We start from the raw sequence: 126,135 nt of genomic DNA on the forward strand, positions 1-126,135 counted from the left end.
CAACCGACAAACCCACAAAATTCTGTCAAATAAGGACGAAGATTTCAGCCGACTAATTTAGGTCAAAACATCAACAAACATGGATAAGTTTAACTGGAAAAAAAAATAATAAATAAATAAAGGAAAAGTCTAGGGGGCCAGCAACTTTGTTAAATTCTGGCCAGCATGTAACCAGCAAAGAAAATGGTGGTTTTGGTTTTTTTTTTTTTTGGGGGGGGGGGGGATGGGGGTGTTGTTCAAGCTTTTGATATTTGGACACATGAGCTATTCATCAATTTATTGTATCAGTAAATGAATTGTTTTGTCCAACAGCAATCAGAATTTGGTAAATTTAATTTTTCTACTGAGGTTTGTCAACCACACACTGATGCTCCATGTAACACCCAAATAAGTGAAAATGTAGGTCAAAAGGTTTAAATAGTTCACAAAGACAAATCAATTAGATCTAGTGGTGTAATTTAAACAAACCTTCTCATTAGTATGCCCTGACAATGTTAGGGTGCAAGCACTGGCAGATGGAACCACAGGAGAGGTTTTACTGAGATCCCAGATCTTTAATGTATTATCAGTAGATGCAGAAACAAGTGTTCCAGAGTCTAAAAATTTGACATAGCTCACGGCTTTACGATGCCCAGCCAATACACACCAGGGACTTCTAAGATTGCGAATATCAAAGCAATATGTAGAGTAATCGGCAGATCCAAAAGCCAGCAAGTGAGAAGAATGAGCAGAGAATTGAACACAGCAGACATTAGCAACATTCCCGATTGTGCCTAGAGAGTTTCTCTGTAAAATGATTTTGTATTATATTAGCACTTCATGTGTTACAGGGAGAAAATAGTGCAACTTATAATTATTATTATTTTAACAGTATCTTGAGATAAATTGTAGTAATAATGATATGTAAAAAAGTATACATGCAATGTAGATTGTAGAAGGTGATGGTCACCCCCAACCCCCTCCCCAAAATAGAAAAGAAAAAAAAAAAAACAGATAGATATTTAACCAGAGTTCTCCATGCAAACTGGAAAAGTAAAAAATTTGTTTGAATCCAATTTCATCCTGGTATGAGAAAAGAAACCTCACAAGTCACAACAAACCAGTTTTCAGTGGAAAAATTTTCAAATCATGATTTTGATATTTATTCATCTTATTTTCGGGTAAGAAATGCAACAAGATCTCAAAAAGAAAGGAACATTCGTGTTACAATGTTTTCAATCTTTTCATTGTTAATTTCCATTTTTCAAAATAGGAAAGAAGTATTTATTTTCAATCTGCTTATCCACATGCTTACATGCATATGTGTAATAAAGCTTACCTCATTGATGTTCCACAGTTTGACAGAGCAATCATCACTTCCACTGGCTAATTTTGTCGGGCATACTGGAGAAAAATCAACAGACCATGCCCTTTTCTCATGTTCAGTTAACTGAGAGAACTCTTGACCTGTGCTAGCATCCCATAACTACAAATGGATTCAATTATGTAATGCAGTGAATTCATGGATTTACAAATTTAAGTAAACAAGCAATGTTCACAATCTCTATTTTGATGCTAAATAATCACATCCATGCACAAGCTAGGCTGGCCTAGAACCATGTAGAAAGCAAATGTACTTCAATAATACAAAGAAATTCTGGTTATGATTCAGTCATGTCGGACACAGCATAAAAAGCCCCTGCTACCCCACACACAATCAAGATAATAAAACGGAAACAAAGTATTCCTGCTCTACTAAATTCAACAAATTAAGAATTGTATCTGCATACATGTATCACAATATATTCATTTCCACTACCAGTTTCAATGCTTCGTAGAGTGAAACCAACATCTTTACTGATAAAGTCATGGCAGTTTAGATAGATGCCAGGTTCCAAATAAGACCACCTCTCTTAGCCCAGAAATCCCAGGCGGAAAATTGAAAGAAAGTAAACCCTTTTAGGTAAACCATTGTAATTTTAGTCAGAAATACATCTATTCCACATAAGTAACTGATTGATACTGGGGAAAAAAGGGTCTTCCAATCATGAAACAATTATTTAAAATGGTGTCTCATCTCAAATGCAAAACATACCTTCACTACACCATCATAGTCTGTGGAGGCAAGATAGTTCTTGATATAGTTATTCCAGCAAACACAGCTGAGCTTCGATCCATTTGACATCTCAAATACAGGATAATGGATATCAATAGAGTCATTGCAAAGTGCATTAAAATCAAAGACTTTTATTTTCTTGGATATTCCAGCGGAAGCAAAGTAATCTCCATCACGATCAAAGCTCAGAGAGCATATTACATTTGCAGGATTATTAAAATCTGCATTTCTAAGTACACCCCGCACTTCAAACTTGCTATAACGTGCATACTTGCACAAACCATCAAAGAAGGTTCCTAAAGAATCTTTCCTTTCAGCATGTTCCTCACCTTTTTGTGCCACATGCCAGTTCTCACGGCATCTTAGTAAATTATTATTAGGATGAGTTGCAGCATCTGTTTCATAGGGCCTAACTTTGGATCTCAAGGAGAAGTAAGCACTTTCAAGATGACACATATTTCTCAACAATCTTAAATCATTTGAATTGGACATTATGGATACTGAGTTTAGCATTTCTAAACTAAAAGGTTCCTTTCCAATCTTTCTCTGACAAGAGTAATTATTCTGTGAGTCAGATAGATCCAAAGAGTCATGCCTCCTCTCCACCTCCTCAATATCTGATTCCAAACACTTAATTTCTTCTACTAATTTGGAGGCATCCTTCTGCCTCTTCTCTTTCAACGAGGCAAGGAAATGCAGTAACAGTTCTGATTCTACATCATCTTGTTCAATATTTGATGACAACTCCTCATTATACAACTCGTGCAATCCATTGATCACTTCAGATTGTAGGATTTCCCTGTTATGCAACAGAAATAAAACCTTAGGGAATCATATAATAGTACATCACTCGGGTTTGAGTTCCATATTTCAAGGAATAGCAGCATATTTGACTGAAACAAGCAACTAATCTAATGATGATACATGAAAAATAATTGATGAGACTCATGATGACAAATATTATCCAAATCTCTATCAAAAGATATTATACATATGATGTGTTCAAATCAAATCTGGCCTTAATTATGATGGAGAAGATTTTAGTATTACCTAGTTGTTGGACGTGATGTCGGTTCTGGATGCAGCAACCAGAGACAAAAGCCAGCTTCCTTAGGATTTTCTGAAAGGAAAACCGGAGGAAGAATCCTATGTTGAAGATCAGACATTGCTGCAATTCGAGCTCTTTCAGAGTCAAAATGGCCAAGTAACTGAAAGAATTGACCTAAATATAATCAGCTCCAATTTGATGTTTAATTAGGCTATAAAGAGGTGATTGAAAACCATATAAGGCCATTTCATTTTTTTTTTAATAAGATTAAAAAAGAAGAAAAAAGGAAGGCAAAATTCAGTCCCAACATTTATACATAGAAGCAGGTTTTATAATGCCTTTGATATTTAGGAACTCGTCTACATATAAGGAATAAAAATCAAAATGAACATATAAAAATTGCATCTAAATAAATGAATGAGAATCACTGGCTAGTATACCCACCTCAAAAAGGAGGACACCTAAGCAGTAGATATTTGATGATGTTGTGCATCCCCCCTCAGGACTTGCATACCACTTTTCTTCCAATCTTTCCCCTAACGATAACGGTGACTGACCTGCAATGGATACGCGAGGGACGCTAGACATCCTCCTAATATTATATTTGGAATATTGGATATCCTCTTCATATTCATTGCAATAATCCTGTGATCCAACTGTACGGGCTTTCCTATCACTAGCATTTTCAAGACACGAATCACTCCCAGATATTCTCACACCTTCATTAAATTTTTGTTTCTTTGACACCATGTCATGAGAAGAAAATGTTACTTGCTCTGACAGCCTTTTACTACTTAAAGATTCATTTAAGTGAAGAACTTCAGAATTCACAACACTATCTGACATCTGCTCTTGTATAGGTAACCCGATGTGCAAGACTTGGTTTGATGGTAATAATTTGATGTAAGATGGATATAGGTTGTTCAATGCAGTTCCCTGAGAGTGAGAATCATCCACTAAATCCACAATCTTTCTAAATAAATTCAAACACTCCACTTTGCTTGCTTTGTGTTGTTCACATTTCAACCATTCTCTCAAAGTTACACCACCATAGCCAAATCCTCCTGGTCTATGCACAGAACTACTATAAGAAGGACATTTTGCAGTTATGGAATCACAGCTTGCCGATATGGTAGACTTCCACGGACTATCGCTGCCAGTCTTCTGATACTGATCTGTACCAATGCCAGCTTTCATCTTATTCTCACCGATATCAATGGCAGTCTTCATCGGTTTCTGATCAGTATCAGTGCCAGTCTTCATCTGATTTTTATCTCTAGACTGAACGGCGAGGACATCAGAAGATGGACCTCTACATATGATACCCTTACCCTTCAAGGTACTTTTAATAAAATACTCAGCAAATCCAGAATTGGATATAATTTTCGTCCGAATTTGTCCATGAACATCAGCTGCAATCTCTTTATTCTCATAATCTTCCAAGCGTTCAATAACATTGGTGTGACCATCACTGAGTGATTTTCTAGCTAGTAGCTGTGCAAAAGATGTGGACCCAGCAGCATCAGCATCCTCCTGGACAGTGTTTCCAAGCCCTGAATGGCTCCCTACCTGAGAAAGATTCAGCCAACGATTCTGCTTATTATTATAAATCTGCTGTCGGTTGCTGGATGTACCAATATCCAAAGTAGAACCATTGTAACTTTTCACAGTTAATTCTTCAACATCCCTAAAAAGGCTTTGATGCGGATGCTGTGATGCTTCTGCAACGATTTTACCTTGTACGAGTTCATCATATTCCCCCTTAACAGCTCTAGGGATTTCTTGAGATTTTAAGATTTTTGTGTTTAACGCATACCTATCTTCTTTGCCCTGGTGCTCTGAATCCTCGTCAATCTCTAATTCTGTGGGCCCAGCAACCAATTCTTCATCCATACCTAAGCCTTTAGCTTCATTCAATCACGCCTCGTCGTTCCATAATCCTCGAAATTAACACTTACCCTATCCGTATGCTGCGTCAATCTGTCAAATGAATTTTGCAAACGCCACGCATTTAATAAAGCAGATAACAGTAACTAATCAGCATTAAAAATCACAAAACACGGATAGAGTACGAACACGCTATTTGCAGATTTGAATGACCGGCGAAATGAAAGGATGAATCGAGAGAGAGAGGGGTGACGGTAAAGTGATGGAATAAAAAGAAGGGGAAATTGAGGAAGAGAAGAGAGGGGTTGTAATTTTGAAAAGGGGGAAATGGTTGCGTTTGGGGTGTGATGAAAAGGAAGGGAAGTCTAGTCAGGTACAGAAGCAATAGGAAGAGGAACAAGGTGGTCTCAGCTCAGCATCATGATGATGTGGAGGATGAATGATAACGGTGCAAAGGGATCAGGGATGGGCTTCATTATTGAGTTCCTAAATCGTAATTATACTAGATAAAAAAAAAAACAAATTATATATTTTTAAATGATTTATATTACTTTTTTTCTTTTTGGTGACTAAATGATTTATATTACATTATTACTTATATGGTAATACTGTAATCTCAAATTTAAGTTTAATTTGCTTCTAGATTTAAAAAAACAGCTAACATATTTTTAACGATCATATTAAAATTATCTATTTAAAAAGCTTTTATAATAAATATAAAAATTTAAATTTTTAATATATTTGTTATATATTTATTAAAATAAAAATTTTAACAAATTACTAATAGTTAAAATAATTAATCAATATTTATTTTTTTTATTATATTATTGATTTAATTATTAAAATCATTTAAATATTAAAAATATTTTTATCAAATTTAATTTTTTATTTAATATTTATTAAAAATTATTTTTATTTTAATTTATCAAATATAGATATTACAATACTTTTATTTGATATATATATATATATATATTTACACGCATAACAAAATACAATTCTAATTAATTAATTATGTATTTAAATTACTTTTAATTTAAAGATTATTAATTATTAAAAAATAATAATATCAAAATAATGTATAAAATGGTTGACACGTGTTATTCCCAATTTTATAATAACAAAACGTTCAATTTTAAATAAAAATAGAATTTTGTTATTTTGTGTCTTAAAGACAAAGTATGTGTTTAGATTTAAGTTTGTAAACTAGAATTTGTATAAAATTAATTTTACAAATTTGATTTTGATAAAAAGTGAGTTGGTATTAATATGATTTATGTTTGATAATTTTGTTTTAAAATAGATTATAATAAAATGAATGTTGTTTGGATTACGTTATTTAAAATTACGTTTAGATAAAAATTACTAAAAAAAGACATAAATTTATATCATTCAAAATTATATTATCTTAATGCTCTTTGATTATAATTTCTTTTGAAAAGAATTTAATGTTATGTGTTGAAATTTAATACTTTTTTTTTGTTATAATTTTTTAATACTCTTCTTTAGTACTATTTTTTATATTTAATTATATCTTTTTAATAGAATTTATATTATAAAAATTAACCATAGTAAATAACATATATATTAATTTAAGAACACATAATAAAAAATATACAAAATCAAGTAAAAAAATAAAGTTTTATAAAAAAAATATGTATTAATAAAAATATTAAAAAAATTTATATAAACAATGAGTACTGAAAATTCTATTAAAAAAATACAATAATATATATCTATAAACATAAAAAAACTCTAAACAAAAATATCTATACTATTAACAAAAAAATAAATAAATAATCAAAACTTAACAAAGAGTACTAACAATAATATTAAAAAAATATTTATTTGTAAAACATAGTTATAAAAAATTTTAAGAAAATTTATTATTATTTTTTTATCTCTTATTATAAATGAGATTAAATGGCAAAATTAATAGAAAAAAATAAATTCTCCAATTAATTTTTAATTTAATGGGAGTTCAAACCTAGAATTATGTTCGTCTTTAGAGGAAAAAAGTTAACCAAACAAAAACTTATGGCGTTCAAAAAGATTAAACGTGCACACACTCAAACACTCTAATTATAAATTAAGAAAATTTTTATAAATTTAAAATTTTTTATTATTAATAATTTTATCATATATTCTAAAAATACTTGTTAAATAAACACATAAACATATATTAAAAAGATTAATCAAATTTTTACAAAATAAATCACTTTAAATACTGATTTATCAATTTAAATATTCAAATAATTTAATAGTAATTTAACCTAATAACTAAATTATAATAAAATAATATACAAAATTATAAATAAATATACCAAAATATCAATATACTTATCAAGAGAGTGGATAATGCCATCTTGAAATTGGTAGCTCCATTCCCACTCTATTATATTGACGTTTTGTTCTAAAATTACTTTTACTTCTTATTTTTATATTTATTATGGATAAAGATTCTCTAAAATAAAAAGATAAATAAAATAATAAAGTGAGTATTTAGTTTAGTATTTAATTATTTTTAAACTAAAATTGTGAGGCACATTTTTTATAAACATTATAAAATTAATAGTGATTAACTTTTTATTTTATTATTTTATTAATTTTTTTATTTCAAAGTATCCAAATTTTTTTATTACATAAAAAAACTACTAGTAATGTTAAAAGGGAGAAGAATGTGTTATTTTCTATTAAAATAAAAAATTAAAAAAATAAAAAATAATGTCTTTACAACAATTTACTTTTAACATTATCTAAAATCATTCTTACAAAATACCATCTATCATAATATGTTCAATTAAAACCATAAGATTCACAATAACAGGGACGAAAATGAACTTTTTTTTTTTCAATTAAAACCATAAGATTCACAATAATAGGGACGAAAATTAACTTTTTTTTTTTTGGTCAAGCAAAATGAACTTAATAAGACTCTTAGACAATTCTTGAACCATTTTGATCGGAGGCGGATCTGTATATATTGTTGTGAGTAAGTATTTTCATTATCGATTTAAAATTTGTTTGAATAGTATATGATAATAATATGTATTTGTCTTTATTAAATTATTGAATTTAATTCTACAGTAATTTTTACTCAATTTTTTATATTTAATAGTCAATTTAAGAATTTTTATTAGAATATTAATTCTCAATTTAAATGATATTGGTGTCTTTTTTTTAGAAATCGACTTGAAATAGTATCATTAATTAAAATAATTTTTTCAATTATAAATATCAGTAAGAGTTGGATTCTAATTATATAAGAAGTGAATTTTTAAATAATTATTTAAATAATTATTTAGTGATATATATAAAAAGAGAGAGATTTTGATTATATTTATATAAAAAAATATTACTCAATTTTGTCAAAATGTGAAATCTAAATAATAAATTCTAAATTATATGTTATTATTTAAATTATTACTTTAGTGTTTAATTTATAAATTAGATATTTTAAAGACTAATCATATTTTATAATAACTTATATGTATATAAAATATAATCATCTGTGTATAATACATATTAAAATATAAAATACACATTGAAATGGAGTTAAACAACATATATTTATACATAAATACATAATAATTAATAAATAATTTAATAACTAATTTTTAGAGCAAAATGCATATATAAACCAATTGGAGGCCAATATTACACATATCTATCAAAACGAAAAATGTTACATGGATCTATCAAGTGAACTTTTTTATGTAATTCGAATGCGACTCATTTGAATTATAAAATCCAATACTAATTCGAAGCAGTACAATTCGAATTACTAGAGAAATTGTAAATCGAAGGAGAGCAATTCGAATTATGCATGGACGGAATGTACTACTAATTCAAATGATGCTGAATCAAACTATGCATGCACGTGAATACCTCACTAATTCGAATTTCACCAATTCAAAATATACCCAATTTTACCCATAGTCTACTATCTTTATTGAATACCTATAATGAATACAATAAAGAGTATAATAAAGATTACATTTAATAATACCCATAATGGATACAGTAAAGAATACATTCAATATTGTTGAGTTAAGAAATTAACTAAGTTTAATTTGATGATGACAAATATTATTTTGTTGGATGAATCACCCAATTAGTTTTGATTGTGTTTGGTTAAGTGTTGCAGGCTAAAGAATCAGCAGCCCAATTTGGAAGGAAAAAAAAAAACAAGTCCTTTTAGTGGATCTACAACCAACAAAGCCCATTGAAACTAAGCAAAGAAATCAAACGGGCTGAATAGAAAGAAGACAACCCAAGCCCGAGTTGCTTACTCAAGTTGATTCCTCCAAGATGGTACTATCCAAAGCCAAGGTTCACTTTTTTCCTTGGTCAGACTCATAGAAAGGAGAGAGATAGCTTCGTTCCTTGCTCATTTCACCATAGAAGAAAGAAAGAGAAAGCTTAATCTAAAAGGTAAAAGTCTAATCACCCAAACCAAACCATTTCAAGCTGAGTCAGAAGTTAAATGTGATTTATTTTTGTTTGCATGCATTTTACTTTCTTCACTCCTTCTCTAACTCTCTGCTATTCCAATTTGGGATAAATAGAGAAAGTGATTTCTGATAGTCACTGATGTGAATCAAAGGCCAAAATTATTTCTTGGAGACAAAGCTATAGCTTAAGGGTTCAGATATGGGTTTACCATTGAACAACTTTTTCATTACTTCTCTGAGACTCTCGGTCAAGTAAAAAGGCTCAGATTCAAAGTTCCTAATTTAAGAATTAATTGAAAATAGTGACATGATAAGTTGGTAGTACACAGCTCGAGGAGTTGACTTGGAAGAAAGCAACTCAGCAACATGGAAGGAGATACAAAAAAAGAAAATGTTTCTTTCTTCTGAAGACAAGGAGAAAGAACTAGAGTTAGAGTTTTATTGAGAGCTTCATGAGAAGGTTCAACATTTTGGACAATGCTATCTAAAGAAAGAAGCATTCCGCCAAGATGAAGAACTTGATTAGTGTTTGCTCAACCCGGTTCAACTCATAGCAAAAGAGGCTGTTGAAGCATCAATCTCCTTCAAATTTTACAGATTGTACTTTTCTTTTAATGTATATCTTTCTGTAATTTCTAGAGTGGTAAAAGACTGAATAAGAGAATTCAAGAAAAAGTCAAAGAGTGACAAAAGGCTGAGTGATACACTTAAGAGAAAAGCCTAGAGTAATTTCAGATTTCTTTAGGTTGTGTCAAATGTCTTATGTCTTGTACCAGTGAGGTACCCCTTTCTATGTTGGGTTAGCACTTAGAGTGAAGAGTTAGATATTAGCATAACCAAGTCAAGTTAGGTTAGAACTTGAGAGGAAAAGAATTGTGTCAATCCTTTGGAATTGGTGTATGTAATACTTTAACTATAGTGGAAATTCCACCACTGTTGTGGTGGAGACTGGATGTAGGTTGCATTGCACAAGGCAACTGAACCAGGATATATGATGGTGTCAGCTTCTCTCTTCCCTTCTCTGTTTTATTTTTTGACATTTATGAGACAAAACGAAATTATCTCATAAATTTTTTGCTTCTGAGTTCAAACAGATTCAAATTGAAAGTTTGTAATTAAAGAGTTATTTCATTAATTCAAAAGAAGGCCATAGATTCAACCCCCCTTCTCTAAGCCTTCTACAACCTTCAATTGGTATCTAGAGCCAAGGTCTCAAGAATCAAGCTTCACCGCTTGGAGAAAAGGTCTAATGGCGAACAACTTGGGCACAACCACAGTTGTCCACACTCTAACAGAAGGCCAGTCAAACAACAGACCTCCATTCTTCAATGGGAAGAACTATGCCTACTGGAAAGAGAGGAAGCGGATCTTCATCCAATCCATTGATTACAACGAGTAAATACCTATAGTTGTCCCTGAGATTCACGCAAATACCCATAGTAATCCCTAAGATCCCGATTTTTCCATTGTAGTCCTCCAGATAGAGCTCCGAGCACTCAAACTGGTCCCTGGGTATATTTCTGGTGATGACTCATCACCGGAACAATGACGTGGACTCGCTTTGCCACGCTGGAGGGGTCCCAACGACTAGCTGAGCTGGCTAATTTCCAAATTGTACCCAGATTGGTCCCTCCTATTATATGTAACCCTAAATCCCCAAATTCTCAGACACTTCATCTCTTCGTCTTGTTCATCTCTTCTCCTTCTTCTTTCATACACTTCTTCCTGTTCATTTTTTCGCGATGAGGAATTGGTGGCGAACCATCTACATAAGCATACCTTGACTCGAGATCCATGAGGAATTGGTGGCGAACCATCTGCATTGTTTGGCAAGAAGATCTCCCACACACCAAATTCATTCTGTTTGGATATATTAACTGAAGATGATTACATGCTCCAACTAGCACAATCATTTGCATACATTAACCAAAACATACCGGAGTCATTACAGCGGCATTTGGATTCCAATTGTTGAAGTCTCCAATTAATGCTGCTGACTGAGAAAATATCTAATCATTTTTAAGACACATGTCAAGCTATATTTCTACATCGAAAACAAGATTTTTGTTGAACTTTAGATGAACATCCAAAACAGATTTTTTAATAATACAACCCCTTAAATTGAATTTCAGCATAAGAAAAGAAACCAATTTTAATAATAAGAGTTAAGAATATAATATGAAAGCATATATACCTTAGCTCCTGGTGCCCATTCTCTATAAGTAATTCTTGTGACACTACAAAAAATAGTAGTAATATTGATAAATAAGTTGGTATTAATAAATTGTAGATAAGTTTATAGCAGCTTTCTGAGCAAGAAGTTAGATACCTCTGCCTAAAGCCAAAATTTTCATGGCCGCGAGAAAATGGATCTAGGCCACCTTCATGCTTGTCGATATCCTCTCGCAATCTCAAGTATCGTCCGAAACTGTAATTTGAAAAATTTACATGATCTAGCAGCTCAGATAGTTGTTCCACAAATACTTTAAGGAAATGAAGCTTAAAAGTGAGGTTACCGAAAATCAAGATGGTCACGGTGAGTGAGCAAAAGTGGATCAATTTCATAGATTTTCTTCCCACAGCCAGGTGGAGGGATGATCTTAATTTTAACTACTTCATCTCTTTCCATTTTCAGTTTCTTGTCTTTGGATACCAATATCTTCTCAGCATGAGTTCTAGCACTATATTCTACAAGAGATGCCGAAAAACAGAACCTTTCTCATCTTTAATCTCTCTGAAATTTCTAAGCTACTTTCTTGATTAAATCACCAACACTATGAAGAATTGAAGACCCTAAAATATGAATTCAGCAAAACAACATTTGAAGAAATATGTGATTAGCAATCTTATCTAAGCTAACTATGATTTCTAATTTTCTATTCACAAAAGCACATTTTTTTATTAAATTAGGAATTTCAAGTTCTTCTGTTAAGGAAGAAGCATATTCTTAATCTTCAGGAATAACTACAGAGATGGTTAATTTTACAAAATAAAGCACAAATAACTGAAAGAAAAAAAAAAGAAAAAAAGAAGCGTGCTACAATTGGAACAACATTCTCAAAATTGGTTTATAAAGTAGAACACTTGTGATTATGAAACCCAACAAAAGATGAGATTCATATTTAATGGACACATAACAGAACCTCAACTACACTAACAACTTGCATATCATCAATCAACACTGTATTCAAAATACAAAGTAAAAAAAAAGGGAAGGTTACCTTGAGTCCGATCACAAAGTCAGAACCTCGTTCTTCTCGTGAAGGAGGGGAAGAATGATAACAACTTCTGGTCGAATTACTTCTTCTCTCAAAATTTTCTTGCCAGTAAATACAACCCTATGGCTACGCCATTGATGAGGAGATGAAGAAGAAGTCAGAGGGTGGAAGAAGAACAGACAAGTGAAGTGAAACGTTTGTGTTGGGAGAGAAAACTGTTTTAGCAACATCTTAACGGCGTCGTTTTTGGCTATGAAGGGCGCCAAACCAAAATGACGACGTTTTGGACCCCTCTCACGTGGCAATCCGAGGCCACGTCAGTGCTCCGATGATGACTCATCACCTGAAATATGGCCAGGGACCAGTTTGAGTGCTCGGAGCTCTATCTGGAGGACTACAATGGGGAAATCGGGATCTTAGGGATTACTATGGGTATTTGCATGAATCTCAGAGACGACTATGGGTATTTACTCGATTACAACATATGAATGATTGTTGCAAGCGGCCCCAAAATTCCAACAAAAACGAGTGTTAATGGAGTGGTGACTCCAAACGAAGAAACTGAATGGAATGAAGATGACAAGAAGAAAGTCGAGATGAACGCTAAAGCCATCAACCTTCTTCACTGTGCTATCAGCTTTGAAGAGTATCAAAAGGTGTCTAGATGTAAGACAGCCAAAGAAATCTGGGAGAAACTCGAGGTTACACACGAATGCACTAAACATGTCAAGAAAACGAGGATTGATATGCTGCAAAAAGAGTACAAGACGTTCAACATGAAAGATGGAGAAAGTATTGATGAAGTGTTTGAGAGATTCTCAATCATAATCAACAACCTTGATGCTATGGGTACAATTTACTCAGAACAAACTCTAGTGAGAAAAATCCTTAGAAGCCTCACAAAGGAATGGGAAACGAAGTCCGCTGTTCTAACTGAAAGTAATAATCTAAGTCCGATAACATATGATGAGATGAGAGGGAAACTCATTGCATATAAAATCACAAACACAAACCAAGACTCAAAGAAAAAGGGAACAACCCTTAAGTCAAGAGTTGAATCAAAAGAAAGTGAGTCTAGTGATAGTTTTTCAGATGATGAACTTGTGTTTTTTGCTAGAAGACTTTGAAGGCTAATGAGGAACAAAGGCAAGTACAAAGGTTCAAGATCAAAGGAGTACAAGAAGGACATGAGTAAAGTGATTTGCCACCATTGCAAGGAGGCTGGACATCTCAAGTACAACTTTTCGAAACTCAAAAAGGAGGATAAAGGAAAGAAAGAAAAGAAGAGAATGCTCATGGAATCTTGGGAGGATCTTGAAAATGATTCGGATGAGGAAAAAGACTACGAATGCGAAGCTCAAATCTGCTTTTATAGCTGGTGATGATCAACTTGATAAGGTAGATTATTATGATTTGTCCATTGATGATTTACATGTTATCATTGATGATCTCACCCTCAATTCTGAAAAATTGCTGAACAAATACAATAAATGTAAATCTAAAAAAGAAATGTTAAAAGTTGAAAATGATTTTTTGAAAGAAAAAGTGAAGAAAACCGAATGTACATTGGATATTATTGAAGAAAATAGATTTTTGAAATCTGAACTTGAAAAACTAAAATGAAAGCACATTGTAGATCCATCTCAAGAGCTAGTTACTGAAAACGAAAGATTAAATGAAATGATTAAAAGATTGAATAGTGATTTAGTAAAGTTTGCTCATAGCTTTAGTAACTTGGACAAACTACTTGCAAATCAAAGACCTTTGTTTGAAAAATCTGGTTTAGGATATGTGACAAAAGATGATACAGTTTTTGATAACTCCTCTATAAAATTCATGGCCTCTTCCTCAAAAATAAAATCCTTCATTAACAAATCTGGTTTGGGACACGTTTCCACCTATGAAGAGGAATTTGAAAATTCTTATTTTGAGGAAACTGAATCATCTTTAAAAACTGAACCTATATCAAACAAATCGGGTCTGGGCTATATTTCAACCAATGCGGTTACGTTCAAAAATATATCTTTTCAAAATAGAATCTCATCTTCAAAAGGCCCATATGTTTTCAAAAATTCTGGTTTGAATGCTTTTGCAAAAGGGAACAATAACAACAAAAATCACTTTGTCAAAAGAAATGCACATCTTTCAAAAACCAGAAAAACTCAGGTCCTAAATCATTTCCAGCATCAAAACTCAAATCACTTTTAGCAACATGCATAAGAAAATCATTGCTTTAATTGTAAGAAAATAGGTCATTCTTACTTACAATGCTTCAATTAAAAAAGAAAAATAGGAAACCAAACTTACAATGTTGTTTGTGACTTTAATGCACTTGGGCAACTAAGGTGGATTAACTTCAAAGGATCCAAATTAATTTGGATACCGAAGGTTGATTGAAATCTTATGCAGATGTGCCTAGCATCCAAGAAAAAGAAAGATATGTGGTACTTGGATAGTGGGTGTTCTAGGCACATGACTGAAAGGTTAACTTTCTTCATCAAACTCAACAAGTATGATGGAGGTTTTGTGACCTTTGGAGATAACGAAAAAGGTAAAATTGTTGCTGTTGGAAAAGTAGGTAATAATCAATCTACTTTCATTGATGATGTCTTTTTGGTTAATGGTTTAAGGCATAATCTTTTGAGTATAAGTCAATTGTGTGATTTGGGCTATTTAATGACTTTCAAAATATTGGAATGCTATGTTGTAGATGAAAAGACCAATGATGTATTGTTTATAGCTAAGCGTTGTGATAATGTGTATGAACTTACACTTGATGAACTAAAGGATCAAAATGTAGCTTGTTTCCACTCCAAAGAATCTGAAAAGTGGCTATGGTACAAGAGATTGGGCCATGCTAGCATGTTTCAAATAAACAAGCTTGTCAAGAAAGGATTAGTAAGAGGTCTTCATTTGATAAAATTTGACAAAGACATCACTTGCGATGCTTGTCAAATGGGAAAACAAACAAAAAGTTCATTTAAATCAAAGGAAGACATCTCTACTAAAAGACCACTTGAATTGCTACATATTGATTTATTTGGTCCAACAAAAACTCAATAGGTGGTAAATACTATGGTTTAGTAATTGTGGATGACTACTCTAGGTTTGGTTGGGTTTTATTTCTTGCACACAAAAATGAAGCCTTTTTGACTTTTGAAATTTTTATCAAGAAAGTTCAAAATGAAAAGGATTTAAAGATCACCTCAATAAGAAGTGATCATGGAATTGAATTTGAAAACCAATTATTTGAATCCTTTTGTGAAAAATTTGGAATATCACACAACTTCTCTTGTCCAAGGACACCACAAGTCCACAACAAAATGGTGTTGTGGAGAGAAGAAATAGAAGTATTCAAGAAATGACAAGAGCCATGCTTTGTGAGAGTAATGTTCCAAAATTCCTTTGGACTGAAGGGGTTAACACAGCTTGCCACATTTTGAATAGAACCGTCATAAAAATCTTTTTGAAGAAAACACCTTATGAACTTTGGAAGGGTCACCCACCAAACTTAAATTACTTGCATATCTTTGGATGCAAATGTTTTGTTCTAAATAACAAAGATAATTTGGAAAAATTTTATCTAAAGGCATATGAGTGTTTATTTGTAAGATATTCCACAATTAGTAAAGCATATAGAGTTTATCATCAAGATGCTAGAATAATTGAGGAGTCCATACATGTTAAATTTTGTGACTCTAACTTTGTTCAAAGCATTTTGGAAGATTGTGATGCAGGTAATCAGGTTCAGAAGGATGGTGAAAATGGCCAAAATCATGAGAGTAAAAATTCTGAACAAAATGAATCTGAAACTTCAACTGAAGAAAATCTTGCAGGAGACAATTTTGTTTTCTCTCATGAATCTGGTGTACATCCTGAAACCACCAGTTCATTGAATCCCTCAGTGACCAAACCTGTTACTAAGTCCACAAGACCTCGTGAATGGAGATTCCTCAAGAACTATCCTCAGAAATTCATCATTAGGGATGTCTCACAAGGTGTCAAAACTCGTTCTTCCACTAAAAAATCAAATGAGGAAATAAAAATTACTTTTCTCTCTCAAATGGAGCCTCAAAACATCATGGAAGCTCTTGATGCCCCATCCTAGGTAAAGGCAATGGAGGAAGAGCTTCATGAGTTTGAAAAGAATCAAGTTTGGACATTAGTTCCAAAGCCAAATGACAAAAAGTGACAGGCACCAAGTGGATATTCAGGAACAAGTTGGGTGAAGATGGAAGCATTGCTAGAAATAAAGCAAGATTGGTGGCACAAGGATACGACCAAGAAGAGGGAATAGATTTTGATGAATCCTTTGCCCTGTTGCCCGAATGGAAGCCATAAGACTTCTTTTAGCTTATGCTGCTTATTGTGGTTTTAAATTGTATCAAATGGATGTGAAATGTGCATTCTTGAATGGCATGATAGATAGAGAAGTGTATGTGGCACAGCCACCTAGTTTTGAACATAAAGAATTTTCTAACCATGTTTTCAAACTTTTCAAAGCTCTCTATGGATTAAGACAAGCTCCTAGGGCTTGGTATAAGAGACTTAGTTCTTTTCTTTTGAAAAATGGTTTTCAAAAAGGCACTACATACACTACTCTATTTATTAAGAACTCTAATGATTTCTTCATTCTAGTCCAAATTTATATTGATGACATCATTTTTGGATAAGCAAATGAATTCCTTTGTACTAAATTTGGAAAACTCATGACAAATGAATTTGACATGAGTATGATGGGTGAACTTAACTTCTTCCTAGGGCTTAAAATTAAGCAAACTGAAAATGGTATTTTCATTCATCAAGAGAAGTATGCCAAGAAACTAGTTAAGAAATTTGGTATGAAAAACGCTAAACCCATGGAAACTCTCATGCACCCTAATTTAAAATTAAAAAAGGGTGAAACTGAGAAAGATGTAGATGAGACTAGGTATAGAGAAATGATTGGCTCTCTTATGTACTTAACTTCCTCTAGACCTAACATTGTGCAAAGTATTAGAATGTGTTCTAGATTCCAATCCAAACATAAAAAGTCACATCTTTCAGCAGTTAAGAGGATCATTAGATATGTTCATGGCACATCCAATTTCGGTCTATGGTATCCTAAGATTGATGATTTTTCTGTAGTTGGTTATTGTGATGCAGATTTTGCTAGAGATAGAGTAGATAGAAGGAGTACATCAGGCATATGCTATTTTCTTGGAAAGTCCCTAAACGTTTGGTTTAGTAAGAAGCAGCCCACAGTGGTTTTATCCACTGTAGATGCTGAATATATAGCTGCTTCTTCCTGTTGTTCTTAGCTTATTTGGTTGCAAACTCAATTTTCTGATTATAAATTAAATGCTAAAAATATTCCCTTGCTATGTGACAATATGAGTACCATCAATATTTCCAAAAATCCAGTTTTGCACTCTAGAACTAAACATATTGAGGTGAGATTTCACTCAATAAGAGAACATGTTCAAAGAGAGAATATTAGCAATCAATTTGTTAAATCAGAAGATCAATTAGCAGATATTTTTACCAAACCTCTAGCTGAAGACAGATTTTGCAAGCTTAGGACTAATCTAGAAATTTTAAGTCATGATTCATTGTTTGTGCATTGCTGATGTGTTTGTTGAAGTTTTTGTCTCACGGGTTGGGATGAGACCATTCTGGGTAAATGAAGAATTATCTCTCTGAACTTAAATTTCTGGGCTCTAATACATGTGCTGAATCATCTGGGCCAACCCTAAAGTTCAGACTCTGAGTGGTCCAATATGTTTCCTTAAACACAACCATCTCTGGGGCCAATGAGTGTTACATGTGATGGTCCAATGTGTTTCCTTAAATTCTTGTGATTTTGTGTATTTTGTCTTTAGTGAAAAAGTTTTATTTAAATAATTTTTTATTCTTTTAAAATATTTATTTTTCTCAAATCAAATAACTTTTTTATGATGTCAAGTCTTTTCAAGGTCAAGTCATAGGTGATGCAGTTGCATGTTTCAAGAAACCTTTTTTTTGGTGCGGTTACCAACCTTCTAGCTTCTCCCTTCATAACTCCTTCCTCCACCTCTTCGGTTACTTCCCACTACCTTTACTGCTCCTCGTTCAAAACCAAGGTTCAACCAATGACGAAGAAAACCATTCTACAAAAGCCTCCTCGTGAAAAGGTTCTCAAGCTTCCAACGAAATCAAAACCCTCTACACGCTCCCAAGATCAAACCTTTACACCTTCACCTTCTCTTCCTACCTCTCCTCCTTGCACAGATCCCATGGTTCGCATTAAGAACCCTTCAAGGTCTCCTCCCCCTTTCAAGCTAACCGCTCCTTCCAGCGCTCCTTCCAAGCCAAGCACTTCGAAAGGGAAGCGTTCTACTGCAGAGGAACCTGCGTCTGAACCCACTGGACCTAAACTTAGGTCTGCTCTTTCTCGTCCTCAAAGAGGTAAAACTCGAATCCTTCTCAAATCTGTTAAAGAGTCTTCCATAGACTCTTTTGCACACAAAGCTCACTTCATGACCTCCCACTCAAACTACAATCCTCACCGTTTTTGATCTGCCATGAATAATGATTTCTATGAGGGTGTCATTGCTCACCGTACCTTATGTCCCACCTTTTTGGTTGATTTACCAAATTTGAAAAAGAAAGGTTTTGAGTTTGTTGATAATCTTATTTTTCTTGACTGGAACTATATTTTTAAAATAAAAAAATCAGTTTACTCAGTTTTAGTCAAAAAAATTTATGCAAACATGACTTACCATGAGGGGAGCATTCATTCCTATGTAAAAGGCCGTGACATAATTCTGAATAATGAAACCATCAGTGATTCTCTGAAATACACTAATGTTGGTACATGTGCCTATAAATCTGATAAGTGGGATGAAGGGGTAGGTCTCTCTTTCAATGATACTCTGGCCTATATATGTAAACATATTTTTTTGATTGATGGCATCACTCCAACTCACAAAGTCTTAGATTACACTCGTGCTCAGTTGCACCGCATAGTGAACCATATCATCCTTTCTCGGAGTGGCTTATATCAAAGGGTGTCTTACACGGATACTCTAGTTTTGTATGCTATTCTCACAAAATAGAAATCTCTTTTGCATATTTAATGGTAAGATATATGTTTGATTGTGTTAGAAGTGAGAAGAAGGATAAAGCTCTTCCTTATGGCTTGTTCTTAACCTGTATTTTTGAACATTTTGGTGTTGACTTGTCAAATGAGTCATATGAAAATAGACACTCTTATCTAAAAGGAGGTGGTTTAGTGAAATAGCAGAAAAAGGGATCCACTCGTTCTGAAAGGGTGGTTTTTGATGATGATGATGATGATGATGATGATGATGACTATGAATCAGAAGACACTCCTTCTCCTTCTACCACGGGTACTTCAGCCTCCATTGGACACAAATCTGCTTTATATGAGGTTGTTAAAGATGTGGTGCAAGAGTTTGTCTCTCAGTTAAACCATCTGATTGCTATAAGTAAGGAGCAAAGGAAACTAGCCACCAAGCATGTGAACTTCCTCAGGAAATCTAGAGATAGAGTGGTCATTTTCTTGAAATTTATTGATAATCTCCAAGAGGATGACAATGCTGCCACTGATTCTGAAGAAGATGCTGATTCTGATGAGGATGGTTCGGATGCCTGAATTTGTCTCATGTTGCTGCAGCCTTTTGTTCACTTTTGTCTCTTAAAACTATTGTTGTTTACTTTTGAACTATTCTATGTCTATTTCGGATGACTGTAATACTCTTAACAACTGATGCACTTCATTTTAGTTACTTACTTGTTTTGGACTTTCAACTAACATTTGTTGTAGGTTTTTAGTTCATTTTTATTCTACGCTTGATGAGAAAAAGGGGGAGTAGTAGCATATGAAAAATGTTGAACTTTTGTGAACTTTTGTTGCTGCTGTGTTTTGTTTGGCATGTGAATGTGAATTTGCCTTACATGATCTGTTGATGTTTTACCATTATTAGTCGTGATGCTCTGTTTTGTTTAAGATTGAGCAGTTTTGAACTGAATATTAGCATTATTGCTGATATGGTTTATTCAGTTTTGGGATGCACATTTAGGTGTTTGCACACTCCCTTGATTCAGCTTCATTAAATGATAAACTGTTTGAAAACCTTGCTGATTGATTCATCCATGGATAACATATTGTATATAGTCCATTATTGTGTTTTCTATGAGAATATGCAAACAGGAAAGAAGAGAAGAGCATAAATCTAGGGGGAGCAACTTTTGAAAAGGAAAGGGGGAGCAACACAAAAGCAAGTAACATCACTCAAAGGGAAGTTCTTTAACTATATTCAAATTCAATTCCTTTAATCAATGTTATAATTATGTTTGTCATCAAGGGGAAGATTGTTGAGTTAAGAAATTAACAAAGTTTAATTTGATGCTGACAAACATGATTTTGTTGGGTAAATCACCCAATTAGTTTTGATTGTGTTTGGTTAAGTGTTGCAGGCCAAAGAATCAGCAGCCCAATTTAGAAGAAAAAAAACAATTCTTTCCAGTAGATCTACAACCAACAAAGCCCATTGAAAGTAAGCAAAGAAATCAAACGGGCTAAATAGAAATAAGCCAACCCAAGCCCGAGTTGCTTACCCAAGTTGATTCCTCCAAGATGGTACTATCCAAAGCCAACGTTCACTTTTTTTCCTCGGTCAAACTCAGAGAAAGGAGAGAGATAGCTTCGTTCCTTGCTCATTTCACCATAGAAGAAAGAAAGAGAAAGCTTAATCCAAAAGGCAAAGGTCTAATCACCCAAACCAAACCATTTCAAGCTAAGTCAGAAGTTAAAGGTGATTTATTTCCATTTGCATGTATTTTACTTTCTTCACTCCTTCTCCAACTCTCTACTACTCCAATTTGGGATAAATGGAGAAAGTGATTTCTGATAATCACTGCTGTAAATCAAAGACCAAAATTATTTTTTGGAGACAAAACTGTAGCTCAAGGGTTCAGATCTGGGTTTACCATTAAACAACTTTTTCATTGCTTCTCTGAGGCCCTCGGTCAAGCAAAAAGGCTCAAATTCAAAGTTCCTAATTTAATGATTAATTGAAAATAGTGAAATGATAAGTTGGTAGCACACAGCTCGAGGAGTTGACTTGGAAGAAAGCAACTCAGCAACATGGAAGGAGATACACAAAAAGAAAATGTTTTTTCCTTCTGAAGACAAGGAGAAAGAACTAGAGTTAGAGTTTCATTGAGAGTTTCCTGAGAAGGTTCAACGTTTTGGACAGTGCTATCTAAAGAAAGAAGCATTCCGCCAAGATGAAGAACTTGATTCGTGTTTGCTCAACCCAGTTCAACTCATAGCAAAAGAGACTGTTGAAGCATCAATCTCCTTCAAGTTTTACATATTGTAATTTTCTTTTAATATATATCTTTCTGTCATTTCTAGAGTGGTAAAAGACTGAATGAGAGAATTCAAGAAAAAGCAAAGAGTGACAAAAGGTTGAGTGATACACTTAAGAGAAAAGTCTAGAGAAATTTCAGATTTCTTTAAGTTGTGTCAAATGTCTTGTTTCTTGTACCAGTGAGGTACCCCTTTCTAAGTTGGGTTAGCACTTAGAGTGAAGAGTTAGGTATTAGCATAACTAAGTCAAGTTAGGTTAGAACTTGAGAGGGAAAGGATTATGTCAATCCTTTGGAATTTGTGTATGTAATATTTTAACTATAGTAGAAATTCCACCACTGTTGTGGAAGAGACTGGATGTAGGTTGCATTACACAAGGCAACTGAACCAGGATACATGATGGTGTCAGCTTCTCTCTTCCCTTCTCTATTCTGTTTTCTGACATTCATGAGACAAAACGAAATTGTCTCATAAATTTTTCACTGCTAAGTTCAAACAGATTCAGATTGAAAGTTTGTAATTAAAGAGTTATTTCATTAAAGCAAAAGAAGGCCATAGATTCAACTCTCCTTCTCTAAGTCTTCTACAATCTTCAAATAATAAATTAAAAAAAATAATAATTATAAATATTTTCTATAAATTATTAAAAAATCTCATTATAAATGTTACCTTAAGTTAAACTTATTGAAAGTACTTAAAAAGAATACTAAAATATATTATTTTATATGTTATTTTTAATTTAATAAATAAATATTAATTTTTTTTATAAAAAGAGTATTCAAAAAATTGTTAAATTTTTATATGTTATTAAAATTTAATAAAAATGAGTAAATTTTTATATGTTATTTTTAATTTAATTTACTAATAGGAGTTGAAATTAATTTATATTTGACAATTTTATACTAAATTTAATTTTAATAAAATAAATATTATTTGAATAATATTAGTTAAAATTAATTTTAGTACAAAATTATCAAATATAAATTAATTTCAATTCCTATTAGTAAATTGAATAAAAAATAACATATAAAAATTTACTCATATTTATTAAATTTTAATAACATCTAAAAATTTAATAACTTTTTGAATACTCTTTTTATAATAAAAATTAATATTTATTTATTAAATTAAAAATAACATATAAAATAACATATTTTAGTACTCTTTTTAAGTATTCTCAATAAGTTTAATGTAAGGTGACATTCATAATGAGATTTTTTAATAATTTATAGGAAATATTTATAATTATTATATTTTTAATTTATTATTGAAGGTACTCTTTATTGTATTTATTTTATAATTATTATATTTTTAATTTATTATTGAATGTACTCTTTATTGTATTCATTATTGTATTTAGCCTCCAATTGGTTTATATATGCATTTTGTCCTAATTTTTATATACAAGTAATATTTTTTATTATAAAAATTATTATTATTATGTTATATATATTGTTTCTATTGTCAAAATTTTTTGAGTTCGTCGTTAATTTCTATTATTCATACATTCTATCTTAGTTAAATGGTTGAGGTTTTTTGAACAAGAGATTATGACCTTTTAAAATAATAATATGAAAGCTTGGAAATTGGGTGATGTTGCCTTAGTCTAGTCTATGCTGCCCAGAAAACTCAAGAAGTGAAGACAAGTTACTACCGAAGATGGTTCTGCCAAGTTTATACTTTATTTTTGTCAATGTTATATTTGTCATTCTAGTTATAAAAAACCTTAAAGTATATTTCATATTAATTCCATCGATAACCTAGGTCATTTCTCATGTACAACAGTAGCCATAGTTGGTAATTACCATTAGTTAGTTAGACAGCTTATCATAACTAATTCTATTAGTCAGTTCTTCTATTAGCAATTAGGAGAAGTAGTTAGAAGTTTCCAGAACAAGTAAAGTTGGTTAGGACAGTTATTTAAGTCTTGTAAACTATCTTCACTTTAGTAATTTAAAATTTTCTCATCTGGTGTTATGAGAAGTTAATCAAACTCTTTGATCCACTCCATTCATTGCTAACTCTCTTATGCATGGATGTTCAGATCATGATTTTTTACATGGTGCGGTGAACGTAGAGGAAGAACCTCACCACAAGTCCACAAGGAAGTCATGGAAAAGGAGCTCACATGATGTGCACCTTTTGTGGCAAGTAAGGACACGCTGAAGAAACCTGCTACAAAAAGCATGGTTATCCTCCCAATTTAAGGCAGAAGCAACAGCAATATAATTCAACCATCAAAAAGACTCTGGATTGTAAGGGGATTGTTTGAGTCAAATTTAATCCAGACAGGTCTATAGAGAATATATATATATAAGGCATGTTTGGTGGCAAAGGACTTTACACAAGTCCAAGGTGTTGATTATGGTGATATCTTCAGTCCCGTGGTCAAAATAACAATCATGAGGCTAATATTAGCAATTGCAGCAGCCAAAATTTGGCATCTCAAACAATTAGATGTAAATACTACATTTTTACATGGCAACTTGGATAAAGAAGTTTAAATGAAGGTTCCACCGGGTTTAGCAACTCACAAGTCAGGCCTTGTTTGCAAATTGCAAAAATTCATCTATGGATTAAAGTAAGTTAGTAGACAATGGAACATCAAGTTATCTCAAACGCTAGTTGAAGCTGGTTACAAGCAGTGTGTTGATAACCACTCTTTATTTATCAAACAAACGGATAAAGGCTTCAGTGCCATACTTGTGTATGTATATGACCTTGTGCTCACTGGTGATGACATTGAAGAAATCAACTCAATTCAACAGATTCTGGATGACAAATTTAAGATCAAAGACCTTGGAAATTTGAAATACCTTTTGGGTATGGAAGTGGTACGATCCAAGGTTGGGATTCACATTTACCAAAAGAAGTATGCTATTGACTTGCTTAAGAATTTTGGATACTTAGACTGCAAGCCACTCTCCACCCTAATTGACTACACTCAAAAGCTGACAAAGGAATCTGGCACTCCCTTAGAAGACTGCTCCCTCTATAGGCGACTCATAGGACCCCTCCTCTATCTCACAAATACCTGAACTGATATTTCTTATGTTGTGGGTCGCTTGAGTCAGTTTCTAAGATACATCAAAAGTCAACCCACCATAGGTCTCTTCTTCTCTTTTTCCTCCAACCTGCACATTTCAGGTTTCGTTCATGTTGATTGAGCTACGTGTGCCAATACCAAATGCTTGATTTCAGACTATTATTTCATACTTGGTGACTCCTTCATTAGTTGGAAGAGCAAGAAACAGACGACTGTGATCTTCCACACAGGTAGAATATAGGGCACTTGCCTTTGCTACTTGTGAAGCTAGATGGCTCTCATTTTTCATGTCATTCATTGGCTTTTCCTTGCAAAAGCCTATCACCATTTTCTGTGACAATCAGTCAGCAATCCATATAGACAATAATCTCATATTCCATGAATGAACCAAACATATTGAAGTGGACTGTCATACTGTAGGGGAGAAGCTACTCTCAGGCGTGATTCACTTAATGCCAGATTTTTCCAAAGACCTGCCGATTTTTTCACCAAGTCTCTACCACCAGGACCATTTTCTACTATCTTAACAAGCTTGGATTGTTAGCAGTAGCCATAGTTAGTAATTAGCATTAGTTAGTTAGACTGTTCATCATAACTAATTATGTTAGTTAGTTCTTAATTCTGTTAGCAATTTGGAGTAGTAGTTAGAAGCTTCCAGAACAAGTAAAGTTGGTTAGGACGGTTATTTAAGCCTTGTAAACTATCTTCACTTTAGTAATTCTGAATTTTCTCATTTGCTGTTATGAGAAGTTAATCAATCCACTCCATTCATTGCTAACTCTCTGATTCATGGATGTTTAGACGCCTTAGATCATGATTTTCTACACCAACTATGTTGATTTGGTAGAAATGAATAATTCATCAACTATTTTTTCCTGAAGAAACTCAGACAACTAATCTTAAGACCTTAGAAGCTGCTTACCAGGGAAGAAGAAGCAAAAATTGTCTTCTGGCGAGTGCGAGATTAGATTTTCGTATATAAATAAGAGCTGCAACAACTAAGTCATTTTTTTATCTTTGAAAATTCAGAACATAAGATATACTGTCACTATAGAATTGATGAATTGAACGTTAATGAATGTTATATTGAAATGAAGTTAGTTTACTTGTTACAAAGGCTGAAAAATACTGATGATGAAGAGAACAACTACACAGCACTAACCAATAACAGATTGACTTGCTAACTGATATAAAAATAATAACAATAATAACTAATTTAATTTCCTATAACAATCATAACTACCATAACTAACTCAACCTTCTATGCTCACATGTGATTATGGATGGGTTATTGTTAAACCCAAAACTGTTGGGTACAATTATTATGACTATAACTTAGTTCAGTAACGTCCTTAGAACATTTACTGCTATATCTAAGGCCCACAAATGTGAATATAAAAAAACAAATTTGCTTTTACCTGGTTTGGCAGATTATGCACTTATTATGTGCAATCATAGGAGGTATCATGTTTGAGGTTAAATGTGTGGAACTTAGAAGCAACAGTAAACAAAGGAGGAGGAAAATTGAACCTAACGAGTAGTTTGCAAGCTTGAAAAGAAAGTGGGAAGATTGGAAAAGAGTGTGAAATGAAGAAAAGGATGAAGAGTTGGTTGTGCTTAGAGAGAAGAGGAAAGTAATAAGACAGCTTTGTTTTCTAATTGAGTTTCAACAACATTGCTATTACGACTGTTTGGAAGATTTTGTCACAAAGGCAATAAGGGAAACTAATATTATACAAGTTGAGAATGTTCTGCTTCTTGTTGTCTACAATTCTTTTTGTCCATTATATATGGTTATGTTAGGTAATTAATGATTTTCTTGAACAATATGAACAAGAATTTTAAAATTGGCTCAATTCAAGTAAAACACACTACATTCCAAATTACTCACCTAAATCTTAATATTAGAATAACCATTTGCACACTTAGTGAATTGAACATCCGAACACCTAGTGAATTAAACATCCGATATATCCATTGTTCATATTGTTTAATATTTTTATTGTCTACTTATACTTTTCCTATCGTAAATTTGTAATCTTCTCTCCTATTTAAACTCTTATTATTTTTGCCCTTTAACTTTAGGTGTAAGATTATCGTCAACTAGTAGTCATACTGATGCAAACCCAAATCCAAACCAACAAGGCCCAGCTGAAGAGGAACCAATTGAAGATGAAAAAGAAGAGAGTCATGGGCCAGAGATGTTGGGTCCTAGAAGAAAGAAACGCCCGACTTGGCACCAAGATTATGTGATGTAACAAATTGCTTCTGGAATGCCTACGTGGCAAAGTTAGTTACGTTTGAGTATGAGAATTATTGATATGGGATAAAAGTAGCATCAGGAGAGAGTAGAGAATTTCATTTGGTCATTAGAGAATTGGCTCTGGAGTATAACCCTCACTCAAAGTAGGGAAACGTTTGTGTTCGTACTCCTTTTCATTCATGCTATTCACTAGTAATACAACACTAATTCATTATACTTTCTTTCCATTATACAAATTCATTACAAATCCTATTGCACATTTTCTAATCTATCATTGGTGCTCTCGTTGAGAGATGGTGGATACCGATGAACTCCGACAATTCCAAGCAGAAATTGTAGTCTTACAGTGGGGTCAGATTGAGATTAACAGCAAGGTCTCGGACACTAATGACCGCTTACATTCCATGGAAGAATTCCTGAAACAAATCAAAGGAATGTTAGCGGATTCCAAGAAGAAAAAGAAAATAATTAGAGAATAGGACTCTAATTCTGACGTTGAGAACAACAACAAGCATCATCATCATCATTCTAATCACTTCCACTCGGGAAATAGAGGTATGCGTGTTGAACTACCTATTTTTTATGGTGAAAGGGTTGAGGAGTGGGTTTTCAAGGTGCAAGAATATTTTGAATGGTTTAGTGTGCCTGAGGAGATGAGAATCATGATGCTTTCTTTCCATTTAACTGGTCCTGCCTATTCCTGGTATCGTTGGTTAGTAAAAAATGATATTTGACATACTTGTGACTCATTCTTGAATTCATTGTTAATTCGTTTTGGCCAGAATTATTTCTATGACCCAAAGGCAGCTCTTAAGGAGCTAAAACAAACTGATTCTACGGCAGAATATCATACCCAGTTTGAGGAATTATCAACCCAAGTGATTGGGTTGAGTGAGGATTAGTTGGTATCCATGTTTATTGCTGGCTTGCAGAAGTATCTCAAATACGAGTTGATGATAGCTAAACCTCAAGAGTATGATACCGCGGTAGCCTTAGCCAAATTGCATGAACAAAAGCATGCTGCGAACCCTACATACTCAATTAAAAGCCTGAAACCATACACAAACCCTAACAGTTGAAACACCACCATATACTTCAGCACCCCAACTCCACCAACTAACCGAATCCCAACAACAAAACACACACACAATCCTACAACAACCTTAGCAGCATCCAGCCCAACCACAACCCAAACACAACCTAAGCACATCCCAAACACCCCTTACAAACACTTATCAGCAGAGGAGGTTAAGCTAAAGAGGTCTAAAGGATTATGCTATTATTATGAGGATAAATGGTCACCTTCCCATCGCTGTAAAACCACACTGCATCTGTTAATTGGAGAGGATGCAATGCAGGAACTGTTGAGGGAACCACCAGCAGAGGAGGTAATTACTGAAGGACCAAAACAACCGATAATTATTGAACCGGTGCAACCTGAGATTAGCTTTAACGCTATGGTGGGGCAGTACTAGCCCACTACATTCAGGTTGAAGGGAACATATAATGGCCAGCCACTGATGGTGCTTATTGATGGGGGCAGTACCCATAATTTTATTAAAACCAGTGTGGCTCAGAGACTTGCAATTCCTATGCGTGATGTGACTCCTTTACAAGTACTAGTGGGAAATGGAGATAGTATTGGCTGTTAGGCACAGTGTGAGGAAATTGCCTTGATTCTCTAAGGCTACAAGTTTAACATCAGCACGTATGTGTTGGACTTGCAAGGTGCAGATTTGGTTCTAGGTGTCCAATGGCTTATGGGTCTTGGTTATGTCACCATTCATTATGGGTTGTTGACTATGGAGTTTGTAGTGCATAATTTAAAGGTAAAGTTACAAGGGGAAAGGCTATTGCAATCAGAAGGGCTCAGTAATAGAATGCTGCAGAAATTGGTGACAAATAAGGTAATTACTACGTTCTATCACCTGAGAATGATTGAAGGAGAGACCAACAGCAAACCAACAGTCCCTGTAGATATTTAGCAGCTTTTGGAAGAATTCCAACAGGTTTTTGAGGAACCTACATAGCTCCCTCCCACTAGGAAGATTGACCATAAAATTGAGCTCATACCGGGTGCCCAGCCGGTTAAGGTACGACCCTACAAGTATCCTTAATTTCAGAAAGATGAGATGGAGCGTTTGATCGTGGAAATGCTTGAAACTGGTGTGATTAGAGAAAGCCATAGTGCATTTTCTAGCTTGGTGCTTTTGGTAAGAAAGAAGGATGGTGGTTGGCACTTTTGCGTTGATTATAGGGCTCTCAACGCAATTACGGTTAAGGAAAAATTTCCTATACCAACTATAGAAGAGATACTTGATGAACTCTTTGGTGCCGAATATTTTTCTAAGATTGATCTGCGGTCGGGCTACCACCAAATCAGAATGAATGAAAATTCAGTGCACATCACAGCCTTTCAAACTCATTTGGGTCACTATGAGTTTGTGGTAATTCTATTCGGCCTTACTAATGCCCCTTCTACATTCCAAGCTACCATGAATCGGATTTTTCAACCTTACCTACGAAAATTCATTGCAGTTTTCTTTGATGACATTCTCATCTACAGCCGTACATGGGCGGATTATTTGGAGCATCTCAAAACTACTCTTGCTGTCCTACGTACTCATGATCTATATGCTAAAGCTTCTAAATGTTCTTTTGGTCAAAATCAGGTTGATTATTTGGGACATGTTGTGTGCTCTATGGGAATCAAGGTTGACTCTTCTAAAATTGAGGCAATACAAGCTTGGCCGAAGCCAACTTCCCTTAAGCAATTGAGGGGTTTCCTTGGGTTAACAGGCTATTATCGAAAATTTGTTTTGGCCTATGCCCAACTAGCTCATCCACTCACTGAATTGCTGAAGAAAAATAATTTTCATTGGGGTGCTGAAGCGGACATGGCATTTGACAAATTGAAGACAACCATGACTCACACACCTGTGCTATCCCTTCCGGATTTTTCTCAGAGGTTTACTGTTGAGACCGATGCATCTAACACCGGGATAGGTGCTGTCCAATCCCAGAATGGGCACCCTTTAGCCTACTTTAGCAAGAAGCTAAATCCGAAGTTGGCTATGTCTTCTGCCTATATTCGAGAGTTGTATGCCATTACTCAGGTGGTTGCCAAATGGCGTCATTATCTACTAGGCAAAAAATTCACCGTAAAAACTGATCATCGGGGTTTAAAAGAGCTGTTGACATAGGTGGTGTTGACCTCTGAACAACAATTTTATTTGCACAAATTATTGGGATATGATTTTGACATAGAATACCGACCGGGAAAACAAAATCAGGTGGCAGACGCACTGTCCAGGCATCCAGAGACAACTATGGCTCATGAATTCCTGGCTTTCACCTCAATCCATCTCACACTGATGCAGGATTTATTGGAAGGGAATCAGACTGATCCAGCCATGCTGCGCCTCCATGATAAGTTGAAAACAGGGGAATTGGGGCTAGATTATACAGTCAAGGAGGGTCTTTTGATGTATCAAGGGCGATTTTGGGTTCCCGATTTCAAAGGGTTGAGGGAATTATTATTGCAAGAGTTTCACTCATCACTTAGAGGCGGTCACGGGGGAATTCTCAAGACTTACAAGGCCCTTGGGGAGTCATTTTTTTGGCCTGGAATGCGAGGCCAAGTTCACAGGTTTGTTGAGCACTCTCAAGAGTGCCAAGTCACTAAGTACATTCCTGCCAAGTCCCAAGATTTTCTATAGCCCTTACCAATTCCGGTTAGACCATGGGCCGATATTTCCATGGATTTTATTGTGCAACTTCTTAAGTCGACTGGGTTTACAGGGATCTTAGTGGTGGTGGACCGTTTCAGCAAAGTGGGTCATTTCAGTGCTCTGAAACCTGGGTTTACAGCCAAGGATGTGGCACAGGTATTCATTAATTTATTAGTACGGTTACATGGCTTTCCTGTTACTATTATTTCAGATCGAGATCTGATTTTATTGAGTCGGTTTTGGAAGAGTTTTGTTTGAATTAAGTGGGACTAAGTTACTTTATAGCTCTGCATATTACCCTCAGAGTGATGGCCAAACAGAGGTGGTTAATCGAACACTTGAGCAATACCTACGCGTATTCACACACACCTATCCAAAATAATGGACCACCAATTTATCATGGGCAGATTTCTGTAATAATGGCTCCTACCATTCTACTATTAACATGACTCCACATAAAGCTTTATTTGGATTTCCCATGAATGTACTCCCTGGGTACTCCTCAGGTACTACGAGTGTTATAGAGGTGGATGAGATGTTAAAGGTGAGGGAAGTTCTGAATAAGGAACTGACTTACTTTATTCAAAGGCTCAAAATAAAATGAAGAAGCAAGCTGATTCACATAGAAGGGACATGGAATTTAATCTTGGGGATATGGTTTTACTCAAGATTAAACCCTATAGGCAGCACTCCCTATCCTTGGAGCCACATAATAAACTACGGAAGAGATATTATGGTCCCTACAAAGTCATTCAGAAGGTAGGGAAGGTGGCTTACCGGTTGGAGTTGCTGGAGTCGTGTGCCCTTCGTCCGGTCTTCCATGTATCAGTGCTGAAACCCTTCCACGGTCCTCCGCAAGTGTCAGTGCCATCTGCAGCTGAATTACAGTCTTCCCTGCAGCCACGCCCAGCAGCCATCATAGCAAGTCGTGTTGTCTCCACTCCGACAGGACCTCGAACTGAACTCCTTGTTGATTGGGAAGGAGTTCCTCGCCATGAGACCACATGAGTAGATATGGTTGAACTTAGCAGGGAGTTTCTAGATGTGGACCTTGAGGACAAGGTCATAGTGGAGAGGGGGATAATTGATGCAAACCCAAATCTAAACCAACAAGGCCCAGCTGAAGAGGAATCAATTGAAGATGAAAAAGAAGAGAGTCATGGGCCAGAGATGTTGGGTCCTAGAAGAAAGAAACGCCCAACTTGGCACCAAGATTATGTGATGTAACAAATTGCTTCTGGAATGCCTATGTGGCAAAGTTAGTTACGTTTGAGTATGAGAATGATTGATATGGGGTAAAAGTAGTATCAGGAGAGAGTAGAGAATTATCATTTGGTCATTAGAGAATTGGCTCTGGAGTATAACCCTCACTCGAAGCAGGGAAACGTTTGTGTTCATACTCCTTTTCATTCATGCTATTCACTAGTAATACAACACTAATTCAGTATACTTTCTTCCCATTATACAAATTCATTACAAATCTTATTGCATGTTTTCTAATCTATCACATACTCATACATATAACAAAAGAGGTGTCTTTCATCCCTCTGGTTTTCTTTTGGCTATGTGTGTGTATTGATCATATGAATAAATAACTAATTTAAAAAAATGATGATAGATTTATACATAATAGGATACTAAAAAGGCTCATAGATAGATTCAAAATTGATAAATTAAATCAAAATAGGCTTGCAATATATATTACACAAATATAAGCCACATCTTTTCACATGTGAATAACAACTTTATATAATGACACGTTATGAAAAATGGTACGCATTTTTTTTTGCAACACATGGTTGCTTTTTTCTTGCATACCACACATATTTCTGCATGTCACTTCGGCTACTATTTTGGTAAATTATACCAATTAAAAATTTATTTAAAAATATCATTTCTTTACTCAAAAGAAGGTGTGAAAATGATTTTCTAATTCAATTCGCTAAAAGAATTTAATTTCTTCTTCTCTTTTGAGTGTATGACAAACTCTCTTTTTCTGGTCAAATATATTCAAAGTGAATTGTGATGCAAATTTAAGGACTATGAACCATCTTAAAATTTTTAGATATTTAATTTGAGATATTAGTTGTTAAATTTTTGAGACTTCATTTCTAGTGATAACATTTTTAGATGTGAATTTTTTATTATTTAGCAATGACTCTTGTTGCCTTAAGAGTATGATTACAGATATGTTATTAAATGAATAGTTCAATTTTTTTTTCTAATTCAATAGGAAGCATCATTGATGTTTAGAGAAGATAAGGACTTTCTTATTAAGATTAAGATATTACTTAGAGAAATTAGACTGTCATTGTTACGTTTATGTAATGTTCCGCAAATATCGTTGCAGATTTTATGGCAAAGTAAGCTGTTGGGATGGTCTTCCTCAAATGAAATGACTTTATTCTTGGGATGAATTAGACTTAATTATCCAGCAAGAAATAATTTTGTCTCAGTTTTAACTCTATTATTCTGTTCTTGTGAGACAAAAAAATATCGAGTATCAGAATTATTAAGGTAAAATAACGCAACTAAAATTTATGAACAAAAAATGGATGAAATTAAACAAAAATTCAGACAATAATAAAAATAATATAACTAAATGGTGAGATTACAATTTCTCAAAATATACAGAGAAATCTATATACTCTCTTATATATTTTGAAAATAACATTCATACAAGGGGCTTATATACATGAGAAAAACCTTACTATTTTTGTCCTTAATTTTCACTCGCTAAAATTTTCCAAACTTGCATACCCAATATCACAACCAAACATTCCTATTTATAATGAGTACATGGAAGTTAAAGAGAGTTAACACTCAAATTGACTTCTAAAAAATACCTCAAATCTTAAATTGTCTCAATTTAGATCTTGAATTTTCACTTTTTAATTCACATTATCTCTTCAAATAATTTTCGTTAACATCAAGTTGACGTGGCATGCTGACGTCAATGCCACGTATCAGAACAACATTCGATCACAGAGAATGAAGTGATGACGTATTTATTAGTGACACGAAACATGCTAATATGGATGATAATGTCACGTGTCATATCGCAATTTGTTCACGTATTAGTTATGTGTGATGTGTTACACCATAATTTTTTTATGTATCATTAATATGTTATCATTCTAAGTAATTTAAATTAGTCTCTGAATTTTCAATCATAACTCATTTTAGTTCCTAAAATAAAAAACGCAAATCAAATTAGTCGATAAAATAAATTTTTTATTTTTTATTTTATAAATTAAAAAATATTAATATCTTTTAAATCTTCTAATTTTTCGTATATTTTTCACAGGCAAATTAAATAAAATTTTTATTACACAATAAAAAAATTTATTTTGAAAAGCATACAATACAACACATTATTTTATAAAAAGGGATAAGTACTGTTTTGGTCCCTAACATTGAGGGTCAGAATCGAAACCGTCCCTGATGTAATTTTTGACTTAAAATCGTCCTTAATGTTGCATTTCATTTTAAAATCGTCCTTTCTAAAAAAAATTTTAATTTATTCCTAAATTACCCCTACTTTAATAAAAAAGTTATAAAATTTAAAAAAAAATAAAAGAAAACTCGTTGGGAGAGGAGTAGGAAAAGGGTATACGAAGGGGAGGGGGAAAAGGGGGAAGGGGGAAAAGGGAGGGGGCGGGGGGATGGCTCCAGCAGCAAAGTTTGGAGCCGTCGTCGCCGTCAGGAAACCCAGCGCCAACCCATTACCCCATTTCTCCCTGAACCGCTGGCACCCCACCAGATCGGTGAATGGCTCCTATGCGGCAGTGGTGGGAGTGAATCGAGCGCTTCTACTGGTGGTGGTGGTGATGGAGGAGAAGGAGGGGAAGTGGAAGAAGCTGGAGAAGAAGAGGAAGAAAATGAAGAGGGGAGGGAGAAGGGGAGGGGGAAGGGGAAAGGACGCGTGGGTGGGGGTGGGGGGAAAGGGAGAGGGGGAGGGGGAAGGGGAAAGGGGGGAGGCGACGGCGGCGGCGGCGAAGCTTGGAGCCACCGTCGCCGTCGTCGTGGCCGTCGTCCTTGGGGATCGCGAGGGAGAGAGGAGACGCGAGTCACTGCCGCCGCCTCGCAACCTCGCCGCCTCATCTGCATCGCTTTCTGCTTCTGCATCTTGCTTCTATTTTCTTGTTTTCTGTTTTCTTGCTTTTGCTTTCTTGCTTTCTGTTTTTTTGCTTTCTGTTTCTGCTTCTTAGTTTGGTGTTGTCTGGTGTTGTTGCTATTGTTTGGTATTCCTAGTGTTAGTGTTGGTTGGTGTTGGTGGTGGTGGTGGTGGTGTTGGTGTTGGTGTTAGTGTTGGTGGTGGTGGTGCAGCTGGTGGTGGTGGTGGTGGTGGTGTTGCTGGTTGTGGTGGTGGTGTTGGTGTTGGTGGTGGTGGTGGTGGTGGAGGAGAAAATTGTGCTGGTAGTGGTGAGGGTATTTTTGTCCAAAAAAATTAAAAAGACGATTTTAATACGAAAAAAAAAAGTTAAAGATTATTCTAAATCGGAAATTACGTTGGGGACGGTTTCGATTCTGACCCTTAACGTTAGGGACCAAAACAATACTTATCCCTTATAAAAACAATAACTACCTAACTTATATATTAATTAGAAAATTCTCATTTATCTTCAATAAAATATAATACATAATCATCGATTGAATCCAACTAAACTTAAAATATAAAACTAGGAGTTCATGATAAAAGATTATTTAGCATTTTGTTTGTTTTGTTTGTTTGTTTCAATCGTTTTTCAATTCCGACAACATATAGTTTTTTAAAGAAGGCATGTGAGGAAAATTGAGAAAAAGCATAAGGTTATTAATATTTATATAAAAGATAAATTTAACCATTCACTTTATATATTTTTCAAACAAAATATCTTGTGATAATTTTTATATAAGTAATATTTTTATTAATTAATTAATTTTAATGGTAACAAGCATAATTTAGACCAAAATAAAAAATATATATTTTAGTCAATCATACATTTATTTTATTAAAATAATATAATTGTATATTATACAGTTTATCAATATTAAATTATTATAAAAAATAAAAAATATTTATAAGAAGTTTTATATTATGCAATATGCAAAAATATAGAAAAAAAATTAATGAATTCAAGCAATATTAATAATTTTGAATTTATAAAATAAAAATGAGAAAAATTATTTAAAAGACTAATTTGATTTGCATTCTTTAATTTCAAGAGTTAACATGAGTTATTAATAAAAATTCAGAGGCCAATTTGAATCATTTAAAAGATAATATACTAGTGATACATAGATAACAAATATGGAAGCGAATTGCGTTATGTCATACAATACTACAATCTATATTATTATGTCATTGACAGATATGTCATCACTTTATTCCACATAGTTGATTAGTGTTCTGACACATCAGCATACCACGTCAATACGGTATTAACAAAAATCATTTGAGGAACTAATGTGAGTAATTGGAATTGAGGCAATTTATATTTCAAGAGTCAATTTAAAGTTCAAAATAAAATTTAAGTATTAACTCAGGTTAAAAAAGAGAAGAATTTTTTATATATGGTTATAAAAAGAGGTAAATACTAAATTAGTATTTGAAAGATTCTAGTGCTGATAAAATGGTACATAGTCTTTGTGTAACACCCTCACTATCAGAAGTCACGCTTCCGGCTGCGCTACTCTGATAGTAAGAAGTATTAAAACTACTTTACATATTAAATACTAAAATAGGAACCTGTGACTCGACACTGTATCGCTGATTTTTTAGAAAACCGAAAATAAATACTTTATCTTAAGAAAAAATACAAGCAGGCATAGATTCATATACAAGACTCCTTACATAATAACTCAATATATTATACATATAAAACATACAATTCCTATCCCTCTTACAAAATTTTAATAACAAATACGAGGAAAGAAAATAATCTAATTAATACAACAACATATAAACCAAACGCAGTATAACTCTTCTTAATGCTTCATCCGGTTCCTGAAAAGATAAAGCTGTAGAGGGGTGAGAACCTAACCACACGGTCTCACCACGCAGTTTCAAAGTTGTCATAAGAAGATATTTAATAAGAAAATTGTTTTCAAGCTCAGTGATTATCATTGCCTTATGAATCTTTTAAAAAAACAGTAGGTAATCGTTCAAAACCTTTTTAAAGAAACGTGTAATTATTCAAAAATCCGAAACATTTCCTTCCTTATAAGAAAAATCTCAATTAGAAACCAACCATGCAATCAAACAACACAATCATTAATTCAGCACCAAAGTTTATTCTCAAATGTAGCACGCCAGGACAAACACAGGCAAGACAAACAAGGAAAGCACAAGTAGGTAGCAGTTACAGTAAATAGTTCAAGTAGCAGTTAAGAACAGTTTAGCAATTAGGCAAACCAAAACAAGTTCAAACCCAAATAAAGCATACAAATGCATATGATGCATGCCTGTCCTATGGCTGATGAGGCTCATCTGTCGGTTATCCAGCCAACACGACAAGTCTGAATTGTCCTTAGACTGTCCCCCGACGTGCATCCCCAAGAGTCTATGCATAGTTTTTTCTCAAATAATCAATATTGCTCAATGGGGGTAACATTTCCGGGAATTTATATAGTGCCCGGTCACACTTACGTCGTAGGGTCAACAGAGTATCGAGTTTTCAACCTGGTACACGTGGTGGCAAGCCACGGCACTTAATCCAGGGAACCTCGTATCTCGGATATTTTAAATTCATAAGCCACAAATAATTCATTCATCATTCATCAATATCTAAGCCATTCTCAATATCATCATCATTCGTCAATCCATATCCTTCCAAATTCATTCAAAAATCATACTTCAAATCAATCCTCATCATCCTTCTTTCTGTTAATCAACAATCTCAATTCAAAACATAATTCTTACTTTTCTAAATAAATCAATCCAAAACAAATAACGTTTAAGAACTAAATCTTTTTAAACAATTACTTCAAACAAAACTTCCAGTTTTATAAAATTTCGGCAGCATCTCCTCTAAAACTCGGATTCTGCCACCCTGTTCGGGTCCCAACCAAACCAAACCAAACACCCGTTAATCAGTCAAATCACTTCCAACAGCCATTATCATAACAACAGTACTCAACCCAAAGAAATTACAAAATCCAGAATTCAATCAACCAATCCTATAAATCACAATTTAAACCGACTTCAACCAACAGCATCAATCAATAGTTAAGAATTCTCGGTCTTCTCAAACAGTTTCAAACCAAACCATTCCCTCAAACACTTTTCGAATCATTTCCAAAAATAGCAAATCATTCTCAATAAATAACCCGTTTTCAAATATCAAGTCTTTTTCCAAGTTTATTTTAAAATCAAATTCCAATATCAAATCGGGTTTAATATCAAATCAAATTAATGATCTCATTCAACCAAAACAAGTCAATTCAATTCATAAGACTCACGAAATCACAAAAATGTATTTTACGCGTTAATATCGATTTATAACAACCCTGTAATGTAAAATATATTTAAGAAAAACCCCTACCTCGATTGCGATCTAACTACGAGACTAAACTCTTTTTCTTTTGGCTCGCATTCAGCGGCAGCTGCATCCGCAGTTCCGTTTACTTTCACAACAAAAAAAACGGCTTTTACTCCAACCATGTGATTACCGAAACTCGACCCTAGAACGTCAATATCACGAAATTCTCAATAATTCATAGGAAAACAATAGCAATAAGGATATCAAGGTTAAAATAACTTACTGCAGCTATAGAAAACAGAACGACAGAGCAGCAAAGAACATAATCAGGGACCTATGCATCTGTCCTGATGGCAGTAACATATTCCAATTGGTAAGGCAGCAGGGATATCAATAAAATCAGAATAGCGGAGCAAAATAGAAATAGAACAGATTCAAGAAAGGAGGAAGCAGTTACCGGTAAATCTGGCCTAGTTCCGACAACAACGTAGAGCCGAGTAACTTGCAACAACCAAAACCCAAGAAGATAGAGGCTTCAGATACGGTCTCCGACGGCCACGGACACGGTTGCGTGACTCAAAACAGAACCAGGTAGAGCGGCGGTAGCCTCCAGCAGCTCCGGTGAGCTTCTTCAACGACGGTGATGGCAGGAGCTTCGGCGGTGCTAACTGAGGCTGGACGGCGGCAGGAACGGCGGCGGAAGCTTCACGCAGCATGGCGGCGCCTATCCTTTCCCCCACCGCGAGCTCTCTGTCTCTCTCTCACCCTCTGTTCCGATGACAGCGACGATGGCTCCCTTCGGCGACGACGACAGCGCGAACAGTAACGGCTGCGGCGACGAACTTCATCTGCGGCGGCGAGCTTCATCTACAGCGAGGAACAGCGTAATAGTATCGTTCTTCTTCTCCTCTGGCTCGTGGTCGGCGGCGACGGGCGCGAGGTCACTGGCGATCCGCGATGGTGGCGACGAGCTGGAGGACGAACGGCGGCAACTGTGGCAGCGGTCTTCCTCTCCCACCAACGCACTCTCTCTCTCTTTCTTGGATCTCCCCTTCTCTCGATTAGCAGCGGCGGCGGCGGTGGCAGTGACACCCACCGCGCCGCCTCCCTCTTCTCCCCCCTCTCCCTCCTTCCTCGGTCCCCCTTCCTTCTTTCCTTTTCTTTTCTTTCTTTCTTCGATGAGTGGGGTTATTGAAGTGAAAGTAATTGGCGGCTGAAGGAGGTAAGGGGCAGCTAGGGTTTCATTTGGGATAAAGGGAAAATTATGTGTTAATTAAGATTAGGGTTTTGTGTGTTTGATTTTAGGATTAGGGTTCAATTTGGGGCAAATGTGAAATTAGGGATTTTTGGACAATTTGGAATTTTGTTAAATTTTAATAAAATTAAGAGATATTATATTAAATTAAATATAAAATATCCATCTTGAAAATACCTTTCAATTACAAATTTATAAATTAGTTTCGATTAAATGCTAATTAAATAAAAATTGGAGACAAATAAATTAATTCTCCTTCATTTATAAAATAAGGTTAAAAATATAAATATTTAAAATTAAGGCATATAAAATATTCCCTATTTTTCAATTATAAGAACTCTAAATCAAAAATAAGAGTTTACTCAACTTTTATATAAAAATCTCCAAAATACAGTCTTAAAAAAATATAATGTATCGTAAATGATTAATTAATAACTTTTAAAAAATTAGAGGTCTTACATCCTACCCCACTTATAAAAATTTTCGTCCTCGAAAATTAACTTAATACACATCATTCTAAAATAGTTTTGAATACTTTAGAAAAGCAGAGATCTTAGCAGATATATGTATTAATTTTCCAAATATCGAATAGTTTGTAAAACTTAGGCGTATGGAAAAAGTGTGGTCTGAAGCAAAAGTTACACGGGGGTTTAAAACAAGAATGTCACATGGGTCTGAAGCAACAGTACTTTACTTTCTAAATGCGTTTTAGATAAGCAAGAAAGTTTAGCATATTTATGTATATAGATGTTCAAATACTGAATAACTATAAGATTTATATATAAGGGTAAAGTATGGTATAAGGCAGGAGATACAAGATAGGCGTTCACAATGCAAAGTTATAGTTAATGTGGCAAAATGGCTACAAAGCAAGCTGGTATTTAAACAACAGGTAAAACGTTCATTCACCAACGTTGTATTCACTTCAGAACTTCAATTTGCAACTCCATCAATTACTTCGCAACCCAAAAAAAGTTGGTTACAAGCCTATCATCCACAAATTTTCACATGGAAATAAAACTACCACAGCCCCTTATTACGTCACACACTTACTACTTCATCTTTTCACGCTCACGAGCAGCATTCTAAGGAGACTAACGTTTCATTTGATATGCCCAAAGGTCATACGTGCCTCTAAAGCAATTCCCGAGTTATTTAGAAGGTTACAAGGCATGAGATAAGGTCAGGTGACAAGGACGATGTTCACAAGAATTTAAAAGACAACCTTGAGGATTAGACAACAACACAACGGTTTGAAATGAATTCAAGGTCAAGGAGTATGAGGTTTATAAAAAAAGAAAATCTAAGGCCAAAGATAATTCACAAGATTCGAGTATCAATGAAACTCTTTCGAATGCATCATTTACCAAAATCGAAACTTAAGAAAATCATTTTTCCTTTCAAAAGAAAAGTATACAACAACATATTTGAAAAAGAATAACGAAAACATAGATGTGACATTTCTTGAATACAATTTCAGGTTGTAAGAGATTATGTAAAGTTTGAAAAGGTATGAGTAAAAGTATTTAAGCGCTTCACTAACCAAACGCATGCATAAAACTGACATATAGTCAAAAGAAAATCCAGTTATACTTCATCAAAACATTTTCCAAGTTTAAAAACGGAATGGGAGAGTTTCAAGAAGTGAAAGCCATAACCAATCCCCAGTATTCCAAGGTCTAGTTCAATCTCAATCAAGGTTTTAAACTCATTCATTGTTATGCGACAATCTAAACAATCGGTCTTAGTTCGAAAACTTAGCGACCTGACACGTGCTCAAACACACCAGTACAAAATTAAATGCCATAACCTGCGACATTTTCAAACTCACCAAATTTACTTCCTGCATCAATAAGCTGTGTACTAAAAAACTAGCATATTGTTACCCATGTCTAGGGGTTGCACATGACACCGAAGCACTCGAGTTTACTTAGAGGGATAAAATACCTAGGAAGAGCAAATCAAATGACAAGGGCAACGTTTGCATGAAGTCAAAAGGATGAATAGAGTCGCAATTTAACAAGAATGCGCAATAACAATGAAATATTCCAGAAGGAGAGTCAATTTACATTTTTTTTCCTAGGAGATCTGAATCAAAGAACTTCAATAGGAATCATCAGAAAAGTTAACATATTTAGCCGAAACAAATTTAGGCCGAATAAAGGACATACAAAGTTTGCAAAAGAGAAGATAACATGATTTAAGACAATGTTTACAAGTATTTGAAGAAATGGTTTGAGTCACCAACAAACAAGAATGGTCAAAAATCATAAAGTGTGCCGGACAGAAAAATCGAAGTACAAATAGAAAAAAATTTTGATTTCAAAGATCTTCAATAGAAACCATAGAGTAGAATAGGGTAATTGTTTACAAAATTCAAGAAAGTCAATTAAAAACGTAAATATTGCGTCTTGTTAAAACAAATTCAAGTCGAGCTAGATTATGCGAGATTTATGAAATAAAAATTAGTTAGGCTAAGGATAAAACATTTTCCTGAAAATCTTGGTAGAAAATCAAATTGTAGTCCTAAGAAGAAACTTGAATTTAAGAACTCCTGTAGGAACGATCAAGAAGAAGAACAGTGCATTTATTTAAATCGGATTTGAGCTAAGTCGAAAATAATACTAAAAGTCATTGGTAGCGTTAACAAAGAATGGATAATCTCAAAAAGGAACGAATTCACTTTCTCAAAAGAAACATGAAATGTTTAAATAAGATTTTGCATTAAAACAACTCAGATTAAAATAAAATATGCAAAATTTATAAAATAAACTTAATTAAGCTATGAGCAAAAATATTCTTTCAAGAATCTTGAAAAATATTCAAGAGGAGAATCAAACCAGAATTACTTTGAAGACCCAAAACAAAAATTACAAGAGGGCTTTATAAGATAGGATGTATTACGGCAAAACAGGTTCAGATTTCATCGATAAATTACATCGTTTAAGTAGAAGAATACAGAACCTAAAGCTGTGATGTCAAGAATCTATAGAGTAAGTAGGTGCATGTTAAGAGAAGAATACGCATATGGTGCAAAGCATAGAGGCAAGATATCAAATCATAACTTAAGGAGAGAATCTAAATCAGAAAATTTTGCTATGAACAACAAGAAGAAAGATAATATATTGATCGAAGCAAATTCCAATTAAATTAGAGTACAAAGTTCTTATAAGAGAACGTCAAATTGAGGACCATAACATTAAGAATCCAGGGGATAGTCAGAAATATAATTTGACAAAGAATCAAACCGTATCTCAAGAAAGGCATTGAATCAAGGATTTCCAATGCAAATGATAAAGGTAAAAGTAACACCTATCACAGATAAGGATCACATGTCAACCAACTTCAAGAATTAATTTCTAACGCTCCCAAAACCCGCAACTCGCGTTATCTATGACTTGCATATTGTCTATCATAACCCATTGGTGCTTCCATATACATAATTTACTAGTGTTAAGCCGGCCAAACTTAATACCAGGAATTATGCAATGCAAGACTAATGGCATTAATCAATAGACCGTCATGTGTATAAAACTCTAATTCTCATTATCTGAACGAGACCTATTACATGACAGACGCTCAGAGTATGCAATTGAAGCATAATCAGTCCATTCCTCAGGCTCTACAGGAAGGACCGCTCTGATACCATAATGTAACACCCTCACTATCAGAAGTCACGCTTCCGGCTGCGCTACTCTGATAGTAAGAAGTATTAAAACTACTTTACATATTAAATACTAAAATAGGAACCTGTGACTCGACACTGTATCGCTGATTTTTTAGAAAACCGAAAATAAATACTTTATACAAGCAGGCATAGATTCATATACAAGACTCCTTACATAATAACTCAATATATTATACATATAAAACATACAATTCCTATCCCTCTTACAAAATTTTAATAACAAAGACGAGGGAAGAAAATAATCTAATTAATACAACAACATATAAACCGAACGCAGTATAACTCTTCTTAATGCTTCATCCGGTTCCTGAAAAGATAAAGCTGTAGGGGGTGAGAACCTAACCACACGGTCTCACCACGCAGTTTCAAAGTTGTCATAAGAAGATATTTAATAAGAAAATTGTTTTCAAGCTCAGTGATTATCATTGCCTTATGAATCTTTTAAAAAAACAGTAGGTAATCGTTCAAAACCTTTTTAAAGAAACGTGTAATTATTCAAAAATCTGAAACATTTCCTTCTTTATAAGAAAAATCTCAATTAGAAACCAATCATGCAATCAAACAACACAATCATTAATTCAGCACCAAAGTTTATTCTCAAATGTAGCACGCCAGGACAAACACAGGCAAGACAAACAAGGAAAGCACAAGTAGGTAGCAGTTACAGCAAATAGTTCAAGTAGCAGTTAAGAACAGTTTAGCAATTAGGCAAACCAAAACAAGTTCAAACCCAAACAAAGCATACAAATGCATATGATGCATGCCTGTCCTATGGCTGATGAGGCTCATCTGTCGGTTATCCAGCCAACCCGACAAGTCTGAATTGTCCTTAGACTGTCCCCCGACGTGCATCCCTAAGAGTCTATGCATAGTTTTTTCTCAAATAATCAATATTGCTCAATGGGGGTAACATTCCCGGGAATTTATATAGTTCCCGGTCACACTTACGTCGTAGGGTCAACAGAGTATCGAGTTTTCAACCTGGTACACGTGGTGGCAAGCCACGGCACTTAATCCAGGGAACCTCGTATCTCGGATATTTTAAATTCATAAGCCACAAATAATTCATTCATCATTCATCAATATCTAAGCCATTCTCAATATCATCATCATTCGTCAATCCATATCCTTCCAAATTCATTCAAAAATCATACTTCAAATCAATCCTCATCATCCTTCTTTCTGTTAATCAACAATCTCAATTCAAAACATAATTCTTACTTTTCTAAATAAATCAATCCAAAACAAATAATGTTTAAGAACTAAATCTTTTTAAACAATTACTTCAAACAAAACTTCCAGTTTTATAAAATTTCGGCAGCATCTCCTCTAAAACTCAGATTCTGCCACTCTGTTCGGGTCCCAACCAAACCAAACCAAACACCCGTTAATCAGTCAAATCACTTCCAACAGCCATTATCATAACAACAGTACTCAACCCAAAGAAATTACAAAATCCAGAATTCAATCAACCAATCCTATAAATCACAATTTAAACCGACTTCAACCAACAGCATCAATCAATAGTTAAGAATTCTCGGTCTTCTCAAACAGTTTCAAACCAAACCATTCCCTCAAACACTTTTCGAATCATTTCCAAAAATAGCAAATCATTCTCAATAAATAACCCGTTTTCAAATATCAAGTCTTTTTCCAAGTTTATTTTAAAATCAAATTCCAATATCAAATCGGGTTTAATATCAAATCAAATTAATGATCTCATTCAACCAAAACAAGTCAATTCAATTCATAAGACTCACGAAATCACAAAAATGTATTTTACGCGTTAATATCGATTTATAACAACCCTGTAATGTAAAATATATTTAAGAAAAACCCCTACCTCGATTGCGATCTAACTACGAGACTAAACTCTTTTTCTTTTGGCTCGCATTTAGCGGCAGCTGCATCCGCAGTTCCGTTTACTTTCACAACAAAAAAAACGGCTTTTACTCCAACCATGTGATTACCGAAACTCGACCCTAGAACGTCAATTTCACCAAATTCTCAATAATTCATAGGAAAACAATAGCAATAAGGATATCAAGGTTAAAATAACTTACTGCAGCTATAGAAAACAGAACGACAGAGCAGCAAAGAACATAATCAGGGACCTATGCATCTGTCCTGATGGCAGTAACATATTCCAATTGGTAAGGCAGCAGGGATATCAATAAAATCAGAATAGCGGAGCAAAATAGAAATAGAACAGATTCAAGAAAGGAGGAAGCAGTTACCGGTAAATCTGACCTAGTTCCGACAACAACGTAGAGCCGAGTAACTTGCAACAACCAAAACCCAAGAAGATAGAGGCTTCAGATACGGTCTCCGACGGCCACGGACACGGTTGCGCGACTCAAAACAGAACCAGGTAGAGCGGCGGTAGCCTCCAGCAGCTCCGGTGAGCTTCTTTAACGACGGTGATGGCAGGAGCTTCGGCGGTGCTAACTGAGGCTGGACGGCGGCAGGAACGGCGGCGGAAGCTTCACGCAGCACGGCGGCGCCTATCCTTTCCCCCACCGCGAGCTCTCTGTCTCTCTCTCGCCCTCTGTTCCGATGACAGCGACGATGGCTCCCTTCGGCGACGACGACAGCGCGAACAGTAACGGCTGCGGCGGCGAACTTCATCTGCGGCGGCGAGCTTCATCTACAGCGAGGAACAGCGTAATAGTATCGTTCTTCTTCTCCTCTGGCTCGTGGTTGGCGGCGACGGGCGCGAGGTCACTGGCGATCCGCGATGGTGGCGACGAGCTGGAGGACGAACGGCGGCAACTGTGGCAGCGGTCTTCCTCTCCCACCAACGCACACTCTCTCTCTTTCTTGGATCTCCCCTTCTCTCGATTAGCAGCGGCGGCGGCGGTGGCAGTGACACCCACCGCGCCGCCTCCCTCTTCTCCCCCCTCTCCCTCCTTCCTCGGTCCCCCTTCCTTCTTTCCTTTTCTTTTCTTTCTTTCTTCGATGAGTGGGGTTATTGAAGTGAAAGTAATTGGCGGCTGAAGGAGGTAAGGGGCAGCTAGGGTTTCATTTGGGATAAAGGGAAAATTATGTGTTAATTAAGATTAGGGTTTTGTGTGTTTGATTTTAGGATTAGGGTTCAATTTGGGGCAAATGTGAAATTAGGGATTTTTGGACAATTTGGAATTTTGTTAAATTTTAATAAAATTAAGAGATATTATATTAAATTAAATATAAAATATCCATCTTGAAAATACCTTTCAATTACAAATTTATAAATTAGTTTCGATTAAATGCTAATTAAATAAAAATTGGAGACAAATAAATTAATTCTCCTTCATTTATAAAATAAGGTTAAAAATATAAATATTTAAAATTAAGGCATATAAAATATTCCCTATTTTTCAATTATAAGAACTCTAAATCAAAAATAAGAGTTTACTCAACTTTTATATAAAAATCTCCGAAATATAGTCTTAAAAAAATATAATGCATCGTAAATGATTAATTAATAACTTTTAAAAAGTTAGAGGTCTTACACTTTGTTATTGATAAAATAATCTCTAAAAGATTTTAAAATTTAACAAAAGTTACCAACCGTCAATTGAGTTACTTGGAGTTAAAATTTAGGGATAACATATCAGTTAACAATTATCATAATTACAAAAAGTTGCCCACTTTTAGTTTTTATAATTTTAAAAATATAATTTCACTTTTCTAAAACCTTAATTCTTTTTTTCTCTTCTTCTTCCCTAAGCATCTTCATACACCCCACTCTACTTTCAAATATCAGAAGGATCTCATAATAGAAAACCGAAAAAATCTTCTGTCCAAACTCTTTCTTGCATTGAGCTATGGTAGCCATTTCATTGAGGCACCATGTGGAGGCAGCATAATCACTTGAGAGACAACGATAGAAATGGAAGAATTTTCTGGTGGCCTGCATGAGTTAGAATGAGATAGATTTTTCTTTTTGAAGCCTCTTGTTGTCCTTGAAGGCAAAAACTCCTTTCCTGATAAGGTTATAATAAAGATGATCGGTGAAATTGTTGTGGGTGTCACTGCCTCTGAAACTCAGAAACACATCATGCTTGTATAGTTGTCCATTCTTGTTGGGATCTATTGACTAATGAGTGAAACTGAAAGCTAAATCTTGCGACTTCGAATTCATGGGAGGAAGAGGAGGTGGAGAAGGAGAAAGAAGAGGAGTAGGAGTAGCTATAGCTTATGAATCTTGCAAGATTGCAAATGTTGTCAGCTCTAGAGAAAAAAGTTCAGAGCATAAGAAAAGAACAATCGAAATTGAAACCCACACTACTCGATTCACAGTAAGGGAAAGGAAGGAACCGATAGAAATGGAGATAGAGATAAACCTAAAAGATTCGAAGGAAAGAGATCTGGGACGAGTAACGAAGGGAAAAGAAAAGGGGATTAGACTTTTTTAGAAAATTGAAATTGAGGTGTTTTTAAAATTATAAGAATTAAAAGTGGGTAATTTTTGTAATTATTATAATTGTTAATTGACACGTCACTCCTAAATCTTAACTCCAGATAACTCAACTAACGGTGGGTCATCACTTTTGTCAAATTTTTAAAGCTTTTAGGAATCATCTTGTCAATAACAAAAATTAGACATCATTTTATCAATGCCATAATTTTTCTGGTAAGTATATCAAATTATGACTTTCTTATCCATTTGTATTTATTCTTGTTTTGATTTTTGTCAAAAATTTCAATTACATATTTTTTATGTTCTTTTTTCTTTTTCATTTTTCTTTTGTTTTATTCCACTTAAAGTTGAGATGTACTTATATATTTAATGTTTTGACAAGCTAAATAAATAATAACAGTAACTTGACAATTCTGACTAAGTCAAAATTATAACTTTATCTTAGCTTGCATGCATGGTGATGATCGGATAATTTATACGCTTTTTGACATTGTTTTTAGTATGTTTTTAGTAGGATCTAGTTACTTTTAGGGATGTTTTCATTAGTTTTTATGTTAAATTCACATTTCTGGACTTTACTATGAGTTTGTGTGTTTTTCTGTGATTTCAGGTATTTTCTGGCTGAAATTGAGGGACTTGAGCAGAAATCAGATTCAGAGGATGAAGAAGGACTGCTGATGCTGTTGGATTCTGACCTCCCTGCACTTAAAGTGGATTTTCTGGAGCTACAAAACTCGAAATGGCGCGCTTCCAATTGCGTTGGAAAGTAGACATCCAGGGCTTTCAAGCAATATATAATAGTTCATACTTTGGCCAAGAATAGATGACGTAAACTGGCGTTCAACGCCAGCTTTCTACCCAAATCTGGCGTCCAGCGCCAGAAAAGGAGCCAAAACCAGAGTTGAACGCCCAAACTGGCACAAAAGTTGGCGTTCAACTCCAAGAAGGACCTCTACACGTGCAACACTCAAGCTCAGCCCAAACACACACCAAGTGGGCCCAGGAAGTGGATTTATGCATCAATTACTTACTCATGTAAACCCTAGTAGCTAGTTTATTATAAATAGGACCTTTTACTATTGTATTAGGCATCTATGGTCTCAGTTGTAATCCATTGTTCATCTTAGGAGACTATTGATCACGTTTTAGGGGGCTGGCCATCTTGGCCATGCCTGGACCTTCACTTATGTATTTTCATACGGTAGAGTTTCTACACTCCATAGATTAAGGTGTGGAGCTCTGCTGTATCTCAAAGATTAATGCAAAGTACTTCTGTTTTCTATTCAATTCATCTTATTTCGCTTCTAAGATATCCATTCGCACCCAAGAACGTGATGAAGGTGATGATTATGTGTGACGCTCATCACGTGCCTGACAAACACTTCCGTTCTACATGAAATAAGCTAAAATGAATATCTCTTAGATCTCCTAACCAGAATCTTCGTGGCGTAAGCTAGAATGATGGCGGCATTCAAGAGAATCCGGAAAGTCTAAACCTTGTCTGTGGTATTCCGAGTAGGATTCAATGATTGAATGACTGTGACGAGCTTCAAACTCGCGAGTGCTGGGCGTTAGTGACAGACGCAAAAGGAGGGTGAATCCTATTCCAGCATGATCGGGAACCGACAGATGAATAGCCGTGCCGTGACAGGGTGCGTGAGCATATTATTCACTGAGAGGAGGGGATGTAGCCACTGACAACGGTGATGCCCTTGCATAAAGCCAGCCATGGAAAGGAGTAAGACTGATTGGATGAAGATAGCAGGAAAGCAGAGGTTCAGAGGAACAAAAGCATCTCCATTCGCTTATCTGAAATTCCTACCAATGATTTACATAAGTATCTCTATCCCTATTTTATTATATAATATTCTAAAACACTATTATCACTTTATATCCGCCTGACTGAGATTTGCAAGGTGACCATAGCTTGCTTCATACCAACAATCTCCGTGGGATTCGACCCTTACTCACGTAAGGTATTACTTGGACGACCCAGTGCACTTGCTGGTTAGTTGTATCGAAGTTGTGACAAATTATGAATGTGTAATCACGATTACGCGTACCAAATTGCTCACGTACCAAAGCCTGGACATCACAACTTCTTGCACCAAGTTTTTGGCGCCGTTGCCGGGGATTGTTTGAGTTTGGACAACTTATGGCTCATCTTGTTGCTCAGATTAGGTAATTTTCTTTTCGTTTTGTTTTCAAAAAAATCTTTCAAAAAATTTTTTTTTCAAAAATCTCTCATCTGTTTTCGAAAAAAAAAATAAAAATGTTTTCAAAAATTTTATTCGAGATTTTTAAGAATGAATTCTAGTGTTTCATGAAGCATGTGAAGCCTGGCTGGCTGTAAAGCCATGTCTAAATTCTTTTGGACTGAGGCTTCCAAACCATCAGAGGTAAGTTACATACTTGATAAATGATGAGCAGCAATTTGTTATCAAGAGCAATATACTCTGGTGTTAAATGCTGAAGCTTGGCTGGCCATTGGCCATGTCTAGTGTTTTGGAATGGAGCTTTCTTTGAAAGCTTGGCTGGCTAGTGAGCCATGTCTAATTCCTGGACTGAAGCTTTAGACTAACATGGCAAGATTCCTGGAATTCATATTAAAAATTTTGGAACCCTTATTTTTCTTTTTCATATAATTTTCGAAAAAAATCCAAAAAAATTTAGAAAATCATAAAAAACAAAAAAAATATTTTGTGTTTCTTGTTTGAGTCTTGAGTCATATCATAAGTTTGGTGTCACTTGCATATGCATTTTGCATTTTTCGAAAATATCATGCATTCATAGTGTTCTTCATGATCTTCAAGTTGTTCTTGGTAAGTCTTCTTGTTTGATCTTGATGATTTTTTATTTTGTGTCTTTTTTTATCATATGCATTCTTGAATTCTTAGTGTCTAAGCATTAAAGAATTCTAAGTTTGGTGTCTTGCATGTTTTCTTTGCATTAAAATTTTTTCAAAAATGTGTTCTTGATATTCATCATGATCTTCATAATGTTCTTGGTGTTCATCTTGACATTCATAGCATTATTGCATGCATTCATTGTTTTGATCTAAAAATTTCATGCATTGCATAATTTTCATGTTTTTCATAAAAATTTCAAAAAAAATAAAAAAAAATATCTTTCCCTTTTTCTCTCCTCAAATTCGAAAATTTGAGTTGACTTTTTCAAAATTTTTTTAAAATCAAGTTGTTTCTTATGAGTCAAATCAAATTTTCAATTTGAAAATCTTATCTTTTTCAAAATCTTTTTCAAAAATCAAATCTTTTTCAAAATTCTTAGTTATTTTCGAAAATTCCAAAAATATTTTTCAAAAATCTTTTTCTTATTTTTATATCAAATTTTCGAAAATAACATAATCAATTAATGTTTTGATTCAAAAATTTGAAGTTTGTTACTTGCTTGTTAAGAAAGATTCAAACTTTAAGTTCTAGAATCATATCTTGTGATTTCTTGTGAATCAAGTCATTAATTGAGATTTTAAAAATCAAATCTTTTTCAAAATTAATTTCCAAAATATCTTCTTATCTTATCTTTTTCAAAAAGTTGGTTTCAAAATATCTTCTCTAACTTCCTAACTTCCTATCTTTTCAAAATTTGTTTCAACTAACTAACTAACTTTTTGTTTGTTTCTTAACTTTTTCAAAACTACCTAACTAACTCTCTCTCTCTCATTTTCGAAAATATCTTCCCCCTTTTTCAAAATTTCTTTTTTAATTTATTAATTATTTTATCTTTTAAATCTTAATTTTTCGAAAAAATACTAACAATTTTCAAAAACCATTTTCGAAAATCACTAACTCTTTTTCAAAATAATTTTCGAAAATTATCCCTCCCCCATCTTATTCTATTTATTCATTTATATCCTAACATCTCATCTCACATCTCTGCCATCCTCACAGTTGTGTTTCTTCCATTATATTACATTCTTTGTCTCCCCCTCTTCTTCTACTCACACAGGGATCCCTATACTGTGGTATAAAGGATCTCTATTATTATTATTATTTTTCTGTGCCTTCTTCTTTGTCATATGAGCAGGAGCAAGGATAAGAACATTCTTGTGGAAGCAGATCCAGAACCTGAAAGGACTCTGAAGAAAAAATTAAGAGAAGCTAAAATTCAACAATCCAGAGATAACCTTTCAGAAATTTTCGAACAGGAGAAGGAGATGGCAGCCAAAAATAATAATAATGTAAGGAAGATGCTTGGTGACTTCACTGCACCTAATTCCAATTTACATGGAAGAAGCATCTCCATTCCTGCCATTGGAGCAAACAACTTTGAGCTGAAACCTCAATTAGTTTCTCTGATGCAGCAGAACTGCAAGTTTCATGGACTTCCATCTGAAGATCCTTTTCAGTTCTTAACTGAATTCTTGCAGATATGTGATACTGTTAAGACTAATGGAGTAGATCCTGAAGTCTACAGGCTCATGCTTTTCCCTTTTGCTGTAAGAGACAGAGCTAGAATATGGTTGGACTCTCAACCTAAAGATAGCCTGAACTCTTGGGATAAGCTGGTCACGGCTTTCTTAGCCAAGTACTTTCCTCCTCAAAAGTTGAGCAAGCTTAGAGCTAATGTTCAAACCTTCAGACAGAAAGAAGGCGAATCCCTCTATGAAGCTTGGGAAAGATACAAACAATTGACCAAAAAGTGTCCTTCTGACATGCTTTCAGAATGGACCATCCTGGATATATTCTATGATGGTTTATCTGAGCTATCAAAGATGTCACTGGACACTTCTGCAGGTGGATCCATTCACCTAAAGAAAACGCCTGCAGAAGCTCAAGAACTCATTGACATGGTTGCTAATAACCAGTTCATGTACACTTCTGAAAGGAATCCTGTGAGTAATGGGACGCCTATGAAGAAGGGAGTTCTTGAAGTTGATACTCTGAATGCCATATTGGCTCAGAATAAAATATTGACTCAGCAAGTCAATATGATCTCTCAGAGTCTGCATGGAAGGCAAGCTGCATCCAACAGTACTCAAGAGGCTTCTCATGAAGAAGAAGCTTATGATCCTGAGAACCCTGCAATAGCAGAGGTGAATTACTTAGGTGAACCTTATGGAAACACCTATAACTCATCATGGAGAAATCATCCAAATTTCTCATGGAAGGATCAAAAGCCTCAACAAGGCTTTAACAATGGTGGACGAAACAGGTTTAACAATAATAAACCTTTTCCATCATCCACTCAGCAACAGACAGAGAACTCTGAACAAAATACTTCTAATTTAGCAAACTTAGTCTCTGATCTGTCTAAAGCCACTGTAAGTTTCATGAATAAAACAAGATCTTCCATTAGAAATCTGGAAGCACAAGTGGGCCAGCTGAGTAAAAGGATCACTGAAATCCCTCCCAGTACTCTCCCAAGCAATACAGAAAAGAATCCAAAAGGAGAGTGCAAGGCCATTGACATAAGCACCATGGCCGAACCCAAAGAGGGAGAGGAAGACGCAAATCCCAAGGAGGAAGACCTCCTGGGACGTCCAGTGATCAATAAGGAGCTTCCCTCTGAGGAACCAAAGGACTCTGAGGCTCATCTAGAGACCATAGAGATCCCATTGAACCTCCTTATGCCCTTCATGAGCTCTGATGAGTATTCCTCTTCTGAGGAGAATGAGGATGTTACTGAACAGCAAACTGCCAAGTTTCTTGGTGCAATCATGAAGTTGAATGCCAAATTATTTGGCATTGATACTTGGAAAGTTGAACCTCCCTTGTTCATCAATGAACTAAGTGATCTGGATCAACTGACATTGCCTCAGAAGAGACAGGATCCTGAAAAGTTCATAATACCCTGTACCATAGGCACCATGATCTTTAAGGCTCTGTGTGACCTTGGTTCAGGAATAAACCTCATGCCCCTCTCTGTGATAGAGAAACTGGGAATCTATGGGGTGCAAGCTGCTAAAATCTCATTAGAGATGGCAGACAGTTCAAGAAAACAGGCTTATGGACAAGTAGAGGACGTGTTAGTAAAGGTTGAAGGCCTTTACATCCCTACTGATTTCATAGTCCTGGATACTGGAAAGGAAGAGGATGAATCCATCATCCTAGGAAGACCTTTCCTGGCCACAGCAAGAGCTGTGATTGATGTTGACAGAGGAGAAATAATCCTTCAATGGAATAAGAACTCCCTTGTGTTTAAAACTCAAGGATCTCCCTCTGCAACCATGGAGAGGAAGCAGAAAAAGCTTCTCTCAAAGCAGAGTCAACCAGAGCCCCCACAGTCAAACTCTAAGTTTGGTGTTGGGAGGCCACAACCAAACTCTAAGTTTGGTGTTGAACTCCCATATCCAAACTCTAAGTTTGGTGTTGGAGAGTCTCAACAAAGCTCTGCACATCTGTGAGGCTCCATGAGAGCCCACTGTCAAGCTATTAACATTAAAGAAGCGCTTGTTGGGAGGCAACCCAATGTTTATCTAATTCTTATTTTTATTGTTTTTCATGTTTTCTTAGGTTCATGATCATGTGGAGTCACAAAATAAATATAAAAATTGAAAATGGAATCAAAAACAGCAGAAGAAAAATCACACCCTGGAGGAGTATCTGTCTGGCGTTCAGCGCCAGAACAGAGCATGGTTCTGGCGCTGAACGCCCAAAATGGGCAGCTTCTGGGCGCTGAACGCCAGAACAGGCATGGTTCTGGCGTTCAACGCCAGAAATGGCACACAAATGGGCGTTGAACGCCCAAAATGGCCACCAACCTGGCGCTGAACGCCCAGAGTTGGGCACAAAGGCATTTTTACATGCCTAATGGGTGCAGGGATGTAAATCCTTGAACACTTCAGGATCTGTGGACCCCACAGGATCCCCACCTACCTCCACTCACTTCTTCTCACCCCTCTTTCACACAACCCCATAAACACTCTTCCCCAAAAACCCTTCACCAATCACCTCAATCTCTCTTCTCCATCACCTCTTCACCACTCACATCCATCTACTCTTCCCCATAAACCTACCTCATAAACTCCACCTACCTTCAAAATTCAAAACCAATTTCCCACCCAAACCCACCCATATGGCCGAACCAATACCCCCCTCCCTTCCCTATATAAAGACCTCCATTCTTCATCAAATTCACACAACACATCCCTCTACACTCCTCTTGGCCGAAACCACATCTCCCTCTCCCTCTCCATATTTCTTCTTCTTCTTCTATTCTTTTGTTTATTGCTCGAGGGCGAGCAATATTCTAAGTTTGGTGTGGTAAAAGCATAGCTTTTTTGTTTTTCCATTACCATTGATGGCATCTAAGACCGGAGAATCCTCTAGAAGAGGGAAAGGGAAGACAAAAGCTTCCACATCCGAGTCATGGGAGATGGAAAGGTTCATCTCCAAAGCCCATCAAGACCACTTCTATGATGTTGTGGCCAAGAAGAAGGTGATCCCTGAGGTCCCTTTAAAACTCAAAAGAAATGAGTATCCGGAGATCCGACATGAAATTCAAAGAAGAGGTTGGGAAGTTCTAACAAATCCCATCCAACAAGTCGGTATCCTAATGGTTCAAGAGTTCTATGCCAATGCATGGATCACCAAGAACCATGATCAAAGTAAGAACCCGGATCCAAAGAACTATGTTACAATGGTTCGGGGGAAATACTTAGATTTTAGTCCGGAGAATGTGAGGTTGGCGTTCAACTTGCCATACATGGAAGAGAACGCACGCCCCTACACAAGGAGAGTCAACTTTGATCAAAGGTTGGACCAAGTCCTTATGGACATATGTGTAGAAGGAGCTCAATGGAAGATTGACTCCAAAGGCAAGCCGGTTCAACTAAGAAGATTGGACCTCAAGCTTATAGCTAGAGGATGGTTGGAGTTTATTCAATGCTCAATCATTCCCACTAGCAACCGGTCTGAAGTCACTATAGACCGGGCCATCATGATCCATAGCATCATGATTGGAGAAGAGGTGGAAGTTCATGAAATTATACCTCAAGAACTCTACAAGGTGGCTGACAAGTCCTCCACTATGGCAAGGTTAGCCTTCCCTCACCTCATTTGCCATCTATGTTACTCAGCTGGAGCTTTCATAGAAGGAGACATTCCTATTAAGGAAGAGAAGCCCATCACTAAGAAAAAGATGGAGCAAGCAAGAGAGCCCATTCATGGAGCTCAAGAGGCGCAGGAAGCTCATCACCATGAGATCCCGGAGATGCCTCAAATGCACTTTCCTCCACAAAACTATTGGGAGCAAATCAACACCTCCCTAGGAGAATTGAGTTCCAATATGGGACAACTAAGGGTGGAACATCAAGAGCACTCCATCATGCTTCATGAAATAAGAGAAGATCAAAAACCAATGAGGGAGGAGCAACAAAGACAAGGAAGAGACATAGAAGAGCTCAAGGACATCATTGGTTCCTCAAGAAGGAAACGCCACCATCACTAAGGTGGATTCATTCCTTGTTCTTATTTCTTCTGTTTTTCGTTTTCTATGTTATGTGCCTATCTATGTTTGTGTCTTCATTACATGATCATTAGTAGTTAGTAACTTTGTCTTAAAGTTATGAATGTCCTATGAATCCATCACCTCTCTTAAATGAAAAATGTTTTAGTTCAAAAGAACAAGAAGTACATGAGTTTCGAATTTATCCTTGAACTTAGCTTAATTATATTGATGTGGTGACAATGCTTCTTGTTTTCTGAATGTATGCTTGAACAGTGCATATGTCTTTTGAAGTTGTTGTTTAAGAATGTTAAATATGTTGGCTCTTGAAAGAATGATGACTAGGAAATATGTTATTTGATAATCTGAAAAATCATAAAAATGATTCTTGAAGCAAGAAAAAGCAGCAAAGAACAAAGCTTGCAGAAAAAAAAAAGGGGCGAAAAAAATAGAAAAAAAAATAGAAAGAAAAAGAAAAAGCAAGCAGAAAAAGCCAATAACCCTTAAAACCAAAAGGCAAGGGAAAATAAAAAGGGTCCCAAGGCTTTGAGCATCAGTGGATAGGAGGGCCTAAAGGAATAAAATCCTGGTCTAAGCGGCTAAACCAAGCTGTCCCTAACCATGTGCTTGTGGCGTGTAGGTGTCAAGTGAAAACTTGAGACTGAGCGGTTAAAGTCAAGGTCCAAAGCAAAAGAAGAGTGTGCTTAAGAACCCTGGACACCTCTAATTGGGGACTTTAGCAAAGCTAAGTCACAATCTGAAAAGGTCCACCCAATTATGTGTCTGTGGCATTTATGTATCCGGTGGTAATACTGGAAAACAAAGTGCTTAGGGCCACGGCCAAGACTCATAAAGAAGCTGTGTTCAAGAATCATCATACTGAACTAGGAGAGTCAATAACACTATTCGAAATCTGAAGTTCCCATAGATGCCAATCATTCTGAACCTCAAATGGATAAAGTGAGATGCCAAAACTATTCAAGAGGCAAAAAGCTATAAGTCCCGCTCATATGATTGAAGCTCTGTTTCATTGATAGTTTGGAATTTATAGTATATTCTCTTCTTTTTATCCTATTTGATTTTCAGTTGCTTGGGGACAAGCAACAATTTAAGTTTGGTGTTGTGATGAGCGGATAATTTATACGCTTTTTGACATTGTTTTTAGTATGTTTTTAGTAGGATCTAGTTACTTTTAGGGATGTTTTCATTAGTTTTTACGTTAAATTCACATTTCTAGACTTTACTATGAGTTTGTGTGTTTTTCTGTAATTTCAGGTATTTTCTGGCTGAAATTTAGGGACTTGAGCAGAAATCAGATTCAGAGGATGAAGAAGGACTGCTGATGTTGTTGGATTCTGACCTCCCTGCACTCAAAGTGGATTTTCTGGAGCTACAGAACTCGAAATGGCACGCTTCCAATTGCGTTGGAAAGTAGACATCCAGGGATTTCCAGCAATATATAATAGTCCATACTTTGGCCAAGAATAGATGACATAAACTGGCGTTCAACGCCAGCTTTCTACCCAAATCTGGCGTCCAGCGCCAGAAAAGGAGCCAAAACCAGAGTTGAACGCCCAAACTGGCACAAAAGCTGGCGTTCAACTCCAAGAAGGACCTCTACACGTGCAACACTCAGGCTCAGCCCAAACACACACCAAGTGGGCCCAGGAAGTGGATTTATGCATCAATTACTTACTCATGTAAACCCTAGTAGCTAGTTTATTATAAATAGGACCTTTTACTATTGTATTAGGCATCTTTGGTCTCAGTTTTAATCCATTGTTCATCTTAGGAGACTATTGATCACATTTTAGGGGGCTGGCCATCTCGGCCATGCCTGGACCTTCACTTATGTATTTTCATACGGTAGAGTTTCTACACTCCATAGATTAAGGTGTGGAGCTCTGCTGTTCCTCAAAGATTAATGCAAGTACTACTGTTTTCTATTCAATTCATCTTATTTCGCTTCTAAGATATCCATTCGCACCCAAGAACGTGATGAAGGTGATGATTATGTGTGACGCTCATCACCATTCTCCCCTATGAACACGTGCCTGACAAACACTTCTGTTCTACATGAAATAAGCTAGAATGAATATCTCTTAGATCTCCTAACCGGAATCTTCGTGGCGTAAGCTAGAATGATGGCGGCATTCAAGAGAATCCGGAAGGTCTAAACCTTGTCTGTGGTATTCCGAGTAAGATTCAATGATTGAATGACTGTGACGAGCTCCTAACTCGCGATTGCAGGGCGTTAGTGACAGACGCAAAAGGATAGTAAATCCTATTCCAGCATGATCGAGAACCGACAGATGAATAGCCGTGCCGTGACAGGGTGCGTGAGCATATTATTCACTGAGAGGATAAGATGAAGCCATTGGCAAGGGTGATGCCTCCAGACGATTAGCCGTGCCGTGACAGGGCATTGGATCATTTTCCCGAGAGATGACCAAAAGTAGCCATTGACAGTGGTGATGTATCACATAAAGCCAGCCATGGAAAGGAGTAAGACTGATTGGATGAGGATAGCAGGAAAGCAGAGGTTCAGAGGAACGAAAAGCATCTCCATTCGCTTATCTGAAATTCCTACCAATGATTTACATAAGTACCTCTATCCCTATTCTATTATTTATTATTCGAAAACTCCATAATTATTTTATATCCGCCTGACTGAGATTTACAAGGTGACCATAGCTTGCTTCATACCAACAATCTCCGTGGGATTCGACCCTTACTCACGTAAGGTATTACTTGGACGACCCAGTGCACTTGCTGGTCAGTTGTATCGAAGTTGTGACAAATTATGAATGTGTAATCACGATTACGCGTACCAAGTTGCTCACGTGCCAGGAATAGTTTGAGCATGGACATCACAATTTCGTGCACCGCATGGTTCTTAATTGTTCTATAATTTTTTTAAAACTTCTACATGATATAATTAGGGGTGTTCATGGATCGGATCGTATCCGCAAATTTACGGTAAATATTTGCATCCGATTCAAAAATTGCGGATACGATCCAATCCAAAAATTGCGGATATATGATCGGATCGGATCGCGGATATCAGCTCTACATCCACGTATCTAATCTGCGGATCCGCAGATCCGCACAATACTAATTAAAAAAAGTAAATATATATAATATTTACTTGTTTGTATGTTTTAGTTAGTAGTTATTATTCATATATTATTTTATTTTATTTTTTTTATTTAGAAAAAAATTGATTAAAAATATTTTAAGAATAAATAGGTTTAAAAGTGTGAAAGAAACATTTTTATTGAATTTCTTTTACATAGAAATATGATTAAAAAGAAAATATTCAATTATGCAGGTATACCCGATATCCGATCCGATCCGCAAATTTGCAGATCGGATCGGATCTGACACTAAAAAATATGGATATCATATCCGATTCGATCCGATGGAAATTGTGCGGATCGGATCGAATTTTCAGCCATATCCGATCCGATCCGCGTACACCCCTAGATACGATTGATAGCTTTTGCAACACCCATAGTCAATGTTGTTGAATTTTTTTCCCAAGGAAAGAAGAATTTTACTGCTTCTTCGTACAAATAATAATTTCCTTATGGCGAAGTCTCTCGTGTAGAAATTGATGCGGCTTCTACACATGTAGAAATGATGTGGATAGGTGCAATGTGCGACAAGTGTGTGAGTGAAGGAGCAGATGTGACTTGCTGCAGGAAAGGCGTCCTCTTAATTCAGAAAGTACAACTCCCTCCACGTGATCTGGAAACAATATCAGGTTGTGTAATTAGGCTAAGTAAGGATAATTAGCATTAGTTGAACATGGGCCTCATGTTATTGGGCCTTTTTTGCACATGTTGAATGTTTCTTAAAATGTTGATGGGCTTGGGCTATGTGATTTACAGGAGTTAGAATAAAATCTTACAGGAGAAGGCAAAAAATATGTAAAGAAAAAGGTTAATTGGAGAAAGAAATTCAATTGGAGTTTTTTTCTATAAGGGTTTTCCCGCTGTGAATGTCGGACCCCTTGGAGTAGAGTTATTTGAGAAGAGGTAACTATATCAAGTGCAGTGGAGTTGCCCTTTCTTTGATGGTTGTCGAGTCAGCTAAGATTGGTGGGCGTGGTATAGGGTTTAGGGAGCTTGGCTGGTTAACGCGTTAGATTTACGGAAAATCTGCATGCCATCGGTGTAAAATCGACAGTGTTAAAGGTATGAGTGTGTGAACGAATTCTTAGTTGCTATTTATGCCTCTGATTTTAGACCTATATGACTGCTTGTGAAGTAATGCAGATATAAAGTATTGTTGAAAATTGATAAGGGTATAACTGGTTATCTGTTTTATAATTTAGCTGAGACATGTTGTTTATGGTTTTTATAATTTAGTTGAAAAATAATTTGTTTTATGAAATATCAGAATGAATAAAATAGTATAAAATTATTTGTTTGTATTATTTTTTTATTTCATAGTTGGAATTCATTTAGTTCAATGTAATTTAACATGATAAACTTATCTTTGTTATCATGAAGTAAAAAAATAAGAGTAAAATTGAAATGTTGTTGACGTTTAATGAAAAGAATATATATAAGAGTGAAAATCAGATGAACAACTTGTTCCAAACGAAATACATCATCATGACGGTTTATGTAAGTATTCAGTAGATGATTTGTGACTTGTGATAAACTGAAATCGATGATATTAGGCCTTGGGAATTTAACTTAGAAAATCTATTAGACCACTTGTTTTATGTAGTCATGGTAGTGTTATGTGAATTTTGACTAATTGTTATTTAATTTGGTATCTGCGATGAAGTATCTGGTGGATGCAAAGTTAGGAGTGGTTGTATTTGTGGAGTGATACTTGTTAGTGTGAATGTGCCTAGTACTGCCAGAGGGATTTGTAATGTGTGTCATAGAAGTATTAAGTAGTACCAATATTCTTTTCATACGGATCGGACTTGGAATACATTAGGGAGCGTGAGAAAATTAGATGACGAGTTATTTGTTGATTATTTTTTTTCAGATGGAATACACTGGTCATAGTGAGAAATTCTGCATGGAGGATGAAAGCGATTGTGTTGGTGACGTAGTCAGTTCAGATGCTGATGAATTTGATGTTGAGCAATTGGATCCAAGTGGGCAGGATGACGTGTCGGATGGAGATGTATTTGGTCTTACCGCAGCTGAAATAGAGAACAAGGTTTTCAGAACAGAGGAGCGTGCTTATGAATTCTATATGAGGTTTGGGAAGTGCCATGGGTTTGGTGTACGCAAGGGAGACTATGGGAAGGATGATGACGGAAATGTAATTAAGAGGAGATTCTTTTGCAACAGAGATGGGTTAAGGGATGAAAAGCACTATAATAGATTCGATAGAAAAAGATGTCATAAGCCTGAGACAGAAATGAACTGCCAGGCTAAGTTGTCGATATATCTTAACAAAGAAAGTTCGAACTGGAAGGTCCGGAAAGTCATCCTCGAGCACAACCATGAGTTAGTAGCTAGGTGTATGGTACACTTGATTCCAAAGTTCTATTGGGTGTCAGGTGCGGCAAAGGATCAGCTATTTGGTATGCAAAGTTATGGGCTACCTATGTCAAAGATACTTGGGTACATGGCAGGGATTGCCGGGGGGTATCCACTATTGGGTTTCACAAAGAAGGATGCTTATAACTACCTTGACCGGACTAAGCGCGCTAGGATCGTAGATGGGACGCAAATTCTGCCATTGTCTATTTGGAGGGAAAGGCTTCTGTGGACCCTGTAGCAATGGCGAGGTATAACCTGACTAAGGAGGGTATGTTGGCCAACTTGTTTTGGGCCGATGGAATGAACGGAGCTGATTACCAACACTTTGGTGATGTCATCGCGTTCGATTCGACGTACAAAAAGAACAAGTACAGGAGACCGCTTGTAATATTCTCGGGTGCAAACAACCACAAACAGACGACGATCTTTGGGTTCGGGTTAGTGTTGGACAAGACAATTGCTTCGTACAAGTGGATACTAGAAAATCTCCTTGAGGTGATGTGTAATAAATTGCCATCTGTTGTAGTCACAGACGGCGATGATGCCATTATTGCCGCAGTTACGGAAGTTTTTCCTAGTGCTACCCATCGCCTATGTGCTTGGCATCTACAAAAGAATGTTACATCTAATGGGAACGAGCAGATGTTCAGGGACTTGTTTTCGAGGTGGTTGTATGCGGATATGTCGATAGATGAATTTGAAGCGGAATGGGCTGAAGCAGCGGATGAATACGGGTTACATGATAAGTTGTGAGCAATGCAGATGTACGAAAAAAGAAAGATGTGGGCGAATGCATACCTTTGCAACAAGTTCTGTGCTGGGTTTAGTACCACATCGTGATGCGAGGGTATAAATTCGCATGTGAAGAAATTCCTTAGCTCGAAGCACACTATACTGGAGCTTGTGCAAAACCTTGAGCTAGTCCTTCGTGAATACCAGAACAATGAGATGGTTGCATAGTTCAACTCCATTTATAACGTCCCTGTTATGACGACGTGCCTCGATCCAATCGAAAAATGTGCTGCCATGGTATATACACGGGCCATTTTCACCAACGTGAAAAAGGAGATAGATGCAGTTGGAGCTCTAAACATTGTTAGTAAGCGGAGGGTGTCGACGATGGTAGTGTACACAATGGAGGAGTATGGTAATCCCGGGAAGCCAGTGGTTACTTTGATCAACATGAACACAACAAAGTTGGAGTGTAGATGTAACTTTTATGCTAGAGAGGGGATACCTTGCCGACATATGTTTTTTGTGAAGAAGCATGAGCACTTGAAGACAATTCCTCATCGGTTAATTTTGAAATGATGGTAAAAGGACGCTAAGGCCGTTGAAGACTACTCGGAGAAGAAGGACGTGGCCGATGATCAGGGATTCTTGCTTCGGCATGCTACCTTACATGCGGCAGCTCAGTGGTTGTTGTTTCTTGGTGCGCAGAGCCATGAGCTATTTAATGTAGCGATGAGGGGAATTTGTAGCATGTGTGTTGACATGGAGGGATTGCGCGGGGATGGCTATGATCAGACCAACACAAATACTGAAGTTGGTGTGCGTGATCCAACTGTCGTGCAGACGAAAGGGGCTCCTAGTACCCGGGGGGTAAATGGTAAGAAAAGAAGATGCATGACTTGCAGGCGAACTGGGCACACCAAGCGAAGATGCATTGAAGGATTCAAAAAGGCGTCTGTAAAGCTACACAACTTGGAAGATGATGCTAATGTGACACCACACAAAGAAAAGGTTGGTCTAAACATGTTTCATGTTGTTGTGTTGAAATGGGTATGTGGTTATGGTATATGGGTGGACTGAGAATTTAAAAGTTTTTCTCTTTGATTCTAATTTTTGTCGCTTATTTGAACTAGCTATATGTTTATTATTAAAACTGTTATGAGGTCTGGTTATAAGATAGAAGTTTCTAGAGTCTATTTTGTTATTTGTCTTTGTGTTTATCTTGTTCTTGATTCTCGGTTTGTGTCCTCTTTGTGAAAAGTTGGCGTTTTGATAACAGTGCATTTCCATTAAATTTGATTGGTCGTTTCTGATAAATACATGAAAATTAGCACTCTTTGAATTCTAGATTTAAATGTGGTTTGCTGATAATAAAATATGCTTTGAAATTGGATTTATGTAACCTGGTTTTGAAATTGGATTTTTGGTTTAAAAATATGGTTTTCGAGCAACGCAGAAATATCAAACCACCCATAGCGCCAACGGAATAGCTATGTAACATAAACCCACTGGCGGTCACAGTGCATATTGGATCTTCTATATCATACTGTATAGTGGAAGAAATGTTGGGGCATCAATGAATACCCCGACAGACATGATAAAAATTATGCAGCAACATAAGCAGGAAGATATCATCAATTAACTCTTAAACGATATGCAAAACAATTAAAATGCTTAAACAAAATATCATCAATAAAGGAAAATATAGCCTAACAGAAAAAAGGAGGAAAATTGGTTAAACAAATGGAAACCCTATTCATAAGGTAAAAAAAATTAACAACGCCCGCTTCTAGACATCATGGGCAACACCCTCAAACCACCCACAGCGCCAATGTAAAGGCTTTGAAAGATAAACCCACCGGCGCGGTCCTCATCGTTTGCTCATAGTACATAGTGCATACTGGGTCTTCTATATGATAGTCTATAGTGGAAGAAATGTTGGCGCCAACGAAAACCACAGCACAAATGAAACAAATTAAGCAGTACTGTAGGCAGGAAGATAGCATCACTTAACTTTTAAACAATATGCAACACAATATGCAACACAATTTTTAAACAGAAAAAAAACCCCAAAATAAATCCCTTTACTTTCATCCACTGCCTCTCTTGTCCAATTGTCCGTGCTCATCAGCATCTGAAGGTCTCATCCTGTCTCACTTATGAGATAGAAACAAGTGTCGTGATTGAAATATTAGGGTAACAATCATTCGGGCTACTGAACTTTTCCATCTAAAGGATTTAAGCCCAAACAAAATATCAGCAAAAAAAATAAAGCCTGACATAAAAAAGAAGAAAAATTGGTAAAAATAACGGAAGCCCCAACTGATGATAAAGTAAAAATATTAACAAAACTTGCAGAAATCATACAAAGCCATCATACCACCCACAGCGCCAAAGGAAAAACTTTGAAAGATAAAGGCACAGACACTCATCATGGTTTGCTCATAGTACATAATGCATAATGGATCTTCTATATCATGGGGTATAGTGGAAGAAAATGCAGGGGTGTCAATGAAAACCACAATACAAATAACATTCCACATAGTGCGACTCTGGCAGACTCCGCAATTGAAGATGGAGCCACTTGGCATATGCTCCATGCAACTAAAGTCACATTTTTTGGAGCCAAGCTTTCGTAATAACTGAGATCTCTAGAAACAGAGAACAAGGATGAGAAGATTGGTCTATTAGGATGGGTCGGTCCGTCAGTATGTCAGGTAACGGGTCGGTTTTGGTTGGGCCGGGTCAGTTATATGGGCTACGGCAAAGTCCAAAAAAAGGTATACCCAGAGAGAAAGTTCCGAGACGAGCTTGTTTTCACGGTGAAGGATCCTCACTAGTAACCAAGCTTAAGAGTTACCAAAAAATCTTGAATAAGGTTGGAAAAAAACTTTTCAAGCACAATATTGCAGCTCTCTTTTTCAAAGTAAAACTTACTTCTTATCTAGATCAGGCGCGAAGATATAAGCCACGACCACCAACTCTAAAGTCGACAAGTTCATTCCGGTAGGTGGATAGAAGGAAAGATCTAGCCACAGCAACAGGTCACATATCTCAACGAAACCCGGCGCCATGACATCAACATGTCCAAGTGACTTCAAGACTTCTTGTTGGATTTGGTTTGGGCCCAAACCACCCACAGCATCGTCCCCTAACCAGTAATCAAGTTTTCGCTGCACAAAATCGCCACATCAAAAAATAACTAGAACCGTAAGGACCTTAGAACCGCTGAATATTAACAAAAACTAATTGCCAATGGTACCAAGAAAACAAAACATACCTTAACCACCTTCAAAGGTTGCCTTGATGTCCCCTTCCTGGACACAACCTTGGACATTCTGGCATGCTTTTTTCCTTCTGCCGAGCATTTACTTGACTTCACAAGGTCTTTCGCCTCCCCTCTGATGTTACTTAAAATGGATTCAGCATTTCTAATAACAGCTTCCACCTCTCTAGTTGGCTGATCAACTTTTTTTGTCGTCCTCTGTTTGGTGTAACTCGCATTAGTAACATTACCCCTTCGTGCACTTGAACAAACCACAGCACGTTTCTTCTTTATGTCAACATCAGCAACCGTGGCTTCTCCTTTGCGCCTCGCCGCGTAGTCTTCCCACAACATGGCGATTACTTTGCAGTTCTCTGCCGCAAGCTCCAACAATCCTTTTATCTGCTTTCCTTGAGACTCCATGACTTTCCGCACAGCTCGATCGTTGTCCATCAACAGCTACAACAGAAATACGTGTAATGTCGACAACGATAAACCGAGTATGGAAACTTGCAACACTAGTACCATTAACAATATCACCGTACTGACCTCATGTATCTTGTTGAACACAGCCATGATCATGTCCTCCGGAGCAGATCCATCCTCTTCATGTGCATTCTTCTTCTCACTATTGATGCAAATAACAAATGACTGAGTACCTTCAAACATGAACCTTTCACACGGCTATGCATATGTTGACATGGAAAACAAAGACATACCTCACAATCTCATCTAACACGGATGCCTCCACCGATGCAAAGTTCGGAGGAACTTCTGTTGATCCTGGAGCTTCACCAATGCCATTCTTTTGATCACCCATTTTCATCCCTCAAGAATCCAACTTTACGCGCTAAATGGAACTTAGGACGATTACTGGGGTGTTCCTACTACCAGTACAACAGGACAAGTGACTTTATTAACCCAGGTGTCAATTCCTTTCTTTCACTAGGATAGGCCCTGCTTTGCACAAAGGGAATGAAATGCAACCAAAGGCCCAACCATTGAGGCCCAACAAAATTTCTCCCTTCTTTTGATGGTAATCTTCTGTTGCAAGATTTGTTACGAGTCACGAGGTGGTCACCGAGCCACTCACCCTAATCCTTCCAACTACTATCTGTCATGCTACTTGATAGATTGATTCGACATGGTTGATGGCTGTGAACACTTAAGTTAAATATTTATTTTTCAAAAGCAAATTACAAGTTTATATTCTTTTAGGGCATTGGAAACTTCTTCCCCGACCCCTTTATCCACGGCTTCACAGCTAAAATACACTAATCACCACCTATTTTGTTAAAATGGTCAAAGAATCACAAATTTGATTTCAAATTAACCATTAATTAATAGAATTGGGTTCACTTTAAACCAAAATATTGAGTAATCTTATCAACTAAATATTTAACCATTATTTACAACTACTTAGCTTATTCCACCTGTGTTCCTACCAAATAACAACGTACCCACTCGGCGCTTGCCGGATGTCAACAGGAAGAAGCAAAAAATCAGGACTCCAACACCATAAAATTAGCAACAAAATCACATTGTTAGTGTTTATACCAATATTCAAATACTGATTCAGAAATGGAAATCAAACCTTCATTTTCTTAATCATCCACCATATTCATCATAAGTAGAATATACATATCCATGTTACATTCAACTTCAACATGAATGCATACTACTCCACCAGAGATACTCACCCCAATGCTAGAAATGTTAGCAACCAGAACTTACCCTAATTTATCCTAAAGTAACAATATATTCAACTAGAGTAAAAACCTTAACCTTCAATAGCCACTGTCCTAAGCACACATACCTCAAACCCAAACCTAAATTGTAAAATGTACCACTACTCTTCTAGCATTTCATTTATCATCTCAACTTGATGCTGAAGATCAGCATTTTCCTCTTCTAGAAGACGAATCCGTTGTGCCATGGAAGCTAGACTGGCATCCTGAATCTCTCTCCAGCGTTCCTGCATGCGGGCAACTGTGCAGTAGTTGTAGTCGCATATGCTATATCCAGTTGCTGCTACCATTTTCTCCAACATTGCAAATGATACTTCCTGACGAGCCACTAGCACATCTGCTGAAGTGGGTCCGTGTGCAACGAGCTCCACACTCCTGCTGTTATAAGGCAGAACCACGGTGAACGCAAAGCGAACGGCCTCCTCACTAGACCTGTTCTCCTGGCATACGAAAATGGGAGCCCCGATGCTAAGGGATGACATGCACGCATTAGCAACAACTCCATGTCCTCCACGTGCAAGAAAGGTCCCACCTTCATCACACGGCCTTCGACACCACCTGCATCAGAAAACAAATTCATTTCCTTAATCCCTCAAACCAATCATACTCTAAAAGCTAACAAAAGCTTTTTAAATCAATTATTCACAGACCTTCTAAGGCATACAAGTTGCAGCTGCCACCGCAAACGTCCAGACTACTTGACGAGCTCCCACGGGTGTCTTCAGTTTCATGGGACGGCGGGCTTCCATACACTGGAAGTTGAATCAGATTCGGAAGGTCTTGCCCGAGGTCTCCCTGTTGATATTGCTCCCCTGCCTCGATAGCAAGCTGTTGAGGCTCCCCCCAAAATCTGCTGGTTCTGCAACGCCACCAAGCCACACCTTAGCCTCATCCAAGTCTTTGAAACCCTTGTAGTCATCGTTCTTAAACCCGGTTATCTGATGCTTGCACTCTAACCATGTGTCGTATATGCCAGGAACACGCCCCCTTCTCACCGCATAGTATTGATATCAGCCACCTTCCATTCTTGCTCGCTCTGTGATGTGAATTCTCTGATGAGTGTTCAACGGCAAATCTAGGCACTCCAGTGACTATATAATTCAGCTTCAGTATCTCACACAAAAGTATTCAATGTTGATGTGAAAACTCGGTGTGGGGTCCAACGAGTCTTGAAAAGCCTTTTTGAAAAAAGGCAAGCCTTCATGATGCGAATACCTTGGGAATATGGGAAGATACTGCACACCTCTAAACACTTTGACTACCTAATATGCCTGCTGCATATATATTATTAAAAGAAAATTCAAAACATATAAATTAACATTGAGACTACAAAATAACTCCTATATATTCATTTACTTGGTTAAGTACATAATGATTATATATTATTTATATTTATCAATATAACATAACTATATTTAATAGTTATTAATATAACATAATTATATTTCATTTTTAATACTTTAATTTTAATTTTCAGTTAACATAAATCCATTTATATATGTTGGTAGTCTTTTCATAATGGAAAAACTACCAAAAGTACCCATAAAGTTTACGAACGCTGGCAAAAATATCCATAAACTAAGGAAATTAACGTTGTACCCATGAAAGATGGATTCCGTATGACAAAAGTATCCAAATTCTAATTTTTTATTGATTTTTTAATAAAATTTCTAAACTACCCCACCCTAACCCCATTCTACCATCACTCCCTCTCTTCTCTTCTTCCTCTCTCCTCACTTATCCCTCAAAAACCCTCACAGAGTCACAGAAACTCTCCTCCTACCTCCTCATTGCTGTCCGCCACCCACCTACTCCATTACTGCCAATCTCTTCCCCTCTCACTGCTTCTCCCTCTCACTATTAAGGTGACTACAACACCTTCATCGCACACCTGTGACCCAACCTGAGGAGAATGCTGCCGTGGCACGCCTGTTGTAGCCAAGGAGAACGTCGTCGTGGCGCGTCTGACCCAGCCGAGGAGAACACCGTCGTCGCACACCTAAGAAGAGAAAGGGGTCGTGGTACTCTTGCATGCAGAAAGCGGGTTCGGTAAAGAGAAATCAGAGAAGAAAGGGAGGTGGCACTGTGGATGGAGGTTCTGCCATTGACGATGTTACAGTCGGTCGGCGACGAAAAAGGTATTTTTTTTAAAATATTTTTATTTTATTTTTCTTCTTTTCAGAAATTGATTTAGTTACTACTAAAATGACACTGTTATATTTTTTTTAACCTGCTTCTATTTTTTATGAAGGCTGATATTGATTTACAGAAGATTCAGTTGATGGCTACTTCTACTTCTAATTTTTGCTGAAATAAATTTCAAATTGGATGAATGGATTTGTTGATTTTTTATAGTTGATGGCTTTTTCTATTTCTAGTTTTGCTAAAGTGAATTGAAATTGGATGAATGGATTTGAAAATTTTTATATTTTGAGTATTTTTTGGTGTTTGATTAATTTAGTTTGGGAATGGATTATAAACTTATGAGTGAATCGGTTGAGGTCCGATCCTCTACCACCACCACTACTACCATTGATTTCGGACTGGTTTGTTGTAGGAGTAGTTTTGGATTCCATGACAAGAGTTGGTGCAAATTGAGTTATGAAAGGTTGAAAAAGTGAGTTGAGATTGAGTGTAGGGTAGTTTAGGAATTTTATTAAAAAATCAACAAAAAATTAAGATTTGGATACTTTTGTCATACGGAACCCATCTTTCATGGGTACAACGTTAATTTCCTTAATTTATGGGTACTTTTGTCAGCATTCGTAAACCTCATGGGTACTTTTGGTAGTTTTTCCTTTCATAATAAAAATTAATATCTATTTATTAATCTATAAAAAAACATATAAAACTTGATAATTTTTAAATATCTTGTTTATAATAAAAATTAATATATATTTATTAAATTATAAATAACACATAAGATAATATATATAGTTATTATGAATTTTGTTATTATGAAAAGAGTTGTAACATAAAATTTTTACTTATAATTTCTTATTTACCTTCTCCGACAAGGGTTATAATTTTGTTATTATAATTTTGTTATAATATACATTTTTTTTTGCAAGATTTATGGCTACGTGCATATTAAGTCGACAATGTTGTATTCGATTTACCAAAGCCACCATCTCTATAAATTAAATTGGCTTATTTCATTTAATTGTTGATTCGTGTCATAGTTATCAGAATCGAACTGGTGATCAAACCGGTCAAGCTACTAGTTCACTGATTTATTGGTTCAACCGATAAATCACTCGTTAAACTAATAAAACTGGTCTCACGTAAATATAAAATATAAAATAGTTAAAAACTTAAAATTAAAATTTGAAATATATATCTTCACTAACATTTTATGAAGAATCAAGTCTCAACTTCTAAAAATAACTAATATAAAAAAAACCATAAAATTTATCAGTAATACTACAATAGTATTTTAATTTGACACAATAAAAAATAATTAATTCACAAAGCCTATCATCTAACTATAATATCACTATATCAGTAGATTTTAACATTAATATCAAAACAAATAACCTTAATCACAATACTAGCAATAAAATAGATCAAGTAAATTAATAAATTTTTAGTGAAATTTATATTTATATTAATAATGGTATATAATTCAAATATAATTAATTTGAAAAATAAAAAAAATAAAAATTAAATTAAATTAGATATTTATGTATACTATATAATTAGTATTTGTCAAATATAATACTTGGAAGTGCAATGATTTGCTTAATTTTGCTTAATTAGTATTTCAATGATTTGCTTAATTAGTATTTCAATGATTTGCTTAATTTTGGCATGTATTTGGTTTATTCGAGTGTTTTACCTTTGGAATGATTCACAATTAACATAATTAGAATGAACGAAAACATTAATAATTGACAAGTCTAGTAATGCATTAAATACTGCTTCTTATATAGAATTATAAACATATCTTTCTAAATTAAGTTCATAACCGAGTGGTATGCATACTAGTCTATGACTGTTGGTTTTGTTTTTGGACATCATACTATATAGTTTATGATCCATCATCATTCTGAATCACTTAAACCGGAATCATTTACCATAGTCCAAAATCTTAAACTCTAAACTCTAAATATGAAACCTAATATCAAAATCCTAATTTTTGAAATTCTAACTTAATCACCTTCAAAAATACATTATCAACTACAACTTCATTCATTTCCTTTCTTTTAACGACTAATTTTTTAACTTAGACTCTTAATTATGATTTATACACTATGAAATTAATATATTCAACATAGCTACATATAAGTGCATAAAAATTAGCGGTATTTTTTTAATGGATAAATCTCATAATCCAATTCAATAATTTTCTCCCAAAGAAAAATACACCAGAATTTTATCATCGACAAAAGTCACCTCAAATACATTTAAACCGGGACAAATTTATTATACGTTAGATTCAAAGTTTTATGCAAAAATTTACATAATTGTTTCAATAATATTCACAAAAATCAATCAAAGTCTTATCTCTATATTTTTATTTCATTTTATTTTCTAAAATTATTATTAGTTGTTGACAACACAAACAAATCAAGTATCTACTTAATAAAAAAATGTTAAATTCTACAGATAAAATCAACTCATTTTATCTAATCGAGCTCTCACAAAGTTATATCAAAGTTATCTTGTCATATTTTCTTGGTAAGTTATTAGGCCTTAGCTCAATATTTTTATTATTATTTAAAAACACAGTCATGACACTATTAAATAATTTTCAAAAATAGTTGGACCTAGTGCCCAATTATATATTAAGAATACAAACGTCCAACAAAACAATAAATTAATTGGGCTGATTATTTAAAAACTCCTTAACTACTTCCCCAAAAAAAATAATCTCCTCACCTGCACTAGAATAAGGCGTACGTATAAGCCTACTAATTAACCCACACTAATTAGCTATAGCTTCCAAACATTAATAACTAACTAATCTAAACCAAGATATCCCATCACGTGAGAGACTATAGACAAGCTCAAGAATAAAATGAAGAAGCAAGCTGATTCACATAGAAGGGACATGAAATTTAACCTTGGGGATTGGGTTTTACTCAAGAATAAACCCTATAGGCAGCGCTCCCTATCCTTGGAACCACATAATAAACTGCGAAAGAGATATTATGGTCCCTACAAAGTCATTCAGAAGGTAGGGAAGGTGGCTTACCGGTTGGAGTTGCCGGAGTCGTGTGCCCTTTATCCGGTCTTTCATGTGTTAGTGCTGAAACCCTTCCACGGTCCTCCGCCAGTGTCAGTGCCATCTGCAGCTAAATTACCGTCTTCCCTGCAGCCACGCCCAGCAGCCATCATAGCAAGTCGTGTTGTCTCCACTCCGACAAGACCTCGAACTGAACTCCTTATTGATTGGGAAGGAGTTCCTCGCCATGAGACCACATGAGTAGATATGGTTGAACTTAGCAGGGAGTTTCTAAATGTAGACCTTGAAGACAAGGTCATAGTGGAGAGGGGGATAATTGATGCAAACCCAAATCCAAACCAACAAGGCCCAACTGAAGAGGAACCAATTGAAGATGAAAAAGAAGAGAGTCATGGGCAAAAGATGTTGGGTCCTAGAAGAAAGAAGCGCCCAACTTGGCACCAGATTATGTGATATAACAAATTGCTTCTAGAATGCCTACGTGGCAAAGCTAGTTACGTTTGAGTATGAGAATGATTGATATGGGGGTAAAAGTAGTATCAGGAGAGAGTAGAGAATTATCATTTGGTCATTAGAGAATTGGCTCTGGAGTATAACCCTCACTTGAAGCAGGAAAACGTTTGTGTGTACTCCTTTTCATTCATGCTATTCACTAGTAATATAACACTAATTCAGTATACTTTCTTCCCATTATACAAATTCATTACAAATCCTATTGCACGTTTTCTAATCTATCACATACTCATACATATAACGAAAGAGGTGTCTTTCATCCCTCTGGTTTTTTTTTTTTTTGGCTATGTGTGTGTATTGATCATATGAATAAATAATATTATTTTTAAATAAAAAATTTGATACTAAATAAATTATTATATATTTATATACAAGTATAAATAAATAAATATTTTTGTTATTTTATATATTTTTAATATGTATTTTATAATTTAATATGTATTTTATATAAATAACTAATTTAAAAAAAAATGATGATAGATTTATACATAATAGGATACTAAAAAGGTTCATAGATAGATTTAAAATTGATAAATTAAATCAAAATAGACTTGCAATATATATTACACAAATATAAGCCACATCTTTTCACATGTGAATAACAACTTTATATAATGACACGTTATAAAAAATGGTACGCATTTTTTTTTTTTTTTGCAACACATAGTTGCTTTTTGCTTGCATACCACACATATTTCTACATGTCACTTAGGCTACTATTTTGGTAAATTATACCAATTAAAAATTTATTTAAAAATACCATTTTTTTACTCAAAAGAAGGTGTCAAAATGATTTTCTAATTCAATTCGCTAAAAAAATTTAATTTCTTCTTCTCTTTTGAGTGTATGACAAACTCTTTTTTTCTGGTCAAATATATTCAAAGTGAATTATGATGCAAATTTAAGGACTATGAACCATCTTAAAATTTTTGGGTATTTAATTTGAGATATTAGTTGTTAAATTTTTGAGACTTTATTTCTAGTGATAAAATTTTTAGATGTGAGTTTTTTATTATTTAGCAATGACTCTTGTTGCCTTAAGAGTATGATTACAGATATGTTATTAAATGAATAATTCAAATTTTTTTTTCTAATTCAACACGAAGCATCATTGATGTTTAGAGAAGATAAGGACTTTCTTATTAAGATTAAGATATTACTTAGAGAAATTAAACTGTGATTGTTACATTTATGTAATGTTCCGCAAATATCGTTGCAGATCTTATGGCGAAATAAGCTGTTAGGGATGGTTTTCCTCAAATGAAATGACTTTATTCTTGGGATGAATTAGACTTAATTATCCAGCAAGAAATAATTTTGTCTCAGTTTTAACTCTATTATTCTGTTCTTGTGAGACAAAAAATATCGAGTACCAGAATTATTAAGGTAAAATAATGCAACTAAAATTTATGAACAAAAAATGGATGAAATTAAACAAAAATTCAGACAATAATAAAAATAATATAACTAAATGGTGAGATTACAATTTTTCAAAAAATACAGAGAAATCTATAATACTCTCTTATATATTTTGGAAATAACATTCATACAAGAGGATTATATACATGAGAAAAATTTTGCCATTTTTTCCTTAATTTTCACTCGCTAAAATTTTCCAAACTTGAATACCCAATATCACAACCAAACATTCCTATTTATAATGAGTACATGGAAGTTAAAGAGAGTTAACACTCAAATTGACTTCTGAAAAATACCTCAAATCTTAAATTGTTTCAATTTAGATATTGAATTTTCACTTTTTAATTCACATTATCTCTTCAAATAATTTTCGTTAACATCAAGTTAACATGGCATGCTGACGTCAATGCCACGTATCAGAACAACATTCGATCACAGAGAATGAAGTGATGACGTATTTATTAGTGACACAAAACATGCTAATATGGATGATAATGTCACGTGTCATATCGCAATTTGTTCACGTATTAGTTATGTGTGATGTGTTACAACATAATTTATTTATGTATCATTAATATGTTATCATTCTAAGTAATTTAAATTAGTCTCTGAATTTTCACTCATAACTCATTTTAGTTCCTAAAATAAAAAACGCAAATCAAATTAGTCCATAAAATAATTTTTTTACTTTTTATTTTATAAATTAAAAAATATTAATATCTTTTAAATCTTCTAATTTTTCGTATATTTTTCACAGGAAAATTAAATAAAATTTTTATTACATAATAAAAAAAATTTATTTTGAAAAGCATACGATACAACACATTATTTTATAAAAAGGGATAAGTACTGTTTTAGTCCCTAACGTTGAGGGTCAGAATCAAAACCGTCCCTGATATAATTTTTGACTTAAAATCGTCCTTAATGTTGCATTTCATTTTAAAATCGTCCTTTCTAAAAAAAATTTAATTTATTCCTAAACTACCCCTACTTTAATAAAAAAAATTATAAAATTTTAAAAAAATAAAACAAAACTCGTTGGGAGGGGAGGAGGAAAAGGGTATATGAAGGTGGAGGGGAGGAAAAGGGGGAAGGGGGAGGGGGAGAGGGGACGGCTCCGGCGGCGAAGCTTGGAGCCGCCGTCGCCGTCAGGAAACCCAGCGCCAACCCATTACCCCATTTCTCCCTGAACCGCTGGCACCCCACCAGATCGGTGAATGGCTCCGATGCGGCAGCGGCAGGAGTGAATCGAGCGCTTCTACTGGTGGTGGTGGTGATAGAGGAGAGGGAGGAGGGGAAGTCGAAGAAGCCGGAGAAGAAGAGGAAGAAAATGAAGAGGAGAGGGAGAGGGGAGGGGGAAGGGGAAAGGACGCGGGGGTGGGGGTGGGGGGAATGGGAGAGGGGGAAGGGGACGGCGGCGGCGGTGAAGCTTGGAGTCACCGTCGCCGTCGATGTGGCCGTCGTCGTTGGGGATCGTGAGGGAGAGAGGAGACGCGAGACACTGCCGCCGCCTCTGCCTCACCGCCTCGCCGCCTCATCTGCATCGCTTTCTGCTTCTGCATCTTGCTTTTGCTTTTTTGCTTTCTGCTTTTTTGCTTCTGCTTTCTTGCTTTCTGTTTCTGCTTCTTGGTTTGGTGTTTTTTGGGTTGTTGTTGTTGTTTGGTGTTCTTGGTGGTGGTGTTGGTTGGTGTTGGTGGTGGTGGTGGTGGTGGTGTTGGTGTTGGTGTTGGTGTTGGTGTTGGTGCTGGCGTTGGTGCTGGTGTTGGTGCTGGTGTTGGTGCTAGTGATGGAGGAGGTAATTGTGCTGGTAGTGGTACGGGTATTTTTGTCCAAAAAAATTAAAAGGACGATTTTAATACAAAAAAAAAATGTTAAGGATGATTCTAAATCGGAAATTACGTTGGGGACGATTTCGATTCTGACCCTCAACGTTAGGGACCAAAACAATACTTATCCCTTATAAAAACAATAACTACCTAACTTATATATTAATTAGAAAATTCTCATTTATCTTCAATAAAATATAATACATAATCATCGATTGTATCCAACTAAACTAAAAATATAAAACTAGGAGTTCATGATAAAAGATTATTTAGCATTTTGTTTGTTTTGTTTGTTTGTTTCAATCGTTTTTCAATTCCGACAACATATAGTTTTTTAAAGAAGGCATGTGAGGAAAATTGAGAAAAAGCATAAGGTTATTAATATTTATATAAAAGATAAATTTAACCATTCACTTTATATATTTTTCAAACAAAATATTTTGTGATAATTTTTATATAAGTAATATTTTTTATTAATTAATTAATTTTAATGGTAACAAGCATAATTTAGACCAAAATAAAAAATATATATTTTAGTCAATCATACATTTATTTTATTAAAATAATATAATTGTATATTATACAATTTATCAATATTAAATTATTATAAAAAATAAAAAATATTTATAAGAAATTTTATATTATGCAATATGCAAAAATATAGAAAAAAATTAATGGATTCAAGCAATATTAATAATTTTGAATTTATAAAATAAAAATGAGAAAAATTATTTAAAAGACTAATTTAATTTGCGTTCTTTAATTTCAAGAGTTAACATGAGTTATTAATAAAATTTTAGAGGTCAATTTGAATCATTTAAAAGATAATATACTAGAGATTCATAGATAAAAAATATGGAGGTGAATTGCGTTATGTCATACAATACTACAATCTATATTATTATGTTATTGACAGATATGTCATTACTTTATTCCACATAGTTGATTAGTGTTCTGACACATCAGTATACCACGTCAATACGGTATTAACAAAAATCATTTGAGGAACTAATGTGAGTAACATAATAAAAATTTAGTATTGGAATTGAGGCAATTTATATTTCAAGAGTCAATTTAAAGTTCAAAATAAAATTTAAGTATTAACTCAGGTTAAAGAAGAGAAGAATTTTTTATATATGGTTATAAAAAGAGGTAAATACTAAATCGGTATTTAAAAGATTCTAGTGATGATTAAATGGTACCTAGTCTTTGTTATTGATAAAATAATCTTCAAAAAATTTTAAAATTTAACAAAAGTTACCGACCATCAATTGAGTTACTTGGAGTTAAAATTTAGGGATAACATATCAGTTAACAATTATCATAATTACAAAAAGTTGCCCACTTTTAGTTTTTATAATTTTAAAAACACAATTTCACTTTTTTAAAACCTTAATTCCTTTTTTCTCTTCTTCTTCCCTAAGCATCTTCATACACCCCACTCTACTTTCAAATATCAGAAACATCTCATAATAGAAAACCGAAAAAATCTTCTGTCTAAACTCTTTCTTGCATTGAGCTATGGTAGCCATTTCATTGAGGCACCATGTGGAGGCAACATAATCACTTGAGAGACAACGATAGAAATAGGAGAATTTTCTGGTGGCCTGCATGAGTTAGAATGAGATAGATTTTTCTTTTTGAAGCCTCTTGTTGTCCTTGAAGGCAAAAACTCCTTTTCTGATAAGGTTATAATAAAGTGATCGGTAAAATTGTTGTGGGTGTCACTTCCTCTGAAACTCAAAAACATATCATGCTTGTATAGTTGTCCATTCTTGTTGGGATCTATTGACTAATGAGTGGAACTGGAAGCTAAATCTTGCGACTTCGAATTCATGGGAGGAAGAGGAGGCGGAGAAGGAGAAAGAAGAGAAGTAGGAGTAGCTATAGCTTATGAATCTTGCAAGATTGCAAATGTTGTCAGCTCTAGAGAAAAAAGTTCAGAGCATAAGAAAAGAACAATCGAAATTGAAACCCACACTACTCGACTCACAATAAGGGAAAGAAAGGAACCGATAGAAATGGAGATAGAGATAAACCTAAAAGAATCGAAGGAAAGAGAACCGGGACGAGTAACGAAGGGAAAAGAAAAGGGAATTAGAGTTTTTTAGAAAATTGAAATTGAGGTGTTTTTTAAACTATAAGAATTAAAAGTGGGTAATTTTTGTAATTATTATAATTGTTAATTGACACGTCACCTCTAAACCTTAACTCTAGGTAACTCAACTAACGGTGGGTCACTTTGTCAAATTTTAAAATTTTATAGGAATCATCTTGACAATAACAAAAATTAGACATTATTTTATCAATGCCATAATTTTTCTGGCAAGTATATCAAATTATGACTTTCTTATGCATTTGTATTTATTCTTGTTTTGATTTTTGTCAAAAATTTCAATTACATATTTTTATGTTTTTTTTTTTTTCTTTTATTTTATTCCACTTAAAGTTGAGTTGTACTTATATATTTAATATTTTGACAAGCTAAATAAATAATAACCGTAACTTGACAATTTTGACTAAGTCAAAATTATAACTTTATCTTAGCTTGCATGCATGGTTCTTAATTGTTTTATAATTTTTTTAAAACTTCTACATGATATAATTAGGGGTGTTCATGGATCGGGTTTGTGTAAATATTCGCATCCGATTTGAGAATTACGGAACGATCCAATCCGAAAATTGCGGATATATGATCGGATCGGATCGCGAATATCAGCTCTACATCCACGTATCCGATCTGCGAATCTGCACAATACTAATTAAAAAAAGTAAATATATATAATATTTACTTGTTTATGTTTTAGTTAGTAGTTATTATTCATATATTATTTTATTTTATTTTTGTTATTTAGAAAAAAATTGATTAAAAATATTTTAAAAATAAATAGGTTTAAAAGTGTGAAAGAAAAATTTTTATTGAATTTTTTTTACATAGAAATATGATTAGAAAGAAAATATTCAATTATGCGGGTAGACCGATATCCGATCTGATCCGCAAATTTACAGGTCGAATCGGATCGGATCGGATCTGACACTAAAAAATACGGATATCATATCCGATCCGATCCGATAAAAATTGTGCGGATCAAATCGAATTTTCAGTCATATCCGATCCAACCTGCATACACCCGTAGATACAATTGATAGCATTTGCAACACCCATAGTCAATGTTGTTGAATTTTTTTCCCAAGGAAAGAAGAATTTTACTGCTTCTTCGTACAAATAATAATTTCCTTATATGAGCCACAGCAATCTTTTCACAAACTTTATTTTGTCTACACGGTTAAGCAACCGGTGTGGAATTTGAAACGGGGTTCTGATGTGCCTGTGTGACAGTAACTTGTTAGCTAGAGACGGTAGGCACACGGGTATAACGGCAGTCACTACGCGAAGTTACGCGGCAGAAACTAAGGCCACAGTGGCATTATGGTAATAAATAATTCACCATGGTACGCAAGCAGAATGGACGAACACGTGAAAAGCTGTCAAAAAGTTCCATTTATGAAAATTTCGAGATACTACAAAATGCTGGCGTCTTTTGGACTTTGGAGCCCTCCAATCAAACAAAAACCGGTTTCAATTTTCAATTTCTTTTTCAAATCTTAATTATACAGGCAGTTCTTTCTCACTTCACTGGCTCACCGCTCACACTCTCTCCCTCACACTAAATTCTTCTCTCTTCTTTTCGATTTTCTCGAAGTTCATCATCTACTTCCAGCTCCAGGTAACCAACACCTTCGTTTCTACCGATTCTGTTTTATTTCAGATTATTTTTATTTCAATTCTCGTCCGCTTTGCTTTGACTTTTGATCTTCCGACGAAAGAGGCTTTTACATACTCTCGTATTTCAATCAGATCGAGTTTTGTTTACCTTGAAGCTGAACTCATGCGTGCTTTGATTTCTTTATCTCGTCTCGACCTCTGTTAGTTCTGTTTTGAAGCTCATCTCATGTTGATTTATTGATTATTTATCTAAATTATCTTTTTCTGCTATTAATTTTCCATGATGACGATTTGTGAAGGATTAACAGTTGGTTTCAGTAAATTTGCTGAGATATGTTTCAATAAAAAGAAAACTAGTGCATGTATTCAATTTCAGTGGATTTAGTAATTTCATTGTCACCGGTAGCTTGTAGGCTATATATATGCTCTTCGATTTTTGTGTTGTTACTTGTTAATATTAGTTTCCTCCTCTATCTGTAGGTTTCGCCGCGATTTTGCTTTTAGAGCATAACCAAAAACTGAGAGAAAATAGTGGAAGAGAAAGGAAAAGAATACCCAAGGTACGCCATCGGATTTTATTGGCGAGTAATGTTAACTTCTAAGTTACTGATTAAGATAACTACTCTATTAGAAATTCAAATTCGAACTCTTTGAGTAGTGAATGCGGTGCGTGTCTCATACATTGATCTCCATGGCATAATGTTCTCTGATTTTTTTTTTCCTCTTTCATGTAATTATCGATTAGAAGGACAAATACCTAAGAAATTGATGGCTGCTTATCATGTTTCGAGTCACAAGGAAATTCTCATCAATGTTGACGTAGCGCTTGATTGTAATTATTAGCTGCTAGTCCGAAGTTGGCTAGTGTTATAGGAAGCTATTGCATGCTAAATTTTATACAAAATATATAAATATTTAAAGCTTTGCAGTGCTCAAATGTAAAACAGCAGCACTAAATATTTAAGCTCCTAACATGCTGGGTTAAAAACTTAACATGGAGAACAGATTGTCTTGACGAGCTGCTAAGAAAGTTGAAGATCTGCGGAGAAGATGGTGAAACATCGGTTGAGAGATTCTATGAAATCTTTATTTAAAAGCTACATCGACCCTGAAAAGGAAGCGCAGCTGAAAGGAGCTAAAGGAGGTAAAGTCTTTAGCAAGATTAGCCATGACATGTGCAACAAAACAACATGGAATATACTGATGACCAATTTATTATTTGTATATCACCTTATGATGATAAATTGATAATATGACTGATGATTTGGTGTTTTCCTTATTTTTTTTACAGAAATTCAAGACAAGGTGAAAAGAATATTGAAACTTATTAAAGATGAACATCTTGAAGAGGATGATGCTCCATTAGAACTTTCTAAGAAGGAATCACTTGTTAAATTGATAGAGGATTTCCACATTCAATACCAATCACTCTATGCAAAGTATGATAATCTAACAGATGAGTTGAGGAAAAAGATCATTGGCAAGAAAGGAAAGGAGAGTTTTTCTTCCAGCTCAGACTCGGATTCTGATTATTCTTCAATGGACAAAGACAGCAAAAATGGACAACTGGAAAATGAATTTCAAAAGACAATTAATGGCATGAAGCAAGAACTTCAAACAGCACAGAGGGAAGTTGCGGAATTAAATCAGAAGTTGACAATGACAAGTGAAGAGAAACAGGATCTAATGAAGAAACTTGAAAGTACTGAGAATGAGTCGTCTTCTAAAATAGCAAATTTATCATCTCAAATAAACAATCTGCTGGCCGAAATGGGTAAACTACATGCTCAGAAAACTGAAACTGAGGAAGAGATGAACAAAGCTACAGCACAAATGATGGTGCTCACTACCCAAGTTGACAACCTGCAAAGAGACTTACTATTGTTGCAGAAAGAGAAAGAAGAAATGATACTCCACTGTGAAAGAGCTGCAAAAAGTTTTTTAATGTTAGAGGATGAGAGAAATGGGTTTGCAACCAAAGCTTTGGATCTTAACAGAGCATTGGAAGAACGAGAAGATGCATATGAGAAGTTAAATGAAGAGTATATGCAAGTAGATAATTGGTATAAGGAATGCAAGGCGAAACTAGAAGCTGCAGAGAAGAAGATCCAAGTAATGACAGAAGAATTTCATGAAGACATTGGCTCAAAGGACCAGATGATAGCAGATTTGGAACAAACAACAGAAGACTTGAAAAGAGACCTTGAAGAGAAAGGAGATGAAATTAATACTTTACATGAGAATATTAGCATCCTTGAGGTTAAGCTTCGTATGTCAAACCAAAAGCTCCGGGTTGCTGATCAATTGCTAAGTGAGAAAGAGGAGGGCTTCAGGAAAGCAGAAGAGAAGTTCCATAACGATCAGAGATCACTTGAAGAGAGGATTGCCAAATTGTCAGCAACTATTGCTATTCAGGAGGATGCTTATCAGGAAATTGTGTTTGGCATTAAAGAAAGTGTGAACAGTGTGATGACTGGAACCGAAAATATTGTGTGGAAATTTGAGGATGAGTGTAAAAATTATGAGAACTATATCTCAAACATGTCACATGAGCTTCACATTGCAAGGAACTATGTCAGGGAGATGAACAAGGAAAAAGTGCAACTGAAGGAGAAAATAAACCATTTGGAGGAGCAACTACAGGATAAAAAGAAGCAGGAGTTGGATTTGAGGCAGATGGTGAAGAAGTTAGATGAAAAGGCAAGAGAGGAGGAACTAGCGAAGAAGAATCTAAGGACAAATGTAGTTCAACTTGAGAACACTATTGGAGAGCTACAAAAATTGGTGAAAGAGAAAGACCAAGGTATGTTGCAGTTGGCTGAGGAGAAGAGGGAGGCCATTAGGCAGCTGTGTCTGGGAATCGATTATCATCGCAGTCGTTATAAGACTCTCATGGACGTTGTATCAAGGACTCGCAGAGGCTAGAGAGCAATATAATAAATCCAGGTAATTCTTTTACAAACCAATGCCAGATTTATGTTATATACCAATATTTGAACTTTAATCAGTTCGTTATTCCCCCAAATATTTGTGATCCGTTTGTAGAATGAGTCACCGTGTAGAAAGTTGGTGTTCTCGTTTTCTCCCTCTTTTATTGCCTCCGCAGTCCGTACTATTCAAAAGCATGGTGGCCAATTTTCTATATATAAATCGAAATCCCGTTAAACCATTGCCCTGATTTTTTTTAATAAAAAATTCTATTTGTAAATTAAAATTAGGCACTAACCATTTATCTTTTTAAACATATTAAATTTAATTTATTTTTAATATATATTTTATATTTTAATGTGTATTTTACATTAGTAGTTAATTTTAGTATATACTTATTATGATTTTTTAAATTTATTTTTTGATAAAGTATGATTTTTATTCTTAATATTTTAGATTTTTTTTCAAAAATATTTTTAATATTTAATTTCATTTGATTTTGTCTTTAACTTTTTTATTCATTTAAATTTATTCTTAATGTTTTATATTTGTGTCAAAGTTATTCTTGCGTGTTTTCAATTTTATTCCAAATATTTTAAATAAAATTAATATCCAAGAGTAATTTTGTTAGGAACAAAATCGAATGAAATTAAATGACAAGAATATTTTTGAAAAAAATTATAAAAATTAAAAATAAAAAAATATTTTTTAGACTTTATGTTAAAAAAAATCATGAAATCAATTAATAAAATCCCAGTAGGCAAGTGTCTCTTATTCATCAAGATTTTTTTGAATAAAGTAATTTGTTCTCGTAGACTTGTTTAGTCTTTATTGTTGAGAGCAATTTTTATTAACGAGTTAATATTTAAGATGTCTTGAAATTTGACTTTCGATTCAATTTAAGGTCGGAGTGATTTTTAAAAAAAGTATTTTTTTTATTTTTAAAAAAAAATTTTTTGTTAGACAAAAATTATTTTATATTTAGATAATTTTTTATAAAGAGTTTTTAATATTAAAAACGTGTTTTGTTTTGTTTTTTTTAAAATAAGGTGGTGTTAGTTTTTAGAAAAAATAAATAAATTTTTTTAATAAAAATATTTTTTTTAAAAGACATTTAAATAGATTTTAAATTAAATAAAATTTCTTAGTTTTTTTTAAAAAAACACTTTCTTCACTCAAAAAGGTTAATCCAAACCAACATTTAGTCTTTTAATTTTTAATTGATCCAAATTGTACCTAAAATTTAGTTAAAAAGGAACCAAATTAATTGAAATAATTTTTATGCTATGACAACCTGCCTAATAATTTGCTCGCATCAACTGACGATTTAAAGTTGAGATTAATTTGACCAATTTAAAGATTGGTTTAAAACTAAGACTAATTTAATCATTTGAAAAGCTAGTAAACAATTTGATTGTGATTACGTACTTATAGCCTCGTTTAAGAGAATGCTTTTCATCGTTAGTTGAAAAAATAAGGACAATTTAAAAAGGGAGCTTGTTACTTCTGAAACAATTAACGTAGCACAAGCTACCTTCTTTTTTTTTTTTTTCCGAAAATGTTTTTATTTTCTTTAAAATTTTGAGTCATTTGTATAGAATTATTTAGGCTAATTAAACGAAAATAAGACAATTGCATTATGGCTCCTCTACCACAAAGTTAGTATTTACTCGAAAATGAAATTGTACAGTTCAGATATGCATGACTGCATGCAATTCATCACAGATGAACGATAATAAATTAATAATTCAACTATTCAAGACAATGCAACGAAGAGTTAAGAAATGGATGATGAGTTGTTGATTGATGCACAGCTGATTTACCGCGATTGAATCTTGAGTTTATTTATTTTTAGAGTAAAGTACTAATCTGTCCTATCCATTTTTCATATGCGATTATTGACCAAAAAAAGTTCTACTTCGACCCTTGTTCCTGATTTCTATCAGATAACGCGGCCCTCTGTCCCGTACTACTGTCATCGGTTAAAGAAAGTAGCTGACGTGTCACGTTAATAATGACTATTAAGTGCTAACATAAAATGGATATGAACCAACCCAAATTGGTTGGAGTCTTATTTATTTAGGGTCATTCTATGGTACAGATTGAAATTGGTACATATTTACAGATTTTTTATCCAAATTCATGAGATCGATATGTTGCTCTGCTGTTGCAGGCTTGTCTATTAGTTGATGTTAGGGTTGGCTGAGCCATTAGCCAAAATTTTTTGGTTGGACTGTCTGTTGGTAGACTTATTAAGGTGGGCTATGCCAAAAAAAATATTTAGGTATCTAAAGAAGATGGGTTTTGTTTTTTTCTTTGTGAATGGAAGGGAGAAAAAAACCCCAGTCGCATACCCTGATGCATCAAAGGAGGGCGAAGCACTGACGAAGATGTTATGCCCAAAATTGATGTCCTAGGTTCGAGAGCCAGGGAGACAGCCGCTGAAGGTGTTGCCGCGGCAGAGGTCAAAGGCTTGAAACCAACTCCAGTGTAGGTTGCTGGTTCCTCTCGTATCCGGTGCTGACTGCGGCTGGCGTGAGATGCTATCGTTGCGGGCGCGGGCGGAAACTAGTGCGGCGCTACTTCCCGGATCGGTGCAGGTATGAAATAGGCTGGTTTTTGAAGACAACGCATTGCACCAAGGTGGTTTGTCCCCACGGCTGCCGCAATTCAACACTCGCAGCGCGACCCTCCGATTCATCATCACGTGTGGAGTCAAGCCCTTTATGAGGTTGACTTGGCCCCCCACAGTCGTAGACCCGGTGTTGACGAGGTCTATGGCCGGTCCCTTAATGATTCCTTGGTTTGTCCACCGATTTACTTCCGCTCGTCCACTGCTGCTACTTCAACCATGGAGTCAATACTAACTACCGAATTCACCTGACGTTGCTGGTATACCCCGCACTTTTATTCGGTGCTGATGGTTGCTGTGCCTAGCGTGAAGTATGGGGCTATCTTCTTATGTCATTTTGTTTCTAGTCCACTCATGGCCAAAAACTAAAAACTAAAGCAAAGGCCCGGCTCACTCATGGCCAAAAACAAACAACTAAAGCAAAGGCTCAGCCAAAAACTAACAACTAAAGCAAAGGCAAGCCCACTGACTAAATCCACTTTCAGATTTGTTACATCGGCTCCAGCTTCCATTATCCGGCTCCACCTTCATCGGCCAAGGCAGACAATGTTATAAAGCCCTGCCAAGCCTGTCCCATAACACCATCATCTTTGCCATTTGTCAACACCTCCTTAAATCTGTACGAATAAATCTGTATCTTATAACTGCCTATTTATTTTTATTCATTTAAATAAAATACCATAATTTTGATGTCAAATTGGTCAAAAGTCCATTTGCAGAGATTTATTTATTTTAAAAGAAATTATACTATTTTATTTTCAAATTTTTTTATTGTTATAATATATATTAATATTTTTTTAATAAATTATTAAATATATGGTATAATAAATATAAACTAATTAACAAATTATTCAAATTTAAAAATAAAAACTAAATAATAGTTAATTTAATAATATTATGAAATTATAATTAGAATTTGGAATCTCTACCACTCTTTTGTAATAATTATATATAATAGTAATTGATACATTATTAGACATTAAATAAATATATTTTTAATATCAAAATAATGAAATATATTAACTTCAATCTATTTTTCCTTTTTTATTATTTTTTTTATGTAAAAACACTCAAAACCTACTCAAAAGAATTTTCAAAATTACAAGATAAGAAACCATAAGGATTAACATTAAATGTTATTGATTAGCACATTATCACGGTCTTAGATACACTCTAATACTACTATATTGGCACTTAAACTTATTTGACCTTTTAAGATAAGAGTAAGTCAGCTTAACATTTAATATTTAACAAGAAAGCTAAGAACACAAAAGAACATAAGAGAAATGAAGCTTTAGTGGAAATAACACTTTATTACTCAAATATTTGTTACAAAATGACTCATATACCCAAACTCTAACTCTTAACCCCCTATTTATAACCATCCACCTCCTCAATGGATAGTTATGATTATATCTAATCATCAATCTAGATCAAGTGTCCATAATCTTCATTATAAATATTTAACCTACCATATTTTTCTAAATATTTTTAGATTATTCCATACTACTATTCATACTTCTATATACATTCACATTCTTCTAGAATACTCTATGACTTTTCAGAGTCTTCTAGAACCTTTTAGGGTATTCCGAGACATTCTAGGACATTCTACAATGTTTCGGAACTATTTAGAGCATTCTCAAATATTCCAGAAAACTATACAAACACCGTTAAATCTAACCTAAAATTTACCGTGACATTCTTTCACACCTATTGTGCAGATATCCTTGTCGCGTTCTGTTCATGATAGCGCTCTGGGTGTTCTTGAAATTGCCATAGATCTTCACGACCTTCCCAGCTAACCTCTGTTATTGGGAGTTCTTTCCACTTGACCAAGTATTGGGTACTTGATGGTACTTTTCTTTGTCGTACAATCCAATTAGCTAGGATCTCATCAATCTCTTTGTCGAATGATCTAATTACCACGAGTGGAGCTTGATTCGAGTCACCTCTGCTTGGTTTCTCTCATTCTCTATGATATAGATTAAGCATACTTACATGGAAGAGTGGATGTATCTTCATAGAGGGATGGAGTTGTATTTTGTAAGCAACATTCTCAACACACCCAATGATCTCAAATGACCCTTTGTATTTGCAGATCAAACCCTTATGAACCTTGAGAAAAACTTTGAATTGTTGTGGAAGAAGTTTAATCATTACATTATCTCTCACTTGATAACTAGCATGTCTCCTCTTCTTGCCTATCCACTTCTTCATCCTCTTTGCGGCTTTGTCAAGGTAAGAACGAGTGACATCTGCTTGTTTTTTCCAAGACTTGACTATGTGTTAATCTCCAGGAGTCTTTCCTGAGTAAGAGGAAGAAAGAGAGTGTGGTGTAAGCGACTGTTGTCCAGTCACAATCTCGAACAGACTCTTTCCTGTTGGCTCACTCTTTTGCAGATTGTATGAGAACTAGGCAATATCGAAAAGTTTTGTCCAATCCTTCTGAATAGCGCTTACAAAATTCCTCAAGTAACACTCGAGTAAAGTATTCACTCTCTCTGTATGTCCATCAGTTTGAGGATGAAAGCTTGTCGAGAAGTAAAGCTCCAATCCAAACAATTTGAACAATTATGTCCATAGTCGTCCTGTGAAGCGTGGATCTCAATCACTGATGATGCTTTTAGGTAATTCCCAGTACTTCACCACATTCTTGAAGAATAGTCGTGTTGCTTCCTTTGCAGTACAATTAGTAGGAGCAGGTATAAAGATAGCATACCTCGAAAATTGATCCACTATTACAAGAATAGATCCAAACCCTTCGAACTTTGGTAAGGCAGAGATGAAATCCAAAGACACACTTTTCTACGGTCACTCCGGTAGAGGTAGAGGTTCCAACAACCCACTTGGTGTATTGTTTTCATTCTTATCTTGTTGGCACATAAGACAAGTCTTCACATAGCTCTCCACTTCATCTCTAATTTGAGGCCAATAATAGGAAGATTTAATGAGTCCTAAGGTCCTTCGTTGCCCTTGATGACCAGCCCACTTAGTGTTGTGGCATTCCTTCACTAACTTTCTCCTTAGATTTTTTCACTTAGGGACGTATAGTCTTCTTCCTTTGGTGTAGAGAAGGTCATCTTATAGTCAAAATCTTTTGGTCTTACCTTCTTTAGCTAACTCCACGAACTTTTGGATATTGGATCATGATGCAACCCTTCTTTAATGGTATGCACAATATCTCCTTCAACTATGAAAATGGCTTCCAACTCAGCCTTAAGATTCAATCATAAACCACTTTGCCTCGATTGTATGTAAACCCTCCACCCTTCACCCCTACCCTCTAAAATGGTAAAGAATGGCTCTTTTGGGTATATATCTATAGATTTCTATCTGACTGGACAAAGAAATAGGAAGGGATGGTTCTTTCATTGCATTGATAGAAGTCTAACTAGAAAAAGATCTCTCTATTAAGAAGAGAATCGTAGGTTTGATCGACGAACTACGTGGGAAAATGGACCTTTTTTCTTTGATTTTCAGCAAGCATTTTTTGAAAGTCATAATTCTATTCAGTTTGGTTTCGGAAAACTTGCTAGTCGCGGATTAGTGCGATTCTTACTATGCCAACTCAACCTTGCAGCTTAGCACATCTGCTATCACATTAGTCTTGTCTGGCTTGTACTCAAATTCAAAATCAAACTCAGCTAAGAAGTCTTGCCACCTAGCTTGTTTGGGGCTAAGCTTCTTCTGAGTTTAGAAGTAGTTAGTAGCCACATTGTCTGTCTTGACGATGAAATGTGAACCAAGCAATAGTGGCACCAAGTTTTTAAACAATGCACCACATCAGTCATCTCTTTCTCTTGGATAGTGTATCACCTCTATGTGTCATTCAACTTGCGATAAAATGTGAACCAAGCAAGTAGTGGTACCATGTTCTTAAACAACGCATCACTACAGTCATCTCCTTCTCTTGGACAGTGTATCGCTTCTATGTATTATTTAACTTACGACTCTCAAAGGCAATAGGATGTTAGAACCCCTCCAACAGCATAGTTAGAAGCATCGGTATGGACTTCAAATACCTTTGAGTAGTCGGGCAATGTTAGTACTGGTCCTTATATGATAGCAGCCTTTAACTCATCAAAGGCCTTTTGACACCCTTTGAGTTTTTGACCATTTTTAAGATTGATTCTTCTTGAAAAGATTAGTTAATGGTGCAGCCTTAGTGGAATATCTATTGATAAACCTCCAATAGTAGTTAGTCAACCCAAAGAGTGATTCAATTCAGATACCTTGGTTGACATTTCCCATTTTTTTATAGCATTCACCTTTCCTTGATCCATGTAGAAAGTTCCATCTTTTATGATGTGTCCTAAGAAATGGACCTCGTCCCTTGTAAAAGAACACTTTTCTTTCTTCACATATAGATTATATTCTCATAAGATCTTAAACACGGTTCGTAAGTGTTCTATATGTTCCTCCAAGGTATTGCTATAGACAATAATGCCATCTAAGTAGACCACTATAAACCGATCAAGATAAGGACAAAATATCTCGTTCATTAAGATACAGAAGATCGCATGAGCATTGGTTAAGTCAAAAGGCATCACCAACCACTCATACGATCAATATCTCGTGACACACGTGGTCTTAGGCTCATCACTATCAGCAATCATCACTTGGTGATATCTTGATCTCAAATTTAGCTTTAAAAACCACTTGGATCTACCAAGTTGATCAAACAAATTGGCTATCAAAGAAATATGGTGTTTGTTCTTGATGGTTATCTTGTTAAGTGCTTAATAGTCGATGCATAGTTTCAACGAACCATCATGCTTCTTTTGGAATAAGACTAGTGCGTCATATGGTACCTTTGATGGACGGATGAATTGAACATATAGTAGATCCTTGAGTTGCTTCTTCAACTCCTCAAGTTCTGGCGGTGCCATCCTGTATGGTGCTAAAGCAAGTGGCTTCGCCCCTATTCCAATTCAATCTTGTGGTTCATCTTTCTCCTAGGTAGTAGTTGCTTTAGCAATTCGGGAGGCCTCACATCCTTATTTTCTTCAAGTGCTTCGTTAATTTTAGGGGGAACATATTCTCTTTTAGATGTTGACTCCTCTTGTAATAGAGTCAAATACGTCATCTCTCCCTTCTTGAATATTTTCTTGAGTTGCATAGCAGAGAGTATCGGTGGTCCTCCAACTTTAGAGACTGTAGGGACCATGCATGGAGACCCTTTATCCATGACGCATGTTATGTGGTAGTATGACATATATATTATATTTTTCTTCTTTTGCAAGTCGAGTCCAATGACTATCTTGAAATCATCTATGGGTGCTACTGAGAAATCCACATGACCCTTCCAAGAACTAAGAGTCATCTCAACCCCTTTTGTTACTCTCTTAAGGAGTTCACCCTTGGTATTCACGGGTTTGAACCAGCCACTTTCTTTTTGTGATCTTCAACCCAAACCTCTTTGTTTCATCAGACGTGATGAAGTTGTGTATAATACCAGTATCGATTATAATCATGGCAGATTTTTTATTGATAAAGTCTTTGATATACATCAAGCATTTTTTTCTGCAGTGCTTTCCTCTTTGCCCTTCACAGCATTCATGAGTTGGACAGATCCAACACATTCAGTCACTTGCGATTGAGCCTCTCGTTCCTTGACGATAGATACTAGAGTCCCTAGCTTGGGACAATCCTTCATTTGGTGTGGTCCCTTGTATACAAAGCATCTTTCTTTGGGCACAAAAGCTTTCTTCTTTTTCTCGTCTTCTTTCTTTGAAGAGTACTTCCCTTCTTTTTTGGTTGAGAAACTCTTCCTCTTGTCTCTTCCACCCTTAGTGAAACTAGGTTTGGAGGAAGACTCAGGTTTAGAGTCTCCCCGATGATATTCAGTAAGTGATTCGGCCACCACAATAGCCTCGTCGACATCCTTTAACATTTCTCCTTTGTAATTCTTGCTTTGCCTAAGGTTGGAGTCCATCAATGAAGAAGAACAATGCATCCTCTGATGCTAAGTTAGAAATTTGAGGTGTGAGAATAGTGAACTCCTGAATGTAACCACTAATTGTACTCTTGTGCTTCAACTATCTCAACTTCTTTCTTACTTTATAGACTATATTTTTAGAGAAGAATTAACTTTTCAACTTTTTTTTAATCTTTCCATGTGACTATATTATAAGTACACTTTATTATGTCTACACACTTTCTCCTCTACCATAAAGTAGTATTATCAGAAAGATAGAGAGATGCAGTGCATACCTTTATTGCTTCTTCGACTACCCCTTGGCCTTTGAAGTATCTCTCAATTTACCATACGAAGTTCTCCACCTCTCGAGCGTCCCTCACACCCTTAAACTCCTTTGGTTTTGGGAGATCAATTCTTGTCGTCTCCCTTATAATGGTTGGTCGAGATTTTGCCTCATCGAACCAAACTCGAACTTCCTCAAATAGCTTTAAGGAATTCACAAGCTTCTCTTATATTTGGAGCATGCTTTCTTTGAAAGCATCTAGTTCTTCCAATATGTGAGCATCGAGGGTCCTGTTGTCGTGTTTTATCCTTTGAAAGTGCTCATTCATAGAGGATAGAATATTCTCCAATATAGAAACCCTCTCTTCTAAGAAGTTAGAGTCTTTACCTCTAGGCTCACTTGAAGAGCGCACCTTCTTGTTTTCCTATTGAAAATGAATAGCATCCCTTTTCCTTTGTGACTCAACATACTCCATGGTTATACTAGAAGCCATACCTGCAAACCACTTGTGCTCTCTCTCGAACCTTACTCTGGTGCCAACTTGTCACGGCCTTGGACATATTCCAACACTACCGTGCCGGTACTTGGACTTACTTAACCTCTTAAGTTAAGACCAAGTTAGCCTAACCCTCAATATTTAGCAAAAAAACTAAGAATACAAGAAAAATGAAGTTTTGGTGAAAAAAATACTTTATTACTCAAATTTTTGTTAACTGTCATAAAATGACTCTCATACCGAAACTCTAACTCTCAACTCCCTATTTATAGTCATCCACTTCTTCAATGGATAGTTATGATTAAATCTAATCAACAGTCTAAATTGAGTATCCAAAATCTTCGTTACAAATATCTAACCTACCATATTTTTTTAAATATTTCTAGATTATTTCATATTACTCTTTATATTTCTATATACATTCATACTATTCTAAAATACTCTATAACCTTCTAAAGTCTTCTAAAAACCTTTTAGAATATTCAAGGACCTTTTATGACATTCTAAAACCTTCCAACAAAAAGGAGTTAGTCAATTTTTAATACTAATTATATATATATATATATATATATATATATATATATATATATATATATATATATATATATATATATATATATATATATATATATATATCATTATACATTGTTATATATGCGAACAACACTTGAAGTTCATCATAAGTCATCATTCCATAATTATTAGTTATTCTATGCAATCAATTGAATTTTGTGTCATTATTAGGTGCTTTCGGAGTAAACCAAAAGAATTTACTATCTCTAATCAATTTTTACCACATATGCTAAAATAATTTTATTGTAAATATTCATTAATGACTTATTATTCAACTAATACATCAGGTAAGAGTTATAATTAATTTCACCAAGAACATCTAATATTTCTTCTTGAATTTTAAATTTTTAATGTACAAAAAATTTTAATAAATCTATATTATTTTTTATATTATTAAATCTTCATCGATGACTTTATGACAATATATAATATTAATATATGTTTAATTTCATTTAGTATTAATAGTCTGTTAATATATTTCAAAATAAAGATAGCAAATATAATTATTAGATTAGTTTAAAAAAATGACAAATTAAGTTTATAATTACTCAACAAAATTTGTGCATATCAAAAGCTAGTAAAAATATTATAATTATTATTATATGTGCCACATCAAATAATGTGTTCTAGTTTCTACTTATTACATAAATTATTAATTTATTAATTGTATTTTAATTTTTACTATTTATATATTTAAAAATTATATTAAAAATTATTTATTTAGTATCATAATAAATAATATTTTTAAATTTAAATATTTTATAATTCATTAATTAATTTATATTTATTATATCATATATTTAAAAATTTATTAAAAAAATATTGATATAATGAATATTGTATATTTTTTTAAAAATAAATAGATTTCTGACAAATAAATTCCTGATCAATTTAATGTCAAAACAATATTATTTTATCTGAATAAAAAAAATAAATAAGTTATTAATTAATTTAAATTTAAAGACAAATCAGCCTTTATCTATTTTATGTTAATACTTATCGTCCAACTCAACAGGTTATCAAACTTTCGTTAACAAATGAACTTGCAAAAGAACCGCATTGTCATACTAAAATCAAGGACAAAAATGGAAATGGACATTTTTCGGGAAAAAAAAGACAGGAATCGAATCGTTACTCTACTTTTTATTTTTCTTGGTAGGTAGACAGAATCATGAAGTTTACTTTACAGAATGAATAGTATTTTACCATCTTCCACTTTTACATCTGGCAAATGCCAACGAAAACTTAATTCCTCAGTCAGATATCCGAAATTCAACTCCGAGCATGTCCTTCGCCATCTCATATGACACGAAAGCAATAGCTATAGACGGGACCACCTGAAACGAGCGAAAGAAAATTTCAATCGGCAACGCAGTGGTACTATACATTAATTTTTCTTTTTCAAAGACTTAAAGACTATAAGAGAAGGAAGTTATGCAATGCCAAGAGATCAACCGACCTTCACTGAATTGGGTACTAAGCCCTTGTATAATGCTCCAAATCCTTCATGCTGCACAGTTTTCCTGAATGCATCAACCATGCCAGCGTACTCAGCTTTGCTCTTTCCATCACCAGCAACAACTGAAGCAGCATCTTTCCAGCCTACCATCTGCATTCTCCGGCGAATGACATCAAGGGGGTAAGCCACTGTCTGACCAACAGTGCCAGCGGCTGCCCCACATGCAAGCCTTGTGATAACACTTAGCTCAGAGTCTTTAGCTATTCCAAGTGGATTGGATCGAATCAACCAGTCCTTCAAAGATTCATACACTGAAAAATTGAGACCTACATATGGTATCTGCAAAGCGCCAAAACAAAGTATATTAATGAAGGTGATGAAAATAGAGAAATTTTTTAAGAGCATAAAGAATGATATGAACAAAAGTTTTGGTTCCAAGATGTAGTACAATAAAGGTTAACACAAACTTAATTCAAGAATAAAAAGAGAGTTGTATACATAGTACATACAACTCCTATGACTGATGGTAACCATCCTTTATACAAGGCTCGAGGGCCTTCTTCCCGGAAAACTGTTGACAGAGCATGAAAAATTCCTCTGTATTGGTGTGGGGATGCCTCTGTCTACAAAATTGTTGAAAATAAATTAAAAAAATATAGCCAGAAAAATAAACAATTCACTATGCTAACTCATCTTCCATAAATAACACTATTAGAAATAATTACAAATGAAGCAAAAATTTTAAGGAATTCCTTTTAATAATACCTGGACAGTTAGCCGACCTCGCACCATGTCCATAGGGTAAGTTGCAGACATGGCAATGATTCCAGCACATGCGCCGGCTCCAAGACGCATAAGAGGATTGAGCTGAGTTGCTTCTGGTTTTTTTTTTTTTTTTGGTGGGGGGGGGGGGTGGGTGGGTTGCAAATGACCATCAATACCAGAAACAAGCTAGACAGCAACACATGATTCAAGAGTAATACTAACATTGATAGATGCATCTCGGTTAAGAAAATTATAAATGGACAAAACAACAATATGTTCTAATAATGTTCAGATGCATGATAGAGTGATCCAAAGAGAAGTGCTTTCATTTTACCGTTTCCAGTTTGTTGCCGGTAGAGCCACAAAATACCCCTGCATTAATATTAAGCAACAGTTTCAGGTAGACTGCTATTGGCTTAACACAATGACAACAGAAATAGGATAAATATCGGAAGATAAAAAACATACCTAGATGCTTCCTCGTAGCTTAAGAACTTCACTGCCGAATTTGGGACAATACGGGCACAGTTAGTTCCATTTCCTTTAAACATCCCTTTAAAACCCTCAGTTCTCCATATATATTTTAAGCCTTGAATAGTTCCATTGTATTTTATATTGTCACGATTTTGGACCTGCATTTTCAAAAAACACTTGGTTTTATTAACCTATAATCAGAAAAGTATAGAATGAGAACAATCTCCCTAGTCAAAGGCATATTTATCTACATTCTTGCACTGGCCATCCACACACTTTCTCCTGTTCTTTATGAAAAAGAGTTGATACATCTAGACAGTGTTTAATAGACAGCGATAATCCTCATAGCATTGAAGAACATGCTAGATGCAACATTCCTACATAAATGCAACAAAAATCTATTTGGAAGGTCGGTTGGGATGAGGAAGTAGCGATGGAGAGAATGGTTACAACCAAAAATTTAGTAGTAAGAAACTAAGAATCTTAAAGCGAACTACCTGCAGCAGAATCTTTAATCTCTCCAAAGGAGCCACAGCTGTTCGCGACCTATTAAAGAAAGTAAATAACTAAATATACTTAAATGTTTCCCCTTAGCATAATTCAAGATCAAAATTAATCTTATGTATGTGCATCATGAGTTGAAAATATGCTCCATCTATGTCAAGGGGAAAAAATAAAAGGCGCTATATCTATTTATTAGCCTGTTTCATAATGTTTATGAGAAATACTAATAACCTTACTGACATTTTTATTTTTTAATATTAACACATTCACATGTCCAATAGATCTTTCCAGCCACTATGTTCCCTTTAAGATGTAAATCCACTTTATAAATAAACTAGTTTGCAAATCAAGTTTTCCCTTCATTATTCCTTTCACATGCTTGAAGCGGAATATTTCAGAAGCATTTGACAGCAAGGAATACGTAAGGGAATTTATCTTTCCTAGATATTAAGCGACTTATGTATGTCTCACGTACATTATCTTCTAATAATCAATACAGTACTTTCTCTGGCATTTCTAATGGAACTTTACTGACCCGAACTTGAAATACAGAAAGGAAGGAAATAATGCACTGAAAGGGCTCAGCAAGATTTCATTACAATGAATATTCTCCAATAAACACGGAAGTCATTCGGAAACCACTAAATAGCACAGAAAATTCAGATTTCAATGTAAGGCTTAGTCCTAGCAAAAGATTACGACAAGCGATTTCATGATCTCTAAGATTCAAAGCAAGAAGCAACATAAGCACAATAACGACAGTTGAATTCAAGAAAACAGCAAATTCGAGACCAAAACCAGCTCAAAATCACTACGAATATAAAAAATATCGCAAAATCAGAAGAAAAAGAATCAGAACAATAAAAGAGAACAGAAACATATATAAAAGAAAGAAAGAAGCAAAAAATAAAGTGGAAAGGAAGTGACACTCACACTCCACCTGCGATTCCACCAGCGGCAAGAGACTTGCAGATGCTGAGAAGAGTATGATGAGGCGGAGGCTCGATTCCTCTGGCATCGGCAAGCTTCGCAGAGTCGGCGGTCTTCGGAAGCGAATCTTGCGACGCCATTGAAGGTAGAACCCTAAGAATGACGTACGGAGAGAGACGAACTCCGAGGGCTCTATATATATGGTGAGCGAGGTAGCGTTTGAAAAGAAAGGGTATAACAGAATGAGAATGGGAAGAAATGAAATATTTGTGTGCTTGTTCGCGGACTTTCCTTTTGAAGAGGGGCTATTATATGCGCGCGCGTCTGTGTCATAACTCATAAGTCATAACTTGCGACTTGTGAGTCGTGACTCTTCAATTCTTTTGGTATTTCTGTAATTTGATTTTGATGGGCCTATATCTTTTTCTTTTTGGAAAAGTACAGGTACCAATATATTATTTGTCAACTTATTACTATCAATAATTAATTATTATATTTTAAACACATATATAAAAAGACACATTCAGAAAATATATCTATAAAGACACTTTTATTAAACATAGCCATAAAAAATATATTTTTATTAGACACATCCACGAAAACACTTTCATTAAACACAATTATAAATAAGAGTTGGCAGAAATTGGCAGAAATGTTGTTGGTAACGTAGCGAGACTGTTTCTTTTTTTATCATATTTGAAATTTAATTTTTGCTTTTGTAGTCGGTATCTTCAAGCAAAGAACAAAGAATGTGGAAGTGTAATTAAATTGCAAAATCAAATGCACGATGGTTTTCGTAGAAAAGATCAAAGGCGGATCTACCACTATAACAATTCCTTAAGATAGTGACGGTTATTTTGCAGCGGTTGTGTGAAACTGCCGCGAAACGACAACATGCGACGCATATAGCGGCGGTTAGGGGTTGGAGCTGCAATCAGGCCGACATTTAGCGGTGATTTTTCTCGAACCGCCGCTATATTTCAATCAGATTTGCATTTTGCGGCGTATTTTCAAAAACTGCCGCTATATGTACTCCGGATGAGTTATTGTTTTACATTTTGCGGCGGTTTTGTTTAAACCGCCACAAAATGTGTATTACCACATATTGCAATGTTTTCTTTAGTAATAACTATCTGGGTATAATCTAGTTAAGTAAACACTACTATCTTAAGCTACATATGTTATATCAATTTATATATGGTCCAAAAGTATATAAAGAATACAATGAAAAGTACATTTAATAATATCCATAATAAATAAAAATAATAATAATTCTAAATATTTTTTATAAATTATTAAAAATAAAATATTTTCTAAAAATAATAATTATAAATATTTTCTATAAATTATTAAAAATAATAATTAAAAATATTTTCTACAAATCATTAAAAATTCAAAATTTTATAATTTTACCAAAATTATTATTTTAAATTTTAAATTTTTTATTTTAATGATTTACTAAATAGAATAAAAATATGTTTATATAAAACCAATTAATGATCTGCATATTATCATGGTTAATAAATTCAATAATGCTAACTGACTAATAAATATAATATTTTTGGCAAATATTTTACTAATTTTAAATATTAAAAACTAAATTATAAATCTTAATAAATATTTTTAGAAAATGTTAAATTTTTAATAATTTATAAAAAATATTTATAATTATTATTTTTGTTATTTGTTATTGAATGTACTCTTTATTGAATTTATTATGGATATAATTAAATGTACTCTTTATATACGCTTGGATCATATATAAATAGATGTAAATTAATTCGATCTATTATGGTCTAAAATTAATTCGAAATAGACCGATTTGAATTATTAGGGATGTCCTAACATGCATAATTTGAATCACCCTAATTTGAACTCCCCTAAGATTACATGCAAGCATAATTTGAATTGGACAAATTTGAATTACAAGCATCACTACTAATTCGAATAGGACTAATTCGAATTAGTGTTGGTTTGTCTCATTCGAATGGGACTGATTCGAATTACATAAGAATGTGCTTTTGGGATATCCTGATAATGTTTTTCAATTTGGTAGAATTGTGTAATTTGGTCGTCCATTTGGTTTAATTGTGCATTTTGCCCAATATATAAGGTGCCTTTATAACTATGATCATATATAAAGTATACAACAACAAAATTGTGTTGCAATCAAATGTGTTCGTATGATATACATAATTATTAGCGCTATATATCGAAGAGTCACTTGGCTTGGTGGCAGCATGACATTGTTAAAGCTTTTCCTTCTTCCAGGTTCAAACGTTCGAGCCCTGCCTTCTTCATTTGTGGAAGGCTTTACATAGTTGATCCACACGTTGTGGGTCTATTGGTGGAAGCGCGGGTTTAATTGGACCACCGGATAGTCCGGTGCGGGTTTAATTGGACCACCAGACGGTCCGGTCCGATTCTAATAACTATGAACGAAAATACTGAAATTTGGCAGCGGTTTAGAACCGCCGCAAAACAAGTGCTACTTTCGTTTATTTTCTATTTAGCGGCGGTTATTTCAGAGATTGAATAAAACCGCCGCAAAATGTTTTGTGGCGGTTCAAAATCGCCGCTAAACGGCTCCAGAAACCGCTGCTAAATGACGTTTTTGTTGTAGTGATACGGCGGGCACTCCTGTAGTCCTGTGTAAGTTTGAATAAACTGTTACAGTAGTTGTTTAGTATAATAATGCATGAAGTTTTAAACCTTATTCAAGGTTCTTTTTTACTTATTATCGGGTATTCAGGTTGGTATAAATTTGTTTTTGTGTAAATTTTTGTAGGATAAAGCCATAAAGGTTATTAAATTTTGAGTGAATGCTATGCTGCCTTTATGTATTGTCACACAAGCTGTTTTTGGTGATTATACTATGTAGGATCATAATCCTCTAATTGGGCTCATCTGTGAGTTTTGGGCTTTTACCTCCTGTAGCTGCATTGGGAGTCCAGAGAAATTAGTAACAGTTTCTCAAACCCAAAAAGTATCATGTCCATAAAAAAGAAAACCCAAAAAGAACCAAAGATGGCGAGAGGAAAAACTTAACCAAGGTCACTACCAAAAAAAAAAAGGAAAAGTCTACGGCCAGCAATTTTATTGAATTTTGGTCAGCATGTAACCAGCAGAGAAATGTGAGCCATTGGATGAAATCTCATACTAATCTCATACCATTAAATTATCATTGATGGCTATTTGATGGCTACTAATTACAAAAGTTGTTGGCCCTAACATTGTTCAAAAAAAGGAAAAGCTTACCAAGGTGGAAAAATGCACACCATGATGTTGGCGAATTGCCTCATATATTTGTTTGTGAACAACAGGCGCTAAGTAATATAATATGTTGATAACAACTAATAACTAACATCATTCATCCACGCACCTTTTGCTAGATGTGAATCGGCGAAATTCAAATGTAACTAAAAACGGTACGTATTTATAGACGTATGAAAAGGTTTTCAGTCCCTACACCTTGGCTATTGCAAATTCTACCCCTTCCCAGTGTCACATCCTTTTTTAGTTTCTTCTTTATTCCACAATCTCGCTAGCTAGCCATATGGCAGACCCTACTGTAGGTGAGGAACGCCGTGACCACAAGGACGTGGACGCCGGAGCCGCTTTCGTCCTCCAATCAAAAGGTAACGTAAAACCCCCCACTCTCTCATCTAACTAACTATCAGTTTATCACACCGTGTGATCGTGGCTCGCTTATGGTTCTTGTGATGATGCTGATTGATTATGCTATCATATATATGTTGTTACGGTGAATGCATACATAGGGGAATGGTGGCACGCGGGTTTTCATCTAACGACGGCGATCGTTGGACCCACGATACTGACGCTGCCGTACGCGTTCAGAGGGTTGGGATGGGAGCTTGGTATCTTTTGCCTAACCACCATGGGAATCGTTACCTTCTACTCATACTTGCTCATGTCTAAAGTTCTTGCTCATTGCGAGAACGCTGGTCGCCGCCATATCCGCTTTCGAGAACTTGCCGCCGATGTTTTAGGTATGCAGAATATAATAGCACTTTTGATTTCTTAATTTTGCTTTTTCTTTCTAAGAATAGGTGATTGTCACGATACTTAATAAGAGATGGAGTCTAACAATTAAAAGAAAATGAGTTAAAAGTCCATTTTAATTTAAAAATATAAAATTAAATAATTTTTAAATATTTAAAATTTATTATAAAAAATAAATTAGACAAAAAAATTAAATATCAAATAATAAACACTATATAATTGGCTCTAAAAATAAATGAATAATTGCGTGAGAATCTACATACTTGTTTTTATAGTTTAATAAAGATAGACTACTGATGAAGATAATAATTAAGATATAAACACTATTATGTGAGATAATTCAATTAAGGGAAAGTCTTAGGGTCAGCAATTTTTTAAAAAGTTGGCCAACATTTAACCATTAAAAGAAAATTGAATGATTCCATACTATTAGATTTAATCTTACATCATTAAAAATATTATTGATAGCCAATTAATAATTACAAAACACAAAAGTTGTTGACCCGTAGCACTCCTGTTAAAGTATCATGTAAAAAATATATTTAGATGAGTTGCGACTTTTAACAAATAATAAGATTTTTAACGTTTTTTTCCATAGAGGTGCACGTGGCTAATTTCATCTTCAACAAGCAGAGAGTAATAATTGGTGGTTTATAACTTATAACATATATGCACACCTGCTAACTGGTAACTTCACCCGTCATTTATAACTTAGTTTGACAAAATGCCATCACTGTCGGTGTAACGGCAAGAATCAATCTGCATCACTCGTACTTGTTGACACGCATGCACATTATTCGCTTAATTCAATTGAAGTTCCTACTCCTAAGTGATTTAATCAACAAAGAATAAAAACAAGCATGTACACTTTCATAATCTGTTAAATTATGAATTCATTTTATTGTTTTCTCCCCTCTTACCTAGCACCTGAGAATAGCTCTAAACTATTTCCTTAGACAATGATACGTAGCTTAACTAAAATTCAAAGCTAAAATCTCTCATATGAATTACCTTTTGGTTTTGTTTATGTAGGATCGGGATGGATGTTCTATTTTGTGGTCTTTATACAAACAGGAATCAACTGTGGGATTGGCATAGGGGCAATCTTGCTTGCGGGCCAATGCCTTGAGGTTAGCAAGTTAGTTCGTTCTCTAATTTACATATTTATCCTTATCCTTATCTATTTATTACTCGCCAATTCCAAAGGAGTTGAATTTTCTGACACACAATTAATAAGAACAGAAAAATGAAATGAAATGAAACAACTGATAACATTTCTGTCTACTAATGCACACAAAATTTTCCCTTGATTTTTATATAACAAATTTACACTGTATTTAAAAACCAGTTTGAATATTGTATCAGAAATGCAAAATATTACTTATCCCCTCTTTTGATTCTATTTTCCTTTTTATCATCTTTGTTCTAGCTTTACCCTTTTTCCTACCACATGAGGCCATGTGTTGTGTAGAAATGTTAGCGTTTGTTAATTGGCTAACTCCTGGCTATGATCTGCTTTATACACATGCTAACTAAAAATCTATGTAAGGGACTAATCTAGATGCTCTGTAAAATTCTAAAGCACAGATTCCATGTTGCTAATCTGCTATACTAGTTATATCTCGTCATTCTCTGCTTAGAGCTGAAAAAGCATATTTAATGGACAATGATGAAGTTAATTTCTTAATTAAGTCTCTGTATAAGACTATTGCCTTCTAGCAGGGTGAAATATTAACTAAAAATACATGACACATGTCAATTTTAGGCTGATTAACGTTTTTTCAGTCCCTTGTTAACTTCACATGTTTAGGATCTCTTAACATTTAACAATGTACCTTTTTTACTTTATAAGTATGCTAGTTAACACATTTGGCAATTGAACTTGATAGCCATATTTTAAATTTTTAATTTGGTTGCTTAATTTCGCATGTTCTCTTTATGCTGTGATCATCAGATCCTGTACTCAAGTATCTCACCGCATGGATCCCTGAAACTCCACGACTTTATAGCAATGGTGACAGTGGTTATGATAGTTCTATCTCAGCTTCCCACTTTCCATTCCCTCAGATACATCAACTTGTGTTCGCTCTTTCTCAGCCTCGGCTACACCGCTCTTATGGTGGGTGCCTGCATTCATGCAGGTACCACAACATACCAGATAATATTAATTTCAATTTAATTGCTTAATCAACTTCAAAGATTACAATGATACATTTTGCAGGTATGTCAGCAAACGCCCCTGCAAAGGATTATTCCTTAGAACCTAAGAAATCTTCAAGAGCCTTTAGTGCCTTCACTTCCATCTCCATAATTGCATCAATATTTGGGAATGGCATATTACCCGAGATACAAGTACCCACATTTCCAATTTTTTTCCAAGTTAAACTAGCTTATTGTAATGTTGCTTGCTTAAGAAGCCATGTAAAATAGTAAAAATAGAAACAAGTTAATTAGGTGAGCAATGTTTGTATCTCCAAATAAATGACTTAAGTATGATCATGTCATTGTTAATACAGGCAACACTAGCGCCTCCGGCTTCTGGAAAGATGTTGAAGGGTCTTTGCATGTGTTATGGTGTCATAGGGTTGACTTTCTACTCTGCTGCGGTTTCTGGATATTGGGCTTTCGGAAACAAGTCTAGTTCAAACATCTTTAACAGTCTGTTACCAGATAATGGAACTTCTTTGGCTCCAACTTGGGTCCTTGCCATTGCAGTCATCTTTGTGCTCCTTCAACTCTTTGCCATTGGCCTGGTAAGTGTTCAATTATTCATCTACAAGAATGATCAGAGAATGTAGAAAGCTGAGAGAAATAACTATATATATGCCTCAACATATATACATGTCACAGGTTTACTCTCAAGTGGCTTATGAGATAATGGAGAAGAAATCAGGTGATGTGAAACAGGGGATGTTTTCCAAAAGGAATCTTGTTCCTAGGATAATTCTTCGATCAATTTACACAATATTATGTGGTTTTGTGGCAGCCATGCTTCCATTTTTTGGGGACATAAACGGTGTGGTGGGTGCTATTGGATTTATCCCTCTGGATTTCGTTCTGCCTATGCTTCTGTACAACATGACATACAAGCCTCCAAAGTCATCATTTACTTACTTGGTTAACACAACAATTATGGTGGTCTTCACTGGTGCTGGAATAATGGGTGCATTCTCTTCTATAAGGAAATTGGTTCTTGATGCCAGGCAATTTAAGCTTTTTGGCAATGAAGTTGTTGATTAGGTGAATTGTACATACAAGTTTTGTTAATTAAGAGTCCTTATTTTATGGACCAACTTCTAAGTGTCCTTCTCTGCCTGCTATTAAATGAAGGCCATTTATTTTGGTCCATGACCAACCCGTTACAGTAAGCACTTTTTTCTTTAGGGGAAGCCAATTATGTTTGAAAAACTATGAAACTTTAATGTGCCACCACAAAAAGCTCGTCAAAACAACTCATAAATAGTTAAGCGGAAAAAAGTAAAAAACCTGCGCATCCTATTTTATGAATTTTGTAATTGTTCTCTTGTTTGAGGACGAGGTATATTTCAGTTTATTATATTAAAATGTTGAAAATATTTCGACGTTTAACTGTTTAAGTTAGTAAAAAAAATTTTTTTTGAAGAATTTTCTTAGAGAAGGAGTTTAGAACATACCTCCTTGGTGTTATGAAACCACTCATCCCAAAAACGCAACATTAATGGTTATATCTCTAACACTCCTCCTCAAACAAGAGCCTTTTTTGGGTTTGTTTGATTTTGCATAGGCCTTCTTTTCTCTAACACTCCTCATCAAGGGCCTTATGCCACTTTTGGGGTTCATCAAGGATCGAACTCTTGACCTTTTGGACATAGAGCTCTGATACCATGTTATGAAACCACTCATCCCAAAAGCTTAAGCTGATGGGAGAAGGCAACATTAATGGTTATATCTCTAGCACTTGACTCCTTATACATTCTTAAAAACCTACCTTATAATGAGCGAGTTATAAAATTAAAGTAAACGTTTCGTCCGAAGTGCAGCTCAAATTTCACCGAGTCACAATAACCGGATGAATAATTATCAAACAGTAAAAGTTTATATTTTTATTTTATCAAATGCGGCAAATTAAAACTAGTTAAAAGAGTTTCTTAAACCCTTAGCTTACTTGGTTCTATGATTGCAGATATGGATTTTACTAGGTAGACAATGACTTTTATAAATAATGTGAATAATAAATTTTAAAATTGTTTTAATAAAGTAAAAAAATACTCTATCCTTAAATTATCTCCTAAACTTTAATATTAAGATAATCATATGTACATCTAATGAATTAAAATTTAGCCATTATTAACTGTGCATGGGTAAATCGAATAAAAAAAAATAACTATCTAATTAAAAATAATGAACATAATTATCTGCATATCTATTAAATTAAACATCTAATATATTCATTGTTCACGTTATTTAATATTGTCAATATCTATCCGTACTTTTTCGGCAGATATACATAGATAGAGAAGATAATCTAACATATCAACTAGGTAGCACTAACGTACCCCATTTTCTCATTAATTATTGTTATTAATAAATATGAATGGACACATGGGCATCAAAAATCAATGAAGGGTAAAAAGGGAAGGGTCTCCCACGGAATTCATGCACGGTCTACATATGTGGACGTGTGAAACGCTTATAATAACGGTAGTAAGTAACCTTTCTGGTCACTAGTCATAACAAACGCGTTTGATCCTTCACCAACCATTCCAATAAAGTAGTTATCGATCAAAAGTCTCCCCGTTCATTTTCTCAGATTTTTCAAGTCTCATCATCATCAAGTAATAATAAGCATATGGACACTTATGCTAATACCACTCTCTGGGATTGTGGAAGTACACTCTATGACTCTTTCGAGCTCAAATCCTTTAATCTCCGACTCAACTCCGCCATAGCTAATTCCCCCAGAACCCTATCTATGTCTTGTTTACCGGAGCGTCGAGCTCCGATAATTCAGCCACAGCCACACGCCTCCAAGAAGCCATTCAATATCTCTCGTTCTTTACATAAACTGCTTCGCTCGGTTTTCAAGCTCAACAACAATAATAACAATAAATCTACGGTGTCTACTAGCTCAATGATCAGCAGCAGTTTCGTGCAGGTGCCGGAGAAATACTCGAATGATAATAAAGAGCGTTTCTACGTGGTTTACGATAAGTCTGGTGGACCTGTTCTTTCCACCATTCCCGAAGTTCCGGAGTTTGAGATCGCTGCTAGCGCTGCACTTTCATCATCGGAGGAGATCTCTTCTTCCTTCGTCTCACGGTCAGCTTCGGAGCGGTTCGCCGCCACCACCGCAATCGGTATTTCGTGCCCTTAGGACAAATTAAACTAAAAACAAGACTTTATCTATTAATAATCTTTGATTGTCTCTTATTCTCATTAATATAGATGTTATTTAATAGTTTAATTATATTACTACTGTTAGGGTCAACGTAACTTTATCATATCAGTTTGGATTAGGTTTTTTTAGATTCGTATATAGTAGATATATGTCAATTGGCGTGTGAGAGATAATTAAGTATTTGTTTCTATATAATTCTGATGGTTCACGCCGATGCAATATTTATTTGTTATTTTATGTTACAACGTTGAATAATTGAACTCCCGGTTGGAGTTGGAGTTGGAGTTGTAATAGTAGTAGCAGGAGTAATAGCTTGAACTTGTACTTTTAGTAATTAATTGACACTTCTCATAAAAGATACACAACTTGTGGGGTTGTGGTTCAATTCATCATATCAGACAAATTAAACTGAGCTTTGTATTAAGTAAATTTGGTACTACTATTTATATGTATGTTAGATTTATCACACATAATAAGGTATATTTTTTATTTTTAAAATTTGTTAAAAAATTTAAAAATATTTTATAAATTTTATTTTGTTTTAATTTTAATTTAAAAATATTTTATTTGTATCAAATATATTTTTAAAAATTAAATTTTTAAGTAGTTTAAGAACAAACCGGTAATAATATTTATGAATTAGAAATAAATAATAAAATTTTTTGTCTGACATACTTGTGTAGATAATCCTGAGTTGTTGTTAAATTAATCTAAAAATTACCTATAAATTTTATACAAATAAAAAATTTGTGGGACAAAAATTTAAAAAATATTTTAAATTTTTTTTAAAAATTATATATTTTATCTTTTTATTATATTTTATTCTTTATTATATTTTACCTTTTGGTGGCATCCATTAGGAGCTCTCAGACTCACCGTTAATTTTCTAAAAGAAAATAAAAAAACAGCATGTAGGATTATAGGGCATGCATATTTGAATGAATGGATTATTGAGTAAATCACCTAATTTACGAGACTTGCTATACATACAAGTCTTTTTAGCATATAAGTTTATATAAGTCTGTTTTTTTTTTTTTTTTGGTGAACAACCAAGAGAAAAAACAAAAGAGCAGAAAAGAAAAAGAAAAGAAATCAGGTTCTTAACAGCAAGAGATGACAAACCACCTCTGACGGCTGGTGCCAAAGGTAAACTTCATCAGCTCCGCTACCTCCAGATCCCATCTTTGTCAACCGAACTGCTACGACATTAGCTTCTCTCGGGATAAGCTCAAAACGAATATCTCAATCCCTTCTTAACTTCAAGTCAAAGATAAATTGTATCACTTCTTTTTCAAGATGTCAGAGTGGAACTTGCCAACCAATCACTAGCTCAAAAGCTGCTGCGTAATCTGTCTCACAAACAACAAGGTTAAGACCCGCCTCCCATGCTCAAGCCAAACCTTTTTATATACTCCACAACTCCATCTTGATGACACTAGATCCAAAGGAATTTCTTGAGCATCCCATTACCCATTAACTGGAGCTATTGCGAATTACCCACCCAAAATTAGCACAATCATCCCCTAAGTTCACACTCCCATCACAATTTAACTTCCAAGCACCAGGTTCTGGCGGAGACTAAGACAGAGGTTTTAATCCCTGGATGCAACACACTCGATTCTGAGTTGTATATTCAAAATCCACCATGCACCTACGAGCCTTGTATGCAATTGACCAAGCAGATCCAAAAATTCCCTGAAAATTACCTATATTTCTGTCTTGCCAAATTGACCATATTATAGCTGCAAATTTGGAACAACCTTCATTGAGGAGGCCATACTTGAACCAATCATGTACCTCGTGAGAGCCAAAGAAACACACATCAGAAAAACCTAGAGAAATCCAAACTGATCGCACCACTTCACAATCTGAAAACAATGAAGAATTGTCTCCAGAAGGTGATTGCAACGTGTACATAAGGATGAGGAGAAGAGATGTCGCCGAAAACGCAGATATTAAGTTGGTACACATACAAGTTTTTTTAGCATATAAGTTTATATAAGTCAGTTTAAGTCCAATAAAAACAACTCTCAATTTAAAGAGCATGTAAATACGCGCTTTCTCAATTTTAAATAGCGGAAAATGAGAAACGGTTTTTCTTCAACGTTTGTATTCCACGTTCTTTCTCCTGCTCCTTCTCCTTCTTCTTCTTTTTCTTTTTTACATTCCTTCTCATTTTTTTTCGCATTCTTTCTTCTTCTTCTTCTTCGCGTTTTCATCCTCATTGTGGTTTATTTTATTGTTGTTATTTTTGCTGCATTTTTTTTCTCCTTCTCTATCTATTGATTTTGCAACATTATGTATTTTTTTTCTTTGTTTGATTTTTTCTCCCAAGAAGAATTATAAGAAAACGAAATAAGAAGATGAGGAAGAAGAAGCAGTAGACGATGAGAAGGAGAAAGAGAAAGAGTTTTAAATTATGCAGAACTTATCAGAATAAAAATACACCAAAATATCTTCGTGTTATACCCAAATTTGCTGCAAATACAAAAAAATATTTTTTCTAATGCTGCATTTTTTTTCTTCTTTTTTTCTTTATTTCTTTCTTTCTTTTAATTAAATGAATGTAAGTTCATCCTCTTTCAAGTAATTTTGCAGCATTATGTATTTCTTCTTCTTCTTTATTTGATTTTTTTGTTTTTATTCTTGTTAAGAGAGTAAAATAAGAAGAAACTTGAGAAGGTAAAACAAAAAAAAAGATGAATAAAAAAAGAAGAAAAAAAAGATGGTGATGATGATAAAAAAAAGAACTTATGAGGAGGAGAAAGAGAAAGAGTTTTGAATTATGCAGAACTTATCAAAATAAAAATACACCCAAATATCTTCGTGTTACACCCAAATTTGTTGCAAATACAGAAAAATATTTCCTCTAATGCTGTATTTTTTCTTCTTCTTTTTCTTTATTTCTTTCTTTCTTTTAGTTAAATGAATGTAAGTTCATTCTCTTCCAAGTAATTTTGCAGTATTATGTGTTTCTTCTTCTTCTTTGTTTGATTTTTTTTATTTTTATTCTTATTAAGAGAGTTAGTGTTTGTTTGGGTGCCATTATTTTGATAAAAAAAAAATATTTTTTCAATGAAAAAAGATTTTTTTTTTAGTGTGTTTAGCAAATTTCTAGTAGTAAAAATAAAAGTACTAAAAAAAAACATCTTTTTTGATAAGTTATAATTTACATCTTTTTTTAAAAGATCTTTTTCTCTTAAAAAAAGATGTTTTTATGTAATAAATAAACAAAAAATTACTTTATATTGTTATACCCAAACATAATTGATAGATAAAAAAAATCTTTTTGCATGAGATACTCAAACATAAAATTACTTTTACTTTTCCATAAGATCTTTTAAAAAAGGGTAAAGTATACTTTTTGTCCTCGAAGTTTAGCAAAAATTTCAAAAATACCCCTAAGTTTTATTCTGTTTTAATTTTGTCCAAAAAATTTTCGATTTGCATCAAATATACCCTCGACGGCTGCATTTTCAAAAAATTTTAAGACCAATCTAACAATAATGCATGAAAATTATGTTTGATTTGCTTGTATTGAGGGTTGTTCTTATGTTATTGTTGTTGAATTGATCTTAAATTTTTTGAAAAATTAGTCGTCAGGGATATATTTGATGCAAATCGAAAACTTTTGGGACAAAATTGAAACCAAATAAAATTTAGGAGTATTTTTGAATTTTTTGTCAAACTTCAGGGACAAAAAATATACTTTACCCTTTAAAAAAAGATAACTCGAAAAAAGATCTTTTCTTAGAAGCTCACCCAAACAAGCTCTAAAACAAGAAGAAATTTGAGAAGGTAAAACAAAAAAAAATATGAATAAAAAAAAAGAAGAAGATGGTGATGATGATAAAAAAAAAAAAAGAAACAGTATGAGATAAGGAGGAGGAAGAGGAAGAATTTTGAATTATACAGAACTTATCAGAATACAAATACACCTAAAATTCTTAAAATACACCCAAATATCTTTGTATTATATCCAAATATCTCTGTGTTATACCCAAATTTGCTGTAAATACAGAAAAATATTTTCTCTAATACTATATTTTTTCTTCTGAATTAAACCATACCTCAGCCACTTGATTGGATTCAAAACAATAAAAGGAAGAAAAGAAATTTCAATGAAAGAAGAAGAAGAAAAAGAAGAACAAAAACTGTATGGAAAAAATGCTTGTACGTGAAGAATAATTTTTTTTTTAACAAAGTAATCTTATTTTTATAATAATTATTAATTCAAAAGCTTATTATTTCTGAATAAATTTAATAAATTAATTGATTATTGAAAACTTTAAAATAGTTAAACAAAAATCCAAAAAAGAAAAGAAAGATAATAAAATTTTGAAAAAGTAAATTCGAACACGGAATCAGGACTCCCTCTGCAGAAATGGGCCATCAGTGATGGGCTTGTATTAAATACCATGAGGCAAGAATGGACCTTCAAAGCAAATCACAATGTTATATTTATGAAGAGACTGTGGGCCATAGTCATAACTCATAACTGAGAGTAGGTTTGGCTTAATTTCAGTGGCAGAGTTACATTACCTCTCTGTTCAGTCTGTTGAGATGTTTCATGTGCCAACAGAGTGTGTGGGCTCCTATAATTAACGGATAATTTTGGTACATTGAAATGTTTGAAAAATTTAGTAGTAATGCCTTGTATGGATGATCACATTTTAAATTAGTTCCTACATTTTAAGATATACTACCTGTAATACTTTCTTTTTAAAAACAAATGTTGTAAACATAATCAATTCATATTTAGTATTCGAAAATGTTTGGTAACCAAAGAAAATCAGTTAAAAACAGTCATAACTTACCTTATTTAGCATTTATTAAATGTTACGATAATTAATGAATATTAAATAAGGCAAATTTTGGCTATTTTTTTTGTTTTTCTAACATTATAACTAATTTATTTTTTAATTACATTCACAACATTAAATGTGCAAACTAGATACGTGATGCTTGACCAGACTTGTTCAAATGAAAAAGTGTAAGTTTTACCAATTTGAGTTGGGTAGTTCAATCGAGACAGCATAAATTGCACTGTGCTCATCTTCATCAATCACCGCACTCTACTTATCAATCAATAATAGAGCATCTTCCATCCCATATTCTTTCGCTATAATTTCTTTTTATAGTTTTAACCCTATAATAATAATAATAATAATAATAATAATAATAATAATAATAATAATAATAATAATAATAATAATAACTTTTAAAGTTCAAAGCTCTAATTTATGCCGTCTTCGTTCTTTTTTCCAATCAATTAACGGGTAGCAAATAAAAAATCATATAACTTGAACATTATTTCATTCTCTTAGCTGTAATTTGTGTATTAATAAAGGTTACTTAACAAAGAACGAATATGATATAAAATTTAGAATGAAGTACTTTTTTTTTTGTCTCTAACAACTTAGGTTAAAATTAAAATTGTCTCTGACCTTTTTTTTTAGGTTTAATTACTCTATTGGTCTTTATAGTTTCGCAAAATTTTTAATTAGATTTCTATACTTTTTTTCCTTTTAATTGAGTGCTTGTACCAATTTTTTTTTTTTAATTTGGTCCATACACTTTTTTTTCCTTTTATTTAGATCCCTATACCAATTTTTTTTTAGTTAGGTCCCTATAAAATTAAGCCAATTACTACTAAGAAGGACTTAATTGAAAAAAAAATTTAGTGGAGGGACTCAATTAAAAAGAAAAAAAGTATAGGGACCTAATTGAAAATTTCACGAAACTATAGGGACTAACAGAGTAATTAAACCTCTTTTTTATTAATATCATTTTTAATGTTACAAAACGTTATAAAATCATTATTTCTCTAATTTTTAGACCAAAATATCCTTAATCTCAGATTCATTCTCCACCGTCAACAACCAAAATGCACAAACAGAGAGGGAAAGAGAGCAAGAAGCGAAAAAAAGAATAAAGGAGAGGTGGAATAAAGAGGGAAAAGAAGAGAGGAAGAGGAAGAAGAAGGCGCCGACGAAAAAGGGCATAGTGGCGACCCAATAGCAATGACGTCCAGTAGCAGCAACCCGTCCCTCTGTTCGCATCGCCTCTCTCTCTCTCTCTCTCTCTCTCTCTCTCTCTCCAATGAACCAGCGACAGAAGTGCCGACTCAGCGGCAGCGGTGACCCAATGCCAGCGGCGACCCAGCAACAACATGTTAACACCATACATGAAGTAGCTGTTGCATCATTCTCTTAGCAAGTTTTTATTGGGATACCTTCTTTCTTCATTCAATTAATATTTTTTGGCTTCTGCAAAACTCCAATATTTGCTGAAGACGTGCTTGGTGGGGAAGTAAGAGTGAACTTGTAAATAGGAGTGGCAACGGGGCAGGTTTTTGCTCTATCCGACCCCGCCCTACCTTACAATAACCCGCATAAAACCCGCCCCACTCCTACCCGCGGGTAGTAAATGGTTGAACCCTAACCCGCACCCGTGGGTACCCGCCCAGCCCCTACCCGCCCCTATAATTATTAAAATCTAATAAATAAAATTAAATTTTCAAAATTTATATAATCATAATCACATACATAACAAAAATTAAAGTAAAATTTTAAATATGATACAATATTATCAATAATTTTACTAATTATTTTACATATATTATATATTAAAATTATATATTATGTATATACCGGGGCGGGTAGTACCTAAACCTGCCCAAGAATCCGCCCTGCCCCACTAAAAACCCACCCCGAGTGGGTAGGGGTAGGGTGGGTACCCGTGGGTTCGGGTGGTGTTGCCATCCCTACTTGTAAAGCCAGTAGAGAGGTCCCTTTTGGCTAAATATGTGAGTAACTGCTTAAAGTGATTATATAATATACATATTAGCAATTCTCTTTTAGTTGCAAATCTATAAATATACATTTTTAACATTTGTAAATTAAACTTTCTACTGTTTTAATTTCAGTGGATGTACTTGATCCCTCTTGGACTCATTGTAATGAATGTCATTACACAAGAAATGAATATGGATGGGTGCTCTAGGACAGCAGCAACTAGGATCTATAGTGCAGCATGGATTAAACGCTAGTATGTGAAAAAGATGATTAGTTTAATTTTTTTTTTCTTTTTTCGTTGTGCCCTCTTTTCTCTCCTTCCAATTTTTTTTCCTTTGTCTTGCTTCCAATTTTATTACAATGAATGAGTATTGTTGTGATGGGAGTGTTGCAGGTATGGTGGTGACCGAAGAATAGAGTTATGGCAATATAAGTGCTAGTGGATGTAGTCGAGATGATGGGGTGAGGTGAATAGTGGAGTGAGGAGGGTGAGGGAAAAGATAATGATGAAGGGTATTTTGATCCAAAAATTAAAAAAAATGACGATTTTAATGTTTTGTAATGTTGAGGATAATATTAATAAGAAAAAAAGTCGAAAACAATTTTTATTTTGACCTAAGATGTTAAAGACGAAAAAAGTACTTAACCCTAAAATTTATAAAAACCTAAACAGCAAAGCACAAACTTATAGAAATTATAGTGACTAAAAAAAATTATAGGTGACTAAAACAAAACTTGAGTTAATACATATTCGCGTTAGGTCTTTAAAGTTTTGATTTACTTAATTTAGTTTTGAATTTTACATCCATGACTCACACTAGTCTCTAATTCTCAAAGTTGCGACTTCTGAACGACTACCTAAAGTGACAACTGAAAACATTATTTTACCTCAATTTGCTCCTAATAAAGTATTTATTAAAATCCTAATCCTAGTTTCACTTAAAGGTTTTAAAAGTTTTGTATATAAAGCAAATTGAGGTAAAAAATTTTAATTATTACGTCAAATAACCGTTAAAGAGTCTAGCGTAGCAGACGCTAGTCTATCTCAATACGCTGTGAAAGAAGAAGCAAAATTCTTCTTTTTGGTTTGAAGTCAACAAAAATGGTTAGAGGTTATAAGTGGAGCAAGTTAAAGTTTCAAGAAAACAAACAACATTATAGAACTTTGACTAGAGTATAAATATGATGCTATAACTTGATCAACTTGAAGGTAATATACATTCATAGCATATGGAAATCTAGAATATCTAGTGATAATTTTTTACCAAGGTCAAAATTGGATAAACTAGCTTAGTTGCAATCTTTGACTTAATCAAAGAATGAGTTGTTACTTAATCATGTGTTGGAAACAAGTTGTACATGATGATAAGATTAAGTTGATATTTATCAACTTGTCATACAACTTGATAAAATTATACATGATGACAACTTGACAAGATCAAGTTGATGAACTTGGTATCATGAAAACATGAACAAATGGTGATTTGTTTGTTTCTCATATCACTACTTCTAGGAAACTATATTTAGGTGGTTAAGGCATTTGCTAATGTATGCCATATTTTACATAGAATTAATGAGTGAAAATTAGAGAAAAAATTAGTAAGGTTTTTCATACGTGTGATCCTTTTGCATGAATTTTCATAATATGTAAGAGATTATCATAGACTTCTCTATGTATTTTGAGAGATTATAATTTCATTACTTTGTCATATTATTTTCACTATTATCTAAATTCTTGTATAGTTCCATCCATTTATCGTCTACAAATTTTAGTTGCGTTATTTTGTCCCTATTAACTCTGGTGCCTAATAGTGGTATCAGAGTTTTAGGTTCTTAATCTTCTGCTGCAAAAGGAGCAAGTTGGTGTCAGAACAATGGAACAAAATTTAAGATAAAAAAATCCAATGGGAATAATTTTTTTCTTTGGAAACTGAAGATCAAAACACTTTTGAGAAAGGAGAATTGCTTAGAAGCAATAGAAGGTAGGCCCACTGGCACTCCTAATGACAAGTGGAAAGAGATGGACGAAAACACCGTTGCCAATTTACACTTAGATATGGCAGATTCTATATTATCAGGCATCTCGGAAAAACAAACAGCAAAGGAGATTTAAAAGGCACTTACTAAGTTGTACGAGGAAAAATCACTTCACAATAGCAGATTCCTGAAAAGGAGGCTCTATACTCTTCGTATGGGTAAATCCATATCAGTGACAGATCATATCAACAATCTTAATACTATATTTTCACAACTGCCTACCATGGAGAGTGTCAAATTGTAGAGAATGAACATGCTGAGTTTCTTCTCCAAAGTTTTATCAGACTTGTATGATAAACTCATCATCAACATCACAAATAACAATATTTCTTATCAACTCCAATTTGATGATGTCGCTGCCGCTATTCTTGAAGAAAAAAACAGGCACCAAAACAAAGATGATTGAATGGAGAGCCCAAAGCAAGCAGAAGCTTTGTCGGTGATGAGAGGCATATCAATAAAACATGGCTCTAGTGGGAATCAAAGTCATGGTAAATTAAAGCCTCGAAAGAAGAACCTTACTTATTGCAATTGTGGCAAAAAAAGACACTTGAAGAAAGATTGTAGGTTCAACAAGATGAGCATAGAGAAAACTGCTGAAATAACTACTTCACGTGGTTGTGTTGAAAACGTCCCTGATGATGAAGATGTCTTATGCATCGAAGCTGTAATTGGTCATAAAGGCAATAAACTTCTAGCTCATGTTTGGCTATCGAATTGGATAGCAACATATCACATGACTCCATATCATGAGTGGTTTAGCACTTATGAATCTGTTTCAAAAAGATATGTATTCATGGGAAATGATCATACCTAAGAAATTGTGGGAATTGGTATCATCAAAATTAATGTGTTTGATAGCTCCATTCATACAATTTAAGGTGTAAGACATGTGAATGGCCTGAGAAAAAGTTGTTATCCATTGGGCTATTGGATTCTCAAGGGTACAAGAAGGTGCTCGTGTGATCATAAAGGCAAAATGCCTAACAACCAATGTATACTTGCTTTTTGAAGATACAGTTCAAGAAGTAGAGGCATTGGTAACATCTATAAATCAAGAAGACATAACGATATTGTGGCATTGCAAATTAGACCACATGTCAGAACATGCTCTACAGATTCTTGCAGAATGTAATCTCCTTTCAGGACTTAAAATGGTGAATCCACCTTTATGTGAGTAGTGTGACAAGCAAGTAGCATAGATTGAAGTTTGAAAAATCAATTACTACAAGCAAGCACATACTAAACTTGATTTATTCTGATTATACAGTTTCATCTATTTCTCGCCCACAAATTTTACACTACAAGAAAAAAGGCCTGATGGCACACTTTTTTTTTTTCACGCTTTAATAGAGTGGCCAAAAGTGGTCAATGGCCACGCTTTTATGAGGGTGACGACTGTTTAGTGATTTGGCCACGTTTTGTTTTACCACGCTTCAAAAATGTGGCTATATAGAGAAACAAGAATGCTTTTATCAGGGGTGGCAACTGATAAGTGATTTGGCTACGCTTTTTTTTGCCATGCTTCCAAAGCGTGGCCATAGAGGAAAACAGGCACGCTTTTGAAACATGGCGAAATATTTTTGTTATTGTTACATTTTTAAAGCGTGCCGGTTTTCTCTAACTCTTTTGGCACCCCTAAAAAACGTGCCACAAAGTTTTCACTAAAAAAGTTAAATTTTCTACCACTTTTAACAAAACCCTTATTCCTCATCCTACAGCGCAGAACACAGAGAGAAACCCTGAACTTAAAATCACCATCTCCCCTTAGTGGAACCCTAAGTCCCTAAGTCTCTTCTCTCACTCTCTTATCTCCCTTTTAGTTTTCTCTTCCGTCACTCTCTTCTCTCCCTCGCACACGCCAGAACTGCCGTCGCTCATGGCCTCACGCCGTCGCACAGAATCCCCTTTGCACATGCCATCGCAAACTCGCACGTCTCGCAGTCTCGGTCCAAGGCGCGTCCTCCTCATTGTGTCGTCTCCGTCCCGTGAATACATGCGTCCTACTCTCCTGTCCTATGAATGTTGCTGTCCTCCCTGTCTCGTGAATGCCACTGTCATTCTTCCTGATTCCAGGGTTTGTGATATTCTCCTTTTAAGTACTTTGTTTTTTAAATCTTCTAGTCCTCTCATCTCTCTGTTAATCTTATATTTGTTCTAGTTCTGTTATTAAATTAGTTTTGTTGTGTTTAATTTGTTATTAATCTTCTATTTGTTTTGTTTTTTCTTCCTTTTGCAGTATTTAAATTTCTTATTGTATTTTTTTGTTGTTGTAAAACTTGATCCAACTCCCCAACTAATAGATGAGGAAGATTATGAATATGATTAGTGCAGCAAAAATTTTATTGCTTGCTGGATTTGTGCTACAGCAATATTTTAATGAATTTGTTTAGATTTATGTCTGTTCTATTTTGCTAATTTTTCTACATCAACTATCAGCGGGTTAATTTTTTCATACTTTAAGCATATTCATGATTTTTTCTACATCAACTATTTGGTCAAATTTTTTCTTGATCTGATTATTTGTTTTTAAATTTGATTTTTTGTTTTGATTTTCTTGGTTCTTCATTTTTTCTGATTTTTCTAAACTTCTTTTTTTTGTTCTATTCGGATATTTGGTTTAGGATTTTTTTTTTCTAAACTTCTTGATATTTGGTTCCATTCTGATGTATCTGTGGTAGTGCTCAACTATTGCTATGTGGTGCTGAACTGCTACTGCTTTCCCTGTTCTATTCTACGTGTTTTTAGTGATGGATTTATGTTTTTACATGATACTCATTTCATAGATGTATGTATATTTAATTCTTTTAGAATAATTTTTAATTTTATTTATTTTTTATATCTTTCTCTGCATTTTCTTGATTTGTCTTCTATGGAAGGGACAAAATATATTCAAAAAGGACTACTGTATTCATTGTTCCATAAATATCAATACAGAGGCAGGATGCTTATCAGCAAGAAGGCCGAGTCTGCAGGTTCTTTTAACTCCCTAGACTTACAAGATTCTTTTTAAATATTTTATATTTTATATATGGTAGGTCGTTTTAGCATCGTTTGATTCATATAGTCGATGTCACCTATTGGGACAAAGCATAGCTATTCGCCTATTCAGTTTTGTTGCATTCTCAGCAAATTTATTACAATAATTTGAGCTTCGAATTAGTTAGATACATTATGAATATTTGAACCAACATTCAAATATGGATATCTCATGGACTAGTTTGATCATTGGCTTTCTTAATGCAACATGTTTAATCCAACTCACATATAATTCGTAATCATAATCAACCCACTCTGGAAAAGAACTGTTACAAAATTCGTCAAGCATTCATAGCTGCTCCTGGGAATTCTCTCATAGTTGCTGATTATGGTCAGGTTAGTAGTTTATGTTCCCATTATAATTCAACAAACAAGATGAAAATTCATTCAGCTGATGTAGGTTTCTTGACGGAGGAAAAATGTCGGTAAAGAATTTCTCAAAATAACTTCGTTGCAAGTATAGATCTAAACTGACAATTAAACCTCAATCAACGTTTAATTAGGTTGTTACAAGTACAAACCCCAATAAAAATAAACCGAAGTATTCAAACCTCGGGTTGTCTCTCAAGGAATTACAGGAAAATATATTTATTATTGGTTATGATGTACTTCTTTTTGGGGTTTTGAAATAAGGAACAAGAAAATAAAATGGCAAGAGAATAAACTAATAACTAATAAAGCTCTTAGCAAGGAAAGAGAATTAGAAGTCCTATCCTCATTATCATCGTCAATTGTGATGGTAAGTGAGAATCGTTTTAACTTAGTTATCCTCTAACAAATGAAGGAAAGTCAAGCGAGCAAAATCGACTTAAGTTCACAAGTTCTAGTCGAAGACTAGATTTAGTGAGGCTCAAGCTAACTAGCAACTTTCAATCACCAATCAACAAAAGAATTTTGATAATTCAAGAGTCTCTAATTAATCAATCCAAGTCAAGAACATAAAAATCTATTTTAAAATCCAACCAAACATTTTATTAAACACTTGGAAGGCACAAAATAAAAGTATAGAAAAGTAACAAGAGAATGTAAAATCTAAGACTAACAATTACAAGGAATCAATAACAACAAATGAAAAAAGAAGCAATAAACATGAAATACCTCAAATTACAATAAAGAAAATTGAATCTAACAAGAAGAATTTGTAAACTAAATTGGCAAAATAAAAGAATTAATGATAGAAGTAGATAACTAAAGTGCTAGAACAAATAAAAGTAAGAGAAAACTAAATTAAAATAAGACTAAAACCTAAACCTAACCGAAAGAGAATTTGGAAGAAGAAACCCTAAACCTAGAGAGAGGAGAGAGCCTCTCTCTTTAGAAACCTACATCTAAAACCTAAAAATGTGAATGAATGAAAAGTGAATGATGGATCCTTTGATTCGTCCCACTCTGCAACCTCTAATCTTCATTTTTAGGCTTGAAACTGGGCCAAAAACAGCCCAGAAATCGCCCACAGCATTTTCTCGTAACTGAGGCACGTGACGCTCATCAAGCGTACGCGTCAGCCACGCGTACGCGTCGCTGAACGAATTCCTGGTCACGCGTACGCATCATCCATGCGTACGCGTCGCTTGCCTGCTGCACCGGTCACGTGTACGCGTCGTCCATGCGTGCGCGTTGGCTCCAGCTTCTCAAATCCTCAGTTTCTTGTGTTCCTTCCACTTTTGCTTGCTTCCTTTCCATCCTCTAAGCCATTCCTGCCCTATAAAACCTGAAAACACTTAACACACATATTACGACATCGAATGGTAATAAGAGAAGATTAAAAATTAGCAATTTTAAGGTCAAAGAAGCATGTTTTCAATCATAGCACAAATTTGGAAGGATTTATAAAACCATACAATTTATATGAATAAGTGTAAGAATAGTTGATAAAATCCACTCAATTCAATACAAAATAAACCGTGAAATAGTGGTTTATCATTTCTCTTTCTTTTTTTGTTTCAGTTGGAACTTAATATCCTTGCACATCTTGCTAACTGTAAGAGCATGTTGGAAGCCTTTGAAGCCAGAGAAGATTTTCATTCAAGAACTACAATGAATATTATCTGTATATTCGTGATGTAGTTAACGAGAAGCAAGTGCTTCTTGAGTGGCATCCTCAGCCTGGTGAAGACAAACCCCCAGTTCTACTCTTGAAGGTAAATCCACAGTGATTTAACCATCAGTTTTCTATAGTCATAAAAGATCTTTTGGATCATTTTTCTATGCTACAACAATATATCAAATCATTTAGTTTTCTATTATGCTTTTCCTTTCTCAATATTTGATTAATAAGAGTGGCTGCAGACAGTGAAGGTCAGACACCATTACACTAGGCCGTGAATTGTGGCCACCTTAATGTCACAGAGTTGCTTATTAGCAGGAATGCTAATATTAATGCCAAGGTATTTCATATATTGCAATTCAAAACATTCCAATTTAAGTACTTAAGATATTTGAGTTAATCTATATGCTTTAGAGTTTTAGAGGTATTGCCACTGTTTTTTTGGAATGGAAACATGATGGAAGTTTGCTTGAATGTTAACTTAAATCGTTATTCCTTATTGTAATAGTTGCTTATCTCTAACTCTCAGTTTAGCATGTGCAGTAGAAGACCGTTCTATGCATTTTTAATTATTTTTCGAATGCTGAATTTGAAATTTTGCTTATATTATAGTGGTGTTTTGTACTTTTATAAGGATAATGATGGACAAACACCACTGTGTTATGCTGTTGTCTATGAGCTGGAAGTAATAGCTGAGTATTTAATGAAGCATAGTTGATGAGCAGATATTTTATACGCTTTTTGCCATCATTTTCATATAGTTTTTAGCATGTTTTATTTAAGTTTTATTATATTTTCATAGATTTTAGTGTAAAATTCACATTTTTGGATTCTACTATGAGTTTGTGTGTTTTTATGCAGTTTCAGGTATTTTCTGGCTGAAATTGAGGAGTTGGAGCAAAAGTCTGATTCAGAGGCAGAGAAAGCACTGCATATGCTGTCAGGATCTGACCTCCTTGTACTTGAAAGAGCTTTTCTGGAGCTACAGAAGTTCAAATAGAGCATTCTCAATGGCTATGAAAAGCTAACATCCAGGGCTTTCCAGCAATGTATAATAGTCCATACTTTGCTTCAGAATTGAAGGCCCAAAACTGGCGTTCAACGCCAGCCATCTACCTCAGTCCAGGCGTCCAATGCCCACAGAGGAGTGGCCAGTGTCGAACGCCCATAAAGGTGTCCCTAGCTAGCGTTCAATGCCCAAGGAGCATCCTAGCACGTGGGAGACACTAAAGCTCAGCCCAAACACTCACCAAGTGGGCCCGAAAATGGATTTTCGCACTACAAGCCTAAACCTATCATATTTTTGTAATCCTTAGTCATTAGATTAGTATATATAGACAAGAGTTCACCATTGCTATATACGGAAACTTTTGACACTTTACACGTTTTCACATTGCATTTTCTATTAGTATGAGTCTCTAAACCTCCTAGGTTGAAGGGAAGAGCTCTGCTGAGTTTTATAGATTAATAAAAGTATTACTGTTCTATTTCAATTCGTGTGTGATTCTCTATTCTAAGATGTATCTTCGGTCTTCATCCTTATGAATGCATTGAACCGGCACAAGGTTATCTCATTCTACATGGGTTCAGAGTGAGTCTTTCATCGGACAATGATGAACCACTAGCTTGATATACATTTCTTAGACGGCTAATCCACGACTTCGTTGGGGACTTCTCGAGACACCAGTTCAGCCAAGGTATGGGAAGATTAGAGTCTTTGTGATAGAGGCTAGAACCAAAGGCGCAGCATTATCTGATCTGGAAGATTTGACCTTATCTGTGGCGTTTTGAGTAGGATCACTAAGGGGAATGGACTACATGAGTTTCACCCTCAATCAGACTGGATGCGCACTAACTCTGGTGTTCAGCTCTGGAGGAGAATCGGCGACCTCTTAAGAAAGGCGTTGATCACATACAGCCTGCCATAGAAGAAATCATTCACAGTTGGAGGAGACAGTAAAATCGAATCGATCCAGAAGAATAAAGCATCTCCAAAGCCTTAACCATCTTCTTATCATTGCATTTACCATCAACTAAGTAACGTTATCTTTATTTTACCTTTATGCTTTTTAAACAAACAAACAACTTTTCTATCCGCCTGACTAAGATCTACAAGATAACCATAGCTTGCTTCAAATCACAATCCTCGTGGGATCGATCCTGACTCACTCAGGTACTACTTGGGCGACCCAGTGCACTTGCTGGTTCAGTTGTGCGAAGTGTAATTCCGTGCACCAATAGTGTGGACACAGACTTGAAATAAAATGATGGTAGTTTCTCACGTGACATATATGAGATTGATGGAATATGATTAAGGAAAATATGTATAATTCAACTTTTATTCTTTTACCACTTTATAGGAGAGATGTTTGAAGAATTTATTAATATTACAAGCTTATAACTACTTTGGCTATAAGAGATTGATATGGCTAATTTGGTTTGAATTCTACTAATGTAATACTAATTTTTATTGATTAATTTTTTGAAAATGATATTCACAGATTTTTGTCAATGTATTTTATTGTTTTTGGAGTGCATTAGAGTACATGTAAAAGCACATACTAGGATTTTTTTTTTAATTTGATAAGGATATAGCCATGCTTTAAAAGCATGGCAATAGGTTCACATCTAGGTACGTTTAAAAAAGCGTAGCCATATGTTTTTCTATTGACATGCTTTTGAAGCGTTGCCAAAGCCAACCCAATGGGCACATTTTAAAAGTGTAGTTGTATATCCACCTTTTGGCATGCTTTAAAAGCATGGCTATAGGGTTATATATGACCACATTTTAAGTGTGGCAATAGATAAAAGTGTGGCAAAATATAAAGTGTGCCAATAGATTGACAAAAGTGTGGCAATAGAGTAATCGGCACGCTTGCGGATGTGACCCTTTCAGAAGCGTGCCAATAGCTCAAAAAGCGTGGCAAAAAGCTATCGCTACGCTTTTTCGCACTTTTCAGCACGCTTTAAAAGCATGACAAAATCCTATTTTTTGTAGTGTTAATTGTGTTATTTTGTCCCTATTAATTCTGATACTTAACATACGCGTTAACGATTTTGTAACGAAAACATTATTAGAGTCTAATGTAAGTCATACATGTTAATTAGAGAGACCAAACTGAATAAATTAAAACTTTGAGTACCAAATTAAAACGCGAGTACAACTTCATAGTCATTTATGACGTCTTCATTCTCTTTTCCAATCAATTAACATAGCAAATAAAACATCATAAAACTTGAACATTATTTCATTGTCTTAGCTGTAATCTATGTATTAATAAAGGTTATTTATCCATTGTTATCAAACTCGACTCAACCCGCCCAGTTCGACCGAAAACCGGCTCACGGCTCACCTGGTTGAATCGAGCCACTTGTCGGATAGTCCCTGCATCAGACCCAGAAAGACCTGGGTCAACCCGTTGGATTTCGATAAGAATCAGTGACTTGACCGATTTATACAACCTGGACCCGAAAAAAAATCTGAAATGCGCGTGTGTACTCCCAACCAAAATCCTAACTCTTCTCACTCACCTCACGCTCAGACTCTCAAGAAACGTGTCTCTCACTCTCAATTCTCATACTTAAACTCTCTATTCGCTCTCACTGCCACTAGCCCACCAGAGTCTCTCTCAATCTCACTCGAGTCTTGTCTCAGTCACATTTGTCGGTGTCTCGTTATTCGTCTCGTCTCATCGCTGGCATCTCAGCGTCTCGCAGCCTTCCCTGAACTCCTCGTTGCCGGCGACAGAAGCAACTTGTAGGGTTGTCACTTGCTTTGTTGCCTTCTGTGGGGTCGTCATCGCTCGTTGTCTTTTGGTTTTGGGTCCTTGCCGTCGCCATGGATTGTGGATCATCTGGGATCGTTGCTTGCTTCATCGCCTTCCGTCACTTTTCGTCTTCTAGTTTTGGGTCCTCGTCGTCGCCGAGTTGCCGTGGACCGTAGACTGTTGGTGAGTTTCTGCATCATCGCTTCCCATATTCTGACTTTTCCAGATTTACCTTCTCCTTGTATTTTAAGATATTGTTGAATTACTAATCAGTTAATTTGCCTTGTTGTTGATCTAGATGTTGTTGTAAATCATGAATGAATTAGGATTTGTTGAATTTGTTGCTGTAAGTTAAATTTGTTAGTGAAAATATCACTGAGCTAATTTTTTAGTTGATGAAAATCATCACTGAGTTAAATTTTTTGTTGTCTTATTGAAATAATAGCTTAGCTAAATTTTTTGTTGCTGTAAATTATCTTTAGAGTTAATTTTTTTGTTGCTGAAAATTATTGTTGAGTTTAGTAAATAAATAACAAAAATGATGATGACAAACATTTTGAATTTGGGTTAATAACTCAAGTAGATTTGATGATGTTATTTAGTGTGCAGGCCCAAGTCAAAATCATTAGTGTAGCCCAATACGAAGACATGTAGCCCAAATACAAAAGCAAAGTGATTCCAAGACTGCTGAATGGAAATTGAATCATCAACCAAGCCCAATGCCAATCAAGTCAAATGGAAAGAAACCCTAAACTTCAGCTAAGTTCACATTAGGTAAAGATCAGAAAAGAAAGGAAGTTTTACTTTTTTGTTCAAACACCAAAGTAGAAGAAAGGGAAAGATAATTAAGAAAGCTAATGTCAAATCAAGTTAAGCAGAGAAAAGCTAAGCAAGTTTAGAGAAGAAAAATATAATTTGTTTTTTTTTTAACATGCAAGTCAATTGCTTCACATTTTCTCCTACTCTTTGCACCACCATTTCGAAAAAAAATGAAGAAAGTAGTGGCTAAGTTTCTCTGCTGTGAATCAATGGTTGAAAGTGTTTCTTGGAGTCAAAGCACAAATCTAGGGGTTTGGATTTGGAAATCTCAATGAGCAAGCAAGTTGTTACTGCAACTACCACCTCGGTTAAGCTCAAAGTCAGATTTTAAATCCCTAATTTTGTGGTCTAAATGAAGAAAAAGATAAAGGGAATTACAGCTGGTTCAAGGACCAAAAAGTTGACCTTGGAGAGGAAACCCTAGCCGTGGCTCAAGAAAGATACAAAAAGAAAAATATTTTTCATTTGAAGACAAGGAGAGAGAACCCGAAACAAGAAGAGAGTGAAACCTCACAAACACAATTTGAAGTCTTGGAAGCATTGCACCTATACTAAAGGGAGCACTCCGCCAAGATGAAGAACAAAGTTTGAGAGTTCAGAAGTTGGGTTCAGTATATAGAGTCAAGGGTGTGAATCATCATCTCCTTTATGGTTTAATATTTAATATTCTGTTTCAATGTTGTATCTTTCTTTGTTTTTATTCAGTGATAAAAGGAAGGAAAGTGAGGCATTAAAAAAAGGCCATTGAGAGAAAAGGCTAGAGAGATACTTGGAGAGAAAATCCAAGATTGATTTCAGATTTCTTTTGGATATATTTCTGTTTTGAGTCATGTACCTGAAAGGTATCCCTTACTAAGTTGGGTAAGCACTTAGTATGTTGAGTCTAGGTAGTTACATAGCCAAGTCTAGTTTATGTTGAAGCTAGATGTGTCCTTGATATGATTTTGTTGAGTCCTTGGGAATTAGTGTATGTAATACTTGAAAAGATAGTAAAAATTTTACCAACGTTGT

General features: G+C 34.7%; 9 protein-coding genes, 1 long non-coding RNA gene and 1 other non-coding gene across 16 annotated transcripts in view; 5 read left to right on the plus strand and 6 right to left on the minus strand.

Annotated features, from left to right (window-relative positions):
• LOC112749709 (protein SPA1-RELATED 2) overlaps nt 1–5,507 on the minus strand; it is a 6,777-nt gene extending 1,270 nt beyond the window's left edge. Inside the window, exons 1-7 of the mRNA XM_025798070.3 lie at nt 5,220–5,507; nt 3,588–5,123; nt 3,146–3,303; nt 2,075–2,894; nt 1,319–1,465; nt 469–786; nt 1–22 (exon numbers count right to left, since the gene is read on the minus strand). The exon at nt 1–22 is cut by the window's left edge and continues 38 nt beyond it. Coding sequence (XP_025653855.1) covers nt 1–22; nt 469–786; nt 1,319–1,465; nt 2,075–2,894; nt 3,146–3,303; nt 3,588–5,036 — 2,914 coding nt within the window. The 5' untranslated portion in view covers nt 5,037–5,123; nt 5,220–5,507. The remainder of the gene's footprint in view (nt 23–468; nt 787–1,318; nt 1,466–2,074; nt 2,895–3,145; nt 3,304–3,587; nt 5,124–5,219) is intronic.
• A 5,650-nt stretch (nt 5,508–11,157) lies between these two features.
• On the minus strand, nt 11,158–12,113 carry LOC140179131 (1,4-alpha-glucan-branching enzyme 1, chloroplastic/amyloplastic-like). Its single transcript, XM_072217766.1, has 5 exons — nt 12,001–12,113; nt 11,814–11,912; nt 11,679–11,721; nt 11,422–11,493; nt 11,158–11,301 (listed from the first exon to the last, which is right to left on the minus strand). Exons 1-5 carry the CDS (start codon nt 12,111–12,113, stop codon nt 11,158–11,160), a joined length of 471 nt encoding a protein of 156 aa, XP_072073867.1.
• Nucleotides 12,114–36,669: 24,556 nt separating this feature from the next.
• LOC140179611 (uncharacterized) lies at nt 36,670–39,834 on the minus strand. The gene is made up of 4 exons (XR_011873196.1): nt 39,021–39,834; nt 38,847–38,910; nt 38,627–38,765; nt 36,670–37,103 (listed from the first exon to the last, which is right to left on the minus strand). It is a non-coding gene; the product is annotated as an uncharacterized lncRNA (long non-coding RNA).
• Nucleotides 39,835–43,656: 3,822 nt separating this feature from the next.
• LOC140179475 (uncharacterized) lies at nt 43,657–46,558 on the minus strand. Of its 2 annotated transcripts, none has more exons than XM_072218375.1 (4): nt 45,744–46,558; nt 45,570–45,633; nt 45,350–45,488; nt 43,657–43,813 (listed from the first exon to the last, which is right to left on the minus strand). In XM_072218375.1, exon 1 carries the CDS (start codon nt 46,132–46,134, stop codon nt 45,757–45,759), a length of 378 nt encoding a protein of 125 aa, XP_072074476.1. In that variant the 5' UTR covers nt 46,135–46,558; the 3' UTR covers nt 43,657–43,813; nt 45,350–45,488; nt 45,570–45,633; nt 45,744–45,756. The 2 variants fall into 2 exon arrangements, with proteins under 2 accessions (XP_072074476.1, XP_072074475.1); XM_072218374.1 differs by having other exon boundaries at nt 43,657–43,827.
• Nucleotides 46,559–52,481: 5,923 nt separating this feature from the next.
• Nucleotides 52,482–52,589, minus strand: LOC112753405 (small nucleolar RNA R71). The gene has a single exon (XR_003177793.1). It is a non-coding gene; the product is annotated as a small nucleolar RNA R71 (small nucleolar RNA).
• Nucleotides 52,590–62,073: 9,484 nt separating this feature from the next.
• LOC140179132 (protein FAR1-RELATED SEQUENCE 4-like) lies at nt 62,074–62,586 on the plus strand. The gene has a single exon (XM_072217768.1). It carries the CDS (start codon nt 62,074–62,076, stop codon nt 62,584–62,586), a length of 513 nt encoding a protein of 170 aa, XP_072073869.1.
• A 10,012-nt stretch (nt 62,587–72,598) lies between these two features.
• LOC140179133 (uncharacterized) lies at nt 72,599–73,006 on the plus strand. Its single transcript, XM_072217769.1, has one exon. It carries the CDS (start codon nt 72,599–72,601, stop codon nt 73,004–73,006), a length of 408 nt encoding a protein of 135 aa, XP_072073870.1.
• A 6,984-nt stretch (nt 73,007–79,990) lies between these two features.
• Nucleotides 79,991–97,226, plus strand: LOC112748005 (uncharacterized). Of its 4 annotated transcripts, none has more exons than XM_072218721.1 (5): nt 79,991–80,252; nt 80,732–80,811; nt 81,257–81,395; nt 81,543–83,197; nt 96,841–97,226. In XM_072218721.1, the coding sequence occupies exons 3-4, from the start codon at nt 81,302–81,304 to the stop codon at nt 83,174–83,176; spliced, it is 1,728 nt and encodes a 575-aa protein (XP_072074822.1). In that variant the 5' UTR covers nt 79,991–80,252; nt 80,732–80,811; nt 81,257–81,301; the 3' UTR covers nt 83,177–83,197; nt 96,841–97,226. The 4 variants fall into 4 exon arrangements, with proteins under 4 accessions (XP_072074822.1, XP_072074823.1, XP_029148792.1 ...); XM_072218722.1 differs by lacking the exon at nt 96,841–97,226 and adding an exon at nt 85,353–86,508; XM_029292959.2 differs by lacking the exon at nt 96,841–97,226 and having other exon boundaries at nt 81,543–83,420.
• On the minus strand, nt 94,206–97,380 carry LOC112749710 (mitochondrial adenine nucleotide transporter ADNT1). Its single transcript, XM_025798071.3, has 8 exons — nt 97,222–97,380; nt 96,282–96,330; nt 95,779–95,942; nt 95,645–95,682; nt 95,311–95,423; nt 95,055–95,168; nt 94,546–94,884; nt 94,206–94,423 (listed from the first exon to the last, which is right to left on the minus strand). The coding sequence occupies exons 1-8, from the start codon at nt 97,356–97,358 to the stop codon at nt 94,340–94,342; spliced, it is 1,038 nt and encodes a 345-aa protein (XP_025653856.1). The 5' UTR covers nt 97,359–97,380; the 3' UTR covers nt 94,206–94,339.
• Nucleotides 97,381–100,645: 3,265 nt separating this feature from the next.
• On the plus strand, nt 100,646–104,649 carry LOC112749711 (probable GABA transporter 2). Of its 2 annotated transcripts, XM_025798073.3 has the most exons (8): nt 100,646–100,856; nt 100,998–101,228; nt 102,274–102,371; nt 103,196–103,382; nt 103,463–103,593; nt 103,758–103,994; nt 104,092–104,134; nt 104,228–104,649. In XM_025798073.3, exons 1-8 carry the CDS (start codon nt 100,775–100,777, stop codon nt 104,479–104,481), a joined length of 1,263 nt encoding a protein of 420 aa, XP_025653858.1. In that variant the 5' UTR covers nt 100,646–100,774; the 3' UTR covers nt 104,482–104,649. The 2 variants fall into 2 exon arrangements, with proteins under 2 accessions (XP_025653858.1, XP_025653857.1); XM_025798072.3 differs by having other exon boundaries at nt 100,650–100,856; nt 104,092–104,649.
• A 1,240-nt stretch (nt 104,650–105,889) lies between these two features.
• LOC112749712 (uncharacterized) lies at nt 105,890–107,007 on the plus strand. Its single transcript, XM_025798074.3, has one exon. The coding sequence runs from the start codon at nt 106,070–106,072 to the stop codon at nt 106,592–106,594; it is 525 nt and encodes a 174-aa protein (XP_025653859.1). The 5' UTR covers nt 105,890–106,069; the 3' UTR covers nt 106,595–107,007.
• The last annotated feature ends 19,128 nt before the right edge of the window (nt 107,008–126,135 follow it).

The sequence above is a fragment of the Arachis hypogaea genome, chromosome 15, assembly GCF_003086295.3.
Source record: "Arachis hypogaea cultivar Tifrunner chromosome 15, arahy.Tifrunner.gnm2.J5K5, whole genome shotgun sequence".
NCBI lineage: Eukaryota > Viridiplantae > Streptophyta > Magnoliopsida > Fabales > Fabaceae > Arachis > Arachis hypogaea.

What these genes read in the sequence shown, in the direction of transcription:
- LOC140179131 (XM_072217766.1), bottom strand. Translation starts at nt 12,113, where the DNA reads ATGGAAAGAGATGAAGTAGTTAAAATTAAGATCATCCCTCCACCTGGC. An exon ending in CGTGACCATCTTGATTTTCG is followed by an intron (nt 11,913 to 12,000) that starts GTAACCTCACTT and finishes TTCAAATTACAG; the next exon opens with TTTCGGACGATACTTGAGAT. An exon ending in AATGGGCACCAGGAGCTAAG is followed by an intron (nt 11,494 to 11,678) that starts GTATATATGCTT and finishes AAAAATGATTAG; the next exon opens with ATATTTTCTCAGTCAGCAGC.
- LOC140179475 (XM_072218375.1), bottom strand. Translation starts at nt 46,134, where the DNA reads ATGAAGTTCGCCGCCGCAGCCGTTACTGTTCGCGCTGTCGTCGTCGCC.
- LOC140179132 (XM_072217768.1), top strand. Translation starts at nt 62,074, where the DNA reads ATGGCGAGGTATAACCTGACTAAGGAGGGTATGTTGGCCAACTTGTTT.
- LOC140179133 (XM_072217769.1), top strand. Translation starts at nt 72,599, where the DNA reads ATGAAGAAGCAAGCTGATTCACATAGAAGGGACATGAAATTTAACCTT.
- LOC112748005 (XM_072218721.1), top strand. Translation starts at nt 81,302, where the DNA reads ATGGTGAAACATCGGTTGAGAGATTCTATGAAATCTTTATTTAAAAGC. An exon ending in GCTGAAAGGAGCTAAAGGAG is followed by an intron (nt 81,396 to 81,542) that starts GTAAAGTCTTTA and finishes TTTTTTTTACAG; the next exon opens with AAATTCAAGACAAGGTGAAA.
- LOC112749710 (XM_025798071.3), bottom strand. Translation starts at nt 97,358, where the DNA reads ATGGCGTCGCAAGATTCGCTTCCGAAGACCGCCGACTCTGCGAAGCTT. An exon ending in AGCTACGAGGAAGCATCTAG is followed by an intron (nt 95,683 to 95,778) that starts GTATGTTTTTTA and finishes ATATTAATGCAG; the next exon opens with GGGTATTTTGTGGCTCTACC. An exon ending in CCGGCAACAAACTGGAAACG is followed by an intron (nt 95,424 to 95,644) that starts GTAAAATGAAAG and finishes AAAAAAAACCAG; the next exon opens with AAGCAACTCAGCTCAATCCT.
- LOC112749711 (XM_025798072.3), top strand. Translation starts at nt 100,775, where the DNA reads ATGGCAGACCCTACTGTAGGTGAGGAACGCCGTGACCACAAGGACGTG. An exon ending in TTGCGGGCCAATGCCTTGAG is followed by an intron (nt 102,372 to 103,195) that starts GTTAGCAAGTTA and finishes TGTGATCATCAG; the next exon opens with ATCCTGTACTCAAGTATCTC. An exon ending in GCATATTACCCGAGATACAA is followed by an intron (nt 103,594 to 103,757) that starts GTACCCACATTT and finishes TTGTTAATACAG; the next exon opens with GCAACACTAGCGCCTCCGGC.
- LOC112749712 (XM_025798074.3), top strand. Translation starts at nt 106,070, where the DNA reads ATGGACACTTATGCTAATACCACTCTCTGGGATTGTGGAAGTACACTC.